Source organism: Ctenopharyngodon idella, chromosome 20 (genome assembly GCF_019924925.1).
Source record: "Ctenopharyngodon idella isolate HZGC_01 chromosome 20, HZGC01, whole genome shotgun sequence".
Taxonomy (NCBI): domain Eukaryota; kingdom Metazoa; phylum Chordata; class Actinopteri; order Cypriniformes; family Xenocyprididae; genus Ctenopharyngodon; species Ctenopharyngodon idella.
Window position 1 is genome coordinate 3,578,070 of NC_067239.1, and position 126,646 is coordinate 3,704,715.

Below are 126,646 nucleotides of genomic sequence, written 5' to 3' on the forward strand. Positions count from 1 at the left end.
ATTCCCTGGCTCTTTCAAGCTTTATAATTGTAGTGAATGGTGCTCACGATTTTAAAGCCCAAAAAAGCGCATCCATCCATCATAAATGTAATCCATACAGCTCCAGGGGGTTAATAAAGGCCTTCTGAAGCGAAACGATGGGTTTTTGTAAGAAAAATATCCATATTTACAACTTTATAAACTATAATAACCAGCTTCTGGCAAACATCTGTACACAAGTCGACTTACAACGTAACCTCTGACCCGACGCATGACGTATTGATGAATGTGGAAGTGCATAGGATAAAGCAAAACTAAACACCAGTCACGAATTAGAAGTCTAAAATGAGAATTTTTAAATAGAAATGTCAGAGGATTTCGATGTAAGAGTAGAGGAACTTGTTGAACCGCGTCTATTCATACATCCTACGTTATGCGTTGCGTCAGAGGTTACACTTCCCCGTAAGTCGACTTGTGTACGAATGTTTGTCAGAATAGTTTATAAAGTTATAAATATGGCTATTTTTCTTACAAAAACCCATCGCTTTGCTTCAGAAGGCCTTAATTAACCCCCTGGAGTCGTATGGATTACTTTTATGATGGATGAATGCGCTTTTTTGGGCTTCAAAATCAGGAGTGCCATTCACTACTATTATAAAGCTTGGAAGAGCCATGATATTTTTTAAAATAACTTTGATTGTGCTCGTCTGAAAGAAGTGTGTGTCATATACACCTAGGATAGCTTGAGGGTGAGTAAATCATGGGATAATTTTGATTTTTTGGGTGAACTGTCCCTTTAAGTGTTTTGGAGTTTTAGTTGGGAACAAACTACTACTATGTCACTAACACTGTTTAAATAGGTTTCTATGGTAATTTTTTTAGTAATGGATATATGTATCGGCCAGGCCCTTTAATAAGCTTATATTTGGCTTTTTTGAGGCAGGTCCAAAATGTACCAAGTATTTCTCAGAGCATAATTTTAAAATAATTTTTTTTTAGTAATTTTGAATATATATTGTGTAATTAAGTGTTCATTTAAATTGAGACATTTTGCAAAAATCTTATTTGCTGTCTTTTTTTTTTTTTTTTTTTCAAATATTGAGCGGATATTTCTATTGTTAACAAATTTCTCTTTGTCTGTAAAGAATATCCTAGCTGTGACTCTAAAGAGGACAAGTGGTTTGGAGAATGGATGGATGTTTCTAATGTCGTTTTTAAAGTGAATTCACACTTCTAATATCATCATAATATATTGAATTTTGTTACTTTATGTGTTGTCTTCTTGAGCAGCTGAGCGATTTTAGACACTGTATTTTCACCAGTTACAACTGGCCAGGAATAAAACGCACACTTCATACTTTCCTACTTAACTGTTTTAATTATTATTATTATGATTATTGGGGCATTTAAGCAGTAGAATGTTTTCATTTGTAGCTGGTAAAAATGATTAAATAAGTTAATTGTCTTTTGGATTTCTGTGATCATTTAGTTACATTACCTTTGCGGCGTAAACGGGTCTTATATTTAAGCTCTTTTTGAGCTTTCCAAATGCCTGTGAATCGCGAATGAAAACAATGACGGGTCTAAACGCGCGCGCAAGATTCCCTGTAGCCTGTTTCACCAATGTCTCTTGTGTTGAAGGATTTCATTAAGGATGCGCGCGCGGTCCCTTAAGACCGAGACCGGTGACTACATAATTCATACCAGGGGGAGTGACTTAGTGCCCGTGCTTTTCCTGCCTGTATAAAACCTGAAGTTCCACTTAAACTCACTTACAGATGGAGAGACCCAGCCGCTTAGTTCACAGTCTAATCAAACCGACGTGACAGCAGCATTAACCCAAAGCGTCGCTAATTTCCTAAGGCATATGCTGAGAGCTCAATCTTTAGTGTAATAATATATCCAGGTGAGGTGATCTGACGCACCGTTTTCCCACACATCTACCCCCGTGCGCGCGTTCAGCCCTTCGGATCCATGACGGGACTGTGTGCGCTCTGCCTGACCGCGCTGCTCGCAGCATTCGCCCGGCTGGCTGAAAGCGTCAGCCCAGTGGTCCGCTGCGAGCCGTGTGACGACGGGGCGATGGTGCTGTGCAAACCGTTGCCTTGGGACTGCGCCGAGCCGGTAAAGGAGCCGGGCTGCGGGTGTTGCATGACTTGCCCGCTGACCGAGGGCCAGGCGTGCGGAGTGTACACGGGGCGCTGCGGTACCGGGCTGAGCTGTCAACATCGCCCCGGGGAGAGCAAACCTCTGCAGGCTCTGCTGGAGGGACGGGGCGTGTGTGCGAAGGCACCGGACAAAAAGCAAAGCGGCAGTCCAGCGCATGGGCACGGTAAGCGCACGGTTTGTCTGTGAATAATGTACAGTACTCACTCTCAGTGTGACAATGTGTGGTGTATGTATGCGCAGAGTGCTATTTATTCAACGATTTTCAGGGGGTCGGAATTTCTGTCAGTATTATTTTGCAAAATAAAGACTTTTTAAACAAAACTTTTTATGATATACTTACGATTTTATACGTTTAATGAGATGATAAATAATGACAGCACGCATGTTTCGTCGGTGTAGCGTCCGATAAGCGCTCGAGTAGTAGTAGCCTGCTGTTGCTATGGTTACCTCTTCAGGCCAAGGCGATTTCTTAGCGAACATCTATTTAAGTGCATTCTCACTTGTAATCTAACTTTTTTTGGTTTTTGGTTACGGAAATGTTGTTTATACATAAGTAAACACACACATATATGTATTTATACTTGAAATATACATAAATATATATGTATATATACTTTGGCGGAGCCAGCTTAAAGGGATAGTTCACCCAAAAATGAAAATTTCACCCTCAATTTGTTCCAAACCTGCACGAGTTTCTTTCTTCTGTTGAACAAAAAAGAAGATATTTTAAAGAATGTTGGTAACCAAACATTTGACAGTAGCCACTGACTGTTTTTTTTTTTTTCCTACTATGGAAGTCTATGGCTACTGTCAAATGTTTGATTACCAACATTCTTTAAAATATCTTCTTTTGTGCTCAACAGAAGAAAGAAACTCATACAGGCTTGGAACAACGTGAGGGCGAGTAAATGATGACAGAATTTTCATTTTTGGGTGAAGTATCCCTTTAAACCAGCCGCTCATCAATGTCAGTTCCAAAACAGTGGACCAATCAGAACAACTTGGAGGCGGAGCAAGCGTTGCAAGCTTCTGTTTACAGTAGCAAGTTGGCATGGTGACTGTTTTATTTGACAGCAACATGGCAGAGGAGGCCACAGCCAGTGTGATTATTTTCTTTTTCCCATGTCAAAAATAGCATTTATCTATTCTGCTGTTTACCTATTTCTCGTATTTCCGTTATTTCATCACGTCTCAAAAGCACGTCTTGAGACCCCAAGGGTCGGCGCTCATGTGCGAGGCACTGCAAAAGACGCCAGCGTAACGGTCATACACATCCGTCTAGTGCGTGTTTACATAGAAAAACAATGGAAAAGTAGCGCATTGGAATAGAAAAATCCATTTCTGTATGAACGGCCCCTAAGATGGTGGTCTTAGCTAGTTTCTGAGCTTGTTCAGTATGGTTTTTTTTGGATAAACCCATGCCTAGCCAGACTGGGAGACCAGGTAAGACTAGCAAACTATTTTTTTCAGAAAGACACCCAAATCCCCCATAATTCACAGTCTGTGTATGTGTGGAGTCTTATATATCCCAACAAGCATTGTCTGCACTTTTGGGGCAAATGGCTTCTGTGCTCAGTGTGAGTTTACTCTGCTGTGTGTAACATGGTTAATATGTTCACAGGTTGGGACTTCTGCACTGTAGGGGATGGGGAACTGTTCCTTTGACAGCCCATAAGATGTAGCACAGCTTCACTGCACTCCACTATATGCCCGTTCTTTAGTCATTAGCATCTCCATAGTCTTCTATCTAAAAACCTAAGGTTCCTCTCAGAAAACAATATTGTTTATTAGTTGTGGGTTACTCCAGACAAACAAGATAAGCTATACCCTTGTTGACAATCCCGATATGTATTTTCTGCGATGTTTTTAACACATTACACCGGTACTACATCCCAACAGGTTATTTTCTGCCTGACGAGATATTGTAATTTTAAGCATGACAGTTTTAACTACTGGTAGGTCATCCTGAGAAGGTAGGTCAGAGTTTCAGAACACCGGCATGACGCAGCGACCTCCTGCAACAGGCAGTCGTCGTGAAGTCCAGCCACCGTGAGCCGGCCCCACACTACCGCCGTTGTTCTCGAGGTTCAGCGCTACAGCAGCTTCTCTATGCCGTTTTATGTGTGTGGTGTGTATGTGTGTGTGTGTGTGAGAGAGAGCCAGAGATGCAGAGAGAAACAGCTCTGTGTATCTTTGTGTGTGCACTAAAATTTGGCTTCGCCAACCCAATCGTTAAGAATGCCACATTGGTTTATATATAGTCCCTGCAGAAGAGCGGAGATCACCGTTTTGTGAATGATGCTCTCTAGCTGTTTACTAGCTCAGGGACTCCTGAGCTCTCCATTGAGAGCTTCAAGTGAAATGATTGGCATATTTCTAGCAAATTCATTTCTTAGTAAGCGAGATGACTAGCTTGAGAGATGTCGAAGCTTTTATTGTGCATTTCTTAGAATGCATTTTTCAGCTTACGCCTAGCCTAGTTCATCCAAATGAATTCCTTGAGAGAGGGACAACCAAAATAAGTGGCGTTCTTGGTCATAACTGACGTCAAGCTACCCGACTGAATTTGTTTTTACCCTCTCTAGTTATTTGTCAGAGCCGCAGTGGTGTGTTGAAGCAATCAACCATGACATTGTCACACACACAAAGGCTATTGTTAGGACCCAGAGTCACTTTTAAAAAGCAGTTTGGGGGCGCCAACTGTTTTACAGTAGTGCCTTACCTCATGTTTTCTCCCTCCGCTGCCCTTTCATTTGAGCCCATGCTGCTTTTCAGTGCTCCTTTCCCATCATACCACACTTTATGGTAATTACACACTTTGGCCAACCAGAGAGCAGGGCTCCATTGCCATGGTGTGCGTGGCTCCACCCCATGGCTCTGCCACACATGAATTATGATATTTTTGCAGGGCTTGATTGGTCTGGTAGCAGTGTGGCCCAGCGTGATTCTGGGTGGGAACAGTCAGTGGCGGAGCAAGAGGAATGACAGATTATGAGGTTATGAGTTATGACGTTGTTTGTGCGTGTGCAGTTATATACTTAACATACGGATTTCTCAGAAGAGGCGGATTCGTTTTCGTCTTGAGCCTCGGCGGTGAAATTTACCTGCCGTGTGCCCATCTTTTTTACCCTCTCATTCGCTTTCTGCCCATTTCTCCAGAATGATAAATTGTTTGCTCATTTGGGATTGAACAAATACATAAGGTCGAGTGACTCAAAACGGGCCACTAGGTGCTGGGAAAAGTCATAAAAAGTTCTAAAAGTTTACATTGGGGTTAAATATTGATGTTTTCCCAAGTTCCTGAATTAGATGGCCCTCCATTCTCTTCGTCTGTCCTGGATTTGTTTATGTGAGAGGTACGGTGGGTCATGCAAGGGAAGCAGGCTGCAACTTGTTGCACATGTTGTTAGCTGTCATTATATGTGGTCATTACAATTACTTACCTTGTTCGAGTTATGCTGCAGAAGTTGCTGTTGTTGTTGTTGTTGTTGTTGATGTTGTTGTTGTTATGTCATCGTGAATGAAGGCATAGCTCAATTCTGGTTTGGAGCGCAGCTTCCATGGCTACAGAGGAGTGTTTGGTGTGCCACAAGTGCGCGCTTACTCACATACACACACACAGAAAATCTGTTTTCACTTAACTCTTCCTCTCTGCTGAACTATCTCTACAGTTCTTCATGATATTCAGATCTTTCTGACTTGTGCAGTGCACCCGATGCCAGTCCTGTCCCACCACCCTCTCTCCCACTTTCCATATTTAATGGCCCGTTTTGTCTTTCTTTCTAAATATCTCTTTCTCTTCTGCTCCAGCTGTTTATTAGTCTCTCGTTCCTGCGAGAGCTCTGCTTTGTTTTGTACGGCCAGAGACTGAATATTTATTCAACAGACAAGAGCTGTAAAACCCCAAGAGGACAGCATGTTTAAACATTGCCATAATTCATCTTCGCCCAGCACTCTCGCCAAGCATTTGTTGAAGCTGACAAACGCACTCCTCGCTGGACCCTTTACTGGTCACCCTTTACTTTTGCTCGCATTTGAGAAATGACCATGCAGTTAGTGAAAACAGAGATTAGAGTGCAATTTGGGACATCGTGTCTCAAGTGCTCGCATTTTGTCCACTATAAATGGCTGCTCAAAGGCACATATGAAAGAGTGATGAAGTTGTCCTGCAAAATCAGTGTGGGGCGACTAGCTTTCTACATTTAACCTATTGGCAGATGTTATCTTATCAAAGTGACATACAAGTGCAAAATGTTTTAAAAAGGCACGATAAAAGTAGTCTATATGACATACATAAAAAGACATACAAAAGTTTTCTGGGAGGAACAGTTTGGTGAACTATCCCACATTTAAAGGGATAGTTCACCAAAAAATGAAAATTATCCCATGATTTACTCACCCTCAAGCCATTCTAGGTGTATATTTTCTTTCAGATGAACACAATTGGAGTTATACTAAAAATATCCTGGCTCTTCCAAGCCTTATAATGGGAGTGAATGGCGCTCACGATTTTGAAGTCCAAAAAAGTGCATCCATCCATCATAAATGTAATCCATACGGCTCCAGGGGGTTAATAAAGGCCTTCTGAAGCGTAGCAATGCATTTTTGTAGGAAAAATATACATATTTATAACTTTATAAACTAAAATAACTAGCTTTCTGGCAGACGTCCTACACAAAAAGTGCTTCTGCGTTTGTCAATACATCATGCGTTGGGTCAGAGATTACTCTTTTGGCATAGGTCGATTTGCGTAGGCCATCTGCTGGAAGCTGGTTATTATAGTTTATAAATATTTAAATATGGATATTTTTCTTACAAAAACCCATCACTTCACTTCAGAAGGCCTTTATTAACCCACTGGAGCCATGTGGATATCTTTTATGATGGATGGATGCAGTTTTTTGGACTTCAAAATCAGGAGTGCCATTCACTACCATTATAAAGCTTGGAAGAGCCATGATATTTTATAATATGGCTTGAAGATGAGAAAATCATGGGATAATGTTCATTTTTGGGTGAACTATCCCTTTAACTTGCTATTTGCAGGATTTTAAAAGCTTTCAAATCCTGTTAGTTTCCGCACATTTGCACCTTCATGATACTGAACATGTAAGGACCAATGGAAATTGTCCTTTATCTGCTTCTTCAAATATGGTGTCAAGTGCGCTTTGCTTTCGACTGTACACAAGCAAAGAAGTTTTTCTTTGCAGTCTAAATGTGCTGAAACATCACACAAAGTGTGATCACATTTTTAGTTTGACAGTCACTGGTCACCATCCACTTTCATTGTATGGAAAAGAGCAGCCTGAACATTATCCTCAGTAATTCCTTTTGTGTTCCATGGAAAAAAAACACACTTGTTTTAAATGACATGAGGATGAGTAGATGATGACAGAGCTTGAGTGAACTTTTCTTGTAATGGATCTTGTAGTTAAGAGTAAATAATAATTAAGTGAAATTGGGATGTTTATACAAATGCACTAATAATACATCTCTAACGTTATTTAGTAGGATAAGTATAGGGTTCACATATTGAGGAATGGTGTGGGATTAGAGAAAAGGACATTTAAACCACAATGAAACCACGTTTGCATTGAATAGATTTTGTGAGTACCCACAGTAAAGCTTCAGCTGGGCACAGAGAGGAAAGCATGTGATGTTTGTTGGTTAGACCATCCTACCAGACCATGTTAGTGAAGGCAGGCAATCGTTACGTCCTGTAGCCGTATTTGGTTTCTGGGTTTCGGGTCAGGTGGTCTGTCCTCCGCCTATAACGATTGTAACTTAGGGCACTATAAATACTCTCACTCCTTTGCTTCCCCATCCCCCCTTTCTATATCTCTTTCTCTTCTGCTGCTTTTTTTTTCTCTCTGTGTCTCTCTGTTCTCTGTGTATATGAGCTTTTACACTTTTAGTTGGTGAGGCGTCATCTTATATCTCATGTTTGCTTGTAAAAGCAAAAGTTGAAAGTCTATTCTGAAAGGAAGAATCTTAGAATAGAGCTGTTCGGTCTGTAGCCCTAAAACCTGGAAGAGAATTAGTGTTTTCTAGCCATGGGTTCCCTCTGGAATTTCCACTGGATTTTTTGAATAGCGGTTTTTCGATTTATGACTGAAATAAGGTCTGTGGTAAACGTACTTGAAGAAACTTTCACATTTTGTTCTACAACATAAATTAAACAGTCATAGCTCAAATCCGAATTTTGAAGCTTCTGTGCTTTTTTTTAAAAAGAAATGTTAAATAAGAGCCACAGGTTTGACAAATCAGATAACCGATGTAGCCTATGTGTAGCAAAAAACACAACAGCTTCACAATTCTAGTTTTAGGTATGACTCAAGAAGTCTCGTCAAGTAGTGTTAGCCACATTAAATCGAAAACCGCTATGCTAAAAATCCAACCTATAGGAAATTCCGAATTAGCCATCTGGTCTGGCCTACAAATTGACATCTTGTTTGAACGACTCTATATGGATGTTTAGGTTCATGCTATTCCAAGGTAGGGCTGGGACAATAAATCGACGCATCGCAAATCGAGAAATGATTCTGGATTGATTCTGAGATTTCCCGAATGCATTGCGATTCTATCTTGAATTGATTCTGAGTTTAGTTTTTAACAGCAGATGGCACTGTGTGCTTTAGAAACAGCCGTACTCTGCTTGCTTGCAATTCCTTAGTCACACCACTCGAACCTTCTATAAAATAATCATTCATAAAGTTTGAAAACGTTAGAAGTGAATTACACGGGTGTTTGCATTGGCTGTTTACATTAATCTCACGTCATAAAAGCATCCTGAGGTGCAAATATATTCTCAGACTCAGCCAAACGCACGAGCGCACGAGTAAACATTGGCTGTTTACATTAATCTCGCGTCATAAAAGCATCCTGAGGTGCAAATATATTCTCAGACTCAGCCAAACGCACGAGCGCACGAGTAAACATTGGCTGTTTACATTAATCTCGCATCATAAAAGCATCCTGAGGTGCAAATATATTCTCAGACTCAGCCAAACGCACGAGCGCTCTTCTTCATGAGCATTTGAGCGTGCGGTTAAAAGCACCATCTGCTGTTAAAAACTAAGCTCAGAATCGATTCGAGAGAGAATCGTGATGCAATTGGAAAATCTCAGATTCGAGTGATGCATCGATTCATTGTCCCAGCCCTATTCCAAGGGTGTCAAATCCTGTTCTGGAGGGCAGAGTTAATCCTATTTAAAAACACCTCTGAATCAGCTAATTTTCAAGATTACTAGAAACTTCCAGGTAAGTGTGTTGGGGCAGGTTGGAGCAGTAAACCAGTAGCGGAATTGGACCCCCCTGTGCTGTTCCGTTTCATGTGAAACGATACAGTTGTATGAATGCTTCTTTTGATAATGGTCAGATCTTACATGCATATTAATACACTTCTCTTTTGATTCAGATAACCCTGAGGAGGAAGGAGAGGAACATATCTCCAATGGTACCGGGGCATCAGACGTCAGGGGGGCTGAGACGATCCAGCTCACAACAGTTGTTTCCGGGGACACGCAGGGAGGTCTAAGGACGCCGTTAGAGCCCAAAGATCCTATGCTACAGTCCAATAAACTGGAGGTGCTCCAAAAAGGTCAAACCAAGAAAACCCAGAGCTATAAAGTACCAGTTTCCAGCGGGGTCCATACAGATAATCACAACTTCAGTCAGGAGTTGAAGAGAGAATCTGAATATGTAAGCACTGGCTGTACTTCCACCAGCATGCATTTCTAAGACAAAGCATGTGTTGGAGTAGAGTACATTCTATTTCCATTCTCCTTGTTTTTATCTCCAGTCTCCTGATGTGTTTGTAAGTAGGATATTTTCTGTAATCATGTGTTCTCTGTGTGTGTTTGTACAGGGTCCGTGTCGTCGGGAGATGGAGAGTATTATAAAGATTTTTAAGATCTCAAGTGTGCTGAACGCAAGAGGCTTCCGCATTCCAAACTGTGACCAAAAGGGTTTCTACAAGAAAAAACAGGTAATTACCTTTTACCCAAGTGCCTTGACTTCTCTTTTGCAGATGCTTTTTATTTAAAGTCACTGACATTGCACCAATTACAGGGCCTATCCCAGATGTAGCTAAGTACCTTGCTCAAAGGGGAAGTAGGGATCCTATTTTATTTTTAGGCCATCCTTACCTGGGAACAAACATGCAACCTTTGTGTAATCAGCCCAGATTCTCAAACTATTATTCTACCACCATCCATGTACGCGACGATAAGTAACTGTCATGGCAACTGTCACAACAGTATTGGAAAAGTCTGAGAACTTGGGTGGGGGCCTATTTGTATGTGCATGCTGGTTCTTGAAAGTGTGTGTTGTTTTCTCAATTGACGGGGTGCATCAGTGAGTCTGAACAAGAGAAGGTAGTCGGTGGGGGCAAATGAAATTCTTGGAAATTTGTGAGTCACCCGCAACTCCCCTATTAAGAGCATGAGTCAAAGGGCCTTGTTTGAATGGCCCTAATGAGTTTGGGTGAAATTGGGGCAAACAGATTATTTGTTGGTTTTTCAAAATGGAAAACCACTCTGACGGATACCACAGTGACCATGACGGTCTAGTGACAACACTGTGGGCACTGTGAAGGTATGGATAAAGAAGGACAGGTTTTGAAAAGAGGATGAGATTTAGAATCAGTGTAAAACACATGTTGCTAAGGAGCTGCTTCATGCTGAAACTGCAGGGTATGGAGTCTACCTCTGCACTGATACGCACACATACAGCTACACATATGCTTCAATTGAACATGTGACCCATTGAAAGGACCCTGGTTTTTTGGGGTGGGAAAATGGCTGTGCTCTAGGGTTGGAATCTCAGAAGGGAGAGAAAGTGATAACAGGTTCAGGTTGTATTTCTCAAGAAACATGTTCAGCAAACCCTCCAGGTGAGAGACAACGGTCTTGCAGATGGTTTGCATGAGTATCTAAGAGAGATTCATAGTGGCACCTGTAACAAATAAAGTTTTGGAGGCTGTGTAAGTGCAAATCTGGCTTGTGACATTCCTGCCCCCCGTACGTAGTCTCGCGTAGCCAGATCTTCAGACTGACGGCAGAAGGTCTGGACTCTATCACAGATTTCGTTGGCCAAGGACCGCCCAAGAAGACATTTGACTGACATGTAACGCAACTGATCACAGTTCGTTTTGTTCCGCGTCATGTTTAGGGGTGTGAAAATGTAAAGTCAATATCCCTACAATAACAGACCGCCATGCATTGAATAAATTATTCATTCAAGAACGTTGGAGCCGTATGTGGAGCCGCGAACTTCACATACTTTTGAAAATCCAGCATTTAGTTGATCCTGGTAAGCGCTCATTCTCACAGTTATAACATGACGGCATTCTTCTTTCACGAGGGGGTTTGGCATCACGGCATTAGTTTCCAGGTGGAGCGTCAAAGAACGCGACACACACGACTCCTGGGCATCCTGTAGAATTCAACCAACCAGATGACGTGTTTCCAGTTAAGTGTGCCATATGCATCAGACGTTCAGCCAATGGTCCGTGGGCGTGACGTCTAAGGCTGAGACTACGCTGTATGTGACTATCGCTGACAGGTTAACAAAACAAATAATTGATGTCTATCAGTTGGTTTTCCAGCGCCAGCAGGAGACATAACAAACCAGCTAAAGACAAACCGTATACTTGAGCACAAACAACATAATAAATCGAAACCATGCCACATCCTCTCCTGTATCTAGCATGCACAAATATATCCTAGTTTATTAAGCATGCATGGTAAGATCAAACCCTTTCGCTTGGATGGCTGGTAATAATAGAGGAACATCTGCATGACAGGCTGCGTCCACACATGAGATCAAGCTGATCAGATTGCCCTCCTATTGACTCCAACTAAAACTGCTTGAAGCCTGAGTCTCGGTCGACCCTGAGATCTCAGTCATTAATTTTTATTTCGGCATCAAAAGCAAACATGCACATACCCCTGTGCATACATACTCACACAAGTGAACTGTAGATGTCCTGGGTGCCTAGGGGTCCCTACACTCCCCGGAATAAGATCTGTAATGGGAGCGTTTGTGTGTGTATGTGGGGGTATGTGTGTCTGAAGGCCGTTCCCGTGGAGGGCAGAGTCCAATCCGTGCTAATTTTAGCCTTGATTATATGAATTGGCTCAGTGTGTTAGCGGAGGCCAGGCATGCCGGCCCCAGTGCCGCCAACCTCACCCCCCTCCACCATTCCCAATCCAGACGCATCTCTCACCCATGTTACTGTACTGAAGCTTTGCTCGGCCCCCTGATCTGCTGGCTCTCCTGGCTCTCCCAGGGCCACGCAGTCCACTTAAGCTCTCACGCTGAATAGGATCTCAGTGATGCGGGGTGAGAGACTAGAAGAGAATGCCAGGCATGCTGGGAATGATCCAGAGTGCACACGCTCTCTCTCAAAAAACCAATACACAGATACGGTCACCCATACACCAAATACAAACACATATATTTACATTTTGCAAAGACGTAGGCTTTTCCAAGATAGGCTTTCCCGGACTATCAATTCCCTCTCATTCTGACATGAGACTATGTCGATATATATTCATACTTGTTACTTGTCTAGTCTCTAAGCTTGCAGTTGCACCAAAATGACTATATAATGATCATGTACTGCAGGGGCAGCGTCTATACCAAACAGCATACTACCTAACAGACACAAAAACACATGCACACACTGCTCGTAGTCTGGCAAAGAAAACAACCACTGTTCTTATTCACATGCAGTTGTTGCATTCACATATTGTGTATGTGTGTGTGTGTGTTTGTGTGTGTGTGTGTTTTATGAGTCTGTGTTTACCCTGTGGCTGCTTTTAATGCCCTTCCGCCTTCCTGCTGCCCATAAGGGCATCATTATGGGCCAGCGCTGACTGAGGCTTGCTTTGTGACACACACACACACACTCACACTTGCACATATATATATGCATACGCAGTCAGACAAACACACATACACATGCTCTCTTTCTCCCTCTCTCACTTACACATACACACTCACACAGGTCCGTTGTGTTGCAACCTCCAGAAATCGCCACGCTGACAGGGGTGTGCTCCACGCCCTAAATATATCTCTGTCTTTCTCTGATACAAACACACACACAGTAATCAATCATAAGTAGAGTCACTGTGTGTTTTGAGGTCTATTGTAATGACTCCTGGGTCTCATGAGATGCTGGTTAGAGTATTACTTCGTGCCTTTATTAGGCGTTAAGTTTCCATAATTAGTAAGTTCACGTTGAAAGTGAAAATGTGACATGACGCAATCACAGCCAATCAGAATATATTTCGTTATTAATTATGTTTATGTGGAGCGAGATTTAGGACTAATGAGATTTCACTCGGCGTGGGGTATGCAAATAAGTGTCTTGCTGATCACTGCTTCTGGTTTGAACAAAACCTTTGATTTACATTGAAGATATCGCTTGTATTGCCTGGTTAGGACACTGCGGTACAATGAAATACCTTGTCTTTATTAGTCCCCCTTACATCAGACAGAAAGCATCTCATGTGCCTGTACAGTCTGAATGGAACATTCCCATAATACATAGCAGCTCAGCACCGAGTAGTTTCCTGCAGGGCTTAATTTGCGCCGGAACAAGCAGGATCCGGATCCACCTCCTCTGGAATTGGATCCAGCACCTATTTTAGTGAATCCCCCCACCACATACGCCCCTGCAAAAAATTGATGTAATGACCATATGTTTAATGAATAATTAAATAAAATGTGCAATATAAAAAAACGTAATACATTAGTTATTAGGAAATGTACTTTTATACCTAAAATACATTTATAAGTGAGCGTTTTTAATTTGTATTCCGTGAGCACAGGCCATCAAACCTGACAGATCCATCACCGGTCCTTGTTCCGGGACTTTATAATTTACACATTAAGCACTGGTTTCCTGTACACTCATTCTTCCTCTTTTGCTCAGACGCAGACATAAACTCATAACCAAACAATTAAAAAGTCTTTTGAAAGTGATATGTTACTTATTTAGGAATATACAAATATTTGTTATTGCAAAACCATGGAGTGGGTGCAGAAACAATTGAAATTGAAAGGATGAATGTAACATTTGAAAAAGCCCCTTGTAGAGGCCAGGTTTCATTCCCAGACTGCTCTTGTTCTGCTTGAGGTATTTTAATTTGGTACTCTTTCAATAAAACCGCTTTTGATCTCTCTTTCACTCTCTCTCTCTCTCTCTCTCTCTCTCTCTCTCTGACTCATCCACTCCTTTCTTGCACAATGTCTTTTTATCTGTCTTTCCATAGTTCTTTCTTTCTTTCTTTCTTTCTTTTTCCTTCATGTCCGAAAGAATAGATTTTTACTAATGAATGTACCACCCGAGGATGTGCGTGTGTGTGTGTGTATGCGCGTGTTTGTTTGTTTGTGTGTGTGTGTGTGTGTATTTGTTTTGCCTGTGTAGTATAATAAGCTCCAGATGACTTTGAGTCGATGCCAGTTTCCTAAAATAGTCCTAGCAGCTCTTTAACGGTCCTTGGCAAATATTTTAGCTTGGTCAAATTTACCTTCTCACTTTCAACTGTTTTTATGAACATAAAATCACAATTCCATCAGCAGCAGGCTGACAGAGGCATTTAAGCCTCTCATAAAAGCAAAACTGGGTCGTGTGTTTATGTGTATGTTTATGAATTTCGATATTCACAAGTTGTCAAAACTTGCATGTAAATAATCAGCAAATGCAAACAAGGGAAGTTCAGTACATACTGCAGATCATTTTTCATTACTGTATGTGTGTATACACCTCACTGTGTCCATTTAAATACCCCTGAACCACAGAAGACATTTTTTTTATGCATTGATTTTTCTATTTCTCATAAACACATAAACACACACTCACTGTGAATGGCAGGCGTGCATTCTTCCAACTTAGATGTGATGTTTGACTTGCACATGTCTCCAACTCACTGCCAAAGGAGAGAAAGACAGCAAGAGAGAAACAGACAGAGACATAACTATACTCACTCATAGGATAAGCATGTTTTGATTTTCAATGCAATAAGCATTTTTAGTTATTGTAATGGTAAAACTTTTAGTGGTTATACCCTATTCATTTTATAATGAAGTTACATTTAGTTAAATATTTTATAATATTTTAATTACATTTAGATGAAACGAAAATTCTGTCATTAATTTCTCACCCTCATGTCGCTTCAAACCCGTAAGGCTTTTGTTCATCTTCGGAGCACAAATAAAATAAATTTTTGATGAAATCTGAGAGCTTTCTGTCCAGAAAAGCTACGTGACTACTTTGACGCTTCAAAAAGTTCTAAAAGCGATCTTAAAACTAATCCATATAAATTGAGCGGTTTAGTCCAAATTTTCTGAAGAGACTCGATCGCTTTAAATGATGAACAGATTTAATTTAGGTCTTTATTTACATATAAACATTGACCTGCAAACATAAACAGAAGCTCAAACGAACCTGCTTGACGAACAAACCTCATTGGTTCTTGCTGAAGCTCAAACATGATGCGTAACACGACAATGAACCTCATAGAGACAGAGCGACACGCGTCATAATCTGAAAACCACGCCCACCGGGGGGAAAACAATCCAACCGTCTCCATTGACTTTGTATTGTGTGAGGCTGCCTCCTTGTCATTTCTGACTTGTAACAAAAAACAGAACAATTTCTAAAAGCTGCTATGTGACAAGGTGTACAGAAAACAAGCTTTTATAAGTTTTTATAAGCTGTCGACCCAAAAAAAGACAGAGCGCGACGTCATATTACTATGAGAACTACGCCCACTGGAGGGTAATGTAATCAGTGACAGGAAATATAATATATAAAACTGACATTTGAATATTTGAATTAACAGTGACAAAATATTTTACTGCACACGTAGGCTGTCAGGATCCCAAAATTTACCCATTCTTCCTGCTGATGCTTCACGTCTTATTGCCTGTATCCACTTTTGTCTCCTTAAAGGCTGGCTTTTACGGTTCGGTAGCTTATAAAAACGTAGTTCTGGATTTTTTAGCTTGTTTTCTGTACTCCTTGTCACACAGTAGCTTTAAGGCATTGTTTTGTTTTTTGTTATAAGTCAGAAATGACAAGGAGGCAGCCTCATGCAATACAAAGTCAATGGAGACGGTTGGATTGTTTTCCCCCCCGGTGTGGACGTGGCCTAAATGCGCTCTGTCTCTATTGGTTTTCGCACATCAAGCAAACGTGCTTGAGCTTCCATTTACCACAACTGATGTCTGAGTTGATGAATGTTTATATGGGAATAAAAACCTAAATTCAATCTGTTCATCATATAAAGCGATTGTGTTTCTTCAGAAACTTTGGACTAAACCGCTCAGTTCATATGGATTAGTTTTACGGGCTCTTTTTGAAGTATCAGTTTCGTAGCTGTCAATGGACGAGTCGTATACCTCTCGGATTTCATCAAAAAGATCTTAATTTGTGTTCCAAAGATGAACAAAAGACTTGCAGGTTTGGAACGACATGAGGGTGATTAATTTTATTTTTGGGTGAACTAACCCTTTACATAATTCGCACACTGCAATATAAATTTAATGGGATTCATTGGTGCTGGATAAATGGCAACAAATAATAATCAGTGCACCTGATTATTACAGTAAATTACAAATTAGAGAATTAAATATTTAAAAAAAATCTCTATCTACTCCTTATATATTTCCCCTTGAATCCCCTCTAGCATTCTTCTACCACAATCTCTCTCCCTCTTTCTCTCTCTGGCTCTAGTATTCGTGTTACTCTCTCTCACCTAAGTGCGATGCGATGAGAAATGTGTGTTTATGCCACTGTCTCTTCCATTTGGAGCATGTTGTCTGTTTTGCATATACCCGTCCAAATATCATATGGTTATGCATTTCTCTTCCTGTCTCTCCCACTCTCTCCGCAGTGCCGTCCATCCAAAGGGCGCAAAAGAGGTCACTGCTGGTGTGTGGACAAGTATGGACAGTCTATACCCGGCTATGAAGAAAAGGAGAAAGTCCACTGCTATAACATGGAGACAAAGTGAAGGGGAGAGAGAGAGAGGCAGAGCGGTGGAAACAGGGAGACAAAGAGGGATATCTCCCCTTAAGAACTACATGAATACAGATTCAAAAGTGCTGTCCCAAAGCTGACCTCCCACTTGTATGCTGAGGCATGGACTCACGTGACCAGCAACTCACTTTACACTTCAGGAGAGTGGGGAGAACGAGAGGAGGAGACAGAGAGAGTGACACGTCTTCTGTTTTGGACTGTATCCCGAGAGGGAAGTGTGAACATAATCAAAAGTACGAGCAAATTTCAGTAGCACACGCTAAGTCTGAGCATATGTACTCTTGTGTATGTGAGGGACGTTGTGTACTTGTTCCGTGTGCATTGGTAGTCTCTCTCTTCCGCTGTAGCGTGTATTGATCTCTGCCATGACTATAAGCGACTCTCTCTTAGTCCCACTTCCTGTTTCTGCCCTCCTGGTGTAGGGTCGTTTAAACTGGGCACGCTCAGTGGCACTAGGCGGCTCTAGCCATAGACTCCATCTGAAGCACAAGCACTTCATGCACTTTGGCCCCTCCTGAACACATACTCCAGCCTGTTAGTGTTTGATTATATGATTCGACCAATTGTAAACGATTCTATACCAGGACATACTTAGATGAATGCCCTTTTGAAAAGTATATATTATCTTACATGGGACACAGAGCTGTTAGCTTGTGTCGTCAGGACAGCATTTAAATGCCCCTAATATATATCCACACGGGCATTATCTCACTTTCAAAACATCATGAAGCACTTTGAAAATAAGATTGTTGCTCCAAATGCTGACTATCATTGTCCTTCACATTTATAGGCATTCGCTAAAAGCATGTATCTTGCGCAACGTCTTTTTTTATGGGTTTGAATGTAACCGTAACGCTACAGTTCCCTGAATTACCGAAATCGGTGTAGCTATGGCAGTTTTTGAAATCAATGCCTTAACGAAACCCGTGCGGAAATGTGTTGCTTAATGGTGCGGGTTGTTTCGCTCTCTGTCTCTCTAAATATTGATATTCAACCCCAGTAGGGAAGCTACAGGCTAACATGGCAGCCTTGTGTTGTTGTCTCAAAACTGACCTCCTGAGAAAAGACTTGAAAGGTGGAGGGTGCCAGAGAGGTAGCCCACACGTTAGCTTATTAGCATAGCGTCGGAAGAAAGCTCACCCCACCCCTCCCAAACAGCTAAACAAAAGACAAACAAAAATGTTTGGTGCTACACCTCATCTGACTTGATTACGGGGAAAGAGCATACGAGTATGCTAAGCTATTAGCCCTTCCTTAACTTGTAATTGTGTCTTGTAATTTTTTTATATGAATATATATTTTGTTTCAGGCCAGCTAAATGTCTAAAAAGGCATGTGAACTTTATGCTAAAAAGATTATTTATCCAAGAAAGAAATATAAGCTGATCCAAACTATGTCTTTGAGAACAATTCAGTGACCCGTTGATTGCACAGTAGTGAAAACATAGAACTCAGCATATTTTTGGGAATATAATCACTAAAGTCTTTTATTAGGTTTGTTGTTTATCTACAGTTCGGAGTACTAGGTGTCTTTTGTTAGCTAAGCAAAGATGCTGTCCTTCTGTAAAACTCTTTAGTTTAAATCTTCAGGTTATGTGTAGGCCTTCTATGGTATGAATTAAGCTAAATCTAAGCTTAACTTTAGCTAACCTAAGCTAAACTAAGCTAAAGTAAAGTGAACGCTAAGTAAAAAGCTGAGGCCAAGCTTGTGTTTCAAAGAACATCAAGGTCAATGTTCAAGCTATAGTTGATCTTCAAGAAAGCTTGCCACCCTCATTCTGTGCAATGCCAGGGTCATTCACCCGCAAGTCACTTTTAAAGATCCCTCCGTTCACGGGTATTTGCCTTTTGTTTGTTTTTTTTTTCATTCAAAATAATTTTGATTCTTTAAAAAGCTTTTTATGGTACTAACTAGAAATTATACAGCTATCACTTTCTTCGAGAAAGGAAATGTTTTTGTTCAAATATAATTTGTATTTAATGCCTTCTTTTTTGAATAAAAAAATGTAAACACTATTTTTATTTACAAAATGACAGATTGTGATTTCACAGCTTCTACAAAATTAAAGGGATTGTTCACCCTAAAATGAAAATTCTGTCATATTCTTTCATTTCAGGTCCAATGTTGTTCCTGGTCTTTTATTCTATGGACAAAAGCAGTCCTTCAAAATATCTTCTTTTGTGTTCCACAGAATATACAGATTTGGAGCACAGACAGAATTTTAATTTTTAGCGTGAACTAAACCTTTAAAGGGGTCCTTGATTATGATTTCACTTTTTTAACTTTAGTTAGTGTGTAATGTTGCTGTTTGAGCATAAACAACATCTGCAGTGTTACGACGCTCAAAGTTCAATGCAAAGGGAGATGTTTTCTTTTACAGAAATCACTTAGGGACTACAACAAATCACAAACCCCAAAATTTACATAAACCCCGCCCCTGATAACATGCAACAAACGGGGTGAGGCCATGTTGGGCTGCTTTAGAGAAGTTGTTGTAGTCGAGTGTTGTTATCATGCCGTCATTTTACGCCGGACTGCTTCACAAACGAGGGTCAATTCAACACTGGATTTGCACAAAAGATTAACATGATGGCACATGCTAGTCGATGAGTTGAATCAACTCCACAGCAACTACATAAATTTATCCACTAACCATTCAGAAACATCCAGTTTCATTCTAAAAATTGTAACTTCTTCCTGAGTCTCTCCTTCAGTGTCCGACTCCGGTTTGAACAATGTAAGGCTTTACAATCGTCATTTTGGCTGCGTGAGATTCTCCAGCTTTGTTGTTGTTGAGCAACCAAAGCACGAACTGTTAAAGCTCCGCCCTCTTCTGGAAAGGGGGCCGGGAGCAGCAGCTCATTTGAATTTAAAGGGACACACACAAAAACGGCGCGTTTTTTCTCACACCCATATAGGAGCAAATTTGACAAGCGATAATAAATGATCTGTGGGGTATTTTGAGCTGAGACTTCACAGACACATTCTGGGGACACATTCTTGTGAAAAGTTGCCCTTTAAGATTCCAACCAGGACAGAACATATGTGGTTTATATAGTATTATTCATTCATTTAGATAAGATGGCTAGTGTCACTGTTAAGAGTTTCAAAACAATGGTTCTTTCACATTAGCTGCAGTAATTTTGTCATTAGTATAACAGAGCGCCGGGGGCAATGGAGATTTAAAATCTCTTGTGTGTAACAGGGTCAACATCTTTGAACCGCTTCATTTCACACTCTAGCTTGAGCCCCACACAGGTCATTACTCCTCAAATCTACACACAGAGACCCCATTCACATTAGCATAGTTATTCGCTTGTCCGAGCCGTGTCAGCGCAGCCAATTCTCAAAAAAGAAGCTGCGATGCCACAATTCATGAAATGAAATTGCTCATATGGATGAGGTCAAATACTCTTTTTCCTAATTTAATTTTCGGTGTCCATAACGATTTCTAGAACATTCTGGATGCCGTGAAAATACTAACAAGGCAAGGTGTTACAATGCAACATTGTGTTTGTTTGGTGCCAATTGCACCCATAATGTCAAGCGGGGTTGGGTATTTCCGATGAAGGAACTAAATGTTGTCTCCTGCGGTTTACGAAAATGAGATAAAGGTGTAAAGGGTGGTGGTGCAGAGGCTGGTCATCAGGCAAAAGGGGAGGGCGTACCACTGGCCGCCCAGCACAAACACAGCACAGGTCAAAGGCACCGTAGAGAGTGGAGCCCGGTTCCCCAAAATACCAAGCTAAAGTTAGTCCGCTCCATTTGAGATTACCACGATAAGGACACACATATGTGCACACATACACGGTTCTGCCTCCAGGCAGTTTTAAATATAGACAAAACTGAACATAATCAAGCTTGGCAAGAGAAATGGAGAGAGAAAAATTGAGATTTTTTGCACTTTGTGGTTTGTCTTAACAGGTTTCCCATTATGTTCAGGTGTTGTTGTTTTGTCCTGACATTACTAATTGAGTTTGACTGAGTCTTGCTTCCCCGCAGCTCCTCGTCTGACCCGAGGGAGAGTTTAAATGACTGACACTGTGGTGCTTGTAAAGATGATTTATTAAATAGTTTTTTTTTACCCACAATGACTTACAATTACAAACCATGAAAAATATGTTATACACACAAGCAAACGCTTTGGAGTAAAGCAACGTCTGAATTTCTTTTCCTCAGAGTAGACATTGCATCGCAAAAAATAAAAATAATAAAAAAAAATAAATGGACCACAGTATGTAGACAACACAAATATGATTGACAAATACAGTAAGACTGCAATATCACTTTTGATCATACAGGCAAGTATTTTACAAACATAAAAATAGCCCATTTGATAAACTTAAAAGACAGAGGTAGGAACAGGCAGTTACCCGTTTCAAAAGCTGTGAAGATCAATACTTTTGAATGTAAAAAATAAACACAGAATCCAGGGAAAAAAGCTTCCCACTTTTATGCCCATCTAATCTCAATCATTATAAACAAAAACAATGAAAATTCATTAGTAAATATAATAAAAAAACACATACAGTATAAAAATATGGCAATGTACGGACAGTGACAAAGAGGTTTGGTCATGCAGTGCTTTTTTCCATTTCATTCCTTTCCAACAAAGCAAGCCTGGAGGAAGTTTAAGACAAAAGACAGTAATCTATATACATCAAATATACAGATTTACACCATACAAAAATATGTATAAGGCATAAGGAATAAATATTCTTATCCAGATATCGAAATGAATACATTCAGTTTAAATAAATAAGTATGGGTACTTCATGTAAAATACATATTTTCTATACAGAAAAATAGATTTTCTTTTTTTTTCTTTTTTTAAAGTTCAGGGAATTTACCAATCAAAAACAGTGTACCTGAATTAAATACCACCACTAACAATAAATAAATACTAAGATATTTTTTAAAAATATAATGATAAAATTCAGTGGTATTACGTGTGTGTGTGTGTGGCTCTTTAGGTCCCCCTGTGTGTGTGTGTGTGTGTGTGTGTGTGTGTGTGTGTGTGTGTGTGTGTGTGTGTGTGAGACAGATCAGTGGTTGAGTTCCTCGGGACACTCGGCATCTGCTGGCAGGTCACTTGATCCAGGAATCTTCTTCCCATTCCAGGATGACACACACCAACACTTCCCCCTCTGACCATCCAGAGACGATTCACACTGCGGGGGAAACGAGACAGAGAGAGAGAGAGAGTGAAACGGGTTATTTCATTCTCTAGAAACACAAGCTTGCATGCACAGCCTAGTTCTCAGTCAAGTGTGGTTCTAACACTCGGCCATCACACGTATATCATCGTGTTGTTGAATATCACACATTAAGCTTCATATACCAACACACAAACTCTCAGTGTGAAATCAGGACTCGTTGGCTGGTTTCTGAAATACTTGCACAAGACTCTGCTTACCTGTTTGACTTTGTATAGACCGTGTTTGTCACAATTTGGAAGGTAGAATCTGGTCATTTTGTCTCCCAGTTTCTGTTGTGATTTAGTGATCTTGTCAAGGGCCGTCTGCAGTTCAATATGACAAGGACCCTAGAGAGAAAACATATGGTTATTTAGAGAATTTTTTAAATTATATAACCAAATAAAAGGTTAGAAATATTAAATATATATATATATTATTTGGTGGTTATTACTATTCTACAACAACATAATTTCACATATTTAAGAAAGTATTATTATTACAAAAACACCACCACCTATTACTACTACTACATAATAATAATATATTATTATGCTTTTTTAATTAAATAATTTCAGCATTTTAATTATTAGCTCTATTATTTTAATTATTAGCTCTAAAAAATGGCTATTTAGAGACATTTTTAAATAAATAAATTATATATATATATATATATATATATATTTTTTTTTTTTTTTTTTTTTTTTTCTAAGCTTTTATTTGGTGGTTATTAATATTTTACTACAACAACAACTAATAATAATAATAATAATATATTAAGCTTTTTAAATTAAATAATCGCATATCAGAAATTAATTATTTTTTATTAGCTCTTTTATTATTTTAATTATTAGCTATAAAAAATGGCTATTTAGAGACATTTTTAAATAAATAAATTTTATATATATATATATATATATATATATATTTTTTTTTTTTTTTTTTCTAAGCTTTTATTTGGTGGTTATGAATTATTTTTTATTAGCTCTTTTATTATTTTAATTATTAGCTCTAAAAAATGCGACAGGTTCTCACCACATGTGGCCTATACCATAATTTCAAGAAACCTTCTACTGCCCTCTTGTGGCCGCACATGGTACCGGAGTCTCTTTTTAAATCTAGCTAACTAAACCTTTACGGATTTCTTTGGAACATGTATAAAACTGATGTGCCTGAAGCTCACCTGCTCCACCAGTTTCTTGCGTATTGCGTTGACTTTGGATTTCATGCTCTCTTTAGCAGTGATGACCCGCGGGTCGAAGGGCTTGCCGTGCCCGGGCACGAAGACCGCTGAGCTGCCTTCATTCACCGACATTGCCCCGTTGTTAGACTCAGGATGATCTGAAAGAAAAAAGCATGGTGAGGATTATTGGTGAGGTTGACGGATTGCGAAATTATTTCTTCAGTTACATTCAGGTTTTAACTGGGTTTTTTAACATTTCGGTAATGATGAAATCAGAGCGCATATTTTCACCTGTCGCCAAAATAGGCGTTAAAACAACAGAGGGGGGTAACCATAACAACGGAACGTCGCTCACGCGCTTTCTAGTCAGATTAGATTCGGGCGGCACGTCTTGTTATTTGTAGCCCTATCATTTTCTTTATAGATTTACATATATCATAAAAACTTTTTTAAAAAGTTTTTTTATAAGATAATTGAGGTTTGCTCGACAGACCTTTAGGCTACATTTATTAGGCAGACATTTAAATTAGATTTTTTTTTTTTTAAAGGTAAAATTCCCTTATAAGAGTCGACCTCTTATTTATTCGCTAAAATAATATTTAATGCATATCTAAATATCTGGAAAACATCCAAGTGATTTGTTAACGCTGATGAAATCTCGTCAGCGGTTGAATCATCGAGATGGCATGATGTGATCGACAGCTGCTATCTACTATCTGGACTTAGTGCTATAGTCTTATTAGACGCTGCTGGTACCTGGCGTTGTGTCGCTTTGGCTCTGATCAGGCTCGGGGGTCTCAGTGCACACCGCCTGTCCTCGGGTGAGTGCGTGCAGGGGTCGGGCTTCACCGGGTTTCGGCAAGCAGCGGAGCCCTGAGCCGCAGGGCGCAGTGTAGATCCCGCACGGGTCACCTCTCTTCAACGCGCAGGCGAGGCAGCAGCCGCAGCCCGGCTCTCGAAGCACCTCCTCACAGCCGGCATCCACCGCAGGACACTCAGCCAGCCGCTCCGGGGAGCACGGGGCGCAGCGGATAGGTTCCTGCCCAACCACTGGGGAAGCCCGGAGCCCCGGCGCTGAAAGGAGTGCGCTGAATGCTGCCACCCAGAAAAAGTTCAGAAGCAGTCTGTTCATCCCAAAGCAAGGCTCAGAATAAATAGATAAATAAATAAATATCGGCTGAAGTGAAATGAGGAGTTCCTCGCTGTCTTTGCGCTCTTCAAAATGACTAGCTCTCTCCGGGTCGCCTCGCGGTATTTATACGCGCACCGGGTCCCGCTGACACGCTCGTGTTTGACGCATTGGCAATATCAATGATTTCTTAAATGATCCCCCTCTGCTCCGATTGGCTGGTGGAGATCCAGTCCGAGGTGTTTCCTTGAACACAGCGCGTAAAATGCGTCACTGTTTGTATCAGAACATAATGTTTATAAATGGTGAAAAAAAGCGTGCTTACTACCCCAGAAGAATCATATCCGATTGAACAATAATAAGCTGTCTTTTCCATAGATTCAGCAGGAATGCACAAATAGGCTAAATAAACTACATTCTTTTGAAATGATCACCCAGAAACTGCTGGAAACTGTGGGAAACTGTAGTAGCTACTTCTTGGCGTCACAAATTAGGCTCTTAAAAATGAAAAACAAAACAATAAGACTTAGTTTATATATATATATATATATATATATATATATATATATATATATATATATATAAACTATGTAGTAAAACAGTATAATAACTCTATGGTCTTAGAGAGTTAAACCAGGCAATATAGTTCAAATGAGTTCATATTAATTTGTAATCTGGCCTACAAATTAATTTGAACTAGATTGCGGAACTATATTCCGCAATTTCATTCTGGATCATGTGTCATTTATTCACTACAACAAAAAAGTGAAAGTAGGTCTATTTGTAGTTCTCTCTTCCAATCAAATTTTCCTTGCATCTTCGGTTTTTAATAGACTGAAGAACAAGCTATTCAGCTTCATGTTATTGGTTTGCAATTTGTGATTTATTTTAGGACAGGGCGAACAAAAGATCCACATTCATTAAGTTCCCCCATGGAAACTCTTATACAACCAATTTAGGATGCCAAATTGTCGCGTCCCAGTCCTTTGACGCGTTTATTTGGCGCCCGTAATGAGGTGAGAGTGCGCGCGCTCCTCCGTCTCTTTGGCACCGCGTGCACTCGCACTGTGGTACGTGACCTCACTCAGGTCAGGACAGGACCCCGTTTTGGAAAGCTCGAGACTACCGCTATTGTCATTGCCCCTTTCCTGAGATAATAATAGCCGCGCGGGAAAACGACATGATCACCTACACGTCTCCTCGACGCGCGTCGCGAGGCCTTTTGTGGTGGCCTCGCCGCGGAGTTTATGAATGGGATACAGGATGTGACACTCAGCTGGGGAAGGGTGCTTTAATAATGTGTCAACCGCTGAGCTCTCGAATGTCTCTGAGGGGAGTTTTGTGAGATCACATGATCCACGCAATTGTCTTATGGCGTTGCGTCATTTTTTTTTTCTTCAGCACATGGAGAGGTTCTCTGCGTGTCACGTGATAGTGTTGTCCGTTCCCGCGCGTGTGGAAGCTCGAGTATCTGCTGACGGAGATAAAGCGGCACGCGCGTCATACCGGTAGCAGTACTCTGCTCCTCTGTCAAAAAAACACAGACATGAATGCCAAGAGTGCATTGCATTTTAGGATTAATAATCTTAAAGTCTAAATGTTGTCAGACTATGTTACAGAGACAAAAATAATAATAATAATAACACAAACTACTTTTGTTATGTCAAGGTTAACAAAAAAAATAACATTTGTTGAGCAAATTTTAATGCAACACCTCTTAGGACTTCCATACAAGTTTAAATGATTCGATCTTTGTTAACCCACACAGTAAAACTCCCTATACCTATTTGATTTTTGTTTCCTAAATGTATAAGAAAAACACATTTCTAGCCATTGGATAGAGCTGGGGTTATGTTTGCACTGCATGTGACTTGAACAAGTGTGCATTTGTGCATGTCACTAAATAACAAGTGCTGTTTCTGCTGTAGTATGACAGGTGGTAGTTTTATTGTCCAGCAGAAGCCATGTGCATCTATGTGTCTATTCACAGAGGGGCTTCTGTGTTTGTGATTTCAGCTCAACTTAGATGAAAACAAACCAGTTGGACATTTAACTTAAAAAAATGTAACCCATTTGAGGCAATAAAATGATGAAAACATCAGGCCCATGACCTTAAATAACCATCTACTTGGAGTACCCCCACTCCACCCCCAAAAGCCCACCTTTATTAACAACCTTACCAAATGACCTTGTTTTTCTGAATAAAGGAATGTGGAAGTGTGCTAAGCCTTGTGTTATTCAGCGCTGACTGGATGGCCTCAGACTCTTGATTATGTTTTCCCTTACAAGCTTAATGAAGTAAATCCGATGTTAAGGAGAACCATTTAGACATCTTGTCTCCAGGATCTCGGGAGGCTGATATAACTGTCACATTCTCAACTTTGACATCAAAGTGACTGAAAAAAACAGAAAGAGAGTCATCAAAACAGTGTCATTTAGGGTCAGGGCCAGACCCACTTTGAAAGAAGCAGAAACAACATGCACACCCACAATGACATCAGCAGAACCGACATCAACAGCAGGACATAAAAGGTCATGTGCATTGCAAAACCTCTTATGTTAACTCCAAAGAAGCCATCAAAGAAGAGGAAAACTTACAAACTGATACAGAAGACTTTCTGATTAAATAACAGAAGTGTGGATCACTCACATAGGCAAAACAAAAATGGACTAGCATCTGCGTTTAAGCCGCTGTCTGTCACACTAGACTTTGAACATTAAACATTTCTTCGAAAACTATAACGGTTGTGATATGTCATCTCTCACTGCAGCATTATTTTTAAGAAAACATAAATTCATCATATAATAAATACAAAAATGTAAAAATATACTCACCTTTCCTGCAGTCCTGCTGTGACGTATTGTTCTTCTGGTAACACTTTATTTTACAATGTCTTTGTTACACATTACATGTACTTACAGTACTATAGTAATAACAGTAAATTATGCATAACTACATGCAACAAACCCTAAACCAAACCCTAACCCTGTAGTACATTCATGTTGGTAATTAATATTACTTAGTACTTAAATGTATAATTACACTATAACAAGGACACCTTGAAGTAAGGTGTCCTTGTTCTATTCTTCTATTGGTTGCACGTCTTCATGTTACTTCACAATTTGCTGGTCAAAATTCACCAAAGCTAAACTCAGAGAAATTCGACTGAGCTTCAGTTTCTGGTCTACCTACGTTTCATGAGTTCACAGTTACAAATAATCGGATAGAGTGAAAGAGTGTGTGGCATAAGATATCATCAGAGTCTTCCAGATGTCCCTGCATAGCGTAAATGAGACACTTTCAGGAAAGGTTTCTTTCTTGTCCCCCTGTCATACAGGCCAGCTTTGTGTTAAGCTTGTGAGATAGTTGTCACATGCACAGACCGACCAGTCCCAGCAATAAAGCCTTGTAAGTCATTCAATGTTGCCATTGGCCTCTTGGTAGCTTCTCCGATCAATGTCCTCCTGGCTCGGTCATCCAGTTTGGACGAACAGCCTGATCTAGGCATAGTGTTGGTGATGCCATACTTTTTAATGATGCTCTGGAGAGTACTCAGAGGGATAGCTAAAGCAGCCTTTTTGTAGCCTTCTCCTAACAACTTTATCCCGGAGGCCTTTTGAAAGCACTTTGCCAACCATGGTGAATTCTTTTCACCAGTCACCACTAACAGTGAAATCTATGGAAGCCCGTTTCCGCCACTAAATAAAAAAAAAAAAAAAAAAAACAGTAATTGCGACTTTTTATCTCGCAATTGCAAGTTTATATCTCACAATTCTGACTTTTTTTTCTCACAATTGCGAGTTATAAAGTCATAATTCTGAGATATAAACTCACAATTGCATGATATAAAGTCAGAATTGCGAGATATAAACTTGAGATATAAACTCGCAATTGCGTGATATAAAGTCAGAATTCTGAGATATAAACTCGCAATTGCGTGATATAAAGTCAGAATTGCGAGATATAAACTTGAGATATAAGGTCCTTTCACACTGGACGCGATTTTGACGCGGGAATTATTCGCGCGATGGTTTTATTTTTTGATCAGCTGTTTGTGTAATGAGTGCTTCCACACCGAACACGAATGTGCTGCTGCGAAAAAACGACGTTTATTTTTTTCTCTTCGACGTCGATTTTTTTTTACTTTCAAGGCGACAGAAAAGGCTTCAACCAATCAAATACAAGGAAACAAAGGTGACGTCGTAATATCAACACTTGAACATGACAATCAGTGACTTGATATTAAGAGGACAGCTCACCGTAAGCAGACTGCCAAACGCTGCTCCGGATCGATTGGTTCCCTGAAGTTTGTGGTTTGTCTCGTCAGATGCGGTGCCACTGTCTGGAGGAGCTCCTCAAATTGTCCCACGGACATTCGAAAGTAAGTACGGAACCGGCCATGGTAAAGTTTTAGCTCCTGTACAAGATTAGCGTACTCCCCCTCAGACTCTCTGTTCTTTAAGACTGGGTGCACCCAAAACCTTCTTTTCGGTCTTTGAAAAAAAATGAAAAGCTCGTGTTCACTGGATGATGAAGTGCCCATGTTGTTTGTCCTGAGCAGTAAAACTGACCAACTTTTTCAACAGGATTATTTTGTTGAAATATATATATATATTTTTCATTCAGCTGTTGCCGCGAATGTTTTGGAATCTTTCGGAGCACAAACGTCGCAAATTCGCGTCGCGACTGATGTGAATGGTTTTGACGCGAACTATTCGCTTTTTCGTTTCGGTTTTCCTTTACGCGTCCGGTGTGAAAGGGCCTATAAACTCGCAATTGCGTGATATAAAGTCAGAATTCTGAGATATAAACTCACAATTGCGCGATATAAAGTCAGAATTCTGAGATATAAACTCACAATTGCGCGATATAAAGTCAGAATTCTGAGATATAAAATCGCAATTGCATGATATAAAGTCAGAATTGCAAGATGTAAACTCACAATTGCGTGATATAAACTCACAATTCTGAGATAAAAAGTCACAATTACTGTTTTTATTTATTTTTTTATTTTTTATTTAGTGGCGGAAACGGGCTTCCATAGAAATCGTTAAGAAACAGCTGGCTTTATTCTGAAGTAATCAAAACCATTACAATTGATGTAAGGTGGGGCAGTTAGCCTGGTGTTTGATCTGGAAGTTTAAAATGGTATACTCTAAGGAGCTGTTCACTTTACCAAACCACATATTTCACTAATTAATTTAGAATAATCCTCCAGAATGTTTTAAAATGTTATTTTCACTTTGATGGTGAGGGATATAATGTGTACATACAGCTCAAAAAAGTTAGACTTAATTTATTTTATTTTCCAGGGTCTAATGTGACAAAAGATTTTTACAGGGTGAAATATTTTTTCCGACTTTCTATAGGTACTGTATATATAGGCCTCCTCTCGTGCTTGGATAGATCATTTGAACATGTTCTTCACGAACTTTGTTAATAAAACATCATATGAGTGAAGTAACAAAATGTGTAGTGTGACCACCGCTTTACTGTCCAAAATTTTAATGTCTCAAAACCTTGATTTGACACAAAGTATTAGATGCAGTGCTTACATTTCTACATTTTTTTTGTTTTGTTTTGTTTTGTTTTGTTTGTTAGGTTTTAGTCTTTGCCTTTGTATTTGCCATTATACTCTCTTTTGTGAAGGTTTAGCTGGTTAGCATGGCAGGTTAGCCCCTAGTGGTGGATGTTGTAATTACAACACCCAAAAAGCATCTTCTCCATTGACAGCCATGTAAAATTAGCTGTGTAGTCTAATGTACAAATATGCACTATATATAATATTTAATCAAAGTATTGCAGCTTTTTTTTTTTTTTTTTTTTTTTTTTTTTATTAGTGAACAATTTGTTTTAAAGCTTCTTAAAAGCATGAATTGGACATTTTTTTTTTTTTTCCATGTTTGTTGGCTTTCGCACCATAGCTTAGGACAGTCACCAGTGAAGGGTTTGGGATTGTGCGCCTTCTTTTGGGGACATTGGTCAAATAGTGTTGTCATGACATCGAGCGATTAGTCACATGTAAGTTACGTCTCGTGTGATTGGCTTAAAAAATTCTGTGCTCCTAAAACTCAAATCACATCCTTCCAGGGGGTCCTGCACCAGTGTAACTTATGAAATGTCCAGTGAGTGATGCTAAATATGCATTCTGTTTTATCTAAAGCAGACGAACATGAATCTGGCAACATTTTATGAAGTGAAATGTTCTGTGAGTGGCGCTAAAATGTGCTATTGCATTTAAAAAAATAACGGAACACCTACACTAAACTCTACCCTACCCTAACTCTACCCTAAATGTGTTTTTATCTCACATTTGCTTATATTAACACTATCGGTTTCAAATGCACCTGCAGACTATTTTTCTAGTCATGTACACTATATTGCCAAAAGTATTGGGACACCCCTCCAAATCATTGAATTCAGGTGTTCCAGTCACTTCCATGGACACAGGTGTATAAAATCAAGCATCTAGGTATGCAGACTGCTTCTACAAACATTTGTGAAAGAATGGGTCGCTCTCAGGAGCTCAGTGAATTCAAGCGTGGTACCGTGATAGGTTGCCACCTGTGCAATAAGTCCATTCGTGAAATTTCCTCACTACTAAATATTAAATGGTCAACTGTTAGTGGTATCAAAACAAAGTGAAAGCAATTGGGAACAACAGCAACTCAGCCATGAAGTGGTAGGCCACGTAAAATCACAGAGCGGGGTCAGAGCATGCTGAGGCGCACAGTGCACAGAAGTCGCCAACTTTCTGCAGAGTCAATAGCTACAGACCTCCAAACTTTGTGTGGCCTTCAGATTAGCTCAAGAACAGTGTGTAGAGAGCTTCATGAATGGGTTTCCATGGCCGAGCAGCTGCATCCAAGCCTTACATCACCAAGTGCAATGCAAAGCATCAGATGCAGTGGTGTAAAGCACGCCGCCACTGGACTCTAGAGCAGTGGAGACGTGTTCTCTGGAGTGACGAATCACGCTTCTCTAACTGGCAATCCGATGGACGAGTCTGGGTTTGGCAGTTGTCAGGAGAACGGTACTTGCCTGACTGCATTGAGCCAAGTGTAAAGTTTGGTGGAGGGGGGATTATGGTGTGGGGTTGTTTTTCAGGGGTTGGGCTTGGCCCCTTAGTTCCAGTGAAAGGAACTCTTAATGCTTCAGCATACCAAGACATTTTGGACAATTTCATATACTCTTTGTGGGAACAGTTTGGGGATGGCCCCTTCCTGTTTAAACATGACTGCACACCAGTGCACAAAGCAAGGTCCATAAAGACATGGATGAGCGAGTTTGGTGTGGAGGAACTTGACTGGCCTGCACAGAGTCCTCAACCCGACAGAACACCTTTGGGATGAATTAGAGCAGAGACTGCGAGCCAGGCTTTCTCGCCAACATCACTGCCTGACCTCACAAAAGCGCTTCTGGAAGAATGGTCAAAAATTCCCATAAACACACTCCTAAACCTTGTGGAAAGCCTTCCCAGAATAGTTGAGGCTGTTATTGCTGCAAAGGGTGGGCCAACTCCATATTAAACCCTACGGATTAAGAATGGGATATCATTAAAGTTCATGTGCACGTAAAGGCAGGCATCCCAAAACTTTTGGCAGTATAGTGTATTTCGTCATTGAGGATTTCTTAAAAATACGGTGTAAAAATCTCATCTCGTCTCATGAGCTAACTGTCTCGTCACACCCCTAGCAGATACTTCTTCCTGTGATCGATGATCATTGATCACCTCCAAAAATCCTGATCGGAGCACCCCTATGCAAAACGTATTGTGTTAGTTTATAAATCACGCACTAAATGTGTTTTGAGGTCATAACATACCTTGTGTAAGAAACTGCACAAAAATAAGTCTTTATTAATTGATAATCTGTCTATGTAATCATATTTTGCGTGATACAGAATAAAAGTTATTGGCGCTTTACTGCCACTATTGTTCTTTCTAGCTGGAAACTGCAGTGAATTGTATATATTGGTACGTTTTTTGGAGTTGTAGGTAGAGCCACATTTTATCCAGTGAGTCTGTTGTGTTTTCTCTTTAGTTGCAGTGCATCACAATGGTATAAAAAAAAAAACATCAGGATAATTGAGTATTAAAAATTATGTTTCATATTCTTAATAAACTGCACCTCCATCAATATGCAATGCTCATTCTACCAGAGAGGTTAAGTAAGGTAATATAAGGGAAAACATTTTTCCCATTCCTGCTGCTGGAAAACATGATTCTGGAATGTTCTCTAGGGTCAGTCATGGCTAAGGATGATAATCTAGTGATTAGTGCATCTTAAATCCTTTCAGATGTCTATGCAACACACACATATGAAGAGATCAATCAGTTTAGCCAGAGAGCTCTGAGCTTCCCACTGTACAGACCATTTAAACTGAAATGACACATACACAAGCTCACGTGTACACACACACACTCCTGTCATATGCACCACCTTTTACCCACATTGTCCACCAAGGGTTGAGTGAAATGTTTGCTAGTTATGAATACATGACTTTGGATCAGAAATATCATAGATGATTGTGGGTGTGACCACACATGTTTGTTATTTAAAGAAGCAGCTGCTCCCGGTGCCAGAACTCCTGTCACAGCGTGCATTTCCATCAATTCTCATGCAAGCCTTTATTCCCGAGATGTACACACACATATAGGATGACTCTTACCTTGCTGGACCCTGAAGAATTTCCTTCTTCCTAGGTTGCTGTTATGTACACTATGTACTTCTGGAGATTGTTGTGGTCTGTAAATGAACAGCAGTAGTTTGACCCCATTATTGGTTTGGATGTAGTGTATACTTGTGGTTATGTGTGCATAATGCATAGAAGTCAATGTGTCAAAATGATTTTTTGTGTGTGTGTGTGCAAGTGTGTCTGGGAAAACTTTCTTGTATGCGCTCTCATGCGCAGGCCTCCATTGTGTGTGGCTTCCTCTGGCTCGTCTCTCCAGCCAGCATGGGAATGGCCAAGCGAAATGTGTTTATTTGGCCAACGGTAAAGTCCAGGCATATCTAACACTCATTTATATACATACACTGACACACACACACACACATACAGACAAACTCCTGCAAATGAGAGTGTGTGTGTATGTCAGTACACGCTGGACACCAGAGACGTTGAAATGCAGATGTTGTAATGAAAAAAAGAACTTTTGACTTCTTTACCCTGTTACAGATCACTCATTAAACCTGACAGAATTTAAGTAACCTGCAATGCAATACAATTATGTAGACACGTCAGAGTCCTGCCACTCCTGCGGAATGCAAGTTTCATGACGCAGAACGAACTTAATCTGCAGATATTCAAAAGTTTAGGGTTGGTTTGTTTTTTTTGTTTTTTGTTGATGAAGGAAGTCTCTTATGCTCATCAAGACTGTTTTAAATGTTAATATATTTTAAAGTGCCTCTAGTATGGATTCTTGAAAATTACCTTTCATGTAGTGTGTAACATAGCTCTAAGTGAATGAAAACATCCTGCAAAGTTTTAAATCTGAAAGTGCACCTTATATAAAGCTATTGTCTCTCAAAAGTAAGAGTTGACTCTGAGTCAATTAAACGAGTCGTTTGTAAAACGAATCTTAAGCCATTTCGTTGTGACGTCAAGACGAAACATTAGCATATTGCCCACCCACTTATTGTGCAAGCAGACACCAGCGAAAATTAATTTTTTCAACAATACCACAGCAGTACAATCTTTTCTAGCGATCGTTCAAAATTTGTAGTTTTGTATGTTATGTTGTGTAATGTACACCCTAGTCTGTCTGTCTCCTGCTAACCGGCTAACTCACGCTTCTATTGTTCTGCTTTTCAGATGTGGGTGCAATATTGTCTAAAAATGTGTCGATTAATACAGCTTATCTGTCTTATTACTTGGAGTAATGATCAAGGACGGAGCACGACTTTTGTTCACAAAGTGTAATGCATTATCAGCTATTCACATTTGTGCTCGGCTAATGTGGGAGTTTATACATAGCTGTAGGCCCGGTTCGCTTACATAACTGTAAAACAAACTGTTTTTTTCCTCTGCGTTTTTATTATTACAGTAGCGTGGAGTTCTATCTGTATTGTAATAGGATGTTAAGATGCTAGTCCATGCTAACTAGTTGAAGTATTCTCTCTGTAAACAGTAAACACCCATTGTAATGTCAAACAATAATATAGCCATTTTTTACTTTATTAATAGTTATGATGAAAAAGTTTGTACACATCTGGCCTAAATGTTTATCTTATGTTAGAGGTTTTCAGCTTCACTTGGCATTCTGTGCAACTACATAAAGTATAACAGTGCTATCACGTCTTATAAATAAAGCAAACTAAGGTGACACTTACCATAGAGAAACATCCTACTCCAGTCGTGATTGCGTTTCTGGAGTTGATCAGTTTCTGGTTGATCGACTACTTCAGACGTTTCATCATCGGACTCGGGCTCGAATTGATACGGTAAAATCGTTGCCATCTTTTCTGTCCATACGTTATTGTATACAATGTCTTGCGAATTGATAGCTGTCATTCAGTTATGGCAATGGGCACGCGGTGCGCACAGTAGGCCAATCACAAAGGATTGGGCCATCTGACCAATCAGAGCAGTGTAGGCTCACGGAAAGGAGGGGTTTAGAGAGACTGATTCTTCAAACTGCTTCTAACAAACAAATCATTGAGAACGGAGGTGAAATTAAAAGTATATTATGAGAAAACGAAAGTGTTTTTTGACCTTGCATGCATGTAAACCTGTTGTAGGACACTCCTAAAACAATATTAGGAACCTTAAAAAAAGGCATAATAGGGGCACTTTAAAATATAATTTATTCCTGTCATGGCAAAGCTGAATTTTCAGCATCATTACTCCAGTCTTCAGTGTCACATGATCCTTCAGAAATCATTCTAATATGATGATTTGCTGCTCAAGAAACATTTATTATTATTACCAATGTTGAAAACAGTTGTGCTGCTTAATATTTTGGGGGAAACTGATTCTTTGATGAAAATAAAGTAAAAAACAGCATTTATTTAAAATATTGCTAAATAAAAGTATTAATTTCTCTAAAAAAAATCTTACTGACTTCCAGTGATTTTTGACCACTTTCTATGGGTATATTTATTAAAAAGCCATTGGGGAAGACAGGGGAGTGTTGTAACAGGGTCAGAAAAGAAATTAAGGTTTTTGAGGAAAACATTCCAGGATTTTTCTCCATATAGTGGACTTCACTGGGGTTCAACGGGTTGAAGGTCCAAATTGCAGTTTCAGTGCAGCTTCAAAGAGCTCTACATGATCCCAGACGAGGAATAAGGGTCTTATCTAGCAAAACGATCAGTCATTTTCTAAAAAAAATAAAAATGTATATACTTTTTAACCACAAATGCTCATCTTGCACTGTTTTGCGACATGCCACACATTATGTAATCACGTTGGAAAGGTCACTCGTGACGTATGCAGAAGTATCAATCCAGTGTCTACAAAGTGAACGTGCAAAGACTAAGTCAAACGGCCTTTACAAAAAAAGGTAAAACAACGATGTCGGACGATTTTGAAGTTGGAGGCGAAAATGACATTGAGTTTTTCGCCCTACTGCGGTACTTCCACCTATGTCACGCATGACCTTTCCAACGTGATTACGTAATGTGTGGCGCATTGCAGAGCAGTGCAAGACGATCATTTGTGGTTAAAAACTGTACAATTTTTTTTTTTTTTTTTTTTTAGAAAATGACCAGTCTTTTATCAAGATTATTTTTTGTCTTGCAATCATTGTATTGTAGATAGTTATTTGACTTACATAACCTAAAGTAGCTGTTTCTCTAGTTTAATTTGATGCTTAGCATTCATGCTAACTTCAAACCCACATGCTAAAACAGTTAGCTATGTTATGGCTGTTTGGGGGTGGGGATAGTTGCAACAGTTCATTATGTTACATCCAATCCCTTATGATGATTCCAATAAATCCAGTTATCAATCACATCCTCTGTTAATGCAGAGTCACATGAGGTTTTTTTTTGTTGGCCATCCAGAAATTTATGTTTCCATTATAGTTTATGCGCATGCTTAATCTGATAAAACATTAACCGCCTAAATTGAGCACATACGTATTTTTGTGCACATTTTTAGAATTTATGCGCATCTTGGCATTTCCATCTAGCATTTTTTTAATGGGATATCCCAAAATTCACATAAAAATAGGTGGATGGCAACATAGCTAGTGACTGAACCCTTATTTGACAGGAATACAGACACACGAACACTCACAAACTGCAATTTTTTTTTTTTTTTTTTGTGCTAAATTTAAAGTCATAAATACAATATAATTTTTTTGTAACTTTAAATTGTTCACTTTATTTAAAACTGATTATTCTTTGTTCTTCAATAAAGTTTGTGCATAAATTAGATTGTTACATCTGTCCCCAGCTAGTCTTACAACAAGTTTTGAAATAATGATAAAGAGTCAACAATTTACCCATCCATAAAAATACCTCCCTCATGTTAGTAAGCTCTGACTTCGGTGTAAAGAATGACATTGCTTCAGTTTTACTGCAGTGATCCTCATGAAACATTCCATTTAGATGACAACGACCTCTTGTGCCACATAGTTCTCTGATTATTCCTGATCACCTGCTTCAGTAAAATCTTACAACTAAACGTCTTATAGCTAATACTTTAATTTAATTATTATACTGGTGAGTCATGCTTTTTGTTGGTGGCAGTAAAGTGGATGATGATCTGCCAAAAGCCCATTACATTGCGACCTGCTGTGCCAAACTCATCGTATTGTGAAATGAATGGTGGAGTCTGTTTTGCTGCTATTTTGGTATCTTTCATGTTGCCAAGTTTGAGCTTGTTAATCCTTGTTTCATTGTTTGAGAGTGTGATTGATGATGCAGATTGCACATTCTAACAAGGAGACACCGACGAAAGGCTTCATTGTATTTTTGAGGGCAAACTGGAACATGTGGCACATTTCACAAAGAGGAAACTCTTGAAAAATTAAAAGAAGTAAATGAAAATCCTTTTTCAACAAATGGTCTGTCAAAGGAGGTTGGATATGAGTTTATATGAGTTGCTTTATTTTAATGTTCATTTAAAGTGATTTTTTTTTTTTTTTTTTTTTCAAAACAAAGTTAAAGCAATAAACAAAAAATAACTATTAAATAAAAACGAAATAAAAAGCAATTATAAATCAATTTTAAAAAATATGCTAGAATGAGTAACAGGGTTGCAAATTTATGGTATATTTACACGACAACAACGTACTAAAAAGGAAAAGTTCCTTTGTGTACAGACGGCAACATTGTCAAAACTATCCCCATTCACATGGATCCGAAAAAAAGATTAAAAAACGCTGTATTATTCATGCCAGGCCAGTAGATGGCGATGTCACTTTTTAAAGAAACTACGCGCTACTAACTACTATAGACTGAACACGCAATACACATGCGCATGCTGACACTGTTTTACAAATTTGCACTTTTGTAGTTTACACAGAGATGACAACAGTTTCATTTTCAAAAACTTGCACTTTGAAATCTGTTTTCAAATGTCGGTGTTTTTTAGGGCCCCAAAACACTGCTGTTGTGTAAATGAACGGCCAAAACACATAATAGTTTTCAGTTTTTAGTTGAAAACGGTGTTGTGAATGCCCCTTAGTCTAAATAGAGCTGTTTCTCAGAAAAGACTAGCAAGTTTGAGATTATATGTTGTTTTTTGTCATTGACAAATGTTACATTTTCAGTAAACTGAACAAAAACATTTTATGTTAAAGGATTAGTTCACTTCAGAATTAAAATTTTCTGATAATTTACTCACCCCCATGTCATCCAAGATGTTTATGTCTTTCTTTCTTCAGTCGAAAAGAAATTAAGGTTTTTGAGGAAAACATTCCAGGATTTTTCTCCATATAGTGGACTTCACTGGGGTTCAACGGGTTGAAGGTCCAAATGTCAGTTTCAGTGCAGCTTCAAAGGGCTCTACATGATCCCAGACAAGGAATAAGGGTCTTATCTAGCAAAACGATCTGTCATTTTCTAAAAAAAAAAAAAAAAAGAAAGAAATTCTATACTCTTTAACCACAAATGCTCATCTTGCACTGCTCTGTGATGTGCCACGCATTATGTAATCACGTTGGAAATGTTACATAGACAGAACATACAGATCGCGTGACAGGCGGAAGTACTGATCCAGTGTTTACAAACTTGCAAAGACTAACGGCCTTTCCAAAAAAAAAAAAAAGTAAAACAATGATATCGGACGATTTTGAAGCTGGAGGAGAAAATGAGATGGAGTTTTTCGCCCTACCGTGATACTTCTGCCTACGTCACGCGTGACCTTTCCAACGTGATTACGTAATGCATGGCGCATCGCAGAGCAGTGCAAGATAAGCATTGGTGGTTAAAAAGTATATAATTTGTTTGGTCATTTTCTAAAAAAACAAAACAATCGTTTCGCTAGATAAGATGTCTCGTTTCTCGTCTGAGATCATGTAGAGCCCTTTGAAGCTGCAATTTGGACCTTCAACCCGTTGAGCCCCAGTGAAGTCCATTATATGGAGAAAAATCCTGGAATGTTTTCCACAAAAACCTTCATTTCTTTTCGCCTGAAGGAAGAAAGACATAAACATCTTGGATGACATGGGGGTGAGTAAATCAACAGGAAATTTGTATTCTGAAGTGAACTAATCCTTTAAGTAAAAAGTTTATCAACAAATCAAATAGCAACATATGAAACCCATGTATTTTGCATATAACGTGTTCAGTATTCAACAGCCATTAATCTGAACACTGATTAACACAATCAGTGCTATGACAGTTTTTATGATTTATTTGTGTGTTTTATGATCTTAAATAAGAGCACTCCAAACTATAACACAATCAGTGCAAACAAACCATCACAAATCCAGTCTTTGGCAGCTTTGGGTCCACCGTTGGATTCTCTTATCAGATATACTGAATCGCCTGTACTGTACACCTGAAAGCTTTGTGTGTTTTGTCACGATTGTTCAGTTGGCTAACTTGAAGTGGAAATTGATCATTAGCCCCACGCTGATCTGAGACCGTCTTATCCAATCAAGTAGCTGCGTAGTTGTGATCTAAACAGCGGCTGGGTTTGAAGTGTGCAAGCTGATGACCTGTTAGCGCTGTTGTTTATCTTGGTATGTCAGCCATAAAAAAAGTCATGAGTCATTTCCTCCCCTCAGGTAATAAACACTCCTACGCCTTACTCATCAGCATATACACAGTCCACGCACACACACACATCTTCGTTTAGCAGGAACCATTAACAGTTTCCAGTAAAAGGGGACTGACGGTTAAAAAGGGGGAAAAGACAAGTTCTGGCAAGTTGTTTGATGGGAGGAAAAATGGGAGTGAGTGAGAGCATCTTCATACGAAAGTCATTGTGAGCGCTGATGTGCTGGAGGGCAGAGATTATCATTTGAGAGATGAGGAAAGGAATGGGTTTGGTTAAGTGCTGGAAAAGCAAGCCCAGGCCTGATCTGACACTGCTGCAGTATGTGAGCTACACGACAGGTACAGGGATAAAGACTGGAGATTTTCCATAAGCAAAGCTCCTTGTTAACTCACAATAGGTTCGATAGGCAGGGCTGATTATTCCATTGCATTCATTCCTGCATAGTGGCAGCAGGGATGGTTCACATACACACACACACAAAAGATATTCTGTCATCATTTTCTCACCCTCTTGCTGTTTCAAACCCATATGACTTTCTTTCTTCCGTTGAACACTCACGGAAACTCACAGAGAATTTGCATGCTCTTCCATAGAATGAAAATTAATGGGGACAAGTGCTGTCGAGCTGGTGTCATGCACCAATTTATTATAAGCCCCGTTTACACCTGGTATTAAGATGTTTTAGTCGATCGGATCACATGCGGACGACGCTAAATACAGGTGTAAATGGGAACTTAAACGTTTTGAGCTTGTCCACTTTTGATCACTTCCAGACCAGAGATAGCCGAAAACGCATTCGATCGGATTGCTTTCATAGTGTAGATGCTCGTGGTCGAATGCATTCGAACAGCCACAAAAGACCACATATTCTCCGCCTACTGACCTAATGCATAAACATTATGGGAAGTGTGCTAGTCAGATGGGATTTAAACTTTGTTGCTGAACACCCAAGTTTGGTTTAAAGACGAAAAACGTACCAAGCACAATGTTCTCTCACCATTCCTGATTTCTAACACACACTCAACAGCGTTCGGCGTGGTCTTATGGCTATCAGATCAGAAATGAAAGCTGCTGCTCTCTGTGTTTTTCCATCATCTCCATGCACCACATATGTAAATTGCGCAAGCTTATTTTGTCCATTTCACAAGTTCACATTTACAAATAATCAGATAAAGTAGTATGCGTGTTTGGCGTGCTGTCCGAGGAGAGCCCAGAATATTTCCCCCGTATTTCTGGTTAGGAAAGTAACCAGGCGAGTGTGAGGAGACGGGGTGGTGGAGGGATGCTGAAAACTGTCGAGAAACATAAGTGAGTCGACTGTGTGTATATATAATATATATATATATATATATATATATATAATATAATATAGGTCTCCACTCATGCTGATTGGGTAGACGTGTTGATTGCTGATTGCTGGTTGGAATTATGTGATGATTAGATAGATCATTTGTACGTGTTTCTCCCGAACTTTGTTAATAAAACATCATTAGATCAAAAGATTTGAACAAGCCCATACATTCACTCCCATTGACCCTCCCCTTAAAGAAATCCGGACAGAAGTGGTCAAAAGTGGACAAAAGAGATGGATGTAAACTACCAAGTGTAAACGGGTATGTCTGTCTCGTCCGCTTGTGATCTGATGTCATGTTATTACCAGGTGTAAACAGGGCCTTAGTGAGAAAAGACATGACCAATAGAGCAAACACTTTTTAATAATGTAATTATTTATTCAAGTGTAAAATGAGTTAGTCTAGTTCCCTTTCAAAGTAGAAACTCAACACTGCATCTTGGATTGATGCTATGGGGGAACGCCATCAGTGTGACCGGTGTCTGAAGCACGTGTGCCAAACACACCAATTTTATTGGCCAATGACAGTCAATGATGTCACTAGTTGAGTGCCCGGGCATATAAGAGGGTTCCTGTAATACACGTCATCAGCTCTTTTTTCTTCAGGAGTGGCTTGTTTGTATGTGCGCAAGACAAACACTCCGGTGGAGTGCGTCTGACTCCCTGAGGAAGCTGGATGTGCTCATCATGATGAATTCATGGTAAGGAGCTTTGTTCTTCGTTGATTTTCTCCCGAGGGGATGGTAATCTAGCCTTTGCACAAGCACGTTCAGCTCTCGAGCGAGTTGGAGGCACTCATAGCAATGCAATCCTGATAGCAGTCATTGCATCTCGTTGCCACACCTTATACACACGGGCGCTTTGCTAGTGATGTCATGGACTGATGTAGGCCAATAAAATTGACATGTTTGACACACGTGCTTCAGACACCGGTCATGCTGATGCCATTCCCCCATAGCGCCGATCCAAGACACAGTGACAACTTTACATGTGCACAAATAATGTGATTATTTCTCATAGTCAGAGTAAGGTCTTAATCGTAGTAAGATGTTTACATGACACGAGCAGAACTCTTCACTCCAGTTTACATGCAATTTTCATTACTCTAATTATTTGCTTATAAGTATGGTTATACTCAAACTCAGATAGGCATACAGTATTCATGTTACCGGCTTAATCTACTCACAACAAATTCAAAATACATTTTTATGGACGTACTGGATATTATTTGGCGCCGTGATGAACACTGCAGTGCTGGGTTTGCCTACACTGCTGTCACGTTCTTCGCGCCGTCTGGATGAAGATACGGAGCTGAGACTGCACAGCGAGTTGTGTTGACAGAGTTTAGCGATTTGGAGAAGAGAAAACTTCAGAATAACGTCATGGAGATCATTCATGAAGTTGTGTGAACAACTTCATGAATCAGTGTACGTCTGAGCACATGCGCACTTTGGTCAGAGCGGGAATAATGCGATTAAGGTGTTCACATGCCTGTTTATTGCGATTAAAATTGGCGTACAACATCTACATTTTAATGCGATTATGGTTACTACGATTAAGAGCTTAATCGCATTCGTTTGATCGAAGTATTGCGTTTTAAATTAGGTAAAGTTTAATTGCAATATTGCCAAAATCCCATTATAATTGCATTATGAGGGTGCATGTAAACACACTCAGTGTCTCGTTCCTCTTCTCAGGGAATCATGGTTACAGTCGTAAACCTGAGACATTTTTAAAAGTGGACTTAGATTCAAATCCTGGCATATACATTACCATTCAAAAGTTTGGGTTCAGTAAGATTTTTATCCAGCATGGATGCATTAAGTCAAAAGTGACCGTTATATAACACATTTATAAATGTTACAAAAGTTTTTTTTTATTTTTTTTTTTTTTTTTTATATTATTTCAAATAAATGCTTTTTTCCAAATAAATGTTTGTTTTTACTTTTTTCATCAGAGAAGCCTGAATTTTTTTTATAACAGTTTCCACAAAAATATGAAGCAGCACAACTGTTTTCAACATTGTTAATAGGAAATGTTTGTTGAGCATCAAATCAGCATATTAGAATGATTTCTGAAGGATCATGTGACACTGAAGACTGGAGTAATGATGCTGAAAATTCAGCTTTGTGATTGTGAAAATGTGACTTGAAACTTAGCCAGTGACCATCATACATTTTTTGTTGTATGAAAAAGAGCCTCTTTTCCACAGAATAAATTAGTTCAGAGTGACACAAGGGTGGTAAATAATGAAAAAAATTTTAGTTTAAAGCAAACCCCTTCTCAGCGGTCACATATTTCTCAGTCTAAGCATGACAAAAACACCATAAGAGCAGCCAACACAACTTGTGTGCTATATTCCAAGTTTTCTGATTTAAGTGAAGAACAGACCAAAAAGTAATTTCTCGCTGGAAATCTTCCTCTCAGCTGTAACTTTCAAATCTTTTCGTTGTGGTTCGGCATTTGTTTTCCCTCTGTTGTTGGGTAGGGGAGGGTTGTTTTTACTATGAAGGATCATGTCAGGTTGACACTATTGCAAGTTTAGAGTGATAATTTGACCTTGGCAGACCACAATAACCAGTAACTTTGGCAAAGAGAGTGGTTCTCTCTGTGTCATGCTGAAAGGTCCATCCATCCTGACACCCTGGCCTGATATGATTGTGTATATGAGTTTTTTTTCTCATACAGTTGTTTCCGGCAGTATGATATGCCACATCCTGTCTATTTGCTGCTTACACATGCCAGCTTGATAAGACTCTTTTGTTTTCCCCTGTTCCCCAAAATGCTTCGGAACGGGTACATCCTGTATATGGGAAATCGCTTTCAGTCTGAAAACTGAGGAAATATGCAGAAAAGAGAAGTGGGACAATAGGCCGGATCTACGGCAGTTCCTAAAGCCTCAATGTTCTGAATCACTGAGGTTTATTTCACACAAATATACAAGCACCTAATCTAATGCAAATACCCCGTCAGGAAGGCATGGACTTTTGTAGGAGAGGAAACTGGTAAAATAAAAAAAATAAAAAATTATTATTACCAACAAGAAGTCAACTAACCAAACTGACTTCTTTGTTTGCCCCAGTTGTTTTTCTCGAGTTATGCAAGATCATAACTCACCGGTCGTTCACTCTCACAATCAGTCCATAGATTGACGTCTCCTTATTCAAGGTCAAGGCCACGGCCACGACAACACAGATCGTCGCAAACAACACACAGAAGCCCAACGTCATCTCTCATTGTTATTTTATTCCTGAACAGTGCAAACACAAGTATAAAAGATCTCAATATGAAATTTACATTCACATAGAACCATCTCAATAAATACATTGCAACCCCAAAAATAGCACAAATATTACAAATCATCAATAAAATACTCTTTTTGTTTACTCTACAATATATTTAATACGTACAATAATTTTGACCCGTATCAAATATGAAAATATCTAATCGACATGAAAATCTATTCTATGATTTTACTGTGCACACTTTATGCATTATTAAAGTTAATATATCATTAATGTTCATAACATCAGTAAGTTAGGCCACTGTAGTCAAAATAGATCATATTAAGCCATATCAAATAGAACCATTTAGCTGTTTGGCTACATTTGTTGGATCATAGAATCTGAAATATTCAGTGATACAATAAGCATTTTGGCATTCATATTCATTAAATAAAAACCGAAAAACTACAGATATGGAATTCGAATGGACAGCTCCTTACTTTGCGTTAATAAATATGCGAAATTCCGTATCGATGGTAAATGAAGCTAAATGCGGCCGAAAGTATAATCAGAGAGAGAGCATTCCTGAATACATGAAAGAAACATCGAAATAAAAAGGAATAGCCCATTTGCGAGTCAGTATTAAGCCCCACGTCCATGTGAGAGTACAGTTGGAAATGCACACAATGTCGCAAAGTTACGCTGTAAAAGAACACAGTTTGATATGTTGGTAACCGTGTATGTTGGCACATATTCAAAGAAATACACTTTTTCTTACAGACCCTGGATAAAAAGGCAGTCACTTCAAGAGCTCGACAAGGCGCCAATGCTACAAAACTCCCAGAAAGCTTTCCCCACAGCACCGCGCATGGAACAGGTAAGCGGATACGCCGTCAGATAAAGATAATGATTCAAAAAAAGATGGTTCGTTTCATCAAGGCCATTATTCTGGGCTCATGCAGTGCTACTAAAGCATGTTTCGCAACATATCTTCGACACTTTTCACCCTTGGTTTGTTTTTGCAGTAGGCATGCATTAGAGACACAAATCAGTCATCAAATAGCGCGACGTGACGGAATTACGGCATGCTGAGAGGGACATGCAGAACGGCATGCTTGAAGCCAAACTTCATTCCCTAGGCATCATGGGAAATCTATCAAAGATACAGTAATAGCACATAAAGTAAACCAAAAGATATTTCTTAACTCGTATGAAATGAGGCTCGTGAGGCTTTCGAAACCGAGAGCATGCTCTGAAACAGATGCACTAAAATCCAGATGTTTAACCTAAGATCTACAGAGCACATGACACATCCAGCACTAAAATATCATGCATGTTCAACCGCGCGTTAAAGATCGTTCCGCAAGCACAGTGAGAGATGCTACCGTTGATAGGAGAATCTGAAATCTAACTGCCACTTTGAAAAACCACAGACAAAATATATGTGGAATAGATGTACTTATATTACGCCATTTTATCACATACTGGAAGCCAATTTGGTTGCTTTTTGTGAATAGTAGCCTATTATCAGTGACACAGCTTCGATTGTGCTGGCTTCTCAAGCAGTGAAGCGATTGTATCGATATTTTGTGTCCTTGATGCTTATCAAACACAAGATTATTTCACATTGGATCTATTGTCATGTTATTACTGGAAAGGATATCCCAGAGGGCAAAGGGCAGCAGCAAATGCATACAGATGTTTTGTCCAAGCACCAAGTGCGTACTCACATCACATACAGGAAAACTGTGCTGATTCAACCCACGCAAAGTTAAACATTTACTCACGTCACAGACTCGACCGACTTTCTGTAAATGATTACAAAACAGCATAGCGTTAGCGTTTGCTAGTAAATCACTGCAGTCTCTGATTCACTGCGGTTGTTTAGTATTTCTGCCGATCTGTCTCTCTCTCTCTCTCTCTCTCTCTCGCTCCATACCCGCAGACGAGTGCCTGAAAATTGAAGAGCTGGGAATAACTTTGCTATCAGGTCTGTAAACCTGTGACGTGTTCTTCATGTAAACAATTTATTCAAAGCACATCTCAATATGAGGAACCATTTTTTCCCTTTGTCTTTTTTAAAAAACCCCAACACGTGTTTCTCCCTTTCGTCGCCTGACTCAGTCACGTACAAAATACAGCGCTGTTTTGAATCGGAACGTTTGGTCCTCACCGCTCACGTGTTCGAAGTATTCATCACCGTGGCATCTCTTGACATTTTCAGTTGCAAGATAAAACACACACACACACACAGACACACACACGCTGGATACATGTCTCCTCGGCTGGTGTGAAGCTGCCTTTGCAGTAGATCGCATGCTCCCGTGTAGGAGACCCTGATATCCTGTTGGTCTGGGGAAGACTCAATAAAACACACGCATACGTGCAGACGTAAAGACATACATGCTTATTATGTAATTGCGTGAAGGGGCAGGGCCTTTCTCAGTTTGGCACATTTGAATGTTTCTCTCCTCAGTGCAAAACTGTCCCGTCTCCCCGCGTTCTTCATCCCACTTCCTACCTTGTGTTCGGTTTCCCTCCCTGCCTCTGATTTACTAATGCATCGATTGATCACCGTTGAACCCGTCTACTTGGCGATCACACCTCCATCTCCATGTCAACGGATACGGAGGGCAGGTACAGAATGCTGTTATTTGGGGTGCTAATGTGCCCTACGGTGTGACTTTTCACACCGTAACTGCTGACAGCGGGCGCGGACCCCAGCTTGGTCCGGATGCAGGGGCTCGACCCACGTTCCAGACTCTTGGATTGCGTGTGGAGCGTGCCTTGCGGGGTTCGGCCCTCTAGAAAGTAGGTGAGCATTTGACCTTTGCCCTTCACGCTGACCTGGCCACGACACAGGAAGTGATAATAACCAGAGAGTAGGCGGAAGACATCCTCTGTCACCTGGGAATGTAGAAGCAAATAAATTCAGATGCGTTTGGAGTGGCATGCTGGTACTTTTTATGTACTTCTCAGAAATATACTTAAAATACACTTAAAGGGTTAGTTCACCCAAAAATGAAAATTTTGAAGAGACTCGATCACTTTATATGATGAACAGATTGAGTTTAGGCTTTTATTCACATGAACATTCATCAACTCAATTGTGGTAAACCAACGGAAGCTTGAGCATGTTTGCTTGACACGTGTGAAAACAATGAGGTTCATTCTCGTGTTATGCAGCACGTGTGAGCTTCCGTAAGAACCAATGAAGTTCATTCTTTCCCGTGTTACGCAGCACGTTTGAGCTTCCACAAGAACCAATGAGGTTCATTCTCGTGTTACCCAGCATGTTTGAGCTTCTGCAAGAGGTTTGTTGCATCAAGCAGGTTTGGTTGAGCTTCTGTTTATGTTCGCTTATCAATGTTTATAAGTGAATAAAAGCCTAAATTCAATCTGTTCATCATATAAAGCAATCGTGTCTCTTCAGAAAGTTTGGACTAAACCGCTCAATTCATATAGATTAGTTTTACGATCTCTTTATGAAGTTTTTGAAGCGTCAATGTGGTAGTCGCATAGCTGTCTATGGAGGGACAGAAATCTCTCAGATTTCATCAAAAATATCTTAATTTGTGTTCCGAAATGAACAAAATTCTTACGGGTGTGGAACGACATGAGGGTGAGTAATTAATGACAGAATTTTCATTTTTGGGTGAACAAACCCTTTAAGTATACTTGACTTATACTGACAGAAAAGTCTAAGTATATTTGGCCTATACTTGTACTCAATCATTTGATTGAGATATACTTAAAAGCATAATTAAGTATTCTAAGTATACTTGGCTTGTGTTTATCTTTTGATTAGCTATCATATTAAATACTTTTTCCCCATAGTTTTACATACTGTCTTATAAACTTAGATTGTTTGAAAATATTGATTTATAAAGAAAACAGATATGTTCCTAATTCTGAGTATGTGAATTTTTGTGTTGTCCACAGGTAGTGTACATAGGAATTTACTTCAAATCTACTTAACTCTTTCCCCGCCATTGACGGAATTTTCCGTCATTTATTTTCCATCAATCCATGTTTTCACTGTTATACAGTAGGGGGCACTATTATGCATCTTCTGAAAGAGTACAGAATCTCTGGATCAAAACACAGGCGAAGAAGAAGCAGAGACAAGCGATAGAAGCATTGCTTATGCACATGTAAAATTACGCGGTCATCAAACATAAAACAGCATATAAATCAAAACTGTGAAACGTTACCGAAGGAAATGTCAAACCCTTGAAGAGGTACAAGCTTTTGGGGTGTTGATGGACTCGATCTACTCCATCTATGTTTTGATCATCGTTCTGAATCCGATCCGGATGAAGTTTTTGACAAAAATGCGATTTTCTTTTTGTTCAAAATGTTTTTTATGAAACTTATCAACATTCGAGTGTTGATAAAAAAACAAATACATGAAGCTAGATTTTTTTATTTTTTTTTTTAAAGCAGAAGCTCTGTTCCTTTTTTTTTTTTTTTTTTTTTTTTTTTTTTTTTTAATTTGCATGTTCAGATATTCATTCCACATAATATTCTGGGGCCATGAAAGTTGTTGCAGAGTGAAAATGATCAAAAATGCTGGTGCTGGCTGGCAACTTTAAAAAAATAAATAAATAAAAAAACACTGGCGGAGAAAGAGTTAAAGTACAGTTAAAGATATATATCAAGTATAAAAACGAATACCTAAATAGGAACATAGTAGTATACTTAAAGTCCAAAAACAATATATAAAAACTAGAAGTATGATGTCAAGTTCACTTAAAGAAAACTTACAAGTATGTTTGCATTATAAAACTACTAAACTGGTAGTTTACTGAGAGTATACTTCAAAGTGTACTTAAACTAAACTATTCTACAAGTATTTAACTAGTAAACTATCAGTATACCTTTAAGTTCACTTGTAGTATAGTTGCAGTACAAAAGAAAAACGTAGTTGTAAACTAGTTGTGTACTCAAAGTTTACTACTGTTATACTTAAAAGTATACTTTTATACTCCTATACTAAAAAGTGGGCCAATTTAGTCCCAAGTAGTATTGAAATAGTACACTTACAAGTAGTGCATTAATATTAGTATACTTACTACATAAGGTATACTTAAAATATACATGGGGTCAGATTTACTAACAGCTTGCGTCAGCGCAAACCCTGTTTTGGCATTAAAAGACTACTGTCGGGATTTACTAAAGACACGCAGTGCAAAAGTAGCGCTGAAAAGGCGTGTGGACTGAGTTGTTTTTGCGGCTGACCTTATTGCATATGCATTAGTAGGAGTTTCCCTTTCAGACGCAAAATTTATGGATGGAGAGTATTTAAATTAATCACGCAACGCGGTTTACTAATGTTTACGCTAGTCAATTTACTGGTATTTACGCCATTATTTAACACCCCAAAAAAGCATGTCTTAACCCATTTTGCGGCAAGGCTGCAATTGTTGCTGCTTGGAGGAAGCACTGCAGAGAACAGAGAGAACATGGTAGAAGGGAGAAAATATTTTCCATTCGTATTAATTTCTTTGGAATGCCAGAGGAAGACGTTATCCGTATATTACATGTAACAAGTTGCGCCTGTGTCAACCCGCACCTGATGAGAGCATCAGCTCTGCTTATTTGGGACCCAACGCTAATTCACGCTGCTTTTGGTAGATTGCGTTGGTCATTATGTAAATGATTTGACTGCATCTGTGTTCTTTAATTTGCGCGTCAGCAATAGATCACGCACAAAACTTGCCACTCCCGTCGGCGCATTTGTGGAATTGCGCTCTCACGCTAATTTGCCCCGTTTAGTAAATCTGGCCCTTGAACTTTACTTAAGTATACTTAATCAAATTATTTTTTGTAAGGATTGTGTAAGTCACAGTTACCTGTATTTTGCCCTGAACTCCAGTGCTGTCCATTCTGCTGGCGACGTTGACTGTGTTTCCCCAGATGTCGTACTGAGGCCTACGAGCCCCGATTACTCCGGCAACCACTGGACCCACGTTGATACCTGATCAAACAATCAAATCAGTCAGTAATCAGATTTAACTTCCCTTATCTCTCATTTTTCCATGACAAACAGACTTCCGTTCAAAAATACGGGGTTGGTAAGATTTTTTTAGTCTCATATGTTCACATTTATTTGATCAAAAATACAGTAAAAAGAGTAAAATTGTGAAATATTATTACAAGAAAAAAAGATTTCTATTTGAATATATTTGAAAAATGTAATTTATTCCTGTGATCAAAGCTGAATTTTCAGCATCATTACTCCAGTCTTCAGTGTCACATGATCCTTCAGAAATCATTCTAATATGCTGATTTGCTGATCAAGAAAGATTTCTCATTATAATCAATGTTGAAAACAGCTGTGCTGCTTAATATTTTTGTGGAAACTGTGATATGTTTTTCGTCGGAATTCTATGATGAATAGAAAATTTAAAAGAACAGCATTTATTTGAAAGAGAAATCTTTATTTATTTATTTTTTTATAAATGTCTTTACCGTCACTTTTTATCAATTTAATATGTTCTTGCTATAAAAAAGTATTAATTTCTAAAAAACATACTGAACCAAAAACTTTTAAGCTGTAATGTTTATAAAAATAGTATAATTTTATCTTTTTATTTTTTGACTGACCATGTGGCCTTGGTTACATCCGAAGAAAATACATTACTACATTACTAGTATATTGCAAAATGACTTCATAACTGCAAGTTTATATTTTGCAAATGCGGCTTGTCAAGAGGCTTAAAACATGTAATTACAGATCACTCATTTGGACCAGTTGTACAGGATTGTGCCCGTTCTCCATTCTCTCTGCCCTTCTCATTAAAAATGATTTGTAGCAGGTATGCTTTTCCAAGCAGTTCCATGTGTTAAACCTTCGGCTCCTGCTGTCTGTCTGCATGTGGAAAAAAATCTCCTTACCAACTGAGGTCCGTCTTGTTTAAATTCATGACAAGAATGTTTTTCATTTTTATTAATGACGTGTAGTGTAAATGATTCGTTATTGTGCATTAGTGCAATTATGTGTTTGTTATATGTAATCTGTTCCCTACAAAATATGTTACACTCAGGACATCCTACTGGATGTGGGATGTCCGGCACAATGTGTACACTTACTGACGTATTTCCTTTACTCGTACACAAGAACACACATTCATTTACGCACATTAACTCACTCAAACACATGGCTGACACCTCATTCTAACAAGGTCACTCACCAACTCGAAGCACAAAGTCATTGTAGGACTGGTAGTTGATTGCATCCAGGACGTCAAACATCTCGATGGCAAAATCAGCCACTGTGCACAGGTGTGCAGAAACGGACTTCTTTACCTGTTCAGGGAGAAGAGAGAGCACACAGAAACACATTATTCATATACTGCCATCTCTATGCCTGTTCAATGGTGAGGATAATGAACAGAGAGTGTGTCGGGTGATTTTCTAATCAGAATATGGGAATATTTGACCAAAAAATTAAAGTTCTGACATCATTTACTCTACCTGTGTGATGTTATTTTCTTTTGTCAACAAAGAAGATATTTAGCAGAATGATCATGCTGCTCTTTTCTTTTTTCTTTTTCCAAAAAAATGAAAGCATTAAGTGACCAGGAGCTGAGATCCAAAATGGATACAAAAGCACTCTAAAAGTAATTAATACTACAACGCGAATTCCCGGAAATGTTGGGACATTTTTTAAATTTAAATAAAATGAAAACTAAAAGACTTTCAAATCACATGAGCCAATATTTTATTCACAATAGAACATAACATAACAAATGTTTAAACTGAGAAATTTTACAATTTTATGCACAAAATGAGCTCATTTCAAATTTGATGCCTGCTACAGGTCTCAAAATAGATGGGACGGGGGCATGTTTACCATGGTGTAGCATCTCCTTTTCTTTTCAAAACAATTTGAAGACATCTGGGCATCGAGGTAATGAGTTTCTGGAGTTTTGGTGTTGAAATTTGGTCCCATTCTTGCCTGATACAGGTTTCCAGCTGCTGAAGAGTTCGTAGTCATCTTTGACGTATTTCGTTTAATGATGCGCCAAATGCTCTCAATAGGCGAAAGATCTGGACTGCAGGCAGGCCAGTTCAGCACCCGAACCCTCTACGATGAAGCCATGTTGTTGTAATAGCTGCAGTATGTGGTTTTGCATTGTCCTGCTGAAATACACAAGGCCTTCCCTGAAATAGACGTCATCTGGAGGGGAGCATATGTTGCTCTAAAACCTTTGTATACCTTTCAGCATTCATAGTGCCTTCCAAAACATGCAAGCTGCCCATACTGTATGCACTTATGCACCCCCATACCATCAGAGATGCTGGCTTTTGAACTGAACGCTGATAACACGCTGGAAGATCTCCGTCCTCTTTAGCCCTGAGGACACGGCGTCCGTGATTTCCAACAAGTGTCAAATTTGGATTCGTCTGACCATAGAACACTTTTCCAAGTTGAAACAGTCCATTTTAAATGAGCCTTCGCCCACAGGACACGACAGCACTTCTGGACCATGTTTACATATGGCTTCCTTTTTGCGTGATAGAGCATTAGTTGGCATCTGCAGATGGCACGGCGGATTGTGTTTACCGACAGTGGTTTCTGGAAGTATTCCTGGGCCCATTTAGTAATGTCATTGACGCAATCATACCGATGAGTGATGCAGTGTCGTCTGAGGGCCCGAAGACCACGGGCATCCAATAAAGGTCTTCGGCCTTGTCCCTTACGCACAGAGATTTCTCCAGTTTCTCTGAATCTTTTGATGATGTTATGCGCTGTAGATGATGAGATTTGCAAAGCCTTTGCAGTTTGACATTGAGGAACATTGTTTTTAAAGTGTTCCACAATCTTTTTATGCACTCTTTCACAGCTCTGCCCATCTTTACTTCTGAGAGACTCTGCCTCTCTAATACATCCCTTTTATAGCTAATCATGTTACAGACCTGATATCAATTAACTTAATTAGTTGCTAGATGTTCTCCCAGCTGAATCTTTTCCAAATTTCTTGCTTTTTCAGCCCTTTGTTGCCCCCGTGCCAACTTTTTTGAGACCTGTAGCAGGCATCAAATTTGAAATGAGCTCATTTAGTGGATAAAAGTGTACAATTTCTCTGTTTAAACATTTGTTATGTTATCTATGTTCTATTGTGAATAAAATATTGGCTCATGTGATTTTGAAAATCTTTTAGTTTTCGTTTTACTCGAATTTAAAAAACTTCCCAACATTTCCGGAATTCAGGTTGTACTTCCTTCCAACTTGTCTGAAGTCATATGATAGCTTTGTGTTCAAAACAGATGGATATTTAAGTTGCTACTCCCTCAAAATCTTGAATGCTGTTGTAAAAGTTTAAATATGAAAAATGGCAAATGGGATTTCAGAGTAACTCGCTTTTGGTTTATGGAAAAGAGAAACTTGAACATTTTGAACATCTTCTTTTGTGCTCCGTGGAGGTCTGTGTTCCATCCTACAGGTTTAGAGTAATATGAGGGTGAATACATGATGACAGAACTTTACTTTTCATATCATATCATTTTGATCACGTCATATCATGTAACTGCAGTGAAACATTACATCAGCAATCTGAGATTTAAAGGGACAGTTCACCCAAAAATTCTGTCATCATTTACTCTCCCTTGTCTCTTTCCAAACCTTTATGATTTTCTTTTTAGGTCCAAACAGTGTAAGTCAATGGACACTAAAACTGTTAGGTTACAAGCATTCTTCAAAATATCATCTTTTGTGTTCTACAGAAAAAAGGAATTCATACAGGTTTGAGGGTTAGTAAATGATGACAGAATTTTTATTTTTGGGTGAACTATCCCTTTAATTAATGTGAGCGGTGTGTTTATGTTAGCTTTAGGGTTTGGAGAAAATATCATTAGCTCGGTATACAAATAGCTGTCAAAGTCAATGGAAAGCCTCCACTATGATAGAAAAACAAATGCATGTGTGTTCGCATTCAATCTTAGTTTTGCTTTCAAAAGCAGTGGCAGGTTTGACTGGCAGCATGACGAGATATTCAACTTTTAAGTCCAAATGCAAATACACCCAATCTGAGATTAGCTCAAACACACATACGCGCACACACACAAGTTCTCTCTTGATGCTCTCACTTTTCAAGATTTCACACACACACATAAAACACACACACAAATACACGTGTGCACACACACACACCAGGGCCCAGATTCACGATGCACACAGGCACATACACTGGAAGAAAGCATTTGATTTATTTGTGTTTTTTTTTTTTTTTTTTTTTTTTTTTTTTTTTTTCTGATGTAAAAATATATAACATCCTTAAACAGGATAAATTTACTTGCGAAGCAAAATTGTGTAAAGTAATAAGACTTGTTTTCATAAAATATATCTATTTTAATAGATATTTTATCTATTTTTTTAAGTGTAAACCTTGCCAAATTTTGTTAGATTTATGCTTAAAACTGAATAAATGAATAATAGGGTAAGAAAAATTCAAACTTTGAGTTTGGGGTCAGTAAGATTTTTAATAAATTAATGCTTTTAGTCAGCAAGGCAAAGCAAATTTATCGAAGGTGACAGTAAATACATTATTTCAGTAATTTACAGTATTTCTAATAAATGCTGTTCTTTTGAACTTTCTATTCATTAAAGAATCATGAAAAAAATATCTAAAATATATATAAATGTATAAAATATATTTTTAAGACATTCAAACAGAAAACACTCCTTTTAAATTATAGTAATCTTTTACAATATTACAGTTTTACTGTATTTTTAATCAAATAAATGCAGCCTTGGTGAGCATTAGAGACTTCTTTCAAAAACATTACAAATTCTTACCAACAAACAAACTTTTGAATGACAGTGTATGATTTTTTTTTTTTTTTTTTTTTTTTTATGTAAAAAATATATATTTTATATATGTCTAAAAACATTTTAAAAATCTTACCAATCTTTTGAATGGTAGTTTATATTTCCTAAAAACAAGTTGTTGTTTTTTTGCTTCAAGACCTTAAGTTCAAGTAATTGTATCTTGGAAAATAAGGCAAAAATTCTGATTGAGATAATGATTTTTGCGTTGTACTGTATGCACACATACACACACACACACACACACACACACACTCAGTGTACCTTGGATCCCGCAGTGGGGACGAGTCCGACCGCAGCCATGTAAGTACTGCCAATAGTTTTGATCTTCTCAATGTCTCTGTAGCATTCCTTATCCATCAACTACAGACAGAGAAAGAGAGAAAGAGATGGTGTGACGGAGAAATAAATGAAGCCTAGAGTGGGATTAAGGTAACTCACACACTGAGCCAAAACATACATTTCTCGGACTGGGAAACAAGAAATTCTCACCGCATCAAAGTCAGCAATGATCTCGTTTAGCAGCCGGAGGCATTCCACACCCATGTTGTTTCCATCCAGCTCAATGTAGAAGTCATTGAAGTTGGGGATGGAGGCGAACAGGACGCCCACCTGAGAGTAAGACTGATAATACAGGTCCTGGAACAGTGAAAGAGCAGGAAAGGAAAAAGACAATGAGACCCTCAGGGGACGATACCACTGATCCAGGCTGAGCTGGGAATATAACAGCGCTTAGAGAAGGTAAGACTACAGTAATTACAACACGCATGAATTGGACAAGTTGACTGTGGTCAAAGCAAATCTTGCTCTCGACATTGAAGGGTAGAGTACATTAGATTGACCTGTCCATCTAAAATCAAAGATACAACCGCATCATATACGCTAAAATAGTCACATAAAATGGGATTTTTCTTGGTCTTCTGAAATAGAAGTGTTTAATTTACTATGTAGACATGTACACACTGCAAGGTTTTGGGAGTGACAACCGCATTTAAATGCAGAAGTGACTCCCTTTAATTATCATTCTGAATGTATGGAGTACAGGAGTCACTCCCAAAGTTATGATTTGGTCATAACCATAGCAACAATTTGCTGTCCTGTGGATGTAAACAAGAAATATGGTGCCAAAAGATTAGGATAACTGTGTATTTTGTTTACCAAACTAATAGTAGCATGTACATGCACTTTGAATCTTTGATTCCAGTAGGAATAAAGCAATCATTTGGGTTTTTAAGTGTCACGTAAATGCTTTAGTCTAAAATCATACGCCATAGGTTAGCCATTTTAAACTACTGTTTAAAGGTTGGGATGGGAAGATTTTGAAAGAAGTCTCTTATTTGATTATTTGGCAGTAAAAACAGTAATATTGTGAAATATTATTGCTATTAAAAAATTATTCTGGTGAAGGTAAAACTTTCAGCATCATTACTTGAGTCTTCAGTGTCGGAAATCAATCTAATATGATGATTTGCTGCTGAAGAAACATTTCTGATTATTATCAATGCTGAAAATAGTCGTGCTGCTTAAGTGACAGTTCACCCAAAAATGAAAATTCTGTCATTAAAGGTGCAGTAAGCAATTTCTGAGAAACACTGTTGATAGTGAATCAGGCCAAGCACCAAAACACAATTGTAGCCAATCAGCAGTAAGGGGCGTGTCCACTCATTAGGGGGGAGGTGCCTGTGTTACATAGAGTGTTCGTGAATTTGTGGGCGGAGCTATCAAGATGGAGTAGGGGCGTGTTTGTTTTGGTGATTTCAAATATCAACAGCGTTTATCAGAAATTGCTTGCTGCACCTTTAATTACTCACCCTCATGTCATTCCAAACCTGCAAGACTTTTGTTCAACTTCGGAACACAAACAAATATCTTTTTAATGAAATCTGAGACATTTCTGTCCCTCCATAAACAGCGCAACTGACACGTTGATGAGCTTCTGTTTATGTTCGCTGATCAATGTTTATATGTGAATAAAAGCCTAAATTCAATCTGTTCATCATATAAAGTTATCATGACTCTTCAGAAAATTTGGACTAAACCACTCAATCGATCTCTTTATGAACTTTTTGAAGCGTCAATGTGGTAGTTGCGTAGCTCTCAGATTTCATCAAAAAGATCTTCATTTGTGTTCTGAAGATAAACAAAAATCTTACGGGTTTGGAACAACATGAGGGTGAGTAATTAATGACAGAATTTTCATTTTTGGGTGAACTAACCCTTTAACAACCATGCCTTTTTTTTTTTTTTTCAGGATTCTTTGATGAATAGAAAGTTCAAAAGAACAGCATTTATTTGAAACTGAAATCTTTTGTAAAATTATAAAACGACTTTACTGTCACTTTTGATGAATTTAAAGCATCTTTGCTGAATAAAAGTATTAATTAAAAATGTACTGCCCCCAAACATTTGAATGGTAAAATATAAAAGTTTTAAGAAAAACCGTGTTTTCATCATAAGAGTCAAAGAAATTTTTTTTTAAAAAATCATGTAAAACTAATTTGAAGTGTTTTCGATGCATGTAAACAAGTGGACTTCAGGCAGCAGTTGTAAACTATAAATGCACACTTTTTCCAAGCCTTCGTTGTAGAAGATTGGGGTTAAATGAAATTTAAATAAAAATAAATATTTGTCCGTGGAAAGAATCCAAGGAAATAATTCCAGTGATGGTTACATCTTGTTTGTACTTTTGTGTTTACTGTGTGTCCAAGATTTTCACTTCCCCATGCCACTGTTTACAATACAATTCCACGCTCAGCAGAGGATGCTTGCTTCAGATCTACCGTAACAGATTTCAGGATGTCTGATTGCATCAATTCCTTGGAAAGGATCTTGGGCAGGAAAAGAGGCGAGTGGCATGTGTTGAGCATGCAGCAAACATAAAAAACATAACAAACGGCATAACGGGAGTGTAATCACACATTCATTGTGTTCATTAGACCTCACAACGAAGCCTGGCAGTGAGATCACAAAGCATTTACACTACACACAATCATAATGTTATCTCGTTTACATCATCAAAACACAAGCTATCATCAAAACATCTGCGCTGACCTCTCACCTAATTAGCAGCTGGATCTCAACAACATTGCCATGAAGTGGTGACTTTGGGAATTACAGCAACTGAGATGTACATTATTAGACAGCATGAATTCAAAATGGATCTAGTTTAGCCTACATAAATGTAAATGGTCTTATTGTGCTTATCGGTGCACATCATTCTGAAGAAAAAAAAAAAGTGTTTTTCTGCCTATGAAATGACTAACTTAAAGGGTCAGTTCACCCAAAAATGAATTCATACCAAACCTATGGCTTTCTTCCTTCTGTGAAACATATAAAAGATATTTTAAGACTTTTTTTTCAACAGGCTAAAATGTTGTTTGGTTCCCAACATTCTTCAAAATATCCTCTGTGTTCCACGTAAGAAAGAATGTCATTCATGTTTGGAACGACATAAGGGTGAGTAAAGACGGAATTTTAATTTTTGGCCAATAACATCAAGCCAGTTGACCAAATATTATTGAATCAGACCATAATGGATAAATCAAGGCCCACTTCCCACTTCACTCCAGCAGAATATGCTGGTTTGCTTATATGTCACACTATGGAAGTTAAATGACAACTCATGTTGTCTTTAACCCTTCAAGGTTATTCTATGTGACCTGTAAATGAAATCTGACCATGTTTCGTGGGTTGGACAGCAGGAAGTGTTGAGCTACATGTGCAGGCAGCAGGTTGAACAGAATCCTCTTATTGTCCAACTTCACTCTCTCCATGTCATCTCTCTCCTCCTCAGCCTGAGGATGAAATAGACATTAACAATTAACTGCATATTCATACTAGCTGTAATATCTGTACAGTCACTGGAGACTTTGTTAATAAAATATGCATAATTACAATCTGAAAATAAGCATCCACCAGAGGGCACTGTTGCTGTTGAAGTAGCTTGTCTATCACTTTATAATTTAGTGTTTTCTGTTAAAAATATACACTATCATTTAAAGGTGTAGGTCATTCATTTTCGGTTTCACGGTTTCCACAAAAATATTAGGCAGCTGATAGTAATGAGAAATGTTTCCTGAGTACCAAATCAGCATATTGAAATGATTTCTGTAGGATCATGTGACACTAAAAATGTTGAAAATTCCCCATTACAGGAATAAATTAAAATATACACGTTTTAAAATATATCCAGTCAACAGTCATTTTAAATTAATTTTACATTATAAATGAATAATGATTCTCAGTATGTTGTTTGATCAAATAAATGCAGCCTCGAGCATAAGATACTTAATTTAAAAACATTAAAACATCCCAGAACTTTTGAAGGGTCAATGTGCGCAAAGCTTTCACGCAGTTCTATGCATCATGTTGCTCCTTTTGAGCTTATTAAGTATTTTAGCTCTCTGTAACATATGACAGACCCACACACACACACACACACGAGTTTGTTTTGCTATCAAAGTGGGGACATTCCATAGGCGTAATGGTTTTTATACTGTACAAACTATACATTCTCTCCCCCTACACTACCCCTACCCCAAAACCTACAAATCACAGAAAACATTCTGCATTTTTACATTTTTAATAAAACATTGTTTAGTATGTTTTTAAAGCTATTTTAAATATGAGGACTCAAGAAATGTCCTCATATTTCATGTTTACGTCGTAATACCAGTGTAAAACCCATGTCATTATACAAATTTGTGTCCTCATAAATCATGAAAACAAGCACACACACACACACACAGGTACGCTCACCTGGGTGGCCCAGAGGTAGTCCAGTCTGAGTTTGAGATCCAGCTGTCTGCAGTGAAGCACCAGAGCTCCAGAAAACAACAGCATTGCCAGAACCGGGTCATAGCCATGTGTGTGAAAGAATCCACCTCTAAACACACACACACACACAATGACACCCATCAGAATATCAGATAATTTAGGAATTCAGCCTTTTGACCAAAAACATTGACTTGAACTTGCTGAGATTTTAAGTTAATATTGCAATAATTATTTTATTTTTATAATCTTTTCACCAACTCACAAACCTCAGTTTGGGAAATCTATTTCTATAACCTTTGAGCTTGACTCACCCTATGGCCTTCCGATAGCCACTGGTCTCCATGACAACAGTGTGGAGGATGTTGAGAAGGAGAAGCAGGAGGATCTTGGGTAGTGATGACACACGAAGGTACAGGGCCACAGATAGAGATGCCATCACACATGATAAAAATACGTACGGAGTGTATTTGCACACCCCGGAGCCCACAGCGGTCCCGTTCACTGTGACAACTGTCACCATGGAGACACTGGAATTCCCCTCCAGTGACCACGGTACACATCCCACCTGTGCAGGTACAGCAAGACATACGCATTCAAATGCACAAAGTCAAGAAAATACAAAGAAACAACTACATGATTGAAATATATATATATATATATATATATATATATATATATATATATATACAGTATCTCACAGAAGTGAGTACACTCCTCACATTTTTGTAAATATTTTATTATATCTTTTCATGTGACAACACTGAAGAAATGACACTTTGCTACAATGTAAAGTAGTGAGTGTACAGCTTGTATAACAGTGTAAATTTGCTGTCCCCTCAAAATAACTCAACACACAGCCATTAATGTCTAAACCGCTGGCCACAAAATTGAGTACACCCCTAAGTGAAAATGTCCAAATTGGGCCCAAAGTGTCAATATTTTGTGTGTTATTTTTTTTTTGTGTGTTATTATTTTCCAGCACTGCCTTAACCCTCTTGGGCATGGAGTTCACCAGAGCTTCACAGGTTGCCACTGGAGTCCTTTTCCACTCCTCCATGATGACATCATGGAGCTGGTCGATGTTAGAGACCTTGCGCTCCTCCACCTTCCGTTTGAGGATGCCCCACAGATGCTCCATAGGGTTTAGGTCTGGAGACATGCTTGGCCAGTCCATCACCTTTACCCTCAGCTTCTTTAGCAAGGCAGTGGTCGTCTTGGAGGTGTGTTTGGGGTCGTTATCATGTTGGAATACTGCCCTGCGGCCCAGTCTCCGAAGGGAAGGGATCATGCTCTGCTTCAGTATGTCACAATACAAGTTGGCAATCATGGTTCCCTCAATGAACAGTAGCTCCCCAGTGCCGGCAGCACTCATGCAGCCCCAGACCATGACACTCCCACCACCACACTTGACTGAAGGCAAGACACACTTGTCTTTGTACTCCTCACCTGGTTGCCACCACACATGCTTGACACCATCTGAACCAAATAAGTTTATCTTGGTCTCATCAGACCACAGGACATGGTTCCTTAGTCTGCTTGTCTTCAGCAAACTGTTTGCGGGCTTTCTTGTGCATCATCTTTAGAAGAGGCTACCTTCTGGGACGACAGACATGCAGACCAATTTGATGCAGTGTGCGGAGTATGGTCTGAGCACTGACAGGCTGACCCCCCACCCCATCAACCTCTGCAGCAATGCTTGCAGCACTCATATGTCTATTTCCCAAACACAACCTCTGGATATGACGCTGAGCGCGTGCACTCAACTTCTTTGGTCAACCATGGCGAGGCCTGTTCTGAGTGGAACCTGTCTCGTTAAACCGCTGTATGGTCTTGGCCACCGTGCTGCAGCTCAGTTTCAGGGTCTTGGCAATCTTCTTATAGCCTACGCCATCTTTATGTAGAGCAACAATTCTTTTTTTCAGATCCTCAGAGAGTTCTTTGCCATGAGGTGCCATGTTGAACTTCCAGTGACCAGTATGAGAGAGTGAGAGCGATAACACCAAATTTAACACACCTGCTCCCCATTAACACCTGAGACATTGTAACACTAACGAGTCACATGACACTGGGGTGAGAAAATGGCTAATTGGGCCCAACTTGGACATTTACTTAGGGGTGTACTCACTTTTGTGGCCAGCGGTTTAGACATTAATGGCTGTGTGTTGAGTTATTTTGAAGAGACAGCAAATTTACACTGTTATACAAGCTGTACACTCACTACTTTACATTGTAGCAAAGTGTCATTTCTTCAGTGTTGTCACATGAAAAGATATAATAAAATATTTACAAAAATGTGAGGGATGTACTCACTTCTGTGAGATACTGTATGTATGTATGTATATATACATATATATATATATATACACACTTTCATTTAATTAACCTGAGTAGAAGAATAATTACTTTCCCAGAAAGCTTTAATTTGGTTGCAACAAATTAATACTATGATAAAATGCATTACAAAGGGTTTTTTCAAAGCTTAGTACATATTGAATATTATTATGATCTTTAAAATATTGTTTGATTTAACATTATAGCCTTCATACAGCTCAAGTAAAGTGTTATCACAAGGTCTAATGCATGACAAGAAATAAATGAGTCAACCTGTTAAAATCTTTTGCACTCATTTTTTCTATCAGTGTGATAAGCAACACCCTCATACTCTCTTCTACTGTACACACACACACTCACCACACACCCCTGGGTCACAGAGTACATCAGCAGAACCAGAAACCCACACAGAACTGTTCTGATCTGCAGGGTCAGACAGTCAGGAGAGCACTGAGAAGACAGAGAGGAGAGAGGAGTCAGTAAACCTGCTGAGAAAAAGCACACAGAGACCAGAGATTGACATTTTATGAAGAAAATCACAGTGGTGTCTGCCTGCGCAAAACTCACCTCCTTGACGCTAGAGTGCTGTGGGTGGTTGCTAGGTGGTGCTAGGGTGCTCTGGGAGGTTGCTAAGGTGTTGTGTCTGCTAAGGTGTCCTGAGTAGTTGTTGTTAGTTAATGGCAGGGAGTTCTGGGTGGTTGATAGGATGTTCTAGATGGTTGCTAGGTGGTGCTAGGGTGTCTCTGATGGTTGTTAGGTGGTACTAGGGTGCTCTGGGAGGTTGCTAAGGTGTTGCTACGTGGCTGCTAAGGTGTCCTGAGTAGTTGTTGGGTGATGGCAGGGCACTCTGGGTGGTCGCTAGGGTGTTGCTATGTGGCTGTTAAAGTGTCCTGAGTAGTTGTTGTTAGTTAATGGCAGGGTGCTATGGGTGGTTGCTAGGATTGTCTAGATGGTTGCTAGGTGGTGCTAGGGTGTCTCTGATGGTTGTTAGGTGATACTAGGGTGCTCTGGGAGGTTGCTAAGGTGTTGCTATGTGGCTCCTAAGGTGTCCTGAGTAGTTGTTAGGTGATGGGAGGGCGCTCTGTGTCCTCAGGGTGCTCTGGGTGGTTGCCAGAGTGTTTCTAGGGTGTTCTAGATGGTTGTTAGGTGGTTCCAGGGTGTTATGGATGGTTGTTTGGGTATTGCTAAGGTGTTCTGGGTGATTGCTAGGGTGTTGTTAGGATAGTTGCTTGGCGGTGCTAGGGTGCTCCAGGTGGTTGTTAGGGTGTTGCTCTGTGGTTGCTAAGGTGTCCTGAGTAGTTGTTGTTAGTTAATAGCAGGGTGCTCTGGGTGGTTGCTAGGATGTTCTAGATGGTTGCTAGGTGGTATTAGGGTGTCTCTGATGGTTGTTAGGTGGTACTAGGGTGCTTTGGGTGGTTGCTAAGGTGTCCTGAGTGGTTGTTTTTAGTTAATGGCAGGGTGCTCTGGGTGGTTGATAGGATGTTCTAGATGGTTGCTAGGCGGTGCTAGGGTGTCTCTAATGGTTGCTAGGTGGTACAAGGGTGATTTGGGAGGTTGCTATGTGGCTGCTAAGGTGTCCTGAGTAGTTGTTGGTAGCTAATGACAGGGTGCTCTTGGTGGTTGCTAGATGATGCCAGGGAGTTCTGTGTGCTAGGGTGTCTCTGATGGTTGATATGTGGTACTAGGGTGCTCTGGGAGGTTGCTAAGGTGTTGCTACGTGGCTGCTAAGGTGTCCTGAGTAGTTGTTGGGTGATGGCAGGGCACTCTGGGTGGTTGCTAGGTGGTGCCAGGGAGTTATGAGTGGTTGCTAAGGTATTTGTAGGGTGTTCTAGGTGGTTGTTAGGTGGTGCTAAGGTGCTCTGGTTGGATGCAAGGGTATTTGTAGTTGGATGCAAGGGTATTTGTGTGTTTGTGTGTGCGCGCGCATGCGTGTTACCTGCACATGAGTGATGTGAAGGTACATCACACTTGCCATGTGGAAGCACAAACAAAGAACCAGAAGAATCACAACCAGAAGACCTCTGCAGCAAGAGAGAGAGAGGGAAAGAGAGGGGTTTCACATGTTATATGGATGTGTGTTGTGTGATGCAGTGACCTGAGCAAGTAAAATGTGTCTGGCAAATAAAGAAAAGGTGTGTTATGTTGTTGTGTCAGGTATTGTGTGTATGTGTGATTTACATACTGAGGAATGATGAGAAAATAGACCACTGCAAAAAATGAGGTGAGGACAAGCGATATAACCACTGCACTGATGAAGGCTTCGTCATACACTTGCTGATACTGCGTGACAGAGAGAGAGAGAAAGTTTGATAGATCGTAGCAGTTACATGTGTGTAAAGGTATTTCAACCACTGTATTTGCACTTTTAGCCCCCGTGGACTTTTAGAAAATGTAGTCTGAACCATCATGCACAAATGTCATTTCCACCACATTAAAAATCACCATTTATTTTGTGATGGAAATGATGATGAAAGAAATGACATTTTAAACATTTTTTTAAATAAAATGGTGACTCTTTTGTCGTGCTAAGGCTAATTTCACCATTTTTCACATTTTATGTATCCCGAACACACACAATTAAATCATTTTCTAAATATTTTAAGATTGAAAGAAAAACGAATAAATCTACAGCATATACAGTATAAAAGGCATTTTTAAGTAGCAAAAACAAACAAAGAAGATGTGATAAAAAGTTTCCAAGACAATTTTAATTGTTTAAATCATTTCATGTTGACAAAAATCAATACATAAAAGTGCTGAAAGTTGAAGAAACAGCCGTGTGTGTGTTCATGTAAACATATGTTTTGTTGTATCTGTTGTAGGTGTCACAAGCTACGTGTATTTGTGTCATTCCAGCGCAGACTGTGAGAGATCAATGCAACACACTGCTTTGTGCGTCAGCTTCATTAGAGTATAAAGCCAGCATCCCCCTCTTCACAAGAGACAGATGCAATGTCATTATACTCCCAGAGAGAGCAGGGAAAGCCACCGCGCTCCTGCACGCATGAGTGTGTGTGTGTGTGTGTAAGAAAGAGAATACATGTCGTGAGTCTGACAGATTTTCCCAAATCATTACTGTTGCCCCCATTCTGTTAGGGTGGGCAGACGTCTCACATGAATCGAAGATGGGAGGGATTGGAGAGGAGTGAATACAGGCAAAGAAATAGAGAACAGAGCTATGGAGAGAGCTAGTGAGAAACGGGGGAGAGAGAGAGATGAGGGGGAGAGAGGATGTTGAAAGTGAGAGGAGACAGGGAGTCACGAAGCACAACGGAACAATGCGGGGGATGCGGCGTGTGTGTCTGAGGAAATTCTTCACTCCATCTCTCTCGCATTTCGCTAAGTCACTACTGCCAATTGCCCTGGATCGGTTACTGCTGTGTTAGGGACACTGGGGCATGTTGTCACACTTTTCACTCCAGTGAATATTTCACAGGGTTTTTAAAGTCTATTTCTGCATAGACACACACTATATCATTCAAAAGTTTGGGGTCAGTATGATATTTTTATAAATAAATAAATACATTAAACTGCATTAAACTGATCAAAAATGACAGTAAAGACATTTATAATGTTACAGAAGATTTTGGTTTCAAATAAATGCTGTTCTTTTGAACTTTCTATTTATCAAAGAATCCTGAAAAAAAGTTTTTTAACATTGAAACTAATATGAAATGTTTCTTGAGCAGCAAATCATCATATTAGAATGATTTCTGAAGGATCATGTGACACTGAAGACTGGAGTAATGATGCTGAAAATTCAGCTTTGATCACAGGAATAAATTACATTTAAATATATATTAAAACAGAAAACTGCTCTTTTAAATTGTAATAATATTTCACAATATTGCTGTTTTTACTGTATTTTTGATCAAATAAATGTAGCTTTGGTGAGCAGAAGAGACCTTAAAAAATAAAATCTTAAAAAAAAACCTTACCAAACTCCAAAATTTTGAATGGTAATTTACCTTAAAGTCTTGTATATATAAAATAATAATAATAATAATATTAAAGCTTTTGATAAAGTTCATTGAACACATGGTTACCAATAGTGGGGTAAGTTGTCATAATGGAACTTGCCGTTAAACATTGTATTATAAAATATAAAATAAAATATTATAAAATAATCAACAAACATTGTAATTAATACATTTAGATAAATTTATACATTTTAAAACACAAAAATATATCTATTTTTTAATTTAAAAACTTTTAAATTACAATTTTTTAAACTTTTTTCAGTGTGGTTTTAAAGTGATTACTTATTTCCCCAGCAGCTATAGCAAAAAATATGACAGTATAATATGATGTTAGTTTAGCTTGGACACATAATTAAAAAAAAAAAAATCATTCCATTTTAAGAGGTTCAAAACAGTCTTTGTGACAACTTCCCCCATGTAACATCTAGCCCCGCTCACACCATTATGCAGCTGTGTGTACTCACTCTCTGCTCTCTCTCTCTGCTCCTGTATGTTAGGGTAATGTAGTTGAGGTCTGCCGTCTCGGACTCCGTCTGCCGTGCTTCTATCAGACGGCCGATATAACGGTTCACTCTGGTCCCGGGAGAGTTCTGCACCATTCCTGCCGAAAATGACGTCCGATTACGCAGCTTCTCAGAAGCTGTTCGCAACGCTCGTCTCTGGAAACCCAGGGAAAATTTCAGTTCAGTTCCAGTATAGCAGATTCCAAAATTTCACGTTTATATACAAATAAATTTAAGTTCAGTAGTGGGAAAGATTTTCAATAAATAATGTCATAAACTTTGATCTGTTGCTTATGCAAAGCTATCATATGACTTCAGAAGATTTAAAATATAGTCATATGGACCACTTTTATGGTGCATTTTTTGGCAGCGTGAACATATTTCAAATGTCTTTATTTGTGTATATACAGGTTTGGAATGACATGAGGGTGAGTAAATGATGACAAAAGTTTCATTCTTGGGTGAACTATCACATTATGATTATTAGGTAACGAAAGAACCTTTTAAACTCATCTAGACACAAATCTACAGTACATGGTGACAGATGGGAATTCAACACATCTCAGCATATTTTCTCACACATGCAATGGTGATAAGATGTTTAATTATGCACTGATACAAGTCAAAACACACACACACACACACACACACACACACACACAGTCACACATGATGAGAACAGTAAATCTGCAGTGGTGATTGGATCTGTGTGCAATCATCCACTCATCTGAAGAAGTGGCATTAAAGAGTGGACTGGATTAAAACAGAGTGAATGTGATTTGTGTGGGTGTGAAAGGTGATTTAGGGTGATTTGGGGATTTTGGTTTTGCAAGTATTGGAGGACTGTCACTGTACACAAAGCAGCAATCACAATATATCAGCAGAACCAGAACCAGTTTTCGCTGACTGACTGATTGTGACATCATTACACGGTGATGTCTTAACTCATGATTAATAATTATGTTATCAATATTAATGAGCCAAACCTTCATTTTGTTTCAGTTCTTGTGCAGATACACTTAAGATCGGCAGGGCGTACTACTCAGATTTTCCACTGCAATTTAATATTAGACCAGACTTGACATTTTACTGTAATGTTCACATGACAACAATGTACTAAAAACTGAAAAGTTTTACAGACTAAAAATGTTGTATTCTGCTGCCAGGCCAGTAGTTGGTGATATCTCTTTGTAAAGAAACACTACGCACCTATAGACTGAAAACATAATAAGCATGCGAATGAAGTCACCGTTTTCACAAATTCACGTTTTTGTAGTTTACACGTAGATGATAATGGTATTGTTTTCAAAAACATTTCAGGCCCCTAAAATGAACGGGCAAAACGCATACAAATTTGTTAGTTAAAAACGGTGTTGTGTAAACACCCTCTTAAACTGCAACAAAAGTGGCGGCCTTTTGTGGCCATGTTTTATGCCCATATCTGTTTATATTTGGATATTAAGAGAACTAGAATAAAATGGTTTCAAAGTTTTCTTTCATTGTTGGTTTAAATATAGAGACTACTTTTGTACTCATCAGCATTTTGTTTTAAATGTAAATGCACTCACTGTCATAAATATCTGTATACATACTGTAGATAAATAGTTCAGTCAATCCCCACACCCATTCATTTGTATGACTAAGAGTCATTTTCATTCATTTCGCTGGTGTTAAATTGTGACTTTTAACTCTTTGAAACTATGAGACTTATTGAATGTTATAATCAGGGCTTGATATTATCACCTGTCAACCCGCCAAATCCGGGTGGATTTCAGCAGTGGCGTGTAATGCAGTCACTCCTACTAGCCACTTTGGCAAGTTGAATTTTATATATGATATATACATTTTTCAACTTTAGTCTTTTAAAATGGCATCTGAAATAATAAACTAGGTGCAATGTAGTGCTGTCAAAAATATTGATTTTTCGATACATAACGGTACTGAAATATCTCAAACTCTTATAATACTCATTTTCCTCAGAATAGACACATGATACCAGCTGCTCTTTCTCTCTCTCTCATCTTTCTGACAGCGAGTCGACACACAAACCCGCCTTCCCTCACTCACTCATTTCACTTGCTCCAGATGACTACTGTTGGTGTAACAGGGCTTGAAGTTCGGCGTAGGAGTGTGCATGTTGTGCATAATTTTACTCATTCCTGCAGATTTTGTGCTCACGCCCAATTTGCGCACATAAAGCCACCTCTCAGTACTAAATGAAGTTTTTTTTGTTTTTTTTTCCGCTGCTTATTGTGTTTAAACAATCAAATACACACAAAATAATGTCAAAATGCCGGTCTTGGGGAGTATTCACGTAAACACAGTCAGTTATGTTTTAAGTGAACGTAAACATTTGGGAAAGAAAACGCATGTGTAACAGTATAATGGATCCATGCTTCAGGTCTTAAAGTGACAGCAGCCTAATATACCTGCTGCCAAATTATGAGATGATGTTAAAAATATCTATATAGCAGTTTTTCCCCATGGTATCAATGTTAAAATTGTGGCCAGTGAAAATGCTGAGTGGCTAGTAACTTTGAAAAACCACTAGCCAGAGTGACTGGTGAGCAAAAAAGTTAATGTCAAGCCCTGATTATAACTATAAAACTATTTAATATCAGTCTATTAAGTTTTGTTGATGTGAAAAAGTGGTCCTGGCCCTCCTGGTTCCACAATATCTAACATTAAGATGGACATATGCAGAAATCACGCACCTTGTCATCATCCTCACAGGTCATGACGTTGGAGAAAGGGATCTCAGCCTTGAACATCTTTCTGCAGTGCATGAGCTGCACCAGCAGGTAACAGACTGTCTTAAACTTCATCCTTTTCGCTGGTTTTATGTCTGATAGGATCAGCCCAGGAAAAATCTGCAGAGAGAGAGGGAGGGAGAGGATGGGGGTGGGAAGAAATGTGGAATGAGGAAAGAGAAAAGATTAACTGACTGTGTGAAAATGGCTGCAATAACTGTTGTCTGGAAAAAAAAAAAGAAGTGACTTAAAAAATGTGATATGAATAAGATGCCTCCAATCCATTTGAACTCCAGATGGACTAGGATGTGTGTAAGGCTTTTAAATAAAATATATTAAATATATTAAAATAATTGTTTTCTATTTTAAAATGTATTCCTGTGTTGTCAAAGCTGAATTTTCAGCATCATTACTCCAGTCTTCAGTGTCACATGATCCTTCAGAAATCATTCTAATATGCTGATAGAAATATTAATATATAACATATAATATATATCAAGAAATATTTCTTATTTTTATCAATGTTGAAAACAGTTGTGCTGCTTTTTGTGGAAACCACGATAAGAAAAAAAAAATTAGGATTCTTTAATGAATAAAAAAAGTTCAAAATTCACAACTAATGTTTGTCCAATTATATCTTTCCCTTCCACAAAATGTTCTTTATTGTTGTTATTGTCTAAAATGTTCTTTACACTAAGACGCAGAAAGGTTCTTTGGTAAACCAAAATGGCATCATCGCTGTGAAAACCCCCTTTCAGAAGCTTTCATTTTAAGACTGTGGCTGACCGTAATGTAAATAAAGTCTATTGGCTATTTAAATGCTTCCTGTTTCAATAGGAAATCAGTCAACACAGCAAAGAAAACTGCTCATCATCTGTGGCTCTTTAAAAACAGCATTAAAAAAAGCTAAATGGACACTGTTTTGTTCTCAATAGCTGTTAATCAAATGCAATCATTTCCTGTAGCACTAAAATTACTTTTTCTAATTCTTTACTGCCAATGTAACCAAAAAAATCCCAATAATAGCAGTGGCTAAGATATGTCCACTTTTCACAATCCAGTCAAGTTTCCCTCTTACATTATTTACAGTAAAGCTTGTATTATCGAGAAAAAGCCTCATTACAGATGCTTTACAAGAGTTTATTCATGTTGTCTACGATGTGATGATGATGTGTTTGTACCTTGCGTCTGTGTGAGGGTACGATGAAGAACGTCTCGATGGCGTGTTTGCTGAGGAAAGCGTGTCTCTCGTGGCCAAAGCCCGGCTCCACCTCGTAATCTCCATTCAGACATTCCAGCGTTGCCTTGGTGATATGAACCTTCCTGTTGGGGGAGGGGCAAACGATCACACTATCACCTTTCTGTTCATATAGTCCTCGCTACATGAAGGTTGTGTGACGGTTTAATATCTGATTATGTTGTTACATGAGGTGTGGGACTGACCCAGGCAGTCCTCCTGCCTCCATCATGTTGGCCAGTGTGACGTCATTGGACCAGACGTCATACTGCCACTTTCGGAGCCCCAGAACCCCGCACAGCACGCGGCCCGTGTGCAAACCCACACGCATGTTCAGGTTCACCTCGGTCGCTTCCGCAACAGACCTGATTACACACACATATTCGCAAAGAGGCACATTTTGTTGCATTTTCAACATATTAGTAGTCTTTATACTGACACCTACTGGTGTGGATGAAACATCACAAAAGAGCAAAAGTTTTTGGTTACAGATGCAATTGTAGATATGACCTCTCCGCATGCACATTCAACACCCATGACTAATTTACGGTAAAATTTACCATACGATAAGAATATTAAAATAATAAAATACGATAAATAATAAAATACGATAATTTAAGGTAAAAAAAAAAATATGTAGAAATATTAGGGAATTGTACAACTGGGATTTCCAGACCTATAAACTAGGAAAGTCATGGAAATAGTAAACTTTTAGTTATAATCTGATATATATCTTATTGGCTAAATATTACTAAAGTAAAACTTGCTTGTAAACCATAGTTATGTCCGAATTTTTTATTTATTTTTTTAAAGTTATTTTTAAAACTTTTTAAAAAAAAAAAAGTTAAATGGAACAGAAGTAGCGAAAGATCTTTTCATCCTTATAGTGACGTACATCTAAGCAAAATGGATTATCCAAAAGGAAAAAAAGTGGGACTTGGTTCTATCCATCAGTTATAATAAATAAATAAATAAAATATATGCATGGATAAATCATTCACAATAAGATCTAGAGTTGTACGATTGTGGATAAATTGAGAATCACGTTTTTTTTTTTTTTTTCCAAACAGAGTTCACAATTCTCCCACGATTCTGAACAGACAAGAGGCATGCACGTCTGAACAGACAACTAAACAAAATAACTTAAAAATTTACTAGAGGTTCTGACAAAATGTTCATTGCTGTAGTCTATTTAAAATGTTTAATCAATTTGAATTAATTATTTTTTAAAAATCGGTTTGAATGAATGATTCAATGACTCACTCACAAATACTTCACTTGTTTCATTACTGGATGAATCAGCGTTTTTGATTGACACTCTTGAATGAATGATTCAATGACATACGTTTAAGTCACTTGTCGCCACCTACTGGTGTAACGATGTAATTGATACAATCTTTGCTTGAAGCGCCAAGTTACTTTCAAAAGGATTTTGATCGCTACTGTAGACATCAGAGACTATATATATATCCAAGCTATAAATATTCTATTCCAGTACTTCTGTGATAATTAGAATATTTGTAACACGGAAATAACGATATTGTGTGGTTGAAAAGGCTGTTTGTGAAGCTGTTTCATACCTAACTGCTCTCTCTGGCTCAGCGGCAGCGCGAACACAGATGTGAATGTTTGTTACGGTGTGATTTTGTCAAAGGTTTAATAGACACAGGCGAATCGTTATCATTTAGGAATGAAATTGCGTGGGTGTTTGAATTGAGATTGTGATCTTTTAACGACTAATTGTGCGGCTCTAATAAGATCTATAACAAATAGACCTCAAAGGGTTAGTTCACCCAAAAATGAAATTTCTGTCATTAATTACTCACCCTCATGTTGTTCCAAACCTGCAAGACCTTCGTTCATCTTCAGAACACAAATGAAGATATTTTTGATGAAATCCGAGGTTTTTTTTTTTATCTCCCATAGAAAGCAACAACTTTATTCAACAATTTCCTCTCTACCCTGTCAGTCTTCTATGCAGTTTACGTTGAAGACAAATTGCAGAGCTCCCAGGTTCTATGTTAGAATGCCGACTCATTATTTGGCCGGCTCCTGCATCAGCATCACAGGCATGCGTCGTGTTGCTCACATGTACAGCGTCGGCCAATACTGAGCCAGCGTTCAGACGTAAACACGGAAGCTCTGCACTGCGTCAACTGCATAGGAGACTGACAGGGTAGAGAAGAAATTGTTGAATAAAGTCATTTTTGTTTTGTTTTTGTGCACAAAAAGTATTCTCGTCGCTTCATAACATTAAGGTTGAACCACTGTAGTCACGTTGACTATTTTAACAATGTCTTTACTACTTCTCTGGACCTTGAATGTGGTCATTTCAGTTCATCAAAAACATCTTAATTTGTATTTCCGAAGATGGTCTTACGGGTGTGGAACGACATTAGGGTGAGTAATTAATGACAGAAATTTCATTTTTGGGTGAACTAACCCTTTAAATCGATTTTAAATCCTCATGTACTGTAATCACTATAACAAACAATATTGCAAACAACAGAAAAGGTCCTAAAAATTAATTGGTGAAATCATATAAATGAATTGGTGAAAAGTGTGGGAACCCTGAATGCTATATTGCCATCTAGAAAACTAGAGTCAGTTTTTCCCCCTTTTTTTTCTCAAAAGCTTCTTATTCTCACCTTATCCCTCACTATAATGCCGGATCTGATGATTGAAGAGAGAGAGGGGGCTTTGGCAGGAGGAATTTCTTTTCTGTTTGCTACCAGCACAAAGCAGGAGATCTACACTAATGTGAGACCGAAAGTGTGTGTGTGTGTGCGTGTGTGTGTGTGTGTGTGTGAGAGAGAGAGAGAGAGATGTGTTTCTGTGCGAGTTTTTGTCCGTGCATGCCTGTGTGTGTGTGTGTGTGTGTGTGTGTGTGTGTGTATGTGTGTGTGTGTGTGTGTGTGCATATTCTAACACCTGTGTGAGGTGATAAGAGACTGCAGCAGTGAAAGCCGCCTTAGAATTCAGAGCAGAGAAGTGAATATAGTGAAGCAGGTCTCACACACACACACACACACACACACACACACACACACACACACACACACACACACACACACATTCCCACACACACACACACATTCCCACACACACACACACATTCCCACACAAATAAAATCACTATAGCTTTCAAATACAGTCTGTCAGATGATGGTAGCTGCTGCTGGTCGGCTCAGCGACTGCTGTTAAAACAAAATGAGGTTTGGCCACAAACACTGACTCACGTGATGGTGTCGATCATGTCCAGACCCATCTCCACACAGCAGTGAGCGTGGTCCGCTTTGGGCTGGGTCAGGCCGGACACGCAATAATAACAGTCTCCCAAGATCTTAATCCTCCTGCAATGGTTTTCCTGCCAATCAGACACACAAAAGCACGATGGGAGTTTTTCCAGAGACACACAAAGCCAATAAAAGGGATGTGCAGTTGAAAGCAAGTCAGCGATGCTGTTGATAAATAATGTGATATATCTACCAGGTTATTCAGAATCTGATTTCTGACATGTTTACACAATTTATAAGTGAAGAAAATAATGATTATGGTACTTCTGGGACAAACCATTAGGATTTTTATTGCTTTGACAGTTAAGAAATGAGCAGATGAAAATTTATTTGGCTATCAAAATACCACTTCTGTTTATATATATATATATATATATATATAAAGCTGTTTGTGTGCTTGTCATTTTATGTGGAACTTAAGTCTAAAGGCCTATTCACACCAAGAATGGTAAGTTTAACTTCAGTGATAACTATTTTAGAGTCCACACCTATGGAAGCTTGTTTCCACCACTGAATAAAAAAATAAAAAAGGTAATTGTGACTTTATCCCACAATTCTGACTTTTTCTCGCAATTATGAGTTGCAATTTTTCTCGGCATTGCAATTCAGATTTTTTTCTCAGAATTGTGTGTTATAAACTCAAAATTGCGACGTATAAAGTCAATTGCGAGTTATAAAGTCAGAATTGCGTGATACAAATTCAACTGCGAGTTATAAAGTCACAATTGCGAGTTATAAAGTCACAATTGCAATATAAACAACTGCGAGTAAGAAAGTCAGAATTGCAAGTTAAAGTCAGAATTGTGAGTTATAAACTCACAATTGTTAGTTATAAAGTCAGAATTGCGAATTATAAAGTTAATTGCGAGTTATAAAGTCAGAATTGCAAGTAATAAAGTCAGAATTGCAAGTTATAAAGTCAATTGCGAGTTATAAAGTCAGAATTGCGAGTTATAAAGTCAGAATTGCGAGTAATAAAGTCAGAATTGCGAGTTATAAAGTCAGAATTGCAAGTTGTAAAGTCAGAATTGCGTGATATAAAGTCAGAATTGCGAGTTATAAAGTCAGAATTGCGAGTTATAAAGTCAGAATTGCAAGTTATAAAGTCAGAATTGCAAGTTATAAAGACAGAATTGCGTGATATAAAGTCAGAATTGCGAGTTATAAAGTCAGAATTGCAAGTTATAAAGTCAGAATTGCGTGATATAAAGTCAGAATTGCGAGTTATAAAGTCAGAATTGCGAGTTATAAAGTCAGAATTGCAAGTTATAAAGTCAGAATTGCAAGTTATAAAGTCAGAATTGCGTGATATAAAGTCAGAATTGCGATATAAACAACTGCGAGTAATAAAGTCAGAATTGCGTGATATAAAGTCAGAATTGCAAGTTATAAAGTCAGAATTGCGAGTTATAAAGTCAGAATTGCGATATAAACAACTGCGAGTAATAAAGTCAGAATTGCGTGATATAAAGTCAGAATTGTGAGTTATAAAGTCAGAATTGCGAGATATAAAGTCAGAATTGTGAGTTATAAAGTCAGAATTGCGAGATATAAAGTCAGAATTGCAAGTTATAAAGTCAGAATTGCGAGTAATAAAGTCAGAATTGCATGATATAAAGTCAGAATTGCGAGTTATGAAGTCAGAATTGCGAGATATAAAGTCAGAATTGTGAGTTATAAAGTCAGAATTGTGAGTTATAAAGTCAGAATTGCGAGATATAAAGTCAGAATTGCAAGTTATAAAGTCAATTGCGAGTTATAAAGTCAGAATTGCGAGATATAAAGTCAGAATTGCGAGTTATAAAGTCAATTGTGAGTTATAAAGTCAGAATTGCAAGTTATAAAGTCAGAATTGTGAGTTATAAAGTCAGAATTGCGTGATATAAAGTCAGAATTGTGAGTAATAAAGTCAGAATTGCAAGTTGTAAAGTCAGAATTGCGTGATATAAAGTCAGAATTGCGAGTTATAAAGTCAGAATTGCGAGTTATAAAGTCAGAATTGCAAGTTATAAAGTCAGAATTGCAAGTTATAAAGTCAGAATTGCGTGATATAAAGTCAGAATTGCGAGTTATAAAGTCAGAATTGCAAGTTATAAAGTCAGAATTGCGTGATATAAAGTCAGAATTGCGAGTTATAAAGTCAGAATTGCAAGTTATAAAGTCAGAATTGCAAGTTATAAAGTCAGAATTGCGTGATATAAAGTCAGAATTGCGATATAAACAACTGCGAGTAATAAAGTCAGAATTGCGTGATATAAAGTCAGAATTGCAAGTTATAAAGTCAGAATTGCGAGTTATAAAGTCAGAATTGCGATATAAACAACTGCGAGTAATAAAGTCAGAATTGCGTGATATAAAGTCAGAATTGTGAGTTATAAAGTCAGAATTGCGAGATATAAAGTCAGAATTGTGAGTTATAAAGTCAGAATTGCGAGATATAAAGTCAGAATTGCAAGTTATAAAGTCAGAATTGCGAGTAATAAAGTCAGAATTGCATGATATAAAGTCAGAATTGCGAGTTATGAAGTCAGAATTGCGAGATATAAAGTCAGAATTGTGAGTTATAAAGTCAGAATTGTGAGTTATAAAGTCAGAATTGCGAGATATAAAGTCAGAATTGCAAGTTATAAAGTCAGAATTGCGAGTTATAAAGTCAGAATTGCGAGTTATAAAGTCAGAATTGCGAAATATAAAGTCAGAATTGTGAGTTATAAAGTCAGAATTGCGAGTTATAAAGTCAGAATTATAAAGTTATCGTTATAGTTAGCATCATTGGTGTGAATGGGTCTTAACAGATAAGCCTATTGCAAAAGCTTGTATTTTAAACTGTAATAATATGTCACAATATTACTGCTTTACTGTATTTTTTGATGAAATAATTGCAGCCTTATGGTGAGCATGAGACTTTAGGACAGTAGTGTAGTTACTATTCATTTTTTTTCCAATTGAGTTGTAATGAAAAGGAAGCTTTTCAGATTTAGCTCACATCTGGAATTTTCACTTCACAAATTTGTCCTTGAACTGTAGATACCGATTCAAATAGGCCCTTTTGCAAAGACAGGATAATACCATTCACATTGATTCAACAAAACAATGAGACACTTTAGACTAAAGAGATTGAGACAAACATAAAGACAGAAAAAAAGGAACTCTTCGCAGATCATTTGCTCTATTTCATTAGAGATGCACCATCTGGCACCACAGGGCAGGAGGAGACTGTGGGAAACCCCCTGTCACAGCACACACACACACAGACACACACACACACACACACACACACATAACACACACCATCTGTGCCAGTCAATTCCAACTGTTGCCTGAATTACAAACTAATGTCGAACTTGGAAAAAGTTTAGATTTTTGTGTTTGTGTGACAGAGCTGCATTTCACAGAAGCCTTACTTTTCTCTGGAACAGACTGTATTTAATAAAGACTTACACTTGCTGACTTGGGGATACAGAAAGACAAACTAAGCCAAGAAAGTGTTAAAGGTAAGGAAACTGATGAAAGTGAAAATTTGGAGCTAATCTGCTTTTATCTCTTTCTAACACCAGCACACTAAACAGTTTTTACTTATTGGAGGAAAATAATTACAATCCACGGAGAACATCCAAATAATGCAAAAGCCTCTAGTAAAAGTTGTAGTGGTTATTTACAGTACATCAAAGCTACCTCTGTATGATCTCAGACAGCTCCTTTGAAAAGTGCAAACAGTCACAGCTGTCAGGATGGTAATTTAGCATTTACTGTGAGAAGCTGCTGAAATATTTACTGGTGTTTGCTAAGACAAGCATCTCTATTGCTATTGTTAGGGATCTGAGCAAACCCTTAACATTCTATCAAACTTCTGTGAGTAACCTGTCGGTTGAACATGAAAGATACCAGATAACATCTCAAATTATGTGGTTTGTTCGGGACAAGGTAGGAAAATACTTTTCTGACCTAAATGCTTTTCTGAGTGATCAGACTTATGTTTTTATCTGGTGGATGGGCAAAAGACTTTTGTAAAAGAAGTACATTTTAGCTAACTTTTTTAATTACATAAATAATATACTTTAAAAGAATATACTTAAGTGTGAACTGAATGTAATGTTTTCAGACACTTAATTGCATTTTAATTGCAATTAAATGAAAATGTTTAAATTTATATTAAATCCAATTAACTGAACTTTAGAGTGCACTTTTGTCCCACTTAAGTAGAGGGACAGTTCACACAAAAATGAAAATTATCCCATGATAATCACCCTCAAGCCATTCTAGGTGTTTATGACTATCTTCTTTCAGATGAACACAATTGGAGTTATATTAAAAAATATCCCTGCTCTTCCAAGCTTTATAATGGAGCTTCTGATTTTGAAGCCCAAAAAAGCGCATCCATCCATCATAGAAGTAATCCATACGACTCCAGGGGGTTAATAAAGGCCATCTGAAGCGAAGTGATGGGTTTTTGTAAGAAAAATATCCATATGTACAACTTTATAAACTATAATAACCAGCTTCCGGCAAACATCCATATGCAAGTCGACTTGTGGCGTAAGTGTAACCTCTGACGCGATACAAGACGTATTGAGGAACGCGGAAGCACAGAGGATAGAGTAAAACAAAACACGAGTCAAGAATTAGAAGTCTAAAACAAGAATGTTTAAATAGAAATGTCAAAATATTTCGATATAAGAGTAGAGGAGCTTGAGTTTGTTGCCCAGCCCTATTTGTTTGAACTGAATAAAGAGTCATATACACCTAGGATGGCTTGAGGGTGAGTAAATCATGGGATATTTTTCATTTTTGGATGAACTAACCCTTTAAGGAAATCTTTATATGTAATTTCATAATTCCATCTGTTGTTTTTGAAATATGTATATGTAAAAAGATGAATGTACTGACAATCATTTATGGCAAACTTTGGATACACTTTATTTCGATGGTCCACTTTAGACATTCTACTAACTATAAGTAACTTTGCAACTACATGTCAACTAACTCTCATTAGAGTATTAGTAGTCTGTTAGGTTAGGGTTAGGTGTTATGGTTTGGGTTAGCAGAATAAGTTGCCATGTAGTTGGTAAAGTTACTTATAGTTAGTAGAATAACTAAAGTGTAGCCAAAGACTAGGGAGTGGGCTGTGTTGTCATAGTCAAGAAAGCAACCATGTATAGCAGCCACCTAGCAACGCCCTAGCAACAACCAACATTTCCGGAAAGCATCGTTAGCCAAATATGGTCGCAAGTCCCATTGAACTCTATTGGTAACGACGGAACTTGCAACCATAGTTCGCTTTGGGAAATGCACCCCAGAACAGTTTATCAACAACATAGCAATGAGCTAAAAATTCGGTGCACCCGAAATCACACACTGTCTGAGCAGGTACTAGATTAGAATTTGATCTTACTTTGCGACCATTAAAATAGTATGTTCTATATAGTATGAATATGGGTAGAATGAATGAAATCCGGACATACTACATCCTCCATGTTGTTACTGACACATGACCAACCAGCGTCCGTTGTGTCGCTTCATACCATTGATAAATCCTCTCCCGTGGTCTCATGGGATAGTAAAATGTCCATCGAATGCACACTTCAGAATCTCGGCAGAAGTAGTAGGTCATCTGCCTAATGTTTTTCGAATACTATGTATTGGACATGCTACTTTTTCGCAAACTATATAGTATTTGATTTCGGATGCAGCGTAAGAAGACTTTATCAACCACACAGCAATGCTTTAGCAACCACCAACAGATACCTAGTATTCCTGTTTCGTTTTTTATGCTGTTTTACTGTTGGCAAGTTGTTTTAGAGGAAGTGGTATTTTTTCTACCAAAAAGCACGTTGCATTTTTCTCAGTCAGAAGTCTTTTGTCCACTGTTGGATACTATAGGATAATAGCGTTTCTAACTCAAATGCTTCCTCTCTTCCGCAGTGTACAAAAGGACTCTATGAGAAGCTGTGGCCACTAATGGGGATTATGATTATAATGCTGATTAGCATATTGCCGCCAGACTGTGAGCAATCATATGTTACCGCATACGCCCATTGACTCAAGCTTTCTGATGTGATTTGCTCGCCCCTTCCTTCCTCTCAACACATACATGCCAATAGTATTACTTACTGTAGCGAGCTCATCAAATTTCCGAAGAGCTCGTTCAGGAGTTTGACCAGCTCTTGGGCCGTGCACTGTGAAGCTAGACTGGTAAACCCGACAATGTCTGCAAACAGGATGCTGCAGAGAATGAGAGGACAACAGGTTACGGTGATTCACAACAGACCTTACACTGTTCTTTGTAACGGCTTGGGGACAAGCCAAAAACTGTGTTTTATCAGAAACATGCACAGCAGGACTATAAAAGCAATATAAATCAACCAGCGTCTGTTGGCCTTTTTCCATTAAAACATTAGAGTCGGTAGATTAAGCCAGGCCAGGGGTCTAGGGGTTACATGGCTCACCCAATCATGAGTTTGACCGACCTAAGGCCCAGTTTACACCTGATATTAAGATGTATTTTGGTTGATTGGATCACAAGTAGATGAGGGACACATAGCCAATTACACCTGGTATCTCTTTTGTCCACTTTCAACCACTTCTGTCCTGATTTCTTCGAGGGGAGGGTCTATTGGCGGGTAAATTTAGATCTTTCAATCTAATGGACAAAATAAGCTCACACAATTTACATATGAACGCGCACGGAGACGACAGAAAAACACAAAGAGTATCAGCTTTCGTTTCTGCTACGACAGCCACAAGACCAACCGAACACTGTGAGTGTGTGTTAGAAACCAAGAATGGTGAGAGGATATTGTGAACTTTTGCATTTTTCGTCTTCAAACCAAACTTGCGTTTCCAGCCAACAAAGTTTAAATCCCATCTGACTAGCACGCTTCCCATAATGTTTACGCATTAAAGGCAGAATATGTACGATTTTTGGATCAAAATACCCAAAAACCTCTAGAACAGTGTTATATATTTTGTTGACTTGAGTACTTGCATTATCCCAAATGTTTCTAAGAATGTTTAAATCCAGAGAAATAAGCAATTTTAACCAGGACCATGTCCGTGCGTCGCCTATCAATGACATCATACCCGCGTTACCCTCGATTTCCAGTTTTATATTGTAGAAATCATGGAAACAAAGACGCTTTAATATATTATGTGTTTTATTAGACAGGTGAACAACTGTTTGAATACATTTATGGACAGAAAATTAATCACTGTTAAACAGCTCAACACATTCAGTCTTATTGTTTGAATCTCGTTTTCTTGATTTTCCGCGAGTACCATGTTTTTTTATGCCTCAGAGAAAAACACTATTTTGTCAAGTAGCTAACATAGCATAATCAGATGCAGCTTTATTTTTAGTAACAGTAATACAGCATTTTCTCCATCATACAATGTGTTTTAAAATGAATTGCATGCCATTTAACCAACCTGGTCTCATGGAAAGACGTACCCGTGGGAACGTTTTCGCGAGTCGCAAAAATACGTACCAATACGTACATATCACTGCAGTTTCCAACAGAAATGAACACTAGGGGCAGTAAAACAGCAAGCGCTTTTAATCGTTTTCATACACAGTTACGATTACAGGGTCAGATTATGAATTAATAAAGACTTGTTTTCACGTCTCCTTGCACAATATTATGACTTCAAAATGCTTTTTACCAATTTACGATTTGTAAACGAATATATTTTGGACTTTGCATCGCTTAACCAGCTCCATATGTTTCGCTTTTCTAATATAACAAGCTTGCTCAGTAGCTCAGCTAATACGGAGTTGTACTTAGGACGAGGAAGCGGTAAAAGAGCTCAAAGATGAGAGATCAAAACAAGCTAAAACGGCACGATTACGGATGCTTTTTACGTCATATTTGCTTTTGTTAACTCTATTGGGTAGGTGTAGTGTTAGTGGTACGTTATTTTAAAATGCAATGGAGCACTACACTTTTAGCGCCACTCACCGGACAAATTTCAAATCAGAACTGCAGTGATTCAAATAAAAACCAACGTCATAAAAACGTACCATATTCACGTTTATCTGTTCAGGCAAAAAAAAATGAACACACTTTTAGCGCCACTCAGTGGACATTTCACATTGAAACTGCAGTGATATGTACGTATTGGTACGTATGTTGCGACTCGCGAAAACGTTCCCACAGGTACGTTTTTCTAATGAGACCAGGCTCCATTTATCAACACAAGCCATCCAGCATTTACTAATATGATATTCTAATATCAATCTAGCTTACTGCAGTGTGAAACAAGTGTCTCATAGAAGCTGCTGAGCGAACGCTCAGAGTAATGTTATAACATCATTTTCAACAGACTCAAATGTAACTAATATGATAAAACAGCGCTGCGTTACTCCACATACGCTTGACTGGAAGAAGCGGAAGCGGCATAATAAAACTTCTGCTGCTCTTGAGCCATGTGTCGTGTTCGTCTCTCATTAGCAATCGCTAATTACTACAGTAAAGTTAATAATCTCATCCATGAACATGATTTCTGCCTGAGTCCCGTGGGATTCTTTTCCACCAGCTGTGAGGTAAAGACGACATCTAAATCAGATTTAGCATGATTCTAAGCTAAATCTCGGCGTTATCAAGCTACACTTTTGTTTTGAATAGGCGACCTCTAGCGGTGAAAAATTACATATTGTGCTTTTAAGTCAGTAGGCGGAGAGTAGGCGGTCTTCTGTGGCTGTTCGAACACATTCAACCACATGAGCGTCTACACTACGAAAGCAATCTGTTCGAATGAGTTTTCGACTTCAGTTTTTACCTCTCAAAAAGTGGTCAAAAGTGGACAAGCTCAAAATGATTTAGACCCTGTTTACACCTGTATTTAGCGTCGTCTACTTGTGATCTGATCAACAAAACTGGATCTTAATGCTAGGTGTAAACAGGGCCAAAGAGATGATTGAGAGTACTAACATATAGCTTTTATAGAGTTCAGAGCTACAGCCCACCTTTCATCCTTGATCTGGAGCTGGGCCTGGATTAACCTCATCTTTTAGACAGTTAGTTGGTCATGGAAAAGTTACTTGTATGCATCATCTTTCACTCACAAATCGCTTGGCTGGAACAGATCTTTAGGGATGGCATATGTGTGTATGTGCTATTGTGTGAATTTGCCCCCCAGCACTTGTTCCATCTCTCACTCTCCGTCTCTCCGCATGTGTGGGCAGCGTGGGTTAATTGAGCAGCTCTTGAGTTGATAGCGCTAGCGCTGTGGGCGCTGTGCACGCTGTGTGAGCTTTGGTTGGGAGCCAGACTCAGGAACTTAGACGACTGCGCGTGAGTGGAGAGTTGTTGACTCTTATTGACTCACTGATTCAGTATTCGCAATCACAATTTAAGTACAATTGAATTGACACTGTCTGGGAAAAAAAAACCCTATAAATGTAGTGCTCTTCTCTCTCATTCATGGAATGGGTTTTCAACGTGAATGGCTTGATTATTGAAACACTCTCTCTCTCTCTCATTCTTTCTGTACCTGACGTTGTCGTGCCGTTGGATGTATATCTTGTGGAAGATTCTTTCTGGTGGTTTCAGGAAGTCCTCCTTCATCTCCATGGCAACATTCCTGGGAAGCAGGCTCATTAGGAGGCGTTCCTGTTGAAAATATCCATTACATTTTGGGATAAATAGCAAGTTTTTTTTTTTTTTTTGAGTGTCATCAGTCAAGTTTAATGTGAATTAAATGATCAATTACTATAGTACTCTTTAGACTTCATTTACTCATTTTATATCACTATCATCCCCACATTTTAAAATAATAAATATAAAGCATTAAAACTACGAAATAACACAAATAGAACTGTGGGAATTTTGGAGTGACCAAATATGACTAACAAATCAAAACTCTCTAAATTGTTCACAACTGCTGCCCTTTATTTGGTTTTTTATGGAAGCTTGTTTTTACTACAGAATCAAACAATTTAAAAGGTAATTGCGACTTTTTATCTCACAATTCTGACTTTTTTTTTTCAGAATTCGCATTTGCAAGTTATAAAGTCAGATTTCTGACTTTATATCATGCAATTCTGTCTTTTTATCATGTAATTGACTTTATATCACTCAATTCTGACTTTATAACTCGCAATTCTGACTTCATAATTCTGACTTTATATCACACAATTCTAACTTTATAATTCTGACTTTATATCACACAGTTCTGACTTTATAACTCACAATTCTGACTTTATATCACACAATTCTGACTTTATAACTCACAATTCTGACTTTATATCACACAATTCTGACTTTATATCACACAGTTCTGACTTTATAACTCGCAATTCTGACTTCATAATTCTGACTTTATATCACACAATTCTAACTTTATAATTCTGACTTTATATCACATAATTCTGACTTTATAACTCACAATTCTGACTTTATATCACATAATTCTGACTTTATAACTCACAATTCTGACTTTATATCACACAATTCTAACTTTATGTCACTCAATTCTGACTTTATATCACGCAATTCTGACTTTATAACTTGCAATTCTGACTTTATAACTCACAATTCTGACTTTATAACTCACAATTCTGACTTCATAATTCTGACTTTATATCACACAATTCTGACTTCATAATTCTGACTTTATATCACACAATTCTAACTTTATAACTTGCAATTCTGACTTTATAATTTGCAATTCTGACTTTATATCACTCAATTCTGACTTTATATCACTCAATTCTGACTTTATATCACACAATTCTGACTTTATAACTTGCAATTCTGACTTTATAATTTGCAATTCTGACTTTATATCACTCAATTCTGACTTTATATCACTCAATTCTGACTTTATATCACTCAATTCTGACTTTATAACTCACAATTCTGACTTTATAACTTGCAATTCTGACTTTATATCACTCAATTCTGACTTTATAACTTGCAATTCTGACTTTATATCACTCAATTCTGACTTTATAACTCACAATTCTGACTTTATAACTCGCAATTCTGACTTTATATCACTCAATTCTGACTTCATAATTCTGAGTTTATATATCACACAATTCTGACTTTATAACTCGCAATTCTGACTTCATAATTCTGACTTTATATCACTCAATTCTGACTTTATATCACTCAATTCTGACTTTATAACTCACAATTCTGACTTTATAACTTTATAATTCTGACTTTATATCACATAATTCTGACTTTATAACTCACAATTCTGACTTTATATCACATAATTCTGACTTTATAACTCACAATTCTGACTTTATATCACACAATTCTAACTTTATGTCACTCAATTCTGACTTTATATCACGCAATTCTGACTTTATAACTTGCAATTCTGACTTTATAACTCACAATTCTGACTTTATAACTCACAATTCTGACTTCATAATTCTGACTTTATATCACACAATTCTGACTTCATAATTCTGACTTTATATCACACAATTCTAACTTTATAACTTGCAATTCTGACTTTATAATTTGCAATTCTGACTTTATATCACTCAATTCTGACTTTATATCACTCAATTCTGACTTTATATCACTCAATTCTGACTTTATATCACACAATTCTGACTTTATAACTTGCAATTCTGACTTTATAATTTGCAATTCTGACTTTATATCACTCAATTCTGACTTTATATCACTCAATTCTGACTTTATATCACTCAATTCTGACTTTATAACTCACAATTCTGACTTTATAACTTGCAATTCTGACTTTATATCACTCAATTCTGACTTTATAACTTGCAATTCTGACTTTATATCACTCAATTCTGACTTTATAACTCACAATTCTGACTTTATAACTCGCAATTCTGACTTTATATCACTCAATTCTGACTTCATAATTCTGAGTTTATATATCACACAATTCTGACTTTATAACTCGCAATTCTGACTTCATAATTCTGACTTTATATCACTCAATTCTGACTTTATATCACTCAATTCTGACTTTATAACTCACAATTCTGACTTTATAACTTGCAATTCTGACTTTATAACTCACAATTCTGACTTTATAACTCACAATTCTGACTTTATATCTCGCAATTCTGACTTTATATCTCGCAATTCTGACTTTATAACTTGCAATTCTGACTTTATAACTTGCAATTCTGACTTTATATCACACAATTCTGACTTTATAACTTGCAATTCTGACTTTATAATTCACAATTCTGACTTTATAACTTGCAATTCTGACTTTATAATTCACAATTCTGACTTTATAACTCGCAATTCTGACTTTATAACTTGCAATTCTGACTTTATAACTCACAATTCTGACTTTATAACTCACAATTCTGACTTTATATCTCGCAATTCTGACTTTATAACTTGCAATTCTGACTTTATATCACACAATTCTGACTTTATATCATGCAATTCTGACTTTATAACTCGCAATTCTGACTTTATAACTCACAATTGCGAATTCTGAGAAAAAAAGTCAGAATTGTGAGATAAAAGGTCACAATTATCTTTTTTATTTTTTATTCAGTGACGGAAACAAGCTTCCATTGATTTTTGACATTCACTCAACCGGATTTATGAGGGATATTTTTCCAACAAAGCGCCAATGAGAATTTCTTATCCAACAAATAACAAATTGGACAGGCAATAATATGTAATTTATGTTATAGAACAAATGTGAAAGTCTCTTCAAGTAATGTTCACCACAGACATGGAAATTTCCAAGGGAAGCCATGGCCTTCCGGCTGCCCTTTAAATTGACGTCATGATTGAACATCTCTATAAAAGAAAAACCATTAAAATGTTTGTGCTGGCCATTGCGTGATGGGTACTGTATAGTTTAAAACTGGCCACTTCTGTTATCTCTATGTGTTTTATCTAATGAACTCACTGATAGCTATAAAGTGGCCAATCTCTGTGAGAGATCACAGTTTTGAGCATTGGAGTTGGTTGGCATGGCAAAGGTAAGTTTCCGTGGAAACGCATACAGTTCATTGCCAAGCCATGCGTTACTAAAAGCAGGTGATAAATGCCTTCTCGATGAGCAAACCCCAGCGAGACATGCCACCTGTGTTAAAGCCCAATGGGTCGGTCAAAAGTTTGAGCCGAGAGTTGGGTTGAGAGTTTGTATTAGCAGCATGACTGTAATTGTCTAAGCCTCTTTCATTGACTGGAATTTAAAACCAATGAACATTAGCATCTGTAACATAGATAACATGTTTTTCCTTGTTGACAAAATATAAAGTTAGCTGTTCCTGAATATCTATGTGCTTTAATATCTATACTACTGAATATACTTATTTGGTCAAAAATAAAGTAAAATAACTGTTAAAATAACTGTTTTTTAAAATGTTTTATTCCTGTGATGGTAAAGCTGAATTTTCAGCATCTGAAAGAAAAGCATTTCTTTTTAAAAAAAAATTTGAAGGGGAGTGTACATTTATAGATATTTCTAAATAAAACAAATATGGGATTATTATTATTATTATTATAAATAATACTACTTTTATTCAAAACATAAAAAGTAGGACATTGAAACACAATGTTACAAGTCTCTCCAGTCACCCCTATCCCACTTAGTTTTCCATTTAATCCAAAACATACATCTCAAATACTCTCCCTCTTGTGATTTACTTCATCTGCCCCAGAAACTCTCAAACTTTTGAAATCAATACATCAGCCACTCTTGCTGAATGTGAATGATAGATCATCTGAATGTGCGAATGGAAAGATTATAGACTGGTCCATATCTCTGCAGCGAGTGTGAGAGTTTGTGTGTCAGATAGAGAGTTGTGTGGTACAGCCTGGTGTGATGTATAGAGTGGGTGGTGTTACCTTCTATTCAGGGAGTTTGTTGGGTAGGAGGTGGATGAGTCATGTGCAAACAATTATAACCAATTTCAGTCGCTAAGGAACAAGAGGAAAGTGTCCTCTCCACTTTATTTTGTATGAGTGTGTTTTGCATCTTTCCATCTTATGCCCCTCTCCACTTCATTTATAAATCATTCAGTAATTATCCACTGCAATCTAACCAGAGCTCGGCAAGGGAGATAAGTTATGCTAATGTTGCTATTTGATTCACATTCTTTATCATTGATATAATCCACAATGACAGCTAAAGGAAGCAGTCTCACTGAGAAATAAAGTGAGATGTTGGATCTGCTTGTTCCGGTAGGTTGCTGCTGCAAGAAAGTGTTTAAACAAGTGCATCACAATCTGCTGTGTGTGCGGTTTTGTCCAAAAATGTCCATCCCACAAATATGCTAACAGATATAGCGAAGAATTTACTGTAAGTATAGAAAAGTCCCCTGTTTCTTTCAGGATTGGGCTTATAGAGGTGCTGTGTATCTAGTCAGATACATGGAAGATTTTTAAAAATATATTATTAATAAAGATTAAATATGTTAACAAATAAATGTTAAATATGTTGCGTTAACAAAACTAAAAATCATTTATTTACAGGTACTTCTTTTACATTAACTTTAATATCATCATGAATTTTATTTGCAACCCATTTTACTGTTAAAAAAAAAAATCATGGAACATGATACTGCGACGTGTATGTTCTGTTTTACTGTCATTGAGTTTTGTATTTTTCTCTGTGACTGCCCATCTGTGTTCTTAGTTAATCTCCTTGGTTGTCAATTAGCTCTATTTAGGTCCTTAGTTTACTAATTTCTGTGTTCCGCGTCATTAACGTTTTGTTGTGAGTTATACCCTGGTTATCGCCTGCTGCATGTTCCATTTTTGGATTAAGATTAAAGACTGTTTTTGTTCTGTTCCTCATGATCGTGCACTTCATTGCAGCAACACATAACAGAACGTAACAGATTTTTGTGGCGTTTTTCTTTTTTCTCTGTCTCCCTGTCACCCATGGACCTGCTGGCCGTCCAGAACTAACCCCGCCTAACTAACTAACTAACCCAGAAGGACTGTTCACTGGAGGACCACACTCAGGACTTTTTAGATCTGGTTAACAAACTATCTGGACCGGTTGCTCTGCGGAAGGCACACCTCCAGTGAATGGTCCCCAAGAGGATTTCACAGCGTTTGTGGAGTGGGTGCTGTTGAACAACAGATCGGTATTCACCATCTGCCCTGCTGAGGACAACATCACCAGCCCCACTCTGGACCCAGAGCCTCCGGACTGCACAAAGCAAATGCCAGAGCTCACCGCAGACAGAGAGCTTGAGTCCGCAGCAATGCACAAGCCAGGAGCCCGAGCCCCACAGTGAGTCTGACCAGGTTGCGTGAGCCAGCAACAACGTGTGTCCCAATGGGTGTGCTTGTGGAGTTCATGGGCATGAAGGAAAGCCCTGCCCACACTCCCGCCATTGAGGGTGAGCTGCAGCTGGCCTCTGCAAATAGTTATTATGATATATTTCCCTGATTCTCCCATCCCCGCTGGTTCCGCCCAGCTCAAAGTCTCCTGTGCCCCCGCTGGTTCTGCCAAGCTCAAAGTCTCCTGTGCCCCCACTGGTTCTGCCAAGCTCAAAGTCTCCTGTGCCCCCGCTGGTTCCTCCCAGCTCTAAGGCTCCTATGCCCCCGCTGGTTCCGCCCATGCCTCCATGCCTCGGGTCTTCAGGTCTCCATCTCTGCCCAGTCAAGAGGAATCCCCTGGCTCCGCCTCCAGCCGTCGATCCCATCACTCAACCTTGGTCCGTCGACATGTCGGCCCCACCCTCCCTCAGCTCCACCTGGAAGCATCAACTCCACAGCGCTCCCTCGTCCCTCCGTCTCTTGATCAGACGTCACTCTTATGGGCCTTTAGCTACACTTCATCTCTCCACCCCTTCGGCTCTGTTGGGCTCGGCCTTCACTCTGGCTCCACCTTTGTCCTCAGTCCCACCGGCTCCACCTCAGTCCTCTAGCACCCATGTCTGACTAGCCAAGTTTCCACCATGGCTCCTCCCTCCCTCAACTCCACCATGGGCCATCGTCCTGGCTGTGGTCTGGGTCCCCACTGTGGTTTCGGCCCCGCCTGGCTCCTCCTGCTCCAGGCTCTTCCCTGGCTCCTTCCACCATCATTGCCACCCTGGTCTTTACTTCCACCAACTCCTCAGATTTCCTGTCCTTCACCAGCCCTTTGTCATCCTCCAAAGCCCCAACTCTCCCCCCTCTGTTGAACTTCCTTTAAGGCGCAATGATGTAATGTAACGTGTATGTTCTGCTTTATTGTCATTGAGTTTTGGTTTTTCCTCTCTGCCTGCCCGTCTGTGTTCCTAGTTAGTCTCCTTGTTTGTTAATTAGCTCTTAAGTTAATTAGTGTTTTATCTTGATTTCTCTGAGTATTTAGTCCTTAGTTACCTCAGTTCTGTGTTCCATGTCATTAATGTTTTGTTGTGAGTTATACCCTGGTTATCCCCTGCATGTTCCATTTTTGGATTATGATTAAAGACTGTTCTATTCCTCATGATCATGCACTTCATTGCAGCAACACGTAACAGATACACGGATGATTTTTTAAATATATTAATTATATTATTAATATATTAATGAAATATTTATTATTTATATTAATAACAAATGTGTAACTTTAAAATCACATGAATTTAATTTGCAATCCATTTAACTGTAAAAAGAAAAAAATCACAAGAAAATGTGAGGTAGGAAAAGTGGGGGACAGTTTACAGGCCAGTGCTGCATTGTCACGAAAGTTTAAGCTTTGCTAGTTTAAATATTCAAGCGCAAAAAGACGTTACTTACACACTGTGGGGAAAGCTGGGTGTGCAAACTGAAGCGGGTGCTCAGAAAGCCGCATCTCAGACAGCGCAAATACTGAATTCAGCTCTCTTTCACGTCTTCTTGCGTTTGAACGGACAAATTCAAGCAAAATACTGTCAAAAATGCTTCTCTGCAAGTATCCTAGTAAACAGTTGGTTATGGCATAAGTGAATGTAAACAGTAGAGAAAGACAACAAATGTGTATCAGTATATTGGATCCATGCATTAGTTTTAAAGTGACAGCAGCCTAATATTTCTGCTGCTGTCTGTTTTTAATGTTAAAGAAAAAAATCACTCACTGCTCTACCTAAAAAAAAAATTAAAAAAAAACTACTGTTACTTGTCTTTAATAATGTTTTAAATGTATATTAGTTAGGCTAGTAGTTTTAGATGTAGTATCAAAATTGGAATAAAGAATTGTGAATTTTCACTGGTATCTAAAATTTTGGTGTCATAACTGCCTGTTTTTGCAAAAAACGGTTTCATGCCCAGTAAAAAATATTTATTACCGGTAAATATTTATGGCCATGAACAATTAATTTCCCAGAAAGCCATACCTGTTTTAATGCAATTCAGAAAATTACATTTTGAATTCCAGTATAACTTTCTGTCTGGCTGTTTTGTTTTGTTTTTCTTTGCAAAAACAAACACTGATAACACAATAAGGAATATAATCAGGGTCCATTTTGAGGTCACGTTGACTTAGAAGTTTACACTTGAAGCTAGTAAGCCAAATGAAAATGCTAATGCTCTAAAGGTGCTTTTGGTGGACTGTAGTGGCATTATAGTTGTATACAGCCTGAATACCAACTAAGTCAACCACCTGACTTTAGACCCGATCTCCCAACTGTTTTGTGTGTCTTAGAGTACATGCATCTGTGTGTGTGTGTAACCGTATGTGTTTGCTAAGAAAGCCTGACCTTTAAGCTAGTCAGGGGGGGAATGAAAGCAATCTAGCAATGTAATTACCTGTCAAAACTGCAACTTTAACTTGAGGCAGAAAATGAAACAGCTGATCATTTCATCTAAAACATGCAGCTGCTTGTTTGCTTGTATGCCAACGCACGTGTCGTGCGAGTCTGACCTGTTTCTCGTTCTCATCCTCTAGTTGCAGGCGCTGTTGGATGCAGTTTCTGGCCTGTAGGAAGGCCTTCCTCTGGGCGCGCTCAGTAAGGATTCGCACAAACACACCCGACAGATTCACGCCGACCAGCAACACTGCGTTCACTACCAGCTACAAACACACAGAGAGAGAGAGAGAGAAATAAAATGGTTTGTCACACAAAATGGTATGTGTGACCATCTCTGTTTATCAGACCATGGAGAAAGATTCTGACATTTAAGCAACATTCGGCGACTGAATACGAACTTTCAGTGATTAGGAGTGGCATACTGTGTGTGTGTGTGTGTGTGTGTGTGTGTGTGTGTGTGTGTGTGTGTTAACGAGAGAGAAAAACGGGGGCAGAGCGAAAGTAGCTTGAAGGAGAGACGGACACAGATGCCAAGAGAGGGGGCAGGGAGTTCATTTTTTTTCAATCCATCCTGAGATGATGATAAACTCGAGTGCGGAGACGGACACAAACCCCCCACGCTAGATAGCCTGAGAATCTCTACAGATTTGCTCCTGTGACTCGAAAGAATCAGCAATTGCCCGGCTTTTGAGACACGTCACTTCAAAGAGGCACCCATTAAGGGCTTTGTATTGTTCATTCATAGAGCAACAGAAAATTAGATTACCCAGAATCCCTTCAACTGGTCAATGCACTCTTTTAACAGGCCTTTGTAATTGAAAGTGAAGGCCATTTGCTGAAAAGCACAAAGCCGTGGCATTATTACAAATCCTTAGCAAGGTTACGAGGCTTATAAATTAGGTAACAAGGCTAATAAAAAAGTGGCCAACTTGGTTAAAGGGTATTGGCTATTGATTGGTAATCACTGAAAGGCTTTGCACAATCAGAGCCATTGTGAGCAGCTTATAGACGGCTGACTGTCCTGTATTTTAATGTGTGATGTGCACCAAGGTTACGCTGTGACAGTCTGAGTGAGAGGTTGTGAAAAAAAAAAAACCTCATTAACTCAGCATGTGAACGGTGACACTTGTATGTGAAGTGTTCTTGATGTTTGGAGTGCAATAATGAAATACTGTATATGCTGTGTTCTGCGAGATGCTGCTGTTTTAATGTGAAGTGGCACACTGATATTTTTAGATCAGGTGATTTTAATGAGTTTATGTCGATCCTCTTTGCTTAAGGTCTTTGGAGCATTTTGATTGGATTTTTAGGCACTCTATCGGTCTTTTCGCACAAATCAAGGCTTAAGAGGTCAACAAATCCAGTCCCTGTTCTCACAGGTTTGGTTTTTGATGACGGAAGCTGCAATTCCTGTGTGAGTGTTTGTTACAAACATCACTTAGCATCCAGCGAGGATGTAGTGAGACATGTGAAACTGTCACGGCGTTCTGTAAATCAGTGGCGCAGAGGTTACGAGTTGTGTGTCAATGTGTCCGTCTGCCAGATTAAACGAAAGGTCAATGCATACAAATACATATTAATATCATGAGACTTGCTCTGTTTACAGCCTCACAGGTTTGGGTTTCATTTTAACTTTCATCTTCTGTTGAGATTTAATGTGTTTAATGGCCTCACTGATGTACGTATAAAAATAATAATAGTAATTTTGAAATTAGCACCTTATTCTCATTTCAAATTCTTTAATTACTGTGCAATCTAAAAAATGCTGGGTTAAAAACAACTCAAGTTGTTGAAAATGGACAAACCCAGCGATTTGTTTTAACCCAGCGGTTGGGTTAAATGTTTGCCCAGTGTGCTGGGCAGTTTTATTTAACCCAATTATTGCTTAAAAATGACTATATGTCTGGCTTAAAATGAACCCAAAATAGGTTGGAAATCAGACACATAATTACTAGAGGCAACATTGATAATCAAATGGTGAACATTTATAAATAAGCAATTTAATAAATGTTTATTGTTTAATTATTATTCATTAAACTTATTAATAAATGTTCACCTATTAAACATATTGATAAATGTTCATTTCCAACATATTTTGGGTTCATTTTAAGAAAGCAGCACAGTAATTTTTAAACAATATTTGAGTTCCAGAAAACTACCCAGCAGGTTGGGCAAACATTTAACCCAACCGCTGGGTTAAAACAATCCAATTGCTGGGTTTGTCTATTTTCAACCTAACTTGGGTTGTTTTTAACCCAGCTTATTTTAGAGTGTGTGTTCCTCTGACCTAATAAAACCTACTACTGTCATTTCAAGCTGTATCCGTTTGTTTGTTTTCCCAGAAATGTGACTATCTATTTCAGTATTGTTGTTTCTGTTTTGAATGAATTTGACCACAGCAAAAACACATAACATATTTCACTCACAAATTCTGTCATCATTTACTCACCCTCATACCTGTATCACTTTCATTCTTCTGCAGAACACAAGAGAAGATATTATGTTGGTAACCAAAGAGTTTTGGTTACCATTGACTTCCACTGTACGAATATTAAAACACATTTCTCCAAATATCTTAATTAAAAATTTGGTTCACTTCAGAATTAAAATTTCCTGATAATTTACTCCCCCATGTCATCCAAGATGTTTATGTCTTTCTTTCTTCAGTCGAAAAGAAATTAGGGTTTTTGAGGAAAACATTCCAGGATTTTTCTCCATATAGTGGACTTCACTGGGGTTCAACGGGTTGAAGGTCCAAATGTCAGTTTCAGTGCAGCTTCAAAGAGCTCTACATGATCCCAGACGAGGAATAAGGGTCTTATCTAGAGAAACGATCTTCCATTTTCTAAAAAAAAAAAATATATATATATATATATATATATACTTTTTAACCACAAATGCTCATCTTGCATTGCTCTGCGATGCGTTGCGCATTACGTAATCACGTTGGAAAGGTCATACGTGATGTAGGTGGAAGTACTGCGGTAGGGTGAAAAACATCTCATTTTCTCCTCCAACTTCAAAATCGCCCAACATCATTGTTTTACCTTTTTTTTGTAAAGGTCGTTTGACTTAGTCTTTGCACTTTCACTTTGTAGACACTTGCTCAGTATTTCCGCCTACGTCATGTGTGACCTTTCCAACGTGATTACGTAATGCGTGGCGCATCGCAGAGCAGTGCAAGACGAGCATTTGTGATTAAAAAGTATATAATTTTTACATTTTTTAGAAATGGACTGATCGTTTCACTAGATAAGACCCTTATTCCTCGTTTGGGATCGTGTAGAGCTCTTTGAAGCTGCACTGAAACGAAAATTTGTACCTTCAACCCGTTGAACCCCAGTGAAGTCCACTATATGGAGAAAAATCCTGGAATGTTTTCCTCAAAAACCTTCATTTCTTTTTGACTGAAGAAAGAAAGACATAAACATTGATTTTTGGATGAAATGGGGGTGTGTAAATTATCCGGAAATTTTAATTCTGAAGTGAACTAATCCTTTAATGATCCACAGAAAGTCATATAGTTTTGGAATGAGGGTAAATGATGACAGAATTTTCATTTTTTTCATCTCTTTATGTTTCAGTCTGATGCTTAAATGTGAAGCATAGTTTTCGAGTTATGAAAATAACCTAGATGAGAACTAAAAAGAAAAGGTTAAATCTCTATAGCTGTATGCAACTGTTTAAAACATTGTAATATTAGACTCACAATTGTGTTGTACTGAATATCAGTGTCTATGGCCAAATTAAAGCTGTGCTGATATTCAGCACAACAGCACTCTTACACATGTGATATTGCTTAATTATATCACCACTACGCTGGCTGGAGGAAAAGAAATTTGAAGAAGGGAAAGACTACAGTCCCAGTCAAAAAGAAACTTCAAATGAAAACAATTTCAACAAAATTAAACAGCATTAAAATCTCTATTTATTCTAAATTTTTATACACGTCTTCATGAATCTCCAAGCATGTATAATTATATTTTTCAAACTCAAGGGTATTCTACTATTGGGTATTCCAGTCATTTGTTGTGCTATGACAGAAAATGACAGCCTGCAGTGGTTTCACAGTAAAAATCTGACTGCTAAATCTGATAAAAATCAATAGACCCTTTTCACAGACTGTGATGACGCGTTTTAACGGTCATCAATATCATAAATCCTGCAAAGTTTTTTAGATTTTACATTTATATATGTACATTTATAACACTATATTTAGTATTATATTAACTTTGCATCAAATTACAAAAAAACTAGTTAACGCTGCTGTGAGGGTGTTTCTAGTACAGCGGCTATGGGGAGTGACAATAAAAATTACATCTTTCTCTCTTCTGACTGCTGTTATCAATCGCTCTCTAATTTTTTACTCTTTTTGAAAGTTGTGAAAACACTATTGTGGAGTTTTTCTTTTGCTATTTGAGCAAATGGAAACACAAAAAATATATTTAATCTATTCTCTCATTCCCCGCTACAGAATTTTACCCAACTATGACGACTTCCACTTCTGAGAAACCCGGAAATGTGAAAAGGGTTTATTTTTAAAATAGTTTCATAGCATTTTTTATACTATGTTTGGCACAAGATCCACAGCTCTGCAAGCTGCAGAAACATCCAAACAACCTCAGTTCTGGTATTCTTAATTAAGTTTACTTCAGTGGTGGAAGTGATTTAAAATTTGCATTTAAAATGCACACAATGGTATATTCAGATAGTTCCTTCATTTTATGTTGCCTAAGCTACAAATGATTAAGTTGTACACTTACACATCTTACATTTTTTTATTAAAATTACCAAATTATTCCTGAATGATTCTGATGATTTCTGAGGTTTATTTTTCCACAAAAGAAGTTCATTCTGACTGACTCCATTCGCTGTGCTTTTATTAGGAGCTGTCCATCCTCATTGGTGCTGAAGTCAAACAGGCCCTCGCGCGCTCTTCACGCCACCTGTGTGCACGTGCAGTGCGTGCGCCCACAGCCCTCCTGCTCCAGCAGTGCTTTACCACATATGACACGCCAGATAAAACAAAATACGAAAAAGTTATGGACGGAATGTTCAATGACACAACTTACCGGTGTCCACACGCGAGGTCTACGTGCCGTTAACGATGTCGCCGTCACGATGAAATGCGACGCAGCCACCAGGATGCCAAACAACACCGCCAAGAGCGTCCTGACCGGTAGCAGAGAGTAGGCAACGAAAGTAACGAGCATCAGCTGCCAGACACCTTGCTCAGGTGTTGTGCTCGGTGCGTCAGGCCCCTGCGCGCCCTGCGTCCCGTGACCCAGCGCGAGAGGAAACGGGCAACAGAGCAGCGCGAATGTGAAGCTGAAGAGCAGCGCGAGTCGCGCGATCTGCTGCAGCTGCGTGACCTGCAGATATTTGACGTTGGTGACGATGAAGAGTGAGGTGAAGATGACGCAGTGGACCGGGTGCGAGCCCTTGGACACGGTGAAGCGCGAGCCGGCGGACAGCAGCTCCACGAGCGCCAACGCGGACGCGGCGAGGATGAGGATGGCCAGCGCTTTGAGCGTGGCGTTCTGCTCGAGCTTCAGGTTGTACTTCTGGAAGAGAGTCTCGAGCTCCTTGCAGTCAAACTCGTGCTCGCACGCACCGGCCAAGCAGCGACTTTTCCTCCGCCGCGTGCGGACTCTGGGAAACGGAACTTCGTCCATAGCGGGGCCATTCATACAGCCAGAGCTCTTCTTCACAAGCACCGCATGTCCAGCACTTGTTGTCGCGGTCCTGGCGGCAACTGTCGCGCCTCGAGACGGGCTCGCGCACACTGACCCCAGCGCGAGACTGTATCTAATCCGCAGCACGCGCCGCCACCATCCACAGGTTGGTGACTGTTGTAACGAGCTCAGACAGCACCCGCCTCCTCTTTTCTCTCCCTCGCTCTCTCTCCTCCCTCCTCAAGGCGGTCTCCAGGGAACAGACCACCCGTAGCGTTTGTTCGGCCCCAGAAAGAGGTTAACATCGACCACGCAGAGCCGGGACTCCCCTCTCCGCATCCCACAACTGCATCTCAGCGCCGCGGCCGGATCACGCATGCGCAATGTCAGCCCGAGATTGAGAAACCAAGCACGTCTCCCAGTCCTCAAAAAAGATAAGACAAGACAGCAGCGCAGCTCTGACAGGGCTCGTCTTAAATGGAAAAACGGCGAGCAGTAGGGCAGGCTTCATGTATGACGCTCGGTGGTGTATATGAAACGTGCGAATGATGTTTTCCTTTCGACTCACCAAAACAGAAATAACCCAGGAGAGTCTCCCCGCCGTGCGCCTATAAATAGCACGCTGATCAGTGGCCTTTTAATTAAGCACTTTAATTCCAGCTCGAGTCTTTGTTTGGAGTGCCGTTACCGATCCGGCAGCGGAGCAGGTGTTGCGGATTACAGATCGCATTCATCTTTTATTCTCGCGCATCTGCGTCTAAATTGATTACCGCCGGGTGCCTAAGTGGATTTTTACGTTGGGACAAAGGGGTTGAGGAGGTGTGCCCGCTCCTCCATTCATGACGAGCTTCTTGTGCTCATTTGGCTGCTGTTAAATGGCCCGTCAAGAGAGCGCTCGAGTCCCACTCGGACCTTAAACCCAGAATAGAAGCAGACTACGGGCGCCGTTAGGGCCCCTGACAACTTTCTACACGCGGCCCCCGCGGGGCGAACTCTGACAACAAATAATTCGGTCATAAATAATCATTTTATTATTGATAAACATAAACATAAGCGTTATTGCTATTTAGTTACCATGACATCAAAACTTTTTTAATGAAATACGGGCTATTTATTATTATTAATATGATTTATCCGTGCACTTCTTTTTTTTTTATTCACGTTTCCTCAATCTTTAATCAAAATAACTTCCCCTCCCTCTTGCAGCGACATCTCTTCTTTGATGACATTTTTACTGTCATGAGGACGGGACAACCTGTCACTCACATGACATCAGCAATAGTAAAACACAACCATCCAATCAATTCACCATAGTACAAAATAAAGACCCGCCCTACATTTTTTCTTGCTCGCGAAGCTGTTTCACTTTGATATACATCACAATAGGGAAGAAAAGACTATCGTAACTTCCGTTTAATGCCGACTTTAAAGACAGATCACACCAAGAACGATAACTATAAGGATAAAGTTTTAAAAATAGAGTCCACACCACAACGATAACAAAAACAGAAACGATATTGTTGGACTCACTTCCAGTTTTAAAGTGTGCACTGCAGTTACATTTACGGAACGTGCTGCATGCTCTTAAACATAATGCTGCTGTGGACGGGTGACGGTAATTTTTTTGTCCAAAGACCTTAATAATAATAAAAAACAAAGATATGCCATCCAAAGTATGTAAGGTAGTAGATCTCTTTTATTGAATCCAAAAGGTTTTAATTATATTTTGCTACATATTTTAAAGTTTTTAAAGTGTCAAAAGGTCATTCTGTTTAACCGTCGAAAGGCCAACACAGCCATTTCATTTGTGATTAAAATCTTAAAATGTAATAAATGTATATACAGTATTTTTTATTCTGGCATGATTTTATAACATCATATATCAACATAGTGCAAAATGGTATTAAAATTATGTGTAGAAGTCGTTGCTTTGTTATGAGAAAGAATGTCCGTAAAAAGTCATTTCATTGATGTCATTCGGAGTAACCAATATAAAGGGACCATTTTGGATCAAGTCATGCGGTCAATATCATGTGACAGGATGTGACATCATTCAGACACATGCACAGGTCATTCGGTACAACCGGTATAAAACATGGAAAATGTTGTAATATTTTAAAAACTTGTATTAAATATAAAATGTTTGATTGTCTTTTTGCTAGTTAGCTAGATATCAGCCTGTTAGCATTGTTTGAAAATATCATCATTTGTTCTAACCAAAAGTGTCATTTGGTAAAACCGAAATTTTGGTTAAACCGAATGACTTTTTTGGTGACAAATTTTGTCCATCTTGTAAAAAAATGACAAAAGCAGTGTTAATTGATTATAAAAACCACATAATCTCATTGTTAACACTTTTAAAAAATTCAAAATTAATTATATCTCCATTATGATTTTTTTACACTTTTAAAAACCTTATTCGTCAATGACCCGGACGCTAATAGTTATCATTATGGTTATCGTTATACAGTCAACTCCAGAATTATTGGTACTCTAGTTAAATATGATCTAAGGGGGCTTTGAAAATAAATCTACATTCTTTATCCTTTTGATCTTTCATTTAAAAATGTACAAAATTCTAACTTACCATTGAAGTAAAACAAGTGGGGGCGAAATCTCATTATGAAATTATTGTTTTTCTCTAGTTCAACTTGACCACAATTATTGGCACCCAATTATTGAAACATCCTTTTTTTTTTTTAACCAAGATTTTTTTTTACCTCTAAGTCTTCTATAATGCACTGGAGAAATCAATTGTTTTACTTCAATGAAAGGTTAGAATTTTGTGAATTTTTTTTTAAACACTTTTTTAGTTTTTTTTTTTAGTTTGTTTTCTCAACTTGCACAACAAATTTTCAATCGCCCCTACACAATGTTGGGGGTAACCCATTACAAGTAACTTGAGTTACGTAATCAGATTACTTTTTTCAAGTAACTAGTAAAGTAATGCATTCCTTTTAAATTTACAGCAAAATATCTTTTTCAATTAAGTAATGCAAGTTACTTTTGTTTTCCTATTTATTGACTGACAGCTCTCCTTACCCCATGTTGAGAGAAATCATGAGTATGTGCAGAAGCATTGTGTGTGCTGTGTAAACATGATGGTTATTGTTGTTTTAAACTAAATGTGAGCATGCATTTACTCATTTACTACTTCTGCATCCTATTCTTCTGTATTCCAGAATGGCAGCACAGCTGAAAGGTTTGTTTGAACTGCACCCTTTTACTGTACAGGCGTGAATTTGAATTTCCTTCATGAGGCTTATTCATTTCACTTTTCGTGTAAAAGGGCCTTTACATGTGCCAAAAATAGATATTTTTTGTTGTCATAAAAACAAACAAACAAACAGCCCAGATGAGAAAAAGTAAAGCAAAGGTAATGTAACACATTACTTCCCATAAAAAGTAAACATAACACAAACATATTCAGTGTGTGCACGATTTTGACATCAAAACCAGCTTGACAATTTCAAAATCTCACGTGAATGTGGTTCCCTTGTGCTATCAGCTTTTCAAATGGCCTTTTAAATCACAAAATCATGAAAAGTCAGTATAGTTCTGCTGTCTATTCAGGGCCCTTAAACCTTTCCCAAAGCATCCGAATCCCCTGAAGCGGACAAATAACCCAGAATCATCTTGTTTTAGTAGCTTGGGATCAAAAAGACATCATTCAATCAAACCGTGACACCAAAGAGGAGGTTAGACACGTCGAAAGACTGAATTGTGTGTGGGTTGTGGCAAGGGAGCATGCTTGTATTATTTATGAGCCCTTGATTAATCATGACTACGGCTTGTGCTGTAGTGAGTATGATCTGTAACTTTATATCCATCTGGCTGCTCCTCAGATTTATTGTGAAGAAGCTGTTTATATTCACTAAATACATTTCAGATAAGCCGAGCTGGCACTCAACAGAACGGTAGCTGTCAGAACTATCACAATACATAACCGTTAGCACCTCTGAAGGATCCATGAATCTCATAATTGCGATAATTAAAGGCTGACATAAAATCAGGCTTCTGAGAGACTTGTAAGTGATGTTCTCTTACAATTTATGACATTAGACTTCCTTCAATGGCAATCACTCAAGCCTGCAGGGCAGTTAGAAGTTATTTTAGTCCATTCCTCAAAAATGGTTTCAGTTCATGTGTATTTTTGGGGCATCTTGCTTCCGTGGCCTGCTTTTGATCGCACAGCATGCAGTAGATGCCCTTGTTGGCTGGTAGAGCCGTCCCAGCACTTATCCTCACAAAAAGTCTGTCAACATTATGAATTAATGTCTAAACCCTACTGTGCCTTTTCAGCTTATCAGGTATGGCTGATTTGCTCGTCTAATCTATTTTAGACTGCTTCCGTTCACTGTTAAAGAAACAGATTCGGTCACTTCATTTTCTCCTGACTACATTTCAGCTTGTTTATAGATCAGTCTGTCTATAGATTGATCTGTGCTTTGATTGATTTATGTTCTTCACTGCACTTTTTTACACTGGTGTATTTGCTGTTTGCTAGAGGCGCCTGAGTGATTGATTTTTGAACGTTTTATTGATCCTCTGTCAACATTTCACACAGATTCATCTGATGGAAATCATTTTGACCAAATTTGAATAGTGCCATTAAGGTAAACCACCAGCAGGAACCTGCTTTTTCATTTTCACAATGAAATTAACATAAAACATGCTTTTGAGAAATAGCTATTAATTGGGAGCAACGGGTCAGGCACATTTGGCTCTTTCTGTTTTCCTCCATTGACTTACTCATCAATCCATATCTGTCAACATGGGGGGATAATCAGGAACACTGTCTCGAGGGGGGTCCACAAAACATGTTTTTACATAAGGGGTCCACGCTTATAACTGTAATTATTGTGGGTCCTGTGAATTCAAGTGACTGAATGAGATACTGCAAATTATTGCAGTAAAAATATTTTGCATGACTCAAAACACTAACAATGTTTTGAAGTAATCAAGTAATATGTTAATCTAACTAAAAAGAAAACATTTTAGACAGACTAAAATTACTATGACCACACAAAATAAAGGGTATTCTTTCAAAAGACAAAAAATCTGAAGAAAAAACGTACGAGAGGCTTGACTGAATTTACTTAAAGGGTTAGTTCACCCAAAAATGAAAATTATCCCATGATTTACTCACCCTCAAGCCATCCTAGGTGTATTTGATTAACTTCTCTCAGATGAACACAATCGGAGTTATATTAAAAAATAGCCTGTCTCTTCCAAGCTTTATGATGGGAATGAATGGTACCCGAGATTTTGAAGCACATTCTATCATAAAAGTAATCCATACAGCTCCAGGGGGTTAATAAAGTCCTTCTTAAGCAAAGCGATGCATTTTTGTAAGAAAAATATCCATATTTAAAACTTTATAAACAGGGGTGTACGTAAATTTTTTGGTCTGGTTCTCAAGGGAGCACCTGGAGATGTTGCTTGGTACCAGTTTTGGGTTACTTTAAAAAAGTTATGAATTACTAATTACTAATTACATCATCAATGTTGTATTTAAAATACTTTTCTAATTACTCTGTCTGAAAAGTAATTTAATTACTCAATAAGTAATTACTAATTACTTCTTAAAATTCCTATAAACCTTGACCGGATAGACAATAGAAAGGAAACTCTTTTAATAATTTAAATATGAGTCAAACATGGAATAGTTTAGACTTTTATAGCTTTTTAAAACATTTTAGCTTTATTAAAACATACTATATTTAAAATATTTTCAGTAACAAATAGGGATGTCACAATACCAAAAATCTAGTAGTCGGTACCGATACCACCAAAAGTGCACAATACTCGATACCAAAGTTGATACCACGGTAAAAAAAAAAAAAAAAAAAAAAAAAAAAAAAAATGTAAAGATACAAATAAAACAATGCTATATATATATATATATATATATATTTCAGGTAGGTCTAATAGTAAAAATACCACAGAAATTGAATAATCAAATATAAAATAACTCTGCATAGTCATAACTGTATAAATTAAATATAGATTAATCCTTATTAAAGCTTTTCTTTTGTTGTTTGATTATCATTTATAATACAGACAGCCAATAGTAGATAGTAGCATGTTTTAAAGGCTGCTGTCACTAAGGCCTAATTGACGGAAACAATATGCTGTTACACATGCTGTTCACATTCACATAACCGACGCGAATATACGCCAAGACGGGCATTTTGACATAACTGTGTGTGTATTTGAACGTTAATGTGTAATAAACCGCGAAAATCTCACACTTGCGAGAGGCGGCTATGTGTGCGCGCTTTGGTTGAGAGCGCACTGACTGAAGACCGTCTCTCAGAGAGCGTGCGCAGTTTTTTCTCCCTAGGACATATATAGCTAGCTTACATTTTACAGTAATGTTCTTGACTACCTGTGTCAAAAAAGTGAAGTAATTGGAATATTTCCATTCTGCAAAACAGCCACTCGCTTCTGCCGACATCTTCAGACAGCAATTACACAGCCAACTGGTGCGAAGCTACGAACTCGCGCAACTGAACTACAGCTAACGATTTTAAAGAGGCAGCGTTCACTTTTACCTTTAGACGACAAATTTAGATTTTAAATTCAATATTGTATTAAACAGAACTGTTGAACTAATTTACAGTATGTAACGCAAGTACATTATAAGTAACTGTAATTAAATTACCTAAAAATGAACAGTAATCCCTTACTTTACTTTTTCAGTGGATAAGTAATTTAATTACAGTAATGCGTTACACCCAACACTGCTTGGTACATACACTTTACGCAACACACTATCTTGTCACCGTCTACTTTCCTCTCGAACATGGTAGATGATTTTTTTTTTATTATTATTTTACTAACACTAATGACACAGACAACAGCAAAGGCTGCTGTCACTTTAAGAAGGAAAGCACGAACTGAATAACTGACACGCATCTGGTTTCTTTCTCAACTGTTCACTAATGACATAACAAAGAGAATAATTGCCGAGACAGGTATTTTGACATATTTTGTGTGTATGTGTCCATTCAAGCACAAGTAAACGCGAAAGAGGAATTAATTCGGTGTTCAAGCGCTGTCTGACGGTTTCTCTCTCTCTGCGTGAGCGCGTTTCGGGGGTGTGAGGCTGTGCCCACAGATAACAGCTCACGAGTCCCGATTTTCGCCTCTTCTTCCGCTTTTAAAATCGTTTGAATGTGTTAATTGGCGAGACAAAACACGTCCAAATGATAAACTTTCACTCTGTGATGGTAAAATTTAGCAATTAATCCGCGAATCACATGCATGCCGAACCGTTGGACCTTATCCATACGGATCACGGAGAAACTGCGATCCGTTGCACACCTAATAATTAAAGAACACACTTATCATCATGATTGCTATCTTACCAGAGATGGAGAAAAATCCTACTCCAGTAAGTAAACGTGTCCCTGTGAACCGGTCCTCAAAAATTTTGGTACTCAAAACCGCTTCTCTCCATGTTTTCTGGTGTGCATCATTTATTTCTTACCGCGCATGCGCACCTGCGTACCACTTATGTGCATCCCTGTTTATAAACTATAATCACCAGCTTCCGACAAACATCCGTATGCAAGTCGACTTAAGGCAGAAATGACGTATCCTAGTAGGATGCAGGAGTAGCGTAAGCTTACGCCTCTTGCAGTTCAAACAAATAGGGCTAGGCAACAAACTCAAGCTCCTCTACTCTTATATCGAAATACTCTGACATTTCTATTTAAACATTCTTGTTTTAGACTTCTAATCCGTGACCGGTGTTTTGTTTTACTCTATACTCTATCGTTCCTCAATACGTCTTGTATCGCGTCAGAGGTTACACTTACGCCATAAGTCGACTTGCATATGGATGTTTGCCAGAAGCTGGTTATTATAGTTTATAAAGTTGTACATATGGATATTTTTCTTACAAAAATGCATCACTTCGCTTCAGAAGGCCTTTATTAACCACCTGGAGCCGTGCGGATTATTTTTATGATGGATGGATGCACTTTTTTGGACTTCAAAATCGTGAGCGCCATTCACTACCATTATGAAGCTTGGAAGAGACAGGGTATTTTTTTTAATATAACTCTGTGTTCTTCTGAGAGAAGAAGCCACCTAGGATGGCTTGAGGGTGAGTAAATCATGAGATAATTTTCATTTTTGTGTGAACTATCCCTTTAAGGATTTGCCTTATATTACATTTTAGATTAGGCCACTATTGCAGAACAGATGTTTCGGGGCCAAATTTTTCTATATCACATTTGTCATTTTTATTGTGCCTGACTAGACAAACGACATGGCATGTTCACGAGACCTTTGTCAGCGATGTTACAACACTTTGCTCTCTCGTACGAGAGAGTAAGACTCAGCTAATGCTCGTATCACCGTGCCAGTCTTAGAAGCAGCAGGAGCTAAAAATGGACAGATAAGCAAGGGGGTGGGAAAAGACGCAAAAAAAAAAAAAGCGAGAGAGAGAGAGAGAGAGAGAGGTCCCCTGCTTCTACACCACATCCTGCTTTCACAGATTAGCTTTTTATTGATCTACCTCTCACCTGCTCCCTCTCTCAATTTCTCCCGTACACGCAGACACGCTCTCTTTGAGCGCAGCTACCTACTGGTGGCAGCGGCCCTGCATTTTTAACACCAGTACGCACTCACACACACATATGCAAACACATTTTTCCTTTTCATCTGTGTGTATTCCTCTCTGCCAGGGCCTTTGTGAGTAGAGAGACTCTAAGAATAGCAGTCAGTCAGATGAACACCTCAGAACGTCTGCTTCCAAAGGAGTTCCGCTGTGCGTGTTTGTGTGCGCGTGTGTCTCAGGAGTAAGAGAGACAGCAGAGAAATGAGAACAGACAGCTTTACACGCACCAGTCTCCTTGCATTATATTTGGATAGTAACAACACACATACATACACAGGCGTACAAAACAGATACACAGACACACAATGACAGCTTGCAGTTTGGAACCTCCGTTCCACGTCCTGGTTGGTGGGCAGGGGTTGCGTTTCCATAGTAACAGAAAAAGGGAGCTCCCCAGGCCCCTCCTATGTGCACAAGTGCTGCAAGTTCACCATGTACGTAAATGTGCAAATATTTTCTCGTACTGCTGAGCGCGATAATAGGTGGGTAAGTCTTTTTTGTTAATAAGACAAAAAAAAAAAAAAAAGACAAAAAAAGTTTTAAATTCCAAAACTGCAATTACGATATGACATTTATGTGAGTATTGTTAAGTTGCGTATACACAAACGCTAAAGCGCACAAGTTACAATTTTCCAAAATGTCAAAAAATAACTTTAAACCACCTCAATAAAACCAGAAACTTCCCACTGATTTCCTGTGACCAGACACGGGTCACTTCCTGTTCTGAAGCTAGGTGAAAATGTCTGATTCTGGCATGAGTCACACAGTGCTTGCCCTTTATAGAACATACGCACACCAGCTCATAAACACACAGCTTATGAGTTACCTAGCGAAGACGTGCCATTTTGTGTTTATAACCCTGCCTAAGCTGATTTGCTGGTCTATAGCTAGTCTAGATGTGATCATACACTGCCAATAAGAGCTGAGGAAACTAATTCATCTGTGGATTTTTATTTGCTAGGGGGTTGGTAGTATGTTTTGGGTAGTTGCTAGTGTTTAGTGGTTCTTGGGACATAGCTAGGGGTTGGGTAGTGTGTTTTGGGTGGTTGCTAGGGTGTTTCTAAGGTATTGGTAGTAGTTAGAGCATTGCTAGGGGTTTGCTGGTGTGTTTTGGGTGGTTGTTAGGGTGTTTCTAAGGTATTGGTAATTGCTAGGGCATTGCTATGGGTTTGCTGGTGTGTTTTGGGTGGTTGTTAGGGTGTTTTCTAAGGTATTGGTAGTTGCTAGGGCATTACTAGGGGTTTGCTAGTGTGTTTTGGGTGGTTGCTAGGGTGTTTCTGGGGTATTAGTAGTTGTTAGGGCATTGCTAGGGGCTTGCTAGTGCATTTTGGGTGGTTGCTAGGGTGTTTCTAGGGTATTGATATTTGCTATGTCATTGCTAGGGGTTTGCTAGTGCTTTTTGCATGGTCGCTAAGGTGTTTAAGATATTGTAGTTGTTAGGGCACTGCTAGGGGTTTGGTAGTGCGTTTTGGGTGGTTGCTAGCATGTTTCTAAGGTATTGGTAGTTGTTAGGGCATTACTAGGGGCTTGCTAGTGCGTTTTGGGTGGTTGCTAGGGTGTTTCTAAGGTATTGGTACTTGTTAGGGGTTTGGTAGTGTGTTTTAAGTTGCTAGGGCATTACTAGGGCATTTGTGGTTATTAGGGCATTGTTGAGGGATTGCTAGTGTGTTTTGGGTGGTTGCTAGGGTGTTTCTAAGGTATCGGTAATTGTTAGGGGTTTGGTAGTGTGTTTTAAGTTACTAGGGCAATACTAGGGCATTGTTGAGGGATTGCTAGTGTGTTTTGGGTGGTTGCTAGGGTGTTTCTAAGGTATTGGTAGTTGTTATGGCATTGCTAAGGGTTTGCTAGTGCGTTTTGGGTGGTTGCTAGGGTGTTTCTAAGGTATTGGTAGTTGTTAGGGGTTTGGTAGTGTGTTTTGAGTTGTTGCTAGGGCATTTCTATGGTTTTTGTGGTTATTAGGGCATTGTTGAGGGATTGCTAGTGTGCTAGGCAGTTGCTATGAATTACTAGGGCATTCCTATGGTTCTGGGATATTGCTAGGCTGTTGGTGGTTGTTAGGGCATTGCTAGGGGTTTGGTAGTATGTTTTGAGTGGTTGCTAGGGTGTTTCTAGAGTGTCCATGGTTATTAAGGCACTGTTAGGGGTTTGCTAGTTTGTTCAAGTGGGTGTTATTAGGGCATTGTTGGGGGATTGCTAGTTTGCTAGGCAGTGGCTATGAATTACTATGGCATCACTAGGGCTTCTATGGCATTACTAGGGTGTTGGTGGTTGTTAGGGCATTGCTATGGGTTTGCTAGTGTGTTCAAGTGGTTGCTAGGCTATTGAAAGGTGGTTGCTATGAATTAAGGCATTATGGTTTCTAGGGCAATGCTAGGAGTATGGTAGTGTTTTGAGCGGTTGCTAGGGTATTTCAAGGGTGTTCATGGCTATTAGGGCATTCTTAGAGGTTTGCTACTGTATACAGGGTTAGGCCATAGGCAGTTGCTATGAATTAGGGCGTGACTAGGGTTTCTGGGTGGTTGTTAGGGCATTGATTTGGGTTTGGTAGTGTGTTTTGGTTAGTTGCTAGGGCGTTTCTAAGGTGTTGGTGGTTATTAGGGTATCCCTACATAGCCAAGATGGGTAGCCGGCTGGTCTCCCAGCCTGACTTGCTGAAAAGTGAAATCCACAGAAAGTAAAATCCATGGATGAATTAGCTTCCTCAGCTCTCATTTGCTGTGTATATATAAGAACTTAGGAGCTGGTGGGTTTGTACTCTAGGGACACATTTCACTGTGAGTGTTGATTTGTGTTATAATGTGTTTGCAGCCCCACAAGAGACACCAGCTAATCCTAGCTGTGAACATTAGAAACACGACCCATAATCTTGCACTTTAGCCACCTACAAGCCACGGCTAAGGCAAACACTCCACCCACACAACAAGGACATTTATCACTCTACAACTTTTCCAAGGGGACGATGAATAGATTTAATCTTTGTGTATTCGCTGTTTGCTAATTCCCTTGTTCTACAGTGAGTCACTGTACACTCACAATAATGATTTTTCTTTATTAGCATCCAGCTTGTACTCCACCTCCACTTTACATGAATCTCAAAAGAGTACTTTGAGACAAATTGCCAGACATCAAACAGCAATTAAAAGTTTTTAGTGGGTTCATCATTTTGTGTTGATGGGAAATGTAGACTGTGTACAAGTTTATCATTGCTGCGCTTCATTCAGATGTGGGATATTCCTACTTGAGACAACTGGGACAACTTACAAGTATATAAAGGAACAAAATGGCTATGCTAGCATTTGTTTTGCAGATGTACAATTATCAGTAGAGGATCATATTTGTGTTTCACACACCCATCTCTGTAAACATTGGCTAAAAAGGTTTTATTATCTTGAAATACACGAACTTTGTTTCATTGATGCATTTTATTTGTTTAAAAGTTAATGATTATCAGTAACTGTGTATCTCCCAGCAGGTGCCGCTATCTTTGTGTGACATAATACATACATCTTTGGTGAAAGTGGATGAGAAACTAGCACAACTCGCCAAGAGGAAGAGCGACATCAAATGGCATTCTCTTGCAAATTTCTGTAGAAATTTGGATATTTTAATTTTTTTTAAGTTTTAGTAATTTTGTTACGTGCTTTGTCATTTTTATAATTTTATTTAGATTTAATTTATTTGTACTTTCAGTTTTGGTACTTCAACTTATTTCAGTTTAATTTCTAATTTTCATTTAATGTTTTTTTTTTAGTTTAATATTTTCATCTAATATTTATATTTTATTTTATTTCAACTTTATTTTAACTAATGAAAACTATTTCAGTTTTAGTTAAAGCTGCAGTCAGTAACATTTTTTGGTTAAAAATGATCCAAAATCAATTTTTGAGCTAGTACATAACCAGCCAGTGTTCAAAACTATCTCCTTACCTTAGCCCGATTCACAACGGTAAGCTTGTAATAATGTTTTCTAATTCGAGTGGTACTGGTAGGTTTCCGCGGGAAATTCGAGCATGCCGCTGTTCATCTTCTCGTCATTACGTCACGTCTGTTTACATAAAGAAGAAGTCCCAGCTAGTAGGCTATATCATGTGAGGATGCTGCAGGTGACGGATCATTTATAGCCTTTTCACACAGCAGCTGCAACAATTAAACTTATTTTGATGGCGGATTGTATGGTATGACAAATTAACATTAGAGATTAGACTGAAATTGAAATCTACAGGAAACGCTAATACACACTAAATACACGTAGTCACGCAATGTTGATGTTGTTAACATTTACCATTTAAAAACAAAGTATAACAATAATAAGTGATCGTTAGATTTAATCACCATTGGTAGCACGATTTATTGTAATGCTTTTGTTCTCAGTTGTTCAGAACAAAAGTGGCAGGTTAGTTACTTTCTTGTTCAGATGACATTTTCCAGTGAAAAATCATATTTTGGTCATACTTCCAAGACTACAATCTGTGATTCCGAAGTATCTGTACGTTATCCACCGGTGCAGTAACTGACAGCTACACATTCTCCTCAAAACATTACATTAATCCGCACTGAAGAGCCGTGCCAATGCACAACCCACGTAAAGATGATAATTCTGCAAATAACTGCACTTGCAGGTTTCAAACAGAGATGGCGACAAAGAGGCAAAACTTCCAGACTGCAGCTTCAACAATAACAACATTGGACGCTTTATTCAACTGAATTGAATGAGAAAGCAGCACGTTCTTATTCATGTATACTGGATAAAATCGACAAATCCAGACACTTGCAGAAATTTAAACCATGACTATCTTCACTAGAGTTGCGCTTTTGCATGCTTTTGTTCACAAACTATGTAGTTTACCTATTTACATGAACACAGTTAATCTGCCTCAACTCAACACACAAAACTAGACTGCAAGATGAGGAATTGTTGTGTTCATTCACAATTTTGTGAGCACAGTTGCACCTATTTGCATAACATAAATGGCACTAACAGTGAGTGTAAAAAAAAGAAAACATTACCTGCAGTGTTCATGTTGTGCAATTTCAGTAGCGTCTAGTAGAGCTGCTTGTGCTGTTGATCTTGACACATTTATTAGCATGCAATGCTAACAGGCCTGAAGCTCTTCACTGACCTATTCTCCATAACACTCGACGGTAGCCAGCAGCATCAGTGGCACAGATAAAAGGCATGGATAACTGCCTGTACCTTTTAGTCCTGCAACTGAACTATTTATAAACTTTCTACTAATACCTACTGGCAGCATTTTCTGTTCTCCTATCAACATTCGAGGGGAATCTTACAATAGTGCTGAGAGTAAATCGCTTAATATAAAAAGGACACAAGATAAATGTACAGTGGGCAATGGGCATTCACATTTACTTTTATATTCAGAATTAACTGCATGCCAGGGAGTAAATTAATTCAGACAGGAGAACAAATGCTGGAAAAGCATTCTCTCAAAGGCAAAAATAAAGAAAGAAAGAAAAAGAGGGAGAGTGAAAATGTAATCCCCAAAGAAATGGAAATTAATTTAATTCTTAGATCCTTTAGGTTTTCAATACAGAGACAAGTGAAAACCTGTCTGCAGTGGGATTTGGGATTAGAGACACTGTAATGGAGTGGTTGCTTCAGGCTGGAAGAAATCATTGACTCCAGGTTATTCTTCAATAAGAGATCACAGTCGCACATCACTGAGATGATAATGAAAGGGGCAGCTGAGGTGAAGATCTGTGAAAGGGCACTTTGTCTAAACAATTTCTTTTATGGATTTAACCTTACGAATAGCTTTACTGTGCTGATGCTTGAAGAGAGAGCAGATGCTGAAGTTGAGCAAATGTGTTAGCGAATGTGTAGGACTAATCATGAACAAACAAATATGAAGAAAATGTGAGTGGTGCTTCAGGTATTAAAATGCTGCCACAGTGTTGGAATTTTCCACTATCCACCTTTTTCCTGAGCAAACGATGAGCTCCGCACATGATGGATTCTAACTTATAACTTTGGAAGCTGTCCTGTTCCGCTCTCCATAGGAACCCATTGTTAAAATTGGGAAAAAAGAGCAACTGAGGGTACGTTTACATGACAGCTGTACTTAAAAACAGAAAAGTTTTTCCTTTGCATTTTTTGAAAAGTTTCATGTATAAATGACTACATTAGCTGCGGTTCCATTCCAATGCATGATGTGGTTTTCAGGCAATTCAAAAAAGGGATATTTCGCAAAACTGCAATGGAAACCATTTTTCGCATTTACAGGTCACCTGGCAAAAGTCACATGATCATTCTTTAAAGAACGCGTGGTATGTTTGGACAAAAGACGAGACAGCGTTCTTTATTAAACTCATGAGAGACAAAATAATTATGGGAATACTGGATTCTAAACAACAAAGAAATGCCACAATTTAAAAAGACCTTGAAGCAGATTTGAGGGAGAACGACTTCCAGAAATCACATACTATAACTTCCCAGAAACACCTTATATGTGGCTGCTCCCAAGTATATAGGGGCTTTCATTGCCATTAAAGGATTAGTTAACTTCAGAAATTAAGTTTTTTGAGGAAAACATTCCAGGATTTTTCTCCATATAGTGGACTTCACTGGGGTTCAACGGGTTGAAGGTCCAAATGTCAGTTTCAGTGCAGCTTCAAAGGGCTCTACACGATCCCAGCCGAGGAATAAGGGTCTTATCTAGAGAAACAATTGGTCATTTTCTAAAAAAGCATAAAAATCGATATACTTTTTAACCACAAATGCTCATCTTGCACTGCTCTGCGATCCGCCACGCATTACGTTAGAAAGGTCACACGTGACGTACTGGAAGTACTGCGGTAGGTCGAAAAACTCCAACATGGTTGTTTTACCTTTTTTTTGTAAAGGCTGTTTGGCTTACGTTCGCTTTGTAGACACTGGATCGGTACTTACACTACATCACGCGTGACCTTTCTAACGTGATTACGTCATGCGTGGCAAATCGCATAGCAGTGCAAGACGAGCATTTGTGGTTAAAGAGTATATAAATTTTTATTTTTTAGAAAATAAACGATTGTTTCACTAGACAAGACCCTTATTCCTCGTCTGGGATTGTGTAGAGCCCTTTGAAGCTGCATTGAAACTGCAATTTGGACCTTCTAATCCTGGAATGTTTTCCTCAGAAACCCTTATTTCTTTTCGACTGAAGAAAGAAAGACATGAACATCTTGGATGACATGGGTAACAGTAAATTATCAGGACATTTTAATTCAGAAGTGAACTAATCCTTTAATGCCTGGATAACGCGCCTACATCTCCTTCGATTAAAAATAATGGCTTGTGCGGTGGCTGCGGAACTGACATTGCGAGAGGAAAAATGTACGTTTTAGTCGCATAAAATCGGTTAATGGAAACGAGACATTTCACAGTAGTTTTTTTAATCAACGTTTAGAAAATATCACAAAAGTTTTGCACAAATCTGTAATGGAAACCAGGCAACTGTCAACTACACTATCCCCGTTCACACGTATCCATGAAAATGACTAAAAATGCTCTATTATACATGCCAGGTCAGTAGTAGTTGTAAAGGTGAGGCACTGACAAAAGACGGTCATTGCGACACTGTAAAGTGATGGCACTATAGAGCCATGTGCTTTTTTAAAACCATTTTCATAGGTTTAACATTACATAATCAGCTCAGAAAATACGGTCATTTGACTAGAAACACTGGAGACTGGAAATGTAAAAGATAATTCCACTATGAGTCGGGCGAGGCTTTCGCATTAAAGAAAAAGGTGGATACAGCTCTATAAAGAAAGCACATCTCCTGATATTCTGGAGACAAGATATGGCTGAGGCAGCTATGTGGTGGTTGTTAGGTGTTTGCTAGGTTGTTGGTGGTTATTTGGGGATTGCTAGGGGTTTGCTAGTGTGTTTAGGTGGTTGTTAAGCCGTTGATAGGCTGTTTCTATGCGATTATTAGCACATTGCTAGGGTGTTACAATGATAACGATAAAGATACAGTTTTAAAAATCATTCTAAATATAAAAGGAGAGTCCACAGCTATAACAATAACGATAGAGGAAAGATATCGTTGGGACCACTTTCAGAATTTTTTTTTTTTTCAGCAGTTGAACAATAAAACAATGACAGCCAATCAGAATCCATTGGAATTTAAAAGCTTGTGCATTTAAAATGGCAGATGACATTGCAGAGAAGTTAATCGTCAAGGTCCAGAAAAATCCACCACTGTTTGACAATTCAAAACCCTTTTTCAATGATAATGGATATATGGAAAACAATCATACCCTCGGAATAAATGGTGAGAAGTATTAACGGAGATGAGATCAGTGTAACATAAAATTACCTCAGGTATCCAGCGTTAGTTTCGACAACATTGTCTTAAATTCCTTTCCTTTGATGCTGCAGTGAAAAAAGACTAGGTGTTGTTTTATCACTGTTAGATTAGTTCGATTACACTAGCTAGATTCACTCAGAATCACTCAAAACATGTTGTAAACAATGACATGTTGTAAGCCGCAGATTAAACAGAGCTTAGAATAAACAGACCGTTATCGTTCTTTGGTGCGGACAAATTGTTATAGTTATCTTTATAGATATCGTTCTTGGTGTGAACGGGCCTTTAGTGGTTGTTAGGGCATTGCTAGTGGCTTGTTAGTGTGTTCTGAATGGTTGTTAGGCCATTGATAGGTGGTTGCTAACATTTCTGAGTGGTTGCTATGGCATTGTTAGGGTGTTGCTGGTTGTTCAGGCACTACTAAAGGTTTGGTAGTGTGTTTTGTGTGGTTGCTAGGGTGTTTCTATTGTGTTGGTTGCTATTAGGGCATTTATAGACGTTTGATAGTGTTTGGGTGGTTGCTAGGGTGTTGCTATGCAATTGCTAGAGTGTTGCTAGGGTTTTGTGGTTATTAGGGCATCCGGGTTTGCTCATGTGTTCTGGGTGGTTGCTAGGGCGTTTCTATGGTGCTGACAATATTAGGACACCACTAAGAGTTTGCTAGGGTGTTGCTATGCAATTGCTAGAGTGTTGCTAGGGTTTTGTGGTTATTAGGGCATCCAGGTTTGCTCATGTGTTCTGGGTGGTTGCTAGGGCATTTCTATGGTGCGGGCGATATTAGGACACCACTAAGAGTTTGCTAGGGTGTTGCTATGCAATTGCTAGAGTGTTGCTAGGGTTTTGTGGTTATTAGGGCATCCGGTTTTGCTCATGTGTTCTGGGTGGTTGCTAGGGCGTTTCTATGGTGCTGGCGATATTAGGACACCACTAAGAGTTTGCTAGGGTGTTGCTATGCAATTGCTAGAGTGTTGCTAGGGTTTTGTGGTTATTAGGGCATCCGGGTTTGCTCATGTGTTCTGGGTGGTTACTAGGGCGTTTCTATGGTGCTGGCAATATTAGGACACCACTAAGAGTTTGCTAGGGTGTTGCTATGCAATTGCTAGAGTGTTGCTAGGGTTTTGTGGTTATTAGGGCATCCGGGTTTGCTCATGTGTTCTGGGTGGTTGCTAGGGCGTTTCTATGGTGCTGGCGATATTAGGATACCACTAAGGGTTTGCCAGGGTGTTCTATGTCATTTCTAGGCCACTGATAGACAGATGCTAGGGTGCTCTGGGTGGTTGCTAGTGTGTTCTGGGCGCTCACTAGGGTGTTGCTAGACTACATCTAAGTCTGTATGATATTCTGATGCCTAGATATGTGTGATGACTGTTTTAAATGAAAGTGGAAATGATGCCAGACTGGTTAAACAGCAACATTTTGTCCTTAGCAAGCACCACTAATAAAATGTCCTATATTTTCTTTTCCTCAGAGTTATAAGCAGTATTTACAGTGGCATTGTGGCATTCCCTGCGGTGTTGAGCTCCCTGCAGGGCTCTCGGAACTGATGAAGGGGTATTAGCATAATTAGCTAAATGTTAGCTGCTAGCCAGAATGATGGTCCCTCGGTTTGGCCAACCAACAGCACCAGTCTCATCCAGGCCAAAGAAAGGATGAGACAGTCTAGAGGAGAAAAGCCGGGGGAGGGGAAGAAAGGGAGAGCAGGGTTGCATATGGAAGAGCTATGATTGCTGGAAAGATGCTAAAAACACATAGAAAGTGGGTGAGCAAGGAGCACAGTGGTAAGGAGTGAGTGATTAGAATGATCAGAGGAAGTGAGATAGAGAGAGAGATTAAGGCAGTAAGCAAGGGAGAAGCCATCTGCACTCGGAATATGTGGAATTGGTTTTGGGTCTGGAATGTCAGAATAAAGTGTGGATATGGAATGCCTCTGTCTGTACAGAGCTCGAGGGTTTGTGTAAATGTTTGTGTGTGTGTGTGAGTGTGTGTGTGTGTTTGTCAGCTTTGGTTTTGGTTCAAAATCCCACAGGGATGCAGTAATCCGCGCATGGCTCCGAGATTTGAGTCTCTAAGCAAAGCTTTTTCTCTATTTATAAATCTCTTAATCTGCACAAAGGGCCCTGTGAGACACACATAAACCCAAGCCCGTGTGTGATTCTGTGTATGTGTCATACAAATTTGTGAATAGAGCAGTGTGTTAGCTCTGACATACAAACAAAGGGCATTTGTAGTGTACGCCACCTGGATTCAATAAGAAATGAGGGTCATTTGGGTCACAGGTCCGGCTCAAAAGTGGGATCAATAATTTTGTATGTGTGCTTCCACTTGATGCTCAGAGACCGAAATTGACACATAAAAGCAGAATCAAGGTGACCTTTAGAGTGGCCTTGACCACTTGACCTGTAACCTCTGAGAAAGAGAAGAGAAAATCTAAAGCATAATTTATAAAATTACAGAGCTTGGAGATTCAAGATACAGGTGAAAAACGTGTTTTACAGTATGTGTTGTACTGAAGTTTCCTCAATAGTGTAATAAAAAAATGTAATTATAAGACAGTTTAAAATAAGAAAGTGTGATATAAAGTCGCAAATATGTGATATAAAGTGACCGTTGCGATATTCACAATTAAGAGAAACTTCAAAATTTATAGATGTAATTATGACAAATAAAGATGCAACTACCAAAAATAAAATTGCAAAATAGTCATATTGTGAGATATAATGTTGCAATTGCAAGATCTATACAGTAAGTGTGTTTAATAAATTCACAATTATGAAAAATAGTTGCAATTTTGAGAAATATTACGAGAAATTAAGTCTCAATTGTAATAATTTATAAATAAAGTTGCAGTTGCGAGCATTGTGATAAAGTAGCACTGCAAGATTTAAAATCACACTTGCTAGATACAAAGGTGCAATAATGGAACAAATTCACAATTATGAGAAATATATTAACAATTACAATAAAATTAAGTCACAGTTGTAAGATACAGCAATTACAAGGCATTAGAGGTATAACACAAAAATAACGGTTTTGAAGTCACGGTTCAGGTTCGGTACAGCAGGGTGAGAAAAGTAAAAAAAAAATTCTCTGTCTCTGTCTTTAAATTCATTCAATTATAATTAAATTTTTCTTATGGATAAAAAAAATCTATCTCTGCTAATGTTGTAAACTACAAACAGGGAGCCCTTTCTTGCACATACTATAATATTAAAGATTACAATTAACAAGAGAGCCCAAACTATTAAATTCAGTTGCTATTTATTTTTAGATATAATCATCAACACTCGAATAATAAAAATAAACAAAATGTATGTAAACATGTAAATTGCAGTTTTTGCATTAACTTCTATATCTAATTATAAAATTATGTTTCTCCAATTCGTTGTTGAAATATAATCATTTACACAGTTACTGTCATAACTTGTTCATGACGGCTTTATTTAAACATATTAAATAATTAAGACATCCCTAACAGGTTAAGTAAAATATAATTAATATATAGGCTAAAATAGTGCATATATTTAGTGAAAGAGTTCATTTCTCTAGCGACCTAACAAGCTGTGGACACTAAATGGCATTTCTTAGGTAAATACTATGTGACATTGTTTACAAGCTGATTTATTGACGTCTTTCCGCGGTTGAAACACTGATTGAGCGATTACACGAGATATGAAACGTGTCAGTAAGTTGTACCGTATCTTTCAACATACCTTCTGATGTTCATTCTTGTAACTAGTAGTGAAGAGGAAGAGATGATCGCGTTCACTCGCGCTCTGCGCTACCGTTTAAACTGAGGTGTCTATACAGCGTCTGTTATGTCACATCAAAAAGCGTCAAAACGGCAATTATTGTTTGAATTTTGTGATAAAATGGACAGAATTTGAAAGATGACACTTTGTTTCTTATCTAAAGTAACAAAACACAGAGCTTATTGGTGGTTAATGCTGGTTAAAAGTGGTTAGGCTACAATGCATTACCATGCAACTGCCATTAGAAGCTCCGGTTCCCATAGAAACCTGAGACTCGCGCATAGGACTGCACATGCGCATTGGCTTGTCTAGCCTGAAAAATAAGCTTTTTTAACGCTATTTGAGCACAAGAAACAACATTTATGAGACAGTTCATGTCAGATTTTGTTGCTGATTTGAAATATGTTATTTAATTGTGAGTTTGCCAAGCCGTTTTTGAGATTTCAGGATTCCCCCATTCAAATAGATAGGACTTGGTCTTGGATGCCCGAAATAGCTGCTCGGAGGCGTTGCAAATATGGACAGACTTTCCTTGAAAGGGACTTTGGTAATGATTACTGAAATGGCACATTCGGAAATCACTGAGAAGCTCTGGTAATAATTACTTTAGCCCACCTCTCCATGTAAAACTAATCCCGTCCGAATAGGGCTATAGTCATTATTGCAATCTTAGCTTGTTCTGTTTGCGCACACATGACATGTATTTACTTGCAAATCAGTTCTATAAAGAACATAACTGTAAATTTAAATAAGGGCGACACTCTGTCCATGGCTCATTGGAAGTGTTGCCAGTGGGTTAGGTTTCTCTAGTCAGTTTGCTAAGCCTGAATGAGCTGTTGCATTTTTTTTCTCCCCCAGTCTAAGATCAGGACACATTTTGATCATTTTAGGCTAAAAATAACAATTTTTTTAAAACCTTTTGCGCATATTAGCTTATGCCATCAGCTCGATATGCGATTTGACTGTCTGACTGAACAGATTACTCATTTTACATAACCATGTCAGAAGTAGTGAGATCAGTCTCATTGTCTAAGTAGAGAACAAGAGGGCGCAATATGCAGGCTCTCGTTCACATTCACACATATGCTGTGATCAAAAATGGTGCAAAAATAGTCATGCCCTACTTGCTTATGTTGCGTCAACTACTCAGTACAATCCTACCTTCAACTTGTCAGTTCTAAAATGCAAACAAACTGCTCAATCATCCAGTTTTCACCAACATCATCTCTGTCTATCAATTCTCTGCTACGCACAAAGCTGCCAAACATCTTGACCTTGTGTTTACTAGAAGCTGCCCCCCTCCCTCCAGTCGCTGTGACTCTTCTTCATGTCGGCAATGTTTTATCTCAGTCCCACACTCTCTCCCACTCACCACCTGCCCTTTCCCACCAGAGCCGTGATAGAATTTCACATGCTCTATTCATTTCTTCAACCATTACCTTACTTCTCTCTTATGACTGTTTTGGATTATGGCTTGTTAAAGGACTATGGATTGTCATTGCCTCAGTTATTTTAATGCTAATGGCCAATGACTTACTTCCTTAGTCACATTTAAATATTTTCTGTCTCTATGTTAAGAACAAAGTGGTCATGAGAAACTCTATGTTGAATGCATGCTTTGCACTATATAAATAAAGGTGACTTGCCAATCAAAGCTGATGTAACACTTCTGTAGGCAGCAAGTTTTGACAGTGATCTCTTTTGGGTCTGTTCCTCACAAAAAGCAAATCATGTGTGACCCATGCTGGCAAAATGAGTCAGATTTTCAAAAATGAGTTGTTATTTTCACAATCTATATAAAAAACCTTTAAAATGATGTATGATTTTTTGGAACCAGAGAATCAATGACTGAGCTACACCTGTTTGAAGTCGATTGAGTCAGTAACACAGAAATGTAATTCTGTGTATGTGTATATCGGGATCGCGTGCTGTCTGAGGCATCTTTGTGCACGTGCTTCGGATCTGTCAGTCAGCGTGAGTAAGAACGTTTTGATTACATCAGCATGAGTTTGAAAATCACATTTCATTGGTTTAGACTCATGCCATGAAAAATTCGTCATGAATATTCACAAAGTTGGAATGCTGCGCTGTAAAACGATACCAAACTTGTGCTGAGGGGAAGCACGAGTGGTGAAGCGAGCAGAAAAAAAACTGCACTCTTCATGGACAAAGGAAAGGTACTCCTCTCAGAAAACACAAATAAAGATACTTTTAGATGTTTAATTGCTATTTGAAGCATTTGGATCGCTAGATGAGGGTTTAATGAACTTATTTTTGTGAAAACCTCGAATTCGACAAAAAATCATCAACATTTTTTGACTTGTTTTGCCTTAGCTCGTAATTAGCTCGAGCGCATTCCTACTCATTTTGCCAGCATGGGTCACATTTGGTGTCTAAAGACTTGGAATTTTGCAATTTTTTGAATAAATTGTGACCACAGTTGTATCTGCCTAGTTATATCCTGTGTTTTATGTTGTTTTATAATGACAAATGGTTAGATTTAGGGGTAGGGGTCGAGTTAAGGCTGATTTATACTAAAGCGTAGATCCTACGCCGTAGGCTGTGTGTAGTACGCGTAGCCTATGGCGTAGCCTGACGTGCACCTCTATAAAAATGGTCTATAAAAAAATTCTACAGGGACCACAAGTGCTGTGATTGGTCTGCTAGAACCCCTCCCTCATGTCTCCTGTTCCGTTGTCTTCTCTTTTGTGTAATTTCAAATAAAAGCTGCAACAAAAGTCGCTGTCTATAAAAGTCGCCATCACTACTGCTGCTTCTCCCACAACGTACACAACAAGCTGCTTCTTCTTCGGCTTTTGTCTTGATACTGTGGGTTACACCCAGTGTTGCGAAGTAGCTAGCTACAAGTAGCGACACTATTAGCCTAACTACATTTTTCAGTAGCTTGGCTGTAGCTCAGTTACTTTTAAAACAGTGTCGCTTTTCCAGTAGCTAACTACTTTTTCCAGCAAGTAGCGGTGTAGCGCGACCAAAGGCTACATTCCGTTTTGTGTTCTGACGAGTCATGAGTCTGTAATGCAGTGAAGCAGCGCAGCTTCTTCTTCTTACTAGATTGTAAACTAAATTTGTTCATTACCAGCGATTCCAAGCAAAGCGCACTGTGTTCATTTGAGCAGCTCTTGATTGGCGTCTCAGAGCGGTTCCGTTCATAGTAAATGCTGCGCGCTCCATCACTGCATGTGCTGTGAGTTTAACCTGCATTTCTACAGCCAGTTTGAGATATAGGCTATATTTGAGTATTGTGTGTATCGGATAGTTTACAAAATCAAATGATTGGGACAGATTTTGCCATTGAAATGACTGGGGAAAAAAGTGTCCCAATCAACCTGAATTTACCCTACTCTTTGAAATCATAATTGCATTGCATTTTGTTTTAAACCTCAAATATTTCACTTATGACATTATTCATTAACAATTATCCAGTTATTTGTACCAATGTCATTGTAAAAAGAAGTTTCAATGTAGCTAGCTACTTTTTGATAGTAACTTTTAGTGTAGCTAACTACTTTTTCAGAAGGGTAGCTTGAATGTAACTTAACTAATTTAACTTATGAGTAGCTTGTAGCTTGTCAAGCTACAGTTTCTGAGTAGCTTCCCCAACACTGGTTACACCATCAACATGCCCGTGGACACTGCCTACTAGCGGTCAGCATGTGTAATTGCACGTTGACGCGGACAATGGCGCAGAAGTATAAATGAAAACCGACACGTAGCAGTGTAAAGGCTACGGCGTAGGTCTGACGCAGAAATATAAATCAGCCTTTAGGTGCTCAAAAATATCTAAATAGTGAAATATAAATAAAATTGTGGCCATTTGAGTCTTATCCCAAAAGGGGATTAATGACAAAATTAAACCCCAATATATAACTTAATAACGATAAAATTACATGCCCTTCGTGTCTGTGTATCGACGCCAACTGAGCTCCATGTTCATTGATATAGTGACTCCTACGGTTACCTTTAGTGTAGCATAGTGAATTTCAATATTCCATATAGAATATTGGCAATACTTTGATTTTACCGTGTCTATACATTTTCAGTATTTCTATATATTTATATTTTGTATTAATTAATATTATTTGTACTATCCCGCCACTCCTAAATAAATAAACTTTGATGTTAGAAAAAAAGAACCTTAGTACAACAATTCATCAGAATGGCATCACTGAGAAAGTGGGAAATTTGTTCAATTTACAGGCTGACAAAAAACTGCATGTTTCACCAACCCCTAGCTGAGAGCCACAGTACAGTGTTGGGACTCCCGCCTGCTATTATACAGAAGCCACATGCACCAGACTGCCCTTGGTGAAAGCCAAACCAAAAAAAAAAAAAAAAAATGCTCCATTACAATACAGCAGTCAGTGCTTAGAATTCCAGCTATTCCAAATCAGTTCCATTTATGCCCATTCTGTTACTCCCTACAGTGAATTTTCTTGAAAGTACATTAATAGATTGAATACTTGATTTTATGAACACATTGGCCTACTGGCATTTCTACTTTGAAATCTGAGAAAGTATTAATAATTTGTATTCTGGTTTGAACAACATTGCATTCTGTCAGGCTGAAATTGAGGGCAGAATTTTATACTTTAAACTAAAAATGGTCTTTTATATTTAGCTGTGTTCAGGCATGGTGAGAACAGTAGGTGGTTCACCCCAAGAAGATTGATGAAGTTGACACACTCCCAACTCCTCAAAAGGACAACTTAAAGCTGGCAAAGCTGTAGACTGTAAGGATTGATTCCAACGGAGAGGACTAGAAGCTTCAATAAGACGATTTCTAGACCCTTGGTTGTACTACACATCATAAATTTGCAGTCCAGTGTACTGGGATGGGTCCATGTAGGTCTGCAATTAAAGTATACCCAGGGTCATGAATATACCATGGCTCTCCTTGATTATGCCACACTTAATCCAGATCTATTTCTTCCCTGGAAAGCAACTTCTAAAAATATTTCAAAGGACCAGAGCCTGTAGGGGATGCTGTCAAAGGTGATGGCAGTCGTAATTGGGACCTCATGATCCTGTATGTCCTACTTGGCATTAAAAAGAAATGGCCCAGATGGCCACCAACTTCTCTTTTGGTGCTACTATTGCGAAACAACTTGGTGATCTAATAGAGGGCTTTTAGTGAACCTACAACCTAAAAAAGGGTTCAGACTCAGTTAGGCAACATTTCCTGACAAAAGGTGAATATTAAGACAGCTGCCACTTCTTCAAATATCTGCAGATCTATTTCAGTGTCATTAAGTGGATTGCACAAGTGCCAAGGACACGCCACAGCTTTCTGGATATGTGGAAACTGTTCTTGCTTACTGTACTCTTCTCATCCACCATTGGAGAGCCCCTATCACATTCGTTCAGATCAGGGTACACTTCACTGCCAACATTTTTCAACATTTTAGGCTAATGGACACTGACTGGTCATTCCTTTGTACAGGTCAAGTAGAATAAATTGGGTCATTGAAAATAAACTGGAAAAGAATACACTGAGGAGGCTACTCCTCGACCCTCTACTAACCTCACTGTCTTAGTCAACACCAAGGACACTAACAACTAAAAGAACAACCAATTTAAATTTGTGGGCACCACAGAAAGAAGCCCTTGAGGGCGGGTAATAGGAAGGGGTCAGTATTTGGCTGGTTTGCTTCAGTTTTCCCGTTTGCGGCACACAAGGAGGTCTGTAACACCTGGAGAAAGTTATTTGTTTGCATTCCCAACAATAATCCCACTGCTCCCAACCTCCAACTTTGCTCACAGACAAATTTTTTGAACCTACCTCCTATCCTGAGCTATAAATGCCTGGTGACTAATAACATAATTGGCTAAAGAAATTGTTTCTGGAACTGAGATGAATACTAATGGATCGCTCTCTCTAGGTTTATTAGACCTCCTTGGTTATGGGTAACTGGAAGGGCACAGGGATGGTGGTGACAGTGCTGAAGCCTGAGGGGACAGCAGTCCAAGACAGATGTTAAGGATACTCATGAGGACATTTGTCATTTGGGTCTCACATTGCTTTAGCTAAACCTGAAAGCTCAAGCCTGGTAACTGGAAGGTTCCTGGTTTGATTCCCATTAGAAGAGACCCATGAGTCATCACAATTGTGTCCTTGAACAAGACACTTTACCCCAAGTTGCTCCAGAGGGACTGGCCCTGTAATAACTTGCACTGATTTATGGCCACAGAATGTGACAGTAATGGAAATAAATTCCACTGCTCCTTGTTGTGCAGTAACAAATAAAGATTCAATTTGATTCATTCTTCCTAAATGATGCCCTTGTGGCTCAGAGAGACATTTAATTTAAATAAAAGGAACATTAAACATTAAATAGGAAAAATAAATTGTCCTGTAAGAATCCCCTAGCCTTCCCTTCTAGGACCTGTCAGGCACCAGGGAAGTTGAGATCAAGAAGTCGCCAGACCAGGCGCATGTGACTGCCAGACCTTGTCCTAACCTGGACTACACCCTTCTCTGCACTCACCAACCTTCAATCACATATATTCCCCACAGACACTTTATATTAATTAGGGGTTCAAGCGCGTAGCGTAGAATTTCCAAGGATCAGTATTGTCCCCTAAAAGTCATCAGGCAGACCAAACCGTAAGTTGTAGAGATGTGAAATTTTGAGGGATCACAGTCTACAATGTCACCAAGGCTTGCCCCAATCGGCCTGATGGTGGCACTACAGCAATCAAAAGTATGCAATGGTTCATAACTCCTGAACCGTTCGTCGCAGGCTCAAGTGTCTTATATCGTTGAAATCCTTGGACGAACAAAACACACGTCTCGGTTTCAATCGTCGAAACAAAATTTTAAGGTATTTTGAGTTGTTTTGAAAAACCTACTTTTGTGAACTAGTCCTAGGTTTTTTGTCTGATCTGAACCAAACCAGTGCAGCAAGATTTTCTGGAGTCTGATTGTCAATAATTATTAAAAAATTTCAATTCATGTCCGTGACGGGACGCCAAAACTTTCGAAGTTGGCGTGGACACTTTTACTAAAACGGCTATCCCTCTTGAATGGAATGAAATAATTTCACCAAACTTGGTATACCAATATATAGGCTCGTTCTGTGGTTGCGTGAAAAAAGGATGTGGCAACTAGCCACTTGGTGGCGCTATAAAATAAACACACAAAAACGGCTATAGCTACACAACAGTCAGTTTGATTGACTTGAAAACGGGCATGCCGTGTCTTCGTCCAATGTGCTGCGATTGTCTACAAGGACATTTGCGTATCTCAAAAAACACAACCACCATCGCCCAATGAAGTTTGAGCGGCTGTCAGACAAGGTTAACGGAGGCCAATCGGAACGAAAGCCAGTGGGCCTGTTTGACTCACGGCCTGTAAAGGATTGTATATCACGGTTTTTTTTTGCACATGCCCGACATTCATACCACATGGTAGAACTCCTTTATTCTGAGCAACTTTGCCTCTAGGACCACTCCTGTCAATTGAACTGTTCGTTAAATATTGGAGATTATTTCAAAAACCTAATTTTGCGAACTAATCCTAGGTTTTTGGGCTCAATCTCGATAACTGTTGAAAAACACTTTAAAATGACTATATTTCTTAGTTAATTGCATGTATTGGCTGCTAATAGTCTTTTAAATCTATGGTCTATGTGGTTACATGCTTGCTAAATAAAACATAATACTTTTTTACGAATGTGTTAAAGGCCTTAAAGCACTTGAAATCTGATAATTGCTGCTTACACCTATATTATTTTATGGTTATGTTATTTAAAATAAAACACCTTTCTGAGGCCTAATACATCCACTGCATCTGTTTTTTTTTTGTTTTTTTTAATCAGTCCACATCTCTCTAAAAATCAGTACACTTCACAGCTCTTCAGACCTAGATTCAGTTCCCACACTATTGTACCAATGATTTTTTTCAGCCGCTTATGTTTACTTTGCAAGGATTTCTAAAGTTGGCATGAAATGGAAATTGCAGCCAACTTTACTTCCATACTGTGATGTTTGTCTGAGTGAAACGGATGATAGAACAAGAAAAAAAGATGTAGGGTGGGACTTAATTTTATTGATTGGTTATTGATTGGATTGTGAGCACTGCATATCGGAATTGAGACAGATCTGAATGCATCACAGTGCATTCTTGCAAAACAGAGAAGTCTGTCATATTACAGTAAGTTATGGCAATAAAGATTACGAGGTCAATGCATTGATGAATCGATCACAACCAGATCATTAAAATATTTTAGGAAAATAAATGTTTAATTTTGTTTTCTTGCCAACTTTAAAACCATGTTTACAGAGACTTCTCTCACACAATTCTAACTCACAATTTCTAGCTGATTAAATATTTTGCAAAGATAATAATATTATTATTAATAAAATAAATATTCACAATAGAAATTTCAATAGGCTTTCCAAGGATTTACTAATTTGA

The 126,646-nt window shown here is 38.6% G+C and overlaps 3 protein-coding genes across 3 annotated transcripts; 1 reads left to right on the forward strand and 2 right to left on the reverse strand.

The window, feature by feature from the left end:
• Positions 1-1,735: 1,735 nt before the first annotated feature.
• Positions 1,736-19,215, forward strand: igfbp3 (insulin-like growth factor binding protein 3). The gene is made up of 4 exons (XM_051874826.1): positions 1,736-2,311; positions 9,566-9,849; positions 10,016-10,135; positions 17,055-19,215. Exons 1-4 carry the CDS (start codon positions 1,954-1,956, stop codon positions 17,172-17,174), a joined length of 882 nt encoding a protein of 293 aa, XP_051730786.1. The 5' UTR covers positions 1,736-1,953; the 3' UTR covers positions 17,175-19,215.
• A 2,032-nt stretch (positions 19,216-21,247) lies between these two features.
• On the reverse strand, positions 21,248-24,865 carry igfbp1a (insulin-like growth factor binding protein 1a). The gene is made up of 4 exons (XM_051874827.1): positions 24,335-24,865; positions 23,579-23,736; positions 22,617-22,745; positions 21,248-22,371 (listed from the first exon to the last, which is right to left on the reverse strand). The coding sequence occupies exons 1-4, from the start codon at positions 24,708-24,710 to the stop codon at positions 22,246-22,248; spliced, it is 789 nt and encodes a 262-aa protein (XP_051730787.1). The 5' UTR covers positions 24,711-24,865; the 3' UTR covers positions 21,248-22,245.
• Positions 24,866-44,462: 19,597 nt separating this feature from the next.
• adcy1a (adenylate cyclase 1a) lies at positions 44,463-99,093 on the reverse strand. The gene is given in 21 exon segments (XM_051874802.1): positions 44,463-47,367; positions 50,316-50,440; positions 51,657-51,771; positions 55,559-55,657; positions 55,787-55,933; positions 58,972-59,088; positions 60,053-60,179; positions 60,382-60,635; positions 62,762-62,851; positions 64,338-64,422; positions 64,584-64,681; positions 66,846-67,040; positions 69,599-69,754; positions 70,816-70,957; positions 71,078-71,236; positions 74,111-74,238; positions 80,279-80,298; positions 80,301-80,389; positions 83,657-83,775; positions 91,955-92,104; positions 96,914-99,093. Coding segments are annotated over 21 exon segments (3,342 nt in total). The 5' UTR covers positions 97,532-99,093; the 3' UTR covers positions 44,463-47,058.
• Positions 99,094-126,646: the final 27,553 nt, after the last annotated feature.

What these genes read in the sequence shown, in the direction of transcription:
- igfbp3 (XM_051874826.1), top strand. Translation starts at nt 1,954, where the DNA reads ATGACGGGACTGTGTGCGCTCTGCCTGACCGCGCTGCTCGCAGCATTC. An exon ending in CAGTCCAGCGCATGGGCACG is followed by an intron (nt 2,312 to 9,565) that starts GTAAGCGCACGG and finishes CTTTTGATTCAG; the next exon opens with ATAACCCTGAGGAGGAAGGA. An exon ending in TGAAGAGAGAATCTGAATAT is followed by an intron (nt 9,850 to 10,015) that starts GTAAGCACTGGC and finishes GTGTTTGTACAG; the next exon opens with GGTCCGTGTCGTCGGGAGAT.
- igfbp1a (XM_051874827.1), bottom strand. Translation starts at nt 24,710, where the DNA reads ATGAACAGACTGCTTCTGAACTTTTTCTGGGTGGCAGCATTCAGCGCA. An exon ending in CCAAAGCGACACAACGCCAG is followed by an intron (nt 23,737 to 24,334) that starts GTACCAGCAGCG and finishes TTTTTCTTTCAG; the next exon opens with ATCATCCTGAGTCTAACAAC. An exon ending in GCAAGAAACTGGTGGAGCAG is followed by an intron (nt 22,746 to 23,578) that starts GTGAGCTTCAGG and finishes TTTTCTCTCTAG; the next exon opens with GGTCCTTGTCATATTGAACT.